We start from the raw sequence: 144179 nt of genomic DNA, 5'->3' as shown, positions 1-144179 counted from the left end.
GGCGAGGGCTGTGCTCAAGCTGAGAACTGCAAAGCATCTATTTTTTTTTCTTTCTGCCAACATAACCCCGCATGTTGCTAGCATCACAGGGCTCGAGTCTGTTGATAGATACTGGTGCAACTGACCTTGTTCTGAGCACCAGAAAGCACAAGTAGAAAAAGGCTAGGATTTCGCTTCCTGACATATCTTTGCAAACAACACTCGTGTGCCACAATCAACCGGTACGGCCTGTACGTCTCAGCTTACTTAGTATTGGAAATTCCATTCACTGATTACACGCTTTTTTGATATATGCGTACCTAATCTGCGTAATTGGCGGCTCGTGACGCTTCCTCAGGTCAATCTTCCTGCGTTCAGAGTACGTTGTCGCAAACACATTCGTACCTCGTTTTTCTATGTGTTTCTATTTCTTCATTTTTTGACTATAAGCCAGGGCTAACAAACCTGTTTTTGCATTCGGGAGCATTTGTTCATGACGTAATTTTCCGCCCTTTTGCACTCATCTCGGTTAAAATCTTGCTCGTCATTAAAGTTCCGTAAACAAAGCCTCTGCTAGAGTCGACCTTGCCACGAGTGCACTTGTCTTCTTCAAGGCTGCGACTTTTTTCCTCAGCATCTGTGTATATATATGTTTCGTGCCCTCTGCACCAATCTGAACAAAGGCGTAAAAGAGAGGGCAGACGCAAAAGCGAGTGTGGAGTGGGCGAGAACGAGAGGACACCATGTCAAATTGAATGAGCCAAAAGAAAAGAGATATTCAGGTGGACACAGGTATCGCTGAATTATGAATGCCAGAAGTAAGCACCACCGGACAATAGTAAATAGTGATTCGCAAAAGGTATTAATTATCCTAGACTAATTTCAGTTGTTCATGCAGTTCACAGGATGAATTTAAGAGCTTCCTTTAAAAGGCTAATAACTGCCTGTAGGGTATTAAACTTGTGAGCAACGTATGACTGTATATTTTCTATCCCTTCGGGAGCGGAAGTGTGACTCATGAATGTAAAGCTCGAAATCATCGAAGCTGTGAGCTGATGCATACTAATGGTGTGCTGCTGCTTTAGGTGATTTCTTCGCCATGTCTCTGCGGTGCCCGTTCATTCTACCATTAAGAGGCTGTCTCATGTCGCCAATGTACAGTTCGTGACAATATCAACAATAGATCACGCCGATAGCGCTTGAACAGGTGTAGGCAAAAATAGGTCTTATTTGATGAACATAGCTACTTTCAGGTGCGTTTAACTAGAACGTCACCCTGAAGGTATGCGTCTATCAACAATCAATCGCGAGGATAGCGTTTAAACTGGTGCAGGTAAAACTAGATCTTATGTGATGAACACAGTTACTTCCAGGTGCGTTTAAATAGAACATCACCCTGAAGGTGTGTGTCTATCAATAATCGATCATGCCGATAGCGTTTGAACTGGTGCAGGTAAAAGTAGATCCTATGCGGTGAACATAAAATACTTCCAGGTGCATTGCACTGGAACGTCACCTTGAAGGTGTGTGCCAATCTAATACCCCTGTCACACGGGCGCCTGAGAACACCGTTTAACTCCCTCGTCCGTATGAAAAGGGAGATGCGGCCCGTGTCACACGGCCACCCTTACGCAAACGAAGGTAAACGGGGCATTTTGCAAAGGACGTTCGACGATCTCCCTTTGCAGCAGCACCAGTACTCTCGTCCAAAGTATATGCAGGTCAGAAAAATATTTTGAGCACTAAGTTGCCGCAGTAGAACATTAATACATTTTGGCAATAATATTCGTTCCTTTGTAACAGTACTCATTCATAACGTGTGTTTCTTTACATATATATACACCCAACAGAGTGCAGCAATGCCCCACACCAATGCCCCCCACACCATGCCTCGCTTGTCGGGCGCTGCCATTTAAAAATATTTCGTCCGCGCGTGTGGTTGTTGTCGTCCCTGTGGTTGCGTTTGCTCGTGGGAGGAATGACTGACAGCGTTGCATCATCGTCACCTGCTTTGACGGCTGCAGGGGTGATGCGACCCGACCTAATTGAAGGGTAACTTACGGACTAGAAAAACAACTAGTCGTCGAGCACGGAATATCGTAAACAAGCATAGCGTTAGGCATAAGGTGGTCAGTGTCGCTGCCAGCATCGCTACATTTAGCCAATGCATTTTCATTTAAAGTAAGTTTTATTGCTATCTTTGCTTCAGACCTACTTAATTTTGTGTTTTTTTAAACCACATAACGAAGATTCCCCCTAAAAAAATTGGCAGCATATCCACGGAGTGAATGATGGAGACTGGGGCGAAGCATTCGCCCGTCCATTCGTTCTTGTCTCCGTCCGTCCATGCGTCCGTCCGCCCGTCTGTGCGTGCGTCTGTTCATGCGTCCGTCCCTGCGGTCGTCCATGCATCCGCCCCTGCGTCCACTCATGCGTCCATCCATGCATCTGTGTGTGTCCATTCGTCCACCAATTCAACACTCCAAGTACCACCATCTCGTATCTTTTCATCATATATTCCCCATAAAGAAGCACCGCCATCCAGCGGACATTCCAAAGACTAAACGAGAGGTGGCACACGCACACTTTCTTACGGCTTGCGCTTCGGGTCTACTTCCCACCTTTAACCACCTCGAGTTCATGGTATATACTAGTTCAGTGTATTCATGGCACTGCGGCCTAACGCTCGCTAAATCTTTCTAAAACCAAGGAGGTTACGCCCAGCGAGTATAACGTAGCAACCTTTTTCCTGTCAGATAGTGCTCAATGTACATGCCAATGCCTGCTAATGGGAAATGAGAGGCGGAGAATTCGGCTTTTACTTTCTTATGCCTTGCGCTTCGTATCTACTTCCCACCTTTAACCACCTCGAGTTCATTCATGGTATATAACAGTTCATTGTATTCATGGCATTGCGGCTCAACGCTCGCTAAACCTTTCTAAAACTAAGGAGGTTACACCCAGCGAGTTGAACGTAGCAACCCTTTCTTGTCAGATAGTGCTCAATGTACATGCCAATGGCTGCTAATGGGGATCGCAGCATGCGCGTTAACTAAAAGCCGAATGCTTCAGTGTCTCTCATTCCCCATTAGCAGCCATCGTCATGTACATTGAGCACTATTGTTAATTGTTCAACAACGCACAGAAGAAGTCTTTCACCGGCACCACCTTGGAGGTCAAAATGTTATACTTGTTACATACTATGGGGGACGAACGGGTGCCTCTATAAGGAGCTTCGCCCCTAAAACTTTATTTGCAAGGGTGTGGGACAGGGGTCATGAGCTTGATGGGTGGGGCCCTAAGTCCAGGGCTCCAATGGCTGCCGCCGCCTGCCTGACGTGACGCAGAAGTGCAAGCTGCACCTCTGGGTCAAAGCTGGCGAGCTGTGCCTCCCATTGAATCAGAAGAGAGCGCATGAAGCGTATCCCCACAAACGCTAAGAAATGAAGTTGCAGCCTTAAATAAGACAATGCCACTGGTCGAAACGTCGGCTGCAGTACTCGCCCCCCGTGCACTTCCATCACAAGCGTCCACACTTCCTTGACTCCTGCCTTCTTTATGATTGATCGTTTATAGACATTCTTCATGTGACTGTTTTTTTTTTCTTTTTTTGCATGTGTGTTTTCTTGCCTCCTTTTTTCTAACTTTCTTCTCTCTCCTTCTTTCTTGCCTGATTTCCTCTATGCCTTTCCTTTCTGAAGGAGCAGGCAGGCGTTGTGCCCCTATAGGTGACAGTTAGCCTGTTCCTTCCCTATTTCCTCTGCGTTCGTTTTTTCTATGTACTTAAACCAAATAAACATATGAATGAATAAATAAATAGTGACCTCAAATGCATCTCTGGCGAAGCCTTCTTCTATGACCACCACTATTTTACGCCTTTCCTACCAAAACAATTACGTCTGCGATGGAACGGATGGTTTTCAGTGGGTGGTCTTTCTTTTTGAAATGTGCCCCGACCGCGTCAGCCTCTCTGGATGTGGCGATGCTGACACTACGTGTAACAAAACGAACAAGGTGTGCAAGCAGAAACGCAACTCAAGGAAAACAGGGAAACGAATGCGTTATGGCGACTTCACTTTACCTTCCCCGCCCAGTTCTGCAAATACGCTGACTCGCTGACCTAGGATAGAAGAGTGCGACATCTGCGGAATATTTAAGCGGTAAAAGCTACGACGTTGCCGCTTGCGCACAGTCCATTTTTCTTTGCTGGAGGCTGCTGTTCCTAAATATGATTGTGGATTGGATGATACTTACTCTAGGCGCAGATTTTTTACCCAAAACAAGAAACTTTGCTACCAGTCTCGCGAAAAAGATTTATCATAGCTTAAATTAAAAGCCTAGAGCTTATGGCCTCAAATCAACAAACTTGAACACTTTTCTTGTAGTGAGTCAATTTTTTAAACTTTGAGTACTCTTAACAAAACAACAAAACAAAGGTGGGAATTTTTTCGCTCAATATTTACCCTCAACAAAGAAGATCAAAGTGGCCTTATGAATGTTTCGTTTCATTTTGCTCTGGAAGATATAATGGAGTAAAATCACTGACATTGTAAGTTTCCCAAAGCATCTGTAAATTAGGAATTTATTACTGTCCTTCCTTTCGCTTTGTTTTATTGCGTCGCTTCAGTTATGAAAGTGCAACATGCAAAACATTTACAGTGGGCTATGCTACATGGACACTTCCTAAAAACACTGACATGTCTAAGTTGTGAATTGCCGAAAACCACCAAGCAGACCTTATAATACATATATCAAACGCCGAGACATTTCACAATACCTTGAACATGCAGTCATTCAAGTATTGTGTTGTAGGCTGCTGCTACATTCTGAATCTTTCTGCAACCATTGCACGTAATCTGAGCGGGAAAAAAATGCCCGTTGCATGAATGCATGGAGAATACGAAATTCCACTGTCTATATCGATCACCTTTCTTTGATTTCGACTCTCTTCATATTTCTTACAGACTGTGTTTGGGGTGTTTCGTAAGGAGTGGTTAGAATGTTTGTACAATAAAAGCAGCTGTTATGATGCGATTCGTCTTTACAAAAAGAAATTTGAAATGACGTTTTGCGGTAGTAGCATTAGTAAGGTGGGGGGGGGGGGGGGGTCGTATTATTCTCTTCGAGAACAAATAGCTTCCTTGAGTGTGAACTGCTACTCGACGAAGGCTATGATTACGGGTAAAAGAAGAACTCGGCTCGTTCTTGAGGGCAATGTACGAGCTAATTTCGTCGCAGATAGCAGAACTGTAATATGTGTATGACCCATTACTAGTTTGTATGTGTTGAGTGGTATATTGTTATATCACTGAATGCGTTTCAATGGACATTGAGTGCATGCTGCATAACGTAACTCAATAATGTACGCAAAGTGATGTCAGGAGGTCGGATTTTAGGCAATAAAAGAAGGCGCTTTAAGCCTTCAAGATAGGCTGGAAAAACGACGCTTTAGCGACCGAAAATAGGCAAGCAAAACACCTTTAGGCCTACAGCGTTGTAAATGTTCGAATGACAAACTTTTACTCAAATGCAAATAATTTCCTAACAAAGACGTGCATGACCTGCATATACAAAGAGAAAACGAAAAATGTTGTTTATGAAGCCATAAATGCGCCAACAGCTGAACATGGTCAAAATTTGCCATTTGTCTGGCATGGTTCACAGAGTAGGGTATCCTTTTATTCTCGGTGAGTTAAGTGTTCAATGTCGAATCTACTCACTGTTTCTTTTTTTTTTTTTGCATGGCTGAGAAGGCCTGCACAGGGGCATATAGCGAGACCGGCAGAAGACCACAGTGGAGGATGCCTCGTGTTAGCCAGGTCCCATCACGTATAAAGTAAACATTTCTCCCCAGTCGGTGAACATGGTCTAGGCATCATCGACCACTCTTCAAGCGCCCACTTATTATTTGTGGATCGCGCAAACTGATGGCTCAGCAGAACTTTGGCGTATGTCAAAGCACCGATGTGAATATATTTACTGCTTTAAAATTGAGATGAAATCACTCCGCAGCTGCCGACCTCTTCAACGCGTAGTCCCGCTTGCCAGAACTCCTGCGAGCTCAAAAAGCGGAAGTGAGCGCAGGCTTTTGATCGGACGAATGTAAATTTAGAATAAATCTACCAAATGCATAAAAAAAGATTGTCGGGTTTTCACGTAGGCGTTGTTTTACTTCATGCAAAATAAACACCGCTACAGGAACACACGAAAAAACTACTGTAACGACATTGTAGACACTTCTGCTATACACAAAACTTTTTATGATTTATGGCGTACAGGGTGTGATGCGTGTGTGCTTGTGGTTGTTGCTTCAAGAGAGTTTAAAGACGGCGATAGGCCACCATTCGAGTTTTCGCTGTGCTGCATGCTCCGCGCTGGCCTGGCGAGTATTTCAATCTCACTCAACCTTTCTCTTGGAGTGGCTGGAGTGGGGTGCCACTCTGGTTGTTATTCAGGTATTTTTGTCAACGTGGCGCGGGAAGCATGAGAGATCAATGTTGTGCCAGCTTCCCCTCCACCTTCACCTCATTTCATGGGCGGTGATTTGCACTTAGAGGGATGGGTGAAGTGTGGTCTCTGATCCCGCGAAAAACAAGTGAAAATTATGCAATTTCTACTTGTACTTTGAATCTTCTTGGCTGAATGACTTTGAGCTGAGTGCTTTTGTTGCTGCCGTCTTCGCGCCAATAAACTTTTCCAACTTCAGTGCACGCAACTAACGAGTGAAAAAAAAAACGAGGGTTCGCATATGGTGGTGAAGGGCCCCTTCAAGAAGTAAACTACAAACAAAAACAAAACGCTTGAACCCGACATCTTTATATGTTTTCATCTTCTCTAACCTCCCTGCCTTTCCTTGCATCTTTATCTCTCTCTCTCTCATTCCCTAAGACGGCTCTCTACGCTTTCGCATTAATCAACCACTTGTGCCAATGTCAGCGTGGTGGCGTAGGTGGGCCGACGCGTCCCTCTATGCTGTTGGCTGATTGAACTAAAGTTGGTTGAACTAAGAGACTAGGTTAAACCCCTTATATTTCAAAACAGTCGCTTCTGGCCGGTAATATTTTTAATGTGTAAATTTCCGGAGCCCTCCACTACGGCGTCTCTCATAATCATATAGTGGTTTTGGGACGTTAAACCCCACATATCAATCAATCAATATTTGTAATGTGATCATTTGCGTTTGAAAGCAATATTTTAGGGTGAACAATGCTTATAAAAGCTCCGATTCTGGAAATTGGCATTTATGCGTGCCCAGAGGTTAGTGCGAACGCCGAAAATAGGTAGTTAAGGGCCCTGCAAAACACTGTAAAGCCTGTTTTAACCCCCCATTTATGCTGATATATCCAAGTGGTGGGCTACATGAAAGCAAAGACCGAAAGAGGCATTTGACTAAAATCTTGTCTCTAGCCATGAGTCATGACAGATTGCCTCTGACCATATTACATTCAGGGTATTTTCGAAGAGAAATAAAACTACCACATTGTAGGAATATTGCAGCTTTACCGAGGACATCAAATCCGCCTACACAAATACACGCCGTCAGTCACTTTCGCAAGAACACCGTTGCACCTGTTGTTCGGGTCAGCTTTACACGCCAGAACGCTTGCAATTAAGCACAGCTGAATATACTGGCGAGACTCGTCTTTGAAAGACTCGTCCTTTCAGTACTAATATAAAACGTACAAGCTTACTCACGTGGAGCTGCTCAAAGGCACAAAAGCCATGAATTCACAATTCTTTTCCTGCATAGGTATGTGCGTTTTATCTACCACGACTTTCTTAGTGCTACACTTAAAAACTGGGCTTCCTGTTTAAACAAAGTCGACATTTTTATGGCGGGTCTTTTGTTTTCAAGTTTACGTTTCTTGGACGCTACTTTTGGTGTTAGCCATAACGGCACTTTCTGAAAGCATAATCGTAGATCCGACAAAATTTTGTTGCCTCCATTCATTCCACAAACTTAGAAATCACTAAAGAAAGAGTAGTGAATCTGCGCTTTCACAATTTCTCGTCGAAAACACGTTCCCATTAAATGACTGAAGCTTTAGTGCAGCTGCTAAAACGGTAAACTAAAGCTGGGTACACCGTGCATGTAAGTGTATGCAGACTAAAAATGTCTGAAAGAGCTAGAGTCACTGAAGCAAACACAACGCGATTTTATAGTGAAAGAAGTGGTCATCTCGTGTGTTTATGCAATATCCCGTAACCCTAAAAGGCGCACGAACATTGGCCTATCTTTGCAGATTAACTAAACGTAAAAGAAATGCTCAAAAACAAAACGATTGTTCAAAGCCACACAGAACTCACTTTTATGATTTCATGCAAAGTGTAGGTTGTGTTATAATTATATGTTGTCGCCGATACTAGCTATATCACATGACTAGTAAATTTGTAAAGGAAGGAAATCCACGACTCATTGATATAATTTCGGAATATCTGGAGAGCTTCCCTGCACATTCGCGAAGTGTCACATCCCATCCAGTTTGGCAAGGTGCAAGGTTTATTCATCAAGGAGGCATTGCTGCTGGGCAGGCCACGGTGCACAGAAAGTGAACATTCAAAAGGCCCTTGGAATGCGAGAAACATTACTGCAGACACTCGGCTCATTGTCAGGTGTATTGCGACGATTGCAGCAACTCAGAGGGGACCAGGCTTTTTACGCAGCCCTGAAACCAAAACAGCTCTTTCCAGCCGAGTGGGCCCAAAGGGTTTGAGGTGAGCTGACGGATCTTAAAAATTCGTTGGGCTGTCACTTTCTGAACACCTCCGGAAGCGCGGCGAATTCAAAAATCCTTCTACGCGCCGAATCGGTGCCTGGACACGGGGCCAATCACAACACTTTCCACCACAGAAAGAGTGGGTGCGATCCGACATATTCGCTGTGTACTGCAATAGGCATGAGCTTAGCGCCAACAACGCGTGCGATCATTGAAGCTGCGAAGATCGCATCAGAGATAAATGTGCGTTAGTGCATCTTCAGAAAATTGCGAGAAAATTTTTATTCAAGGCTAACAGGGTGCATGGCTTAAGGAAAATGGCAATTTGTATTAACCTCTTCATCACAGAAAGATGGATGGATGGATGGATGGATGGATGGATGGATGGATGGATGGATGGATGGATGGATGGATGGATGGATGGATGGATGGATGGATGGATGGATGGATGGATGGATGGATGGATGGATGGATGGATGGATGGATGGATGGATGGATGGATGGGTGGATGGATGGATGGATGGATGGATGGATGGATGAATGGATGGATGGATGGATGGATGGATGGATGGACGAAAAACTTTTATTGGGGTCCTGAAGGATTTCACCCCTGTTTTATAAGGATAGGATCGCGGGCCTCTCCCACGTTGGGACGGGGAGGCCTAGTTTCACCACCGCATCATAGGCGTTCTGGACAGCCTAGAGTTGTTGTATGAGAACCGGACTCGTGAGCATTCAATGAAAAGAGTTTTCAGAAAATTCTTCATTTTTTTGTAAAGAGCATGTGGTTAAAAAGCATGAGGTTAAAAGAGCCTTTAAAGCATGTGGTTAAAATCACTGCGATTCTGGCAGTCCGCACAAAGTTCTGAAATATCGGATTAATGCGTATAGGTTACGAGGCTAGGGTATGTTCCCGTCTGAAGCATGCGAAGAGAGATTGCCCGTGGCCTAGACAACTTTTCGTGTGGCAATGGAAAGGACCTACGGCCTAATTGGTAGTGTTTTGTGATCTCGTTGATGGTAGTCAAAATGTCCCTAAAATGAAGGCTGGGAGATTACTCCTCTGTCTGAAAAGCAGAAGTCCCGCCGCGGTAAGTGAAGCCTCGCGCCTTGGAGTGGGCTAGCTCGTTGACATTAGGAAGGCCTCCGACGCCCAAGCCAAGGTGAGCAGGGAACCAAATAATTGTGTGGTGGGTGAGTTCCTTGTGAGCGAGAATTCTCAAAACTTCCTTGCAAACAGAACCAGAAGCGAAGGCCCTAGCAACGGATTTAGAGTCCGTATAAATATCAGTCCTTTGTGGATCAAGGAGTGCTAGTGCAATGGCCATCTGTCCTGCTTTCTAAGAAGAAGTGGTTCGAACCGACGCCGAGGATAAAATCTGACCCTTAGTATCTACGGATACTACTGCAAAGCGAGCGGAAATGCCGTACTGGGCGGCATCAACAAAGCATGAAACGGATGAGTGGGTGAAAGCTTCAGCTCAAAGAGAAGAGGCTCGAGCAACAGGCCTGTCCACGTTCTGCAGTGGACACATATTACGTGGAAGAAGCACACTTTGAGGCGAGAGCGTATATAATCACCAAGTGGCGTATTTTGCACATCGAGGTCAGGGGGTTGACTCCAGTGTCAACCAGAGTCTTTCTTCCCGCTGGTGGGATCGAAAGCCTGGCAACATGTGCCGCTTGTTGAGCCTCGATAGCTTCTTCAAGCGTTTTGTGGACTGCAGTTTTCATAAGGCTCTCAGTGCTTGAGCGCATAGGAATGCCAAGAACTTTCTTGATGCTTTTCCTTATGAGGATGTTCAATTTATTTCTTTCATGGAGTTGCCACCTGTGCGACATAGTTTATGTGGCTCATCAAGAATGCATAGAACAGTCTGAGGAGGTTGTGCTCTCAAAGACCACCCCGACTATTGGAAATGCGTGAGATTAGCCGGATGACGCCTTCCGCCTTGGAAGTCAGACGGTCGATCGTGTGACCATTCTGTCCATTAGCCTCGATAAGCATGTCCAGAACGCGTATGAAGTCCACCCTTGTAATATGCTGCCCCGATGCCGTGTGCAGCCTAATGTCGATGTCGGCCAGTGGTTGCCAGTTTTTGGGTTTGGGTCCCCGTCTCGTGGGTCGATATAAGAAAAGTCCGGCGAGAGCTTGAGCCCCATTCTCTTTATGTCACTTCAACACAGTCGACAGGCTCTTGAAGAGAGCTCTCCACAGAACCCTCCGAGCCACCGACACTCCATATGATGTCGTCCGCGTAGATGGCGAACTTGATGCCTTCTTGGTTTGAGAGCTTGGCAGCAAGGCCGCATGTTGCAATGTTAAACAGCAGGGGGTAGATGACTGAGCCCTGCGGGGTGCCGAAGGAACCGTGATCGTAGGGCTCAGACTTGAGATGCCCAAGCTGTATAGTGGCTTTTCTATTCCTGAGAAACGAACTGGTGAACTTGTGAAAGTTAGCTCCTAAGTTGAGAGAAGAGATGGAGGCAAGTATGTGGGAGTGCGAGACATTGTCAAAGGCCTTTTCAAAATCCAGACCGAGAATAGCTCTAACGTCTTTCGTCTCCTGATCTATGATGTGATGCTTCAGCATTTTCATGATGTCCTGAGTAGATAGGTGTGGTCTAAAACCTACCATGTTGTACGGGAATAGGTTAGTCTGCTCTATGTGCTTTGATATTCGATCGTTGATGACATTCTAGGCGACCTTGCCTATACAGGACGTCAGTGAAATGGGTCGTAAGGTGCTAAGACTGGGACTCCGGCCAGGTTTAGGTATGAGAATAACCGACGCCCTTTTCCAGTGCTCAGGGAAAGTCCCCGTCTCCCAAATACGATTGATTTTTTGTGAGATAGCTGACAGAGTCATCATCTAAATTGCGTACTGTCTTGTTTGTAATGCCATTCGGGCCCGGGTTTGAGTTTCCATTAAGATTATTTAAGACGGTCTGGACCTCTATTTCCTGCTAGCGCTTGTCCAATTCGAAGTCTGGTGATCCCGTGTATTGTGCGTAGCCAGAAGGAGGCCGCTTTGTCTCCAGAGGGAGTTATATCTGTGCCAGACACTCCGTTATTTCCGTGTGTGGTTTAACCTTCCTTTCTGAGTGCAGTATTCGGTCTACCAAGCGCGTCTGGTTGGATTTAGATTTGGTCTCCTGCAGCAGGTGTTTGAAGAGGTTCTCTTTTCCCCCAACGTTCATCTGATCATCCAACGTGTTGCAAATCTCATCCCAATGCTGTTTTTCCAGCGTCTGACAATGAGTGGTTGTTTCCTGGTTAAGACTTGCGATGCGTTTTTGCAGTCTTTGGTTCATACGGTGTGCTTTCCGCCTGGCAAGGAGAGCGCTTTTAGCCTCAAGAAGATGAGCAAGCCTGCTATCCATTTTATTGACCGGAAGATCAGTCTCTATTGTTGTGGTGGCCGACTTGACGTCTTTGACCAGCTGAGACAGCCACTTGTCGAAACTCGGTGAGTCATTAATCTCCTCTCCACTCTCTGATCTTACGGAAGAGGTCCCAATCTGTGAATTTGAAAGCTTTAGAGGGCTTTGCCTGAATTTGTAATGTCGTACTCAGAATACAATGGTCGCTCCCAGAGTCCTCTCCCAAGTTTAACCATGATACCTCCCCTGTGGTTGCGACAAAGGTGAGGTCTGGGGTAGTATCGCTAGAGCAAGAATTTCCAGTGCGGGCAGCAAACGTAAGGTCAGTGATGACCCAAGTCAGATCCAGATCCGATACCGCTTGCCAGAGCTCAGCTCCCTTGGCAGTGGTGCGAGGGTAGCTCTGAGCTTGATGGGGCGCGTTGCAATCTCCCGCTATAACTATGGGTGCGTCCGCTTTTCTAGCGATCGTAACGGCTTTCGATAACAATGAGTTGAAGTGATGGTGCCTGCCTTTTGGAGAGCTATATATGTGGAGTATGAAAATGCTATTTTTAAGGTTGCTGCCTGGCATAATTTCTACAAGAGAATGTTCAATCTTGCTATTTGCCATGTGCAAATTGTGTCCGATGTAAGTGTACTTCTTGTACACAAGCGTGCAGAAACGCGAGCACTCTATAGTCTGACGCCAGGCGTGACCGGTGTGACCAGTGTCGATCGGCGCGGCCCGACGGCAACCGGCGGAAAATTCGCACCAATGCGTTACCCAGACAACACTGCATTTCCCTTTTTTTCGTAACGGAGGGACGCTGGACGCGCTGAAACGTGCATGCTTCAAAGCAACGCAGTGAGGCGAGTGTCTGCGAGTATACGGCAGGACCGGTGCCTGGTGTGGCAACGCCGGTGAGCACGTGCACCGCGTCACGTCGAAATGTATTGGCGCCTTGAGTGTGGCATGTTGTCATGTTCTCACATGACACGCATCTCATGATTTTCATGTTTGCAGCATACCTTCATCATCCGTCGACGTTACGTAATACCAAATTTGGCATATATGAAGCTAGCGAAACGGTGGTGAACGCATCATGAGTCTGGCATGTAGTCAAGTTGTTACATGACACGCATGTCGTGATTATCATGTTTGGATGTATCATTTACCTATGTCGTCCATTCGCGTCACATAATACTGAGTTTGGTACATGTGAAGCTAGCAAAACGGCCGCGAGCGCATCATGAGTGTAGCATGTAGTCGTGTTGTTACATGACACGCATGTCATGATTTTTATGTCAGGGTCTGTCGCTTGTGTTCGCCATGCAATGATGTCATATTATACCAGTTTTGCAACATGCCATGGGAACGAAACCACTGCAAGAGCTGCAGGACTGTGAAATGTAAATCATGAGAATTATGACATACATGTCATAATTTTTGTATTATGACTACTCAAATATGTTCCTCGTACGCTCATTTTATGCGATACCAAGTTTAGTACCGGTACCATAATCTAAATGGCCAGTAGAGCTAAAAGTCATAGGCGGCTAGATAGATAGATAGATAGATAGATAGATAGATAGATAGATAGATAGATAGATAGATAGATAGATAGATAGATAGATAGATAGATAGGCAGACAGACAGACAGACAGACAGACAGATAGATAGATAGATAGATAGATAGATAGATAGATAGATAGATAGATAGATAGATAGATAGATAGATAGATAGATAGATAGATAGATAGATAGATAGATAGATAGATAGATAGATAGACAGACAGACAGACAGACAGACAGACAGACAGATAGATAGATAGATAGATAGATAGATAGATAGATAGATAGATAGATAGATAGATAGATAGATAGATAGATAGATAGATAGATAGATAGATAGATGGATAGATAGATAGATAGATAGATAGATAGATAGATAGATAGATAGATAGATAGATAGATAGATAGATAGATAGATAGATAGATAGATAGATAGATAGATAGATAGATAGATAGATAGATAGATAGATAGATAGATAGATAGATAGATAGATAGATAGATAGATAGATAGATAGATAGATAGATAGATAGATAGATAGATAGATAGATAGATAGATAGATAGATAGGCTCAAAGTCACCGAAGTTCGCTAAGAAATGCTTCGCATTCAAAATTAGGGGACCCTAAACTTTCGCCTTTAGGAGTTGCACGCAATAGCGACATCGTGTTCGAAGGGCGTACTCCAAGCAGTTAGTGCATGAAAGCTTTTTCAATTCGCTATGCACCCACTACGTGGCCTCAGGGGCATAGGCGCTGTAGCATGTGTGCCTTTCGTAGTGGGGGACCGGCTTTCAACCACTAATGATAATCACTTATTCTGACGTCCGTCAGCAATGAATGCTTGTACCACGGATAATTACTGCAATACTTGATGTTGCGTTGAGAAATATATAAGCTCAACATGCGTTACTGTGGAGAATGAAAGCCACTTTTAGCGCGTTTTCAAGCAGAGGAAGTTCTTTTCACTGTTTTCACAAGCCGAGGCGTGGCCGTTTGGTGGAACATCCGCTTGCCACGCAAACGACCCGGGTTAGGTTCCCACCTGGACCCACAGAATTGTTTGGTACCCACTCGGCTCAAGGGTTTTTTATCATTTATATTATTTGCATCGTTCTCAATTTTACGGTCACGCATGAGATGATGATTTTTCGCTCAAAACCAATGACACCAACGCCGACACCGGAACTTCTGCAAAACAAGCTCTTTAACGCTATCGCGTTAAAGATCGGGTATTACATTGTTTCCAACCTTTTGGCCGGGCAAGCTGGTGAAGATTTATAATCGCTTACAGTGCACTCTGACACTCGAAGAGAATCGCTTGCTCACTCAAGAGGACACTCACGAAGGCAAGCGTTGACTAACGACTTATTTTGTTATGATTGAACACAAATATAAAGGTACAGCGTTGGACATGCACGTGTACATGATGTCAAAAACGTTGAATGGCATAAGTTATTAGATGTTATGATTGGCAAAGCACGTTTTTGACCGCTTGTGCTCCCGCATATGAAATTCTGCTTGTGTTTCATCGAAATAAAATTTCGTTTTTTGCCAGCACTTGTCTTTGTCTCCTCCACTTTTGTTTGCTTGAGTGCGCTGTAAGCCATTATGTATCGGTTCGCCTGGTTGCATATTTCAACTTTCATGCAAGCGCGTGCACTTTTGCTTTTTTTTATTTAACCTCTCTAAGTAATGTGTCTGCATGCGTTGTTTTTCATTGTATATTCTATGTACCACTTTGGAAGATAAACTGTTCGTTGGAGTTGAGCACTGTGCCCGCGTTTCTTTTCGTCCTTGTTCTTTTGCTGGGCTAAAGAGTGCAATGAGAAGTTAAACAATAAGATCATATCTTTCGCCACCGAAGCTGTATAACACTACAACGCAACGGTTCCGTCTCCGTGGACTAAAAAACAAAGCACCAATCCCCTAAACCCCCAACATATTATTAGCTTTCATGCAAGTTATCAAGTAAGCAAACTTAAAATACAGATTCATGAAGCAAAGTTGCCTCTCTGCTCTACTTTACGAAAGGCAAGATACGCTCGCACTCATGTGTTCCTCTGCTAGCAGATGTGCACGCTCGTTTTATTTTCTCCTAAGTTGCTGTGGGAGTGCAATCGTAAAAAAGCACATACGAGCTGACAAAAGCGTTCGTTGTAGACTCGAGTATGATTGCAATGCCTGAACCTAAAGTTTTACGTCTGTGTGGTTCAGGAGCTCCTTAGGAGTTCGCGGCAAGTGGTATATCTTTCTTTGTAATCAGATAGACAGCATAGAGCTCAGCATTCGTTTCAATGAGTAAAACCACCAAACAAGCATCAACGTCGCACGCTGGGCGATAAAGCACCTGTGAACAATGGGAACACCCTCCAGCGTAAACATCACGCTGTAGCTGCTTTGCACTTCTCACAAGGTAGTGAAATGACGCCCGACCGCCTTTCCTTGTCCTTGCATGTGCTTCTTGTTTCCAGATATGACAGGGGGACCTGTCTAGCCACTCGTTGGTTCATTCCAAGTCTGTCATTGGTAGACCATAGAAAGTAAAAACGCCAAAGATAGACAGCTTGAATACAATGCTCGACCAAACGAACAAATACATAATGTTCAACATGGTCGCGGGATCAGTGATGGTCTAGCAAAGCGACCGAAAAGTGATAGTCACTGCCATTACTCTAAAGTAATAAAAAACATACCACCAAACCTCTCATCACCACATGTTGTGTTTCACGCAGACTTGTTGGACACTCACTTTTTCTGAGTGGGATGACGCCAAACTTTCACAATTTTTATTATGTACACTCATCAATATTTACAAATAATTGATTTATACTATCTAATTAGACAAATATTTATTCTGAAAATAAAGAAACTGCAGAACATATAGCTGCTCGTGAGCAGGGGTAAGAATACAATGCCGTTGCGCTAAAATACACATAAACATGCGGAAGAATATGTTGATGACTCTCAGCCGCTGTGACGCGCCCAAATGCCACTAATCATGAGCAGCATCGCATCTGGCTGTCTAGAAGGTTATCAAGCACCCAATGCGCAGGAAATCAAGTTGTTCCCGAAGAGAAAATGAAGCCCTCATTGTGTACGCAGCTGCACCACTCCCACGGAACCGAATCTCGCGCCGAAATAATACAGAAAGCGGTGAAATTCGCTCTTTCCCTCTAAGACGACTGAGAAAGGAGGTTATGTCACAAGCGATGCAGCTGTCTACACAGCATTCCGTGAGTGCAGCGTCAAAGCGCGTAGTTCCAGACTGAAAAGCATCATGCGAGTACGGCGTGGTCTGGAGCTGGCTTTTGTTACCTCTTGCTGAAAAGCGGCGTCAAGGGTGTTGTCCCTGTAGTATAGGGACAAGAAATTATCCTTCATCTAGAGGGCGGCTGCACTACCGCTCATTAATTCCCAAGCAGATCGGACATGTAACTCTGGCTTCAAGACAGACCCATAAGTCACTCCTGGTGCGAAATGCCCAATTACAGCCTTCTTCGCGGGATCCGCGCATTGAAAGAAGGCAAGCCTGATTCAATTCTTGACAAATGACCGAGAAGTACGGCCCATTCGCTGCGCAGTTTATTGAAAGAGGTGTAGCGAACTTGTTTGCCTGTGCTAAGGCCAATTTATTTCTGCACAGTCCCAACAAAATTATTTTATGTTTTTGTAGTCGACTCAACTTTATTTAAATGATGCTTATTATCGAAATAACTAACGTGATACTAACAGTTTTATTTGCGGAACATTAAATCACGTACCGAGCACCAACTGGAAGAAGTTTAGAGAGGTGGGGAGCGGGATTTTATGTATCGTGCACAAAATGTGTTAGGCAGCTCTCATATACTATGGTCTTCTAATCTCTAGTTTCGTTTTGTTACCGCTAATTTTGAACATGGAGCACCAGCACGCGTAAGTTCTGCCACCTAATGTTTAGAGTTGGTGTTTGGGAAGCTTGAATATGAAGGGTTATCACGGCTCGTCTGCGAACAAGGACAAAAGTATTAGTGGCAGTAGTGCTGCAAAAACCTTTGTAAACTTCGACAAGGCACCGCCGGCTAATTTTATGGAACTCTTAGATGTTCTGGCACGTGCGGTCGCTTTTAAAGTGACAAGCTCCGCAAATTCTTGCATTGCCTTTCTACGGGGTTCGACGGTTTAATTTACCGTTTGTACTGTTTTATAGGGGGCAACTATTATGTTGGCGATACTCTGGCATTGACCTATTTGTTCTATGCAGTTTCAGCGAAGTATACTTTGTTCAACCACGAGCTTCGCAGCCACACTTTTATAATAAAAAAAAGCACGAGTACAGTCAAATTTTTACACAGTTTCTTCACCACGAAACGTCAGTGCCTGATGAGTGCCTGCCTGAGGAACTGGTTGTGTGTACAACTGTGTCAGCTACATAATTTTAGACCCCATCTCTAAAGCACTCTTTCTAAGCGTGTTAAAAGAATATCGTGTCACTTCAAGCGCCTAAAAAATCATTGCGACAAAAATGTCACATTACCTTAATTTATACGTCTTATAGTACGTAAACGTAATAAACACTTATATTTAACCATTTAGGCTGTGTTTTCACATAAAGAGAATGATTCACTAGTTTGAAAGATATATAGTGCAAATTTGTTTCTGGGTAAGAGGACTTTGAGCAAAGAAAACGCCGCGTGCATGTTCCCACAGGGGAAGCTCGAGTAAACGCGTCACAGAGTGGTCGAGGGTGAATGTGCGTAATTTATTATGGTTTGGGAAGGCCTAATTGTTATTTTGTCTTTATTATTCCTATTTATTGAATGAAGGAGAAGTGTTACCTTCAGCGTCAAGCGAAAGTAGAATGAAGACGCCCTTAGCTGAATTCAAGAAAAATTTAAAAAAAATTGTTGGAGTGGAAGCTCCTGCAATGCCTTGCCAGCAGAAGTGAAGCCAGCTTTTGCCACTGCCAAAATGTCAGAAACTTGTTTTTTTTTCCTGGTAGGGCCCACTTGGAGATCAAGTGGCTTTGATATGTTCATGTAAATGCTACAATAGTTCTATATTGAACGATCGTTGTTCCTGACGAAATAACACGAAGAAACGAGTATGGGTGACTGAATTCACTAAGAACTTTGCCTTCAATGAAGGTTCACTAAGAAAAGCTAGTAACGCTAAGACGGACTTGGTGTGACCCGAAAAAGTCTCCACAATACGCCTGTTAGGCACGCTTCATTTTTAATCTCTGAACGGTGATACTCCATTATGCACCTACTAAGATGGCCGCCGCAGCCGCTGTTTTGCCTGAGGCACGGCTTTACTCCTAGGCAATGATTTCCACTCCAGTTTTTGTTTTTGCCCCGCCACGGTGATTTAGTGGCTAATGTACTCGGCTGCTGGCCCGCAGGTCACGGGATCGAATTCCAGCTGCGGCGGCTGCATTTTCGATGGTGGCGGAAATGTTGTAGGCCCGTGTGCTCAAATTTGGGTGCACGTTAAAGAGCCCCAGGTGATCGAAATTCCTTGAGCCCTTCACTACGGCGTTTCTCATAAACATATGGTGGTTTTAGGACGTTAAACCCCACAAATAAATAATAATAGTTTTTGCTTTTTAAACCTCCTTGGCTGAATTTTGAACACGTGATCAAGTGCGTACATATTCGTGGTGCCCAGTGAACGTTTGTGCAGCGCAAGCAGTAGTTTTTTTTTTTTTTTTACTAGCAGACGCGGCCTGCGTTGGCCTTGCGAGGCAAAAGAAGAGGAAGGGAGCGATAGTTTTGCGGGTGTCTTCATCGGCCGGCACGAGACGCGAGCATGTTCAGTCGGGGTAAGGACGACACCACCGCCTACGCCGAAGCGTCACATTGCGCGACGATGAAATGCTCCACATTTTAAAACAAAACAGTGGACAACGTTTGGTACATGGCGGCTCAAAAGTTTGATGTTTGAAGCGTTGGTAAGTGCTGTCCAAAATATTTACAAATAAAATATAACACTAAATCAATTAAAAACAGTCATCTAGGCATATGTAATCGATGGTAACGCCTGGACAAAAGTAAGCATCAGTGTCTATTATAGAATGTAAAATGAGTCATGCAGGCACCGCCAACTTCACCTGATCCGTACATCGGACTTCGATGCTAGATGCTTGTGGTTACTGCTACCTTCGTGCTTGGTGTTTGGGTAGTTTTTGCCCGCCACAAACATTTTCAGTGATACTGCTGCTTTCCGGCTTGTTCTTTTGTCATGGTTGGTTTCTTTACGTCATTCAAACGCGATACCTATCACGGCAGTATTGCGCTAATGTAAGGGCAGCTTTTAGGTGCGGATCACTTCAGTGGGCGAGACTGTCATATACTGGGTTCATATGCTGTCATAATCGCTCTGTGTAAGCCAGGCACACGCGCATATAGCACAGCCATCTGGATTGGTTCGTTGACTCTTCTTAACCTGGCGCAACCCACCGTGGGGTATCGGCCATGAAACTAGCTGAGCTCTGTTATACAAAGAATTTGTCTATAAGCTCAAATTTGCTAGCGCGGGCTCGCGCCAAAGAAAAATCTTCTTCCTGGTGTTCGTCCAGCACTTTGATCGTGGTATTAGGTGTGGAACACATTAAAGTCGCGTTACGCAAGGAATACCACGGATAAAAAAACTGAAAAAGTGGAAGTAAGGAAAAAAATAGAATTAGCAAGAAAAAGAAAAACTAGGAGGAAAATTATATTTTAATAGAGCACAAGGTAACAACGAAAGAGAGGAAGAAAGAAAGAGAAAACTGGAGACGAACGAATAAGGCTGCCCATTTCAGCACTTTCTTTAGGATTGGCACAAATACTGCGAAGTGGCGTTAATCTTTTTGCCCAAGAATATTCAAGAACACGGGAGATGTCACACTCAGCTCTTTTGCATTCTGTATTCATTTTATTCCAGACATGGACAATGCCTGGTGCGTGCCATTGCTCGCCTCCATTGCCACTTTCCTCTTGACAATGCCATTCACCTGCTTCGGCCTACTCTTCGTTCTCATTATGGAGAAGTTCGGCTCCACCCGGGAACAGGCATCTTGGGTTGAAAGCGCTTTCATTATGAGCAGCAACTTATCAGGTAAAGAAGGAGTTTCCACGTTTAAGAAGCTGCATATTTCAGCACAGCAGCAGCAGTAGTGTAAGAGGTTGTTGGCGTACATTCTAGAAAGTTTCTAAATGACGACGTCTGCTTGCTATGCCATCGATAAACACGCTATACAGTTACATGAATTAAAATAAATATTGTCAGATAGGTTGAAATCAACAATAAAATTAGCCCTCTTAGCAAGAGTGGTTTAAACTGTAACGAATCAAACAATAAACGGGAAACTTGATTGTTCCATCGATGGTGCTTTCTTTTTTTTTCAAAAGAAAGCATTATCCTTGATTGTTTAACTTAATACTAAACAGACATTTGAAAAGAATGCTTCAGGAATATGCAATTATTCTCAACAAAGTTACTCACAAAATTGACATTTTTTTGCCTTTACAGTTTTAAAGAGGAGGTTCAAAGAGTGCGTTCTGTTGGAAGCTTACCAAGTAATTGCTTTCCTGAAGTTTACAGTGAGCTAAGTGAAAAAAATGCCGCCACATTCACGAAGTGAATGATGATGAGTGGGCGAAGCTCCGGAGCTAAACCTGGTAAACCATGAATCCTCCGTACATTTTGCCCACTCGATTTTATTGCAACGCTCCCCCTAGCGTACGTCGCCGCACTATATCGAACGATGACACGCGCCATATGTGGCATCATTCCTATTTTATAGCACCTCGCATCTTTCATAATCAACTACACGTACCGCCGTCTAGTTTATAACATCTTGCATCTTTTGGAAAGACGGACGGACGGACGGACGGACGGATGGATGGACGGACGGATGGATGGACGGATGGATGGATGGACGGACGGACGGACGGATGGATGGATGGATGGATGGATGGATGGATGGATGGATGGATGGATGGATGGATGGATGGATGGACGGATCGATGGATCGATGGACGGACGGATGGACGGATGGACGGATGGATATGGCTGTACCCTTTAGATCGGGCGGTGGCTAGCGTAATACTTAATGCCGTCAGCTACAGGTACCGCCCGTTAAAGAACCCCAGGTGGTCTAAATTTCCGGAGCCCTCCACTACAGCGTCTCTCATAATCATATAGTGGTTTTGGGACGTTAAACCCCACATATCAATCAATTACAGGTACCGCCATCTAGTGAACACTGCAAGAACTGAACGAGAGGTGGCTACATACAGGGGACGCACAGCCCACGCCTTAAGGAGCTTCGCTCCTAAAAAGCTTCCAAATTAACACTAAATAAATAAATAAATAAATAAATCATTGTGAGTAATAGGAACAAGAAATCGCTCGCTTTGCCACTGTACTCGCAATCAATCTTCATGTTCTGCCGATTTCGCCCCAGTCATAATTGCAAATATGTGCTTCACAAGTGTTAATATATTGTAGGCATGATACTTATTCGCGAAAAAAAATTCTCTTGAGTTTAAATACGTCGCCATCATTTCTTATTTGTCACTGCAGCGCTTGCAATAGCCTTCCTTCAGCGCCGCGTCGGCCTCTCCCGCATCGCCCTCATATCTGCCGCCGCCACCAGCGCAACTGTTGTTGCGTCTGCATTCGCTCCGAACATGGTTTGGATGAGCGTCATCTTCGGTGGAGCCTATGGTAAGAAGTTCATGTTTCTTATATGTAGTAAAAGCGAAAGCATTTATGTTAAAATACGATACATAATGTGTCGCCATCGCAGTGACGTCGTACAAAATGTTTCTCAGATATTACGTAGACACGGACACACATACTCGCAATGAAAGTGCACATTGCGGATAGTTTTATTTTCAGAGAACAAGTTCTGAAAAACTATGTCTTCACTGCCGCATTGCTTCACCACAAAGCACACTGTGAGAAAAAGAAGAAACAGGGAAGTTCATTGCATACTAGTAACGGCACTTTAGGCGAGTACAACCGTCTGGTGTAACAAAATCACTTCAGTGGCACGTTTAAACAAGTCAAAAAAAGGCATGATGCAACTTATAGCACTGAAATACCCTCACAGAACACACATCACTGAAGCAATCAAAGAGAAAACACAACAAGCATTAAGGTCGAACGGGATCACATATTTTTCAGCAGCTTTCAGTTGGCTGTAGTCGGGAAGACGTTCCATGGAGCTGCTGTAGTGCTGAACCAAATGCCGTAGAATCAAATCGCAGTCATGGCGAGCGTATCTACCTAGCAGCCAAAAACCTGCATTGGGGTGTACATAGATTTCGGTGCACAAAAAACATGGTCAAATCTTTTGAACTCATCGAAATCGGTGTCTTTTCTATTAATAGCGTGTTTTTGAAAACATTAAATTTCGACAGTTATTGCTACTCTAGTCAGGAAGTACGGTGCCTTTTTTATGGAGTAAAGCAAGACGATTCGCGTATCGCTACATTTTTTATAAATTTTTATTCGCTATATAGGTTTTGAAATATATATATTGAAACTGACGCCTATATAAGCAGCCCAACATCACGGCTTTCCTTCAGTGGGCACGTCGGCTGGCCGCCTGTAACAGCCATGACTGACCCTTTGGTTTTCTTTATGCAGGTTAGTAGCAAGTATTCCAGTGTCAAAACTAGTGATCCTTGCTTTATCCAGCTGACGTGCCCCACCAGCTTATGCACGTGTTACCTGTACGTGCGGAACATAGTACTGTCTGTGTTGAAACTTTGTGGCGATATTGAATCGAACCCAGGTCCGACTACCGAACAAATGTTGAAAGAAATTCTTGAAGGCCAAAAGACTATGCATAAACGAATTGATACTATAGAGTCGAAACTTAAAAAGGTAGAAACAACAGTGTCAACCCTCACGGAACTGAGTTCAAAGCCACCAATCTCGAAAGAACAGTGCAAGGACCAGAAAAAAGGCTGGCGAATTTAGAAGACAGAAGCAGAAGAAACAATCTTTTGGTTTTTGGCATTCCTGAAAAACCGGGAGAAACACCAGAATCGCTGGAATCAGCAATAGTTGAAGACTTGTTCAAAACTAAGCTTGGTGTAGAGGTAAAACCTGTCGAAAGACTTCACAGAATGGGGCGTAAGTAACCCGACAAACCTAGACCTGGGATCTTAAAGTTCATAGATGACAGGGAAAAGACACGTGCTGAAGAACTGTTCTAAACTGAAAGGAAAGGGCATTTCTGTGTCTGAGGACTTCTCGGCAGCCACGAGGCAAATTCGAAAGAACTTATGGGATAGTGCCTCTGATAGCAGGAAAGCGGGAGTAAAGTTGAAACTGTCATATGATAAAATTCGAATTGATAACGAAACGTATGAATGGGACAGTATTCACAAGAAGAGGGTTCCTATTAGTCGACGCAGTAGCAGGCTGCGAGATAAGAAGTGACTTAAAAGCAAGAAAACTAAGCAGTTTCGTTGTGTTAACACAAATGCCCGTAGATTGATTAACATGCAGGGTCATTGAATTAGAAAGTGTAATAATAGCCCACAAACCGCATATGTTAATAATTACAGAATCGTGGCTACACCGAGACATAGGTGATGATGAAATAACGCCACCAGGCTACAAAATGTACCGTAATGACAGAGATTCCCGTGGTGGCGGTGTTGTCATCATGTTTCGAGAATCGCTATATGTGACACGATTACCCAATATTAAGGGAATTGAATGTATTGTCGTTAAAGTGTTATTTGGTGAGCTACATATTGTCGTTTGGGGATTTTACCGTCCGCCCAATTGTGGTGATGAGTTTGTAGAACAATTAAATGAGTTTTTGTGTCAGTATAAGACGAGTATTTGCAATGTCTTAAGCGGTGGCGACTTTAATTTTGCAATGATAAATTGGTCGGATGAATTTTCACATGCCATCTCTGATGCATCTGTATCTTTTCTTGATGTTTTGCTGTTCCATGACTTGACGCAGATTGTGAAAACGCCCACTCGCATTCAAAACGAATCTAGCACAATTTTAGACCTGTTTCTTGTTAGTAGAGGCATATATAACCGCAGTCCGGTAATAGAAATTCACAACGGCACTTCGGACCATAAAATTGTGTCATTAAGCTTTCAATTGTACTATGCTAAAATGCCTGATAAAAAGTCCGTTTTTGTACCCGTATTCTCGCGTGATAGGGATGTGGACATAATAGACGCTCTTGATCACTCTTATTCCGATTTCCTAACGCTTTCCAAAGAAAGTGAATGTTCTGTTGACCGATTGTGGTGCTTTTCCAAAGACCTAGTAATTAAATGTATTCAAAACATGGTTCCTCACAAACGCAAGGTATTAAACCGGTCTAGCTCCTGGATTACGAAAGAAATCGTACGCCTAGGACGCAAGCTAAAGAAGGCAAGAAAGGGACAAATAGAACGACCATCATTGTCTGGTCTAGATAATATATCAGAGATGCGTCACACACTGAAAGTCAATTTGAAAAGTGCAAAGGAAAAATATCAAAGCGAGGCTTTGACAAACTTTATCTTGACGTCACCAAATAAGTTTTGGCAATATCTTCCACCGAAAAAAGTTCAGTATCAAGCTTATCTATTAACAGTACTGTTATAACCGACAAGAGGGAAATAGCAGGCGCGATGAATGATTACTTCTGTTCGGTGTACACGCGTGATAATGAAGTTACCCCTGATTTCATCGCCTATGATACCATGCCACCTATCGGTGACGTCTGTATCACTGAAGGGGGTGTCTTATCGCTTCTGCTTAATCTCGATCCGAAAAAGTCACCGGGCATTGACTCTGTACTTAACGCCTTTCTGATAAGGTATGCTGAAAGGAATGCCAAATACCTATGCTTGATCTTTAAATCATCTCTTCTGCGCGCTGAACTTCCGAGCGATTGAAAGCACGCTAAGATCACTCCAGTACCAAAAACTGATGACCATTCGCTTGTGTCCTCGTTTAGGCCTATCTCCTTGCTATGCACTAGTCTCAAAATTCTAGAGCATATAATATTCAAACATTTGTCTATGTTTGTCGAAAGAAATAACCTAATCACGCCCCTTCAGCACGGCTTTCGCGAAGGCTATTCTACGGTAACCCAGCTTATTGAGACGTTTCATGACCTAGCAGCAGCGATCGATATGAATGGTCAAGTAGATGTTATAAAATTGGATTTTGAGAAAGCTTTCGATTGTGTGAGTCACCATAAATTACTAATTAAGCTCAAACAAATTCTGAAAATGAGAAATTACTTGCATGAATAACTGCCTATCTATCATTGACAAGCGAATGTGTTGCCATTGATGGTGTCACCTTGAGTTCCGCCCCCGTGAAATCGAGTGTGCCTCAAGGGTCGATTTCAGGGCCGTTGTTTTTTCTGTTATTTATTAATGATATAGTGCTAAACTTGCCCGTAAAAGTAAAGCTTTTCGTGGACGATTGTATAATATACCAGGAAATTTATAGTTGCAGTGATCAAGAATTTTTAAATACTGCACTAGCAACACTACAAACGTGGTGTGAAAATTGGCAGATGATGATTAATTATAAAAAAACAGTAGCAATGCTAGTTACGCGTAAGAAACAGCCGCTTCTATTTACCTATCACGTCAATGGTCATGAGTTATTCGAAGTCACTAAACACAAATATTTAGGACTCATACTCACATCAGACTTAAAATGGAATGAACACATGGAATATATTGAAAGAAAGGAAATGAAAAAGCTTGGCTATATGTGAAGGAGGCTTGTGAATGCCACACCACACATCAAACTTCTCGCGTACAAAACTTTCATTAGACCAGTATTAGAATATGGAGCTGCAGTGTGGGATCCCTTTACTGAGTCCAATATTAAAAAATTAGAAATGGTCAAAAGGAAATCTGTCTGATTTGTTTTTAATTGTTATAGTTGGCGTACTTTCCCTTCACTTCTTCTAATTGAAGCGGATCTCAAAAAACTACAGGACAGAAAAAGAATGGAGAGGCTGAAGCATTTTTACCTCATTTTCCACAACAAAATTGGTATCAACAAAAGAGTGCACATTAGACAAATAAGTAAATATGCTGTGTGCTCACATCATTCAAAGAAAGTTTTAGATTACGTGAACCGCACAGACACATTCAGGTATTAATTTTTTCCAAGAACTACCCATGAATGGAATTACCTATCATTCGGTGGTATAAAGTGTCCAACAATTGATTTATTTCTACATGCTCTCAATAACCACTAACAGTTTTTTGTATAGTCATGCAGCCTAGAGTTACACAATGCTTCCATTTTTAGTACGTTTCAGTCAGCAAAGCTATGCCATTGTTGTAATGTTCTTCTTTAGTTTGTTTTGTAAATTAGTACAAAAGTGTTGAATTGTAACCACTGCCAGTATACTCTGTGATGTCAATTTGTAGTAAACTATTTGTAGTAAATTTGTAGTTTTTTGTAGTCAACATTTCTGTATGCCCATTCTTGCTTAAGACCTGGTAAACAGGTCAGCAGTATGTAATAAATAAATAAATAAATAAATAATGAATACTTCTTGCAATGTTATATCTATGAATGTGAATATATTGCAATTGCTGTGAAATAGAATAAAAATAATGGTAACTTTACTCTAATGCTGCCAAGCGCGAACAATATGCGGAGCTGGGTTACGTTCTTTGTTTTTCTTCGGTTTGGATTGTTTTTTCTTGTTCTCTTTCTAAGTTTTTCTCAGCTTTTGGTGTATTTTGTCTTTCTATTTTTATTTACCTCTATTTATTTTTCACGTTTTTCTTTAATTTATTTGTGGGGTTTAACGTCCCAAAACCACTATTTGATTGTGAGAGACGCCGTAGTGGAAGGCTCCAGAAATTTTGACCACCTGGGGTTCTTTAACGTGCGCCCAAATCTGAGGACACGGGCCTACAACATTTCCGCCTCTATCGGAAATGCAGCCGCCACAGCCGGGATTTGATCCCACGACACGTTTTTCTTTATATTGCTCTATTAATCGTTCACTTCCTTTTCTAAACTTTATACACTACTTGTGTAGTGTTTACCTAGCAACAGTATGACTCTGTAAACACTGCACATAATAGAACTTCACATATTAGACCTTTTTTAGTAGGGCCGATCACCTTATGTCATCATCAAAGCACACGGAGAACAAGAGGAAAACAACATTTTTTTTGGCGCGAGCGTGCGGTCAGTAAGCTACATTTGGGTTCGTTATATGTGGCAGTGTCTGCGTTGCTGCAAGCTACGACGACAGTATACGAAAGCCTAGCCTCCTAAAGCACTCCACGTTAAAAGAAATCGTTTTCCATCAGAAAGCTGTAACGAGAGCAAATAGTGTCGCCACATGGTTGCCCCGTTTTCTTCAGCTCTTTATAGTGTAATCAACTTCAATCGAATGCATTGGCCGGAGCGTTTAGTAAGGAATGACCCACTTGGTAATGGTCTCTATGGGTTGGTCTCTGGCGAGAGGCGGTGCGTGTATTTACGCATAGCTAACAATTGGGTACCTCAAGCATTTAACAATAACATCACACAGCGTGAATGCCGAAGAGATCGGTAACACGTCGGTAACACGGTCGTGGGAGGGCTAAAAATTTCTCAGGCTGGTATAGAGATCACTTATCTTACACAGGAGTTTTCCACATAAGAGAAAATAGTTCGATGCTGCGCATCCAACCGCGATGAATTCTCCCACGAAGAATTCTTTCAAGTGATGAAGCCAATCGCAGGTTCCTGTTTTTTTTTTTTGCTTTTTCGAAACCTGTGAAGCACCAAATTCTTTTCTTATATTATTCATAATTGCCGGGTGCAAGGGCAGAAAATTAGTATTACAGAAAGCAGTTGTATAGGGACAACCTCGATAGTAGAAAGTCATCAACATTGAAATCAAGGAATGCAATCAAGCTGCCACCTATCTGCAGATAAGTCATAGTGCAATTAAAACCATGGCAGTCCATAAGCCATCTTTCATGATCAGGAAAGACAGTACTCTGCGTCGATCAGGTGCACGGCTGCGCTTGTCAATAAAATTACTTCTTAAACTTATCATTTATTTGTTATACAATTTAGCTGGAGTGAGAAGCTAAATCGCACACTGTTTTGAGCCACTATCGATATAGCAAGCTTCAACCAATAGGCACGTTATTTCGTTGTACGTTTTCTTCAAACATAGTGGGGGATGTTCTACGTTAGCAGCTTTACGTTAATGTGAGTCTATGGCACTAGACAATAGAATCGTCTTGCTATTTTCAGCAGTGTGTACCCCTGTCACACCCGTTACTTCCTTTTGTTAGAATAACAACTTGGTTATCCGGTTGCTCTAGGTAAAAAAAATCTACAAATACAGTTGTTTTTTTTTATCAGTTGTGAGATAAACTGTTGCTATGTCTCGGGTTCTACTTCCAAAAGCCATGACTTGGTTATGAGAGACGCCATAACGGAGTACTACAGAAATTTCGACCTTTTAGTGTTCTCTAACGCACGCTGACATCACACAGAACACTGGCCTTCAGCGTTTCACCTCCATCGCATTTCTTGATAAGCTAAGAGACGCAGAACACATTGACATAAAGAAAGCTGACAGAGACATTCGCCGTTCACTGAATTAGATATTAATATCTTGTTCTCAGGTTTTACAGTGAAGGTGTTCTTGGCGTCCGCTTCAATCTACACGATGCTGTTCTTCGACAAGTACCGGGCCACCGCACAGTCCTTCATCAGCTGCGCTCAGGGAGCAGCTGGCATGGCGGGACAAACCCTGCTTTCGCGGCTGCAGAAGGCTTACGGCCTCAACGGAGCATTGGTGATACTAGGCGGGATACTCATGAATGCTGTTCCGCTGTCTATGCTGCTCAAGCAAGCTCACCGGATAAGGTTTACGTCCTTCCTGAGAAAGAAGGCGTCAGAGTTTGTCGCCAATGTTGTTGCTACCTCTGAGATAACTTGCTCGAAGAAAGGTGCGTTACTACGGTCCGTGCATCAGGTCAATTCCTGTAAAATTCAAGGCAGCCCGCAAGGCAAGCCTGAGTTCGCGTTCGTTAGAAGAATGAGTAGAAAAATATGTTCCCTCGAACTGCCTTGTCCAGACGCAAAAGAATCTCTTCCCGCCCCAATAAAACAAGAGCCTGGCATGGAAAAATCGCAGAGCAATTCTTCGAGCGTAGTGACCAAGAATATGCTCGTTTCACAAGGAGAGCATAAAATTTCAATACCGTGTTCAGCGTTAGAACAGAACACTCCCAAAGATGAGACGATAACGCCGTATCAAAGCCGCTCTCTACAGCTCGTACTGTCGTTGCTAAAGGAACACGTCTTTTATGTTTTGGTGCTCGCGATTGTGGTTGGCGATTACACTGAAATTGTGTTCCTTGCCACAGTTGTGGAACATGGTCAGGATCAAAACTTAAGCATGCAGGCATGCGAACAGCTAGTCACACTGTGGTTTTTAGGGCAATTCCTGGGGAGCGGTTTACTACCGGTGATAGCCGATAACCTGAGGTACAGCCGTTCATCGTTCTATGTAGTCACTTTCGCTATTTCCTCCGTCTCTTTGGTGGTGCTGCCTCACGTGACGGATATTGGTGGCCTTGCCCTTCTTCTTGCCGTACACGGCATGGCAATGGGCTTCATCAGGTGCGTGAAGTGCGTTGTCATAGCCGATCAAGTCGGCACTGACCGCACCGCAGCCTGTTGGGGCATCAGTGGGCTGGCGATAATGCCTTTATCACTGGCCAGCCCAGAGATCATTGGTAAGTGACAAGGTGATTACACCTACTTTTTTTTCATAAACATAAAATTGCAATCACGACAGACTAAGGTGTTCTCCTTTTTTGCATTTAGGCACATAAGTACTGTTTTGTGGTTGTTCGGATCAGTGGTAAGGCATCACGTTCTTGTGTTTGATAAAGTTATTCGCTGCTGAGAAGATGTGAGTGTCAGAAACCTCAAGCAACGCTGTATTTTAAGGCCGCGATTCATGGCATTTGCCGCGTCGTGATTACAAACGCAAGAGAAATATGTACAGCGCACAGACTTACCTACTGTATATCAAAAGGGTCCCATAACATAATGCTTTTGTTATTGCATACTGCCCCGCCGCGGTGGTCTAGTGACTAAGGTACTCGGCTGCTGACCCGCAGGTCGCGGGTTCAAATCCCGGCTGCAGTGGCTGCATTTCCGATGGAGGCGGAAATGTTGTAGGCCCGTGTGCTCAGATTTGAGTGCACGTTAAAAAACCCCAGGTGGTCGAAATTTCTGGAGCCCTCGACTACGGCGTCTCTCATAATCGTATGGTGGTTTTGGGACGTTAAACCCCACAAATCAAATCAATGAATTGTTGTTGCATACTGGGTCCACATAAGGCGTTCCTATAGTGCATAATATAGTGGAAGCGTTCAATTACCCAAAACACTTCTGTCACAGATGCATGCATGTTTGATCGATTGTCCTTTGCATCGTGCAAGTTTCTTCACCTTTAAAAGCTTTTACTTCTTCAGTGATGATGATTTCTAAAAAAAAAACTACTATTGTGGTTCCGGGCTTCTACCATCTCATCCAGTATTTTCATTTGTCTAGGCCAGAGTTTCAGAAGAACTTTAAGCGTATAGTGCTGCTAAGTTAAATGAATAACAGTACAAAATCGTTTTAGGCAAAACACTTCAGGAACGTCGATAAATGTTTTCTCCTTTATCACTGACTGTAACTTCTATTGAAACTTGCTCGCAGGCCATTGTTTTTGCAATGCAACCTCATTGTGCTTCCTGTAAAGTATGCACAATCGTCAGTTCAGACAAACTCATTCCTTTGACGTGCTGTTACACACGCCTCTAACCCTGAAAAAAAAAACAGTTGTATGCACGTGGTACAAACAAAATGACAGTAGTCAGAAGGCTCTCGAAAGTCTACGATGTGTACGTGGATTTAAGCTATATTTCACAAGATCCAAAATGGTCCCGGAATGTAGGCCGCCAGAAAGAAGAGGTGGTCACAGCGCCATACTTTATGTTACGCACTGAGATCTACGTCCTGGCAAAAATGGCCTAGTGTTGCAAATTTACGTCGCATCAGCAAGGCGGTGTCTGTCAGTTATTCTGTGAGCATCTGCATAAAGCTATGTTTTGTGTCTTTCGAGCAGTTCTGGACCCAAAATGTTTTCTGCTTCTGTCGCTTCTTTCGCGTCACCGTTGGTTCTGTTGGCCATGTACATAGCCATCTCTGCGTCAGCGCGCATGGTAGTCAAGAAGCTACTCCCCGTGCGTAGTCAGGCAAATGGGTTATCATTGTTCTGAATAAACTATGAAGCTTAAAGTCACAGGGTCGCAATTATGGCCTCGGAAGAGAAGACGAGCCACTTTGCGTTTACTGAAAACAAACCAGCTTAGTGTCTAGTAGCAAAAGCGGCAACTCTAATTTCTGTCTCCTTTTTCGTTCCCTCACTTTTAATTCGCATCTCTCTTCATGAGTTTAATGTCCCAAACGTCACAGAAACTCAATCGAATTGCAAATTGAAACGAATTGAATTTTTTTCTTGAAGTTTGTATCACTTTGGGGTTTTGGTTTGTCGCCAACCATCACGTGTCACATGGTTACGTAGTTGTCAATACGGTCAATGCCCCCAAAATGCCTCTGAATGCTCCTGACCAGTACAAACGAAATTAGCGAGGTGCCTAGAAGTACTCTCAATATCTTACCGACAATTGCAAGAAGAGCTTTTGAAGCATCCAGCGGATACCTGTGTCGCACCAGGAAGGGCGCACCAGCCTCACTTAGCATGCGATTGCTCATTTGAGGGCATTACCACTGAGATCTCCGAACTATGTAGTTTCTTGGGTTTCATTGCAATGAAACTGGCTTTTGCACCGGACTTAGAACTACAGTAAAACATATACACTGAGGACATAGGCGCAGAATTCAGCTGGGGATTTCAAACTACACCAGCACCCACACTAGAATGACTTTAGAGCAGGACTTAGGCTCTTACTGTTTGGCAGATATTCAAGCTGAGAAAAACCACTCACAGCCCTTAAGGCGATGCAGCGGGGAGCATAAAGCTTTGCCCAAAGAGCTCACTCGTGACGTCAGTGCATGATAGCTTGATCGGAGTTTTCACTGCTAACAATGTATACGGAAGGAACAGTGGCTTGACTGCACGCATTGCTTTAGTTGCTATCATTATTGTTGGAGTTTACTGTCAGCTTGACGTGTTAGTGTTCCGAGCACCTCTTAGCAAAGACGGCTCTTCGTCATCTAAAATTTTCAATCAGGGAACTGCTATTGCTTACGCTGGCAAACCTGTTGTTTGTAAACTGATTTCTAAAAGAATTGTGCTTCTTATTTATAGGCCTGGAGGCTTCTACGCGCTTATTTCCAAGAAGCCCGGTGCTCAATCAATCACCATAAGTTTCTGTTCAGCCGAGTACTGAGTGGAAGCGCGCTTGTACCCATTCTACATATGCGTGTATTGGCTGGCACAGATGTAATACCATTTGATGAAAGCTCCCGTAGCAGGAAAAACTCCGAGACACTTGATGAGCTCTGGGATAGATTATGACCTACACGGTACTAAGCGTCTTGTCGGCGTGGATCTCTGCTGGCGAAATATAAAACTGGTTCGTTAGGTTGCCGTGGCATTTAGAATGGAATGGAATAACACAGTAGCGGAAGTGGTTGTTCTAGGAATTCTAGAGCGCTGCGGGCTGTGGCAAATTGTCACCGTGGAACCGCCACTATAAAGACTCATGGCATATTTTTTACCTAATATTTCTATGAAGTACGACACCCTGGCCAACAGAATCACTCACGTCTTTACCTCAATCAATTTACCTTTCTTTCACGTTTGTGTTTATTGCACAGCACATGAACTCCAAATGTGATGTCTTCACGCAAACAATATTTTGAACTCTGGATCTTGCTGTGCTTCTTGCCGCTGTTCGCAGCACAAACTGTACCTGTTTGAAGCAGTATTGTTCCATAATGTGGCCCCTCTTCTTAGAGTTTTCCTAACGAACTGCTATTATTTTTATGCCTGCGTCGTTATATTTAGGGTTGGAAGATATTAAGCTAAACTCTACGTAGGTGTTCGCTTTGCGATGCGAAATAAAATGAAAGATGAAACAAGGAAGAAGGTCATTGTGTCTGTTCCCTCGTTACTGCCGAGAAAAAATCCGGAAAAGTGACTTTTTCATCGATAGGCTTCATCATTGCAAACATGGCCTGTGTAAACCTCTGTCGTGCTTTATTTTAATAGGGGTGGGAAATTATTCCATAATCATGCCATCGTTTTCAACTATCAAAACACTTGCTGGTAAAGCTGGAATATTTAGCGCGAAGCTTTTGTGAAATACCGCTACGTTCTCCTTGCAATTTTGGTAACAAAATGCTTATTAGAATTTTCTCCTTTACGCAAAAGATCCTCCAATTGCATACAAACAAACCACCATTTGCTTCTCACTTGTGCCTATCAGACGTGGTTATGTGCTATAAAGAACAATCTTAAATTGTGATATGAGAAATGTTTATTTGTTAATACGTTCCAATGTTCACAAAAATAGTTCCGTTTTGTCGCATCTCAAATGAAGGAGGCTTCTCGAGTCGTCACTGATTTCACTTAACAGCATTTGCATTAGAAAATTTTAAGAGCACTCACACAAAGCTTACTCAGCCACAAGAAAACACTAGCACTCAATATTCTTGCATGGTTGTAAAAACGGAAGTGTCGAATCCTGTGCTCCGCGTCTGTTTAGGTTAACAGCCCCAATCAGGCAACCTGTTTATAATCAGGGATTTCATAAAACGCAGCTGATTAGTGTGCAATATTGCAATGAAGACCATAAGTATTTAGCGCAGGGTTGGCACACAGCACGTGCAACTCCATAGTCAAAATTTACTCTGCAGCTTGACTAATTAAAATAATTAGTTTTCTTAAATTACCAATACCATGATGTTTGAGACCATTAATCGATGAACTATTACCTTTTCTTCCTTACTAATTGTTTTTTGGCGTTGCAGGTATCTTCCGGGATTCGGGAGGGTCATACGACAACTTCTATAGACTGCTGGGTGGAATCAACTTCCTTGTCACTCTTCAGTTTGCTCTGTTCCTGGCCTGCCGCAAGGCACGCAAGACTGCCATAGCGCTCAACGACAGTTAGAACCACTTCAAAGCTGGCGCCCTTTCACGCAATAGACAGAGCAGTTCATATATGCCTCATGCCATCATCTTGTAGTACATACCACGTGTTTTGTCACATTTTTCGGTGAAATCATTTTAATGGCAATCAAACGCTCTGATCAACTTAGGTAATGTGAATGCTAGTGCTAGTCGTGTAAATGTGTGCACGAACGACAATAGGCTCTCTTATTTCCAAGAAATGATGAAGAAAGATCAAGAACTTGTGCTTTTTTTAGAGGTTATGTGAGCTGGAATGTTAGGTTAGGTTGGTTTCACTCAATTGAGAAAAGCTTAGTAACATACCTGTATGAACGCGACTTAACATTTCGAACCCCGAAAAAACTCGTTTTAACGCATAAAAGAGAAAGAAAGTTCTCTGTTGAAAGGCCCGTGCTCAAATTCGGCTCCATAAGGTATTGCATCAGGCGCTTGTATAAAATGCGTATGCAAGACATACAGGCATCATGTGGAGCGGCTGAATAAAAAGAGGGCACTTACCTGCACGCCCCTTGAAAAAACCTATTACCTAGATTGACTAGAACTGCAGGTAATGTGATTGCACTATTACGGAGTACTGTGACTGAATACTGAAAAAGTTACATTGCCAATACATCCCCTGATGTCACTTCTCAAGAAATAAATCTTAATGCGCTTTAGCGCAGAACATTGAAGTTAAGAAAGAACTAATTCCTTGCATATGTGTGATTATTACGATAAACACAGACGTAACTTAAAGGCAATTTTCTGACATTGTGTTGAATATTTGCACATGCCCGCTACGATAAACCACACTTTGACAAGCTTACAGATGATCGGATGCTCAAGACATGCGAAGCCCAAGACTGGCTCTTTCTAGCCTGGTCAACGGTGTGACCCGTTATATGTTAACGGACACGGTGACTGAATGAAGTCATATAACTCAATCAAACGAGAAACATTTGACGCTAAATTATCATTTTGCAGTCATTAGTCACGACACTAACGGCAGAGCACTAGCATTTGCGCACCAGTAAGTAGGCCCCGAGTAAGAGGCTAGTGAGTCCATGTCTGTTACTAATGAAAATATTAGTATTCAGTGGCTGCCCCGAACAGTGACGCCAAGTCAATCACCAAGATTTGGAACATCCTGTGGGGCTTCGATTGCCAGATGTAAATGCCCTGTGAAGATCAACATTGCTGTGATACCCATTTGTCGACGTGAGCTGAGTGTTGTAGCCCAGCAGATTGTAAATAAAATGTTTGTTTGTTTCTGACTAAAATTGACTTACGGTTTTGCATCACTTACTACCTGTTGCAAGCACTGATTTACAAAACTTGCCTTGTGGGTTGCGACAAGTTCACTTACCTTTTCTCAGGTTAAACTGGTAGAAGCTAAAGTACAAATACAAGTATGGAGTTGTGATGTGCCGGAACCACTTCGACACCTTTTTACAACGTGAGTAAGAAGTTCCCATTGAAGGTGTTTCCACCATATGAAGAGTGGACTCCGCCAACCACCGATACGGTGGAATATGTTGCTGGGATATTGTGTCACATGATGTATGCTGGCGTATTATGAATGCTGGATAATAACGGTGCGCAAAACGAGTCATCAGCGTCAGAACCATCGACGAGCTGCCACACAAAATCATTTTATAGAAGACGGGGCAGAGAGCACCAGAAAAAAATGGGGATAAAGAGCGGCAGTAAAAAGACGACGTTACCGGCAATGCTGCCGGTAATGAGTGGCATTACTATCATAGTGACAGCACTGACTTCTCTTACAATTCACAACTTAAAGCAATCTGATGGACCAACAAGCCGGTATTTTACCGGCTTTTATGTCATATCTCTTTCTCACTCGTTCCAAAGGGCGACACAAGCATAAGCTTTTTGACGCATCTAATCTCATTGGATAAATACGGCCGTACAATCGATTAAGAATTGTGATTTTTTTCGCCGAACATACAGCGCAGTCGTTCCAGTGCACTGATCTGTAGCTCTGTCGTTAGCAAGAACTATGTAATGAGTTGGGTAAAAATGAATGCCGTTTGCGGAAAAAAAGTGTGCATTGGTTCAGTAAGCATACAAATTGACAAGTCTGTGCTCTCGCATAGGATTTAGACAAGTGACGGTGAGCTCTACCAGCCGCTTTCGGTGACTTTATGCGCATGTTTGCTGGAATCACGTTGCATACATGGTCGTCTCTTCTTGCGCGGACACCGTACACAAGAAAAAGAAATACTACAATTAGGTTAACTAATACCACAGCCATGGAGTAAAGTCATTTCTACTCGTCGGAATCGTGTATTTTCAATCCCAGAAGCACTGATGGTACTTAGACGGGCTCGGTCAGTGCGCAAGGCCTCACCTTTGGAGGAAGTCATGGTGGCAGAAATGAATGATGGAAGTCATACTTGATGAGGCTCATCCAAATGCATGTCAAAGGTAAACGTTTGTGCATTTTAGTGTCGCACGCACTTTAACAGTTAACTTAAAATACGGCTGAGGTATGACTGAAAAATAGCCAGAGTTGCATTTCTAGCGTAGCGATACCAAATCGCCGCTGTATTCTAGGAAGGAAGGGGCAATAGCGAACAAGAACTATTTTATTTCTCGACAACTGCGCAGCGATGTAGCCTAAAAGAACTACTGTCGCAGTTCACGCCGACACCTTTAGTCTTCTAAATTTCACAATAACAGCAACACATCACGAATGTCAAAGTGAAGTAAGTATATGCACAAAATGTACACACTGATGGCTGCTGTGCTCCACAAACGTTGAGGAGGTTATTGATGGCATATGAATAGAAGAAGCGTACTAGAAAGCGTAATCATCGGCATTTGCTTCTTTCAACTGTAAGCCTACTTTCCTCTTCATTTGAGAAAGAAACAAATAACATTTGAGAAAGAAAACATTTGAGAAAGAAAACAAATAAAGTGATTCGACATACTTACACGTGCTTTTCCCTCATGCCTACATCATTCGCCGTGCCTCCACCGTCACCCAGCTTGTTCACCAAGCCATCGACCAAACATGTTTTGCATCGCCACCATCAGCCAGTATTTTCCACTGTCATGATCATTGGCTCATCATCGGCCCCACCAGCACCACCGAAAGAAGATCGCCACCACCACCACCACCATCTGCCATCATTTGCCTCCCGCTGCCATCATCAGCTTTCATGACTACTGCTTATCCACTATTACTACAGCATATCCACTATTATTTCCACGCATCCGCTATTCTTTGCAGTATTTTAAACAACGAATACAGCATCCACCAACCTATGAATATTAATGGGGATGTTGAAAAAAATAGATTGTTGTTTCATAGTGATGCTAGCTTTTTTTAGGCATATCGTCACGAATGCCATGGAGAACAAAGTATGCGAATTCCCCCTAGACGGAGGTGAGGTTGCCGTAATTACTTTCACTGTATACACAGTATTACGGTAGCTGCCTTATTGCATTTGTCTCATTAGCAGGCACGGAGAGACCACCAAAAATGTTTGCATGGTGGCGCTGCTTAGAGCGCTCAGCAGGAGCGTCACTTGAACGTCCCCCTTTCGCCGGTCCTCATGAAGTGTTATGATGATTCAGCCACAAAAGCCGTTGCTTCCACCGATGCAAGTGTTTGGACACTCCTAGGACAACACACTGCAAATGATCCTTCCACATTCATTTGTGGTGGATTATACACTTGCTACATCAGCAAACCGACCCTTAATTTATTTTATTCGTACGTTCAAGGTCATTATGGTCATACAGACTAACTACCAAACGAATGCCAACTGAACATAGCTTCCGAGATGGCGGGCACACACGCTGTACGCCCGCCATCTCTGATGCTATGGGCCGAAAGAGTACATGCGCAGTTGGCCGTGACGTCACGTCAGGCGCAACCGCCAGGGCGCATGCAATGCCCAAGAGGTGGGCTCGTCAACTAGTGGTGGAGCACTGTTTGGTCTTGTGAATCAGATGCAGAGCTCTGCAACCAGTTGTTAGGCAACGCGGGATCACGTCACTGCAACACGGAGACTTTTTGTTCACGTTAGATAGATGCATCATCATCATAATCGTCGTCGTCATTATCATCATCAGTAGCAGCCGAAGCAGCAGCAGCAGCAGCCTCATTAAGCCCACTGCACGACAAAGGCCTCTCCCATGTTTTGCCACTGAACGTGGTCCTGTGCTTGGTGCTGCCACTTTATCCCCGCAAACTTCCCAGCTAATCACATCTGGCCACCTAGCTTTCTGCTTGCCCCTCAAAAGCTTGCCATCTCAGGGAATTCAGTTGGTTGCAGAATTTGTGGCACATAGCCGCTTTACGCGTCCGTCTACCTGACCGTCCGTCTGCTAGCCTGTCTGTCTGTCCGTCCATGCGTCCGTCCTAGCGTTCTTCTAGTAAGCACTCTGAGTACCACCATCTCGCATACCCTGTGGCACATGGTTACCCTTAAAGACCAGCGGTTATCCGGCTTACGCGCTACGTGCCCGATTGATGTCCATTTCTTCTTCTTGATTTCAACTATGATATCCTAAACGCCGCTTTGTTCCCTGACCCACTCTGCCCTCTTCTTGCTTCTTAAAATTACACCTATCATTCTCCTTTGGATCGCTCACTGCGTTGTCCTCAATTTACTTTAAACCCTGTTTGTAAGCCCTAAGGTTTCTACTTCATAGGTAAGTACCGGCAGCATGCAGCAGTTATGTACCTTCCTCTTGTGGGATAGTGGCAATTGATCAGTCATGATTTTAGAGTGCTTGCCGAATAAGCTGCACTCCATTTTTTCTAGTTGCTTCAATCGCGTGACTCGGCTCCGCTAGATAAATTACCGTCGGTTTAAAAGGCTCTGCTACCGAAACAACAAATCTGACTCAATTTGGTTTTGTTGTTAGCGCCATCGTAGTCGTCATAATCCCACAAGCTATCGTCTTTGTCACAACGTTACCTTGCCCCTATGTCAGACATATGCTTCATTTACGGATTCACCAATCCACACTAAAGGAACAGTTGACGTCGCCTAGTAGTGAACATTTGAACTTTGTTTGGTATGAAGGAATTCCCAAAGCGGTTTTTACAGACATGACAACCGCAACGTGTGCGTCATCACTTCGCTTTAGCTCATCGTAAGTACTGTGTGCCTTGAAGAAGGTTGAAACGCGTTATCTTTTCCGCCTGCGCTCAACCTAAAATAACCAGATTCTGGTGTCTTACATGCGGAAATTATTACGTCATAATATTCATTCGCTCATAAGCAGACACCAAACACGGAGCATGGCTCTCTAAGCCTGTTTTCGGAGTCATAAGATTGACATCATTGTACAAGCCTAGAACTAGCCAGGTGGTGCGGGGCCTCTCCTGAGTGTTCTGTTGATCAGAATAAAGTTCATTTGACAACAACGAAGCAAAAGCATTATGGCGTATAGTGTAGTTCGGAGCCAGAATGACTGAATTCCTACATGGGAAGTGTATATTCTGTCACATTGAACTGCAAACATATATGGGGGAGAAAAAACACGTCCCTTAATTACGTGAATGAGGAATTTTTATTAAAACCTTATCACGTAAATATTCATTGTTTTTATTGAACACATGTCTTACACGAAGTATGAACAAACTGCAAGGTCTCGTACCAAAGGATACTGCGGGTCTCATTGAGAAGTATAGAAAACAGAAACTGTAATCTCCACAAAAAGTAAATAGAAGTAACGAATACATATTTGATGCCATCATGCAAGAAATAATGTTTAGCTACTAACAACAGTCATTTGAGCGCGATTAAACAGAAAAAAAGGAAAAAGTACATGACTTGTAGCAAACACAACAACTTGCCTAATTGTGGTGTAGAGATCTGTAGAATGAAACTCGAAGTCACAGGTATTAATAATAGTACCCTCGCACACGTTATTTTTATAAAACGAGTACGTTGCAAAACTTTGTAAAAGTAACACAAAATACGTAAAGAATAGTACATATAAACGGTACAAATTGTGTCGGGAAAAAAGATGGCTAGCAAAAATATTATGCAACTTAAGAAGCAGAGTAAACTACTTCAATATAATTTTTTTTCAGCCATCTCGACAAGCTGTGGGCATTCTTTCTGTAAAGTGACATGTCATTCTAAACTGTCATTCCTGTATATTCTAGTAGACGTTTGCTACAGGCCTTTTTATTGAGGTTGCTAGAATGGCCGCAGATAAAAAATGTTCGTGGCACAGATTGTCTTGCCACCGAAAAAATCGTTAGCTTATTGCAATAAAATTAAATGATGCCAATTTCGAACTCAAAAGAAGAAAAACATACATTGTAAAATTGCTTTCGGCAGTATTTCACTGACGCAGAGTGCGTCAGTGAAACAGAAATACCAAGCATACTTCTGTGAAATTCAATAGAATTTCAAGTATACTAGTGTGCTGCTAAATTCAATGGCAAGCTCATCGTTAGAGATACGAGAGAACGTGTCCGCCATAATAAAAGTCATGATTTTCACTGATAGAACAGGTTCCATCAGGGTACTGTGGCCAATCTTACATATCGCACCAACCATTTGTAATCCGTTTAGTCTCAAGTGCACTAAAACATTCTTTCGGTATCAGCATTCTATGAAAAACTGCAATCATACAGAACTTGGCTGATAGAAATACAAGAAATATCTCATCTGCAATCAATAAATGAGGGACATTTTTGATGACGCGTTTTCTGTTTGTTTGTTTGTTTGTTTGAGACAACCCCAAAGAAAACCAACAGGTATTTGAACCCAAGGAAGGTATGGGAAACATTAACTGTACTGTATTTAGTCTACAGTGATAACTTTTCTATGCGTGGAAAGAAAGTCAAGTGGACTAAAAGACAACTTGCTACTCACAGGGACTGAACCTGTGACCTTTGGATGCAAATGACAATTGAACGGCGTAGTGCTATTGTGGCGGTGAATTCTGCAGAATTTGAATGCCGATCAAATGCGATTCATATGTGTTTCTTTCTTCCAAACTTCATAGCCTCGTTCATATATTATTTAGTTATTTATGTGCTTAAGTGCCTACAGCACCCGCATGGGGCATTAGTTCAGAGTGCATTTTTAACATAACATTGCAAAAACATATACATAAGAAAAAGCAATATGGTGACCCATCACTAATACTGATGTGTACATGAAAGAAATACAAATACATTATAAAGTGTGCAAGGGTGACACGTCAATAACGTGTACCAAAATAAAATGAAAGTAAACGAAAAAAATAACATGCAGAGATCGAAAGAGAACAAAAAAAAAACGCCAGGCTTGCGGGGAAGGCGCATGCATGACAGTCACAGTGAAAGGTATAAGAGTGGCTTTTCAGCGCCTTTCAAAGCATTCATTAGGTAACTACTGCAAGCACACTTGCTTGATAACCACTAGGGAATTAATAATATAATGATTTGGGTAGCATACTGTCATTCGCTATGCAATTTTTTGTCATTTTTCGCTATGCTGTTTTTTGTATCCGCTTAACACTTGCAAGAAATTTTGCGCCAATTGTTCATGAAGTGGCCGACGACAATGAGGATTGAAGGCTCAATGGGTATGCGCCACAGTTAATAAAGGAACAAGAACAAGATTTTGTAATGGGTTGGAGCATTGTATGACCCCGCTATTCGCATTGTATGACGACTGGTTGTTCTTTCGCTGTTATAAAACGCTTTATTAGTCGCATTAACGCGGTTGCTTTTCCGACATCAAGCCTGCCTAAGGCAAGTTGCCAACAAGCCTCAAGCACGGGCAACGCTCAGTGGCGCAATATTCGGCTGGCACCCAGCGGACCCGGGTTTGAGCCACACTGTGTCATTGTTGCCAGGTTTTTTTTTTCATTTTTGTTTAATTTTGCGTGATGTGGTTATGGACACCGGTGGCGGCGGTGGCGGCGGACAACTGCGCGTGAACCGAGTTGCGAACTCCTAACAGCTTTCGCTGTAAAAATAACTCAAGTGCAGATTGCTAGAGTAGAATAGTATAACAGACTGCAATGCTAAAATGTTTGAGCTGTGACTGTGCGAGATACACTAATATGCATTTGCGGCTACTTCAACGCGAGGTGAGGTGGTAGTGGAATACCTCAAGCAAGAACACGCCTACGCTTGAAGCGCAGAGGGAAAGGTACATTTTAACGAGTACCGTAGTAGGCGGCGCCTGCGCAGGCATTTCTTGAACGACGGTACATTTGAACGCTTCGAACCGCTCGTGCCGAAGGTGCCAACCTGTCTCGAATATTCTCCGAACTAGCGAGACGAATGACCTTCTCAGGTTGTAGTACTTTCTGATCGGAAATCCAGCGAAGACGTTCAAAATCGAGGATTTACCTTCTGCTGCTGCACCCGCGAGGCGGGAGAGTTTGCAGGGTTCTTGGTCCAACGTGATCAATAGGTGCGTTCCTTTCGTGGTCCGGTCGGCGCACGCATTCAGGTTCCCCGTGAATTGATACTTGTTCCGGGCCCATCGTTTGGCAGCGTATGAGAGGAAGCCGAGAAAGTCATGCTCTTCCTCAGATGTCTCTGTCAGTAAGTAGTGAAAGTAGGAGCCATATTCGACGCAAGGCAGCAGGTGACCATCACGTAGTCTCGGTACCAACTTGTCTACCGTGTCATCAGCATCCCAGGTTGGCCGGGAACTAAGCATTGCGATCAGAAGGCTCTGAGTGAAGGCGGCCAGAGAAAATCCGGCCAGCAGCCAACACGCGATGACCATACGGCCGGGCGTGCACCGGTCGTTGACATTGCGAACGCGCGAAGCGATGAGCAGTACCGCTGCAACTAGAGCTAGTATCAACTGGCTTATTCCCTCGAAGGGTCGGTGACCATGACGCACGTTGAGAAGGACAAAAAAGCCTGCGGTGACCAGCACGGGCAAGATCAAGATTGACGCCCGAGGCAATGAGCCGACGAGTATTTGACCACCACGATTCCAGTTCTTTTGAACGAAAAATGTGGCTCCCATGAATTCATGAATCGCGAAGTCGAAACGCTGGTGGCGCGAGGGGCTTAGACCCACTGGATAAGCCATGATGTCGATTCTTTCTGTGGCCATGTATTCCTCCATATTTGGGACTTGTACTATGTGAAAAGTCACGTTGAGTTTACTGAGAGCAACAAAAATATTTTCTTCTTTATGGGAAAAAGAACATTCTTCGTTTGATTTGAAACTTTCCGCAAAGCATCCAAGGGAGAGCGTTTGGCCAGAAAGTCCAGACCCCGAGGGTGTTTCAACTTCGCCACCAGTCAACTCTTGTGGTTTGGAATAATTCAGATGAACTATGTTTAGAGAGAAGTTTCCGGGACCAGCAAAACATTTCCAGATATGCCACCGCGTTTTTCCTGTGGCTGGGTAATCTGCGATCTCCTCTTCCGTAATAATTGCCCAGGTCATGCGCGGACAGATTTCGTAGTTAGAACTCAACTTCTTGACCAGCGAGGTTTTCCATATTGCGTCAGAGACAATCACAATGGCACGCTGGTTGTGGAGCACCAAGGAACAAATTTCACGAACATAATGGTCCCACGCGGAGCACCAGAACAGCATTTTGGTGGATCTGTTAATGGAACTTAGAAACAAGCGCGAAAAGTTTCCTCTCGCGCATAGAAAGTGTACGTCCACCTCTTTGTGGTTGGCCATATCGATTACCTCGGCCGAACTAAGGACTTCTTTTCCCAATGCGAATGAAAGCAACGCAGCATGCGTAGTAATCACGTGCAGGAGCGTGGACACAAGCATAACGAGTGGAGCGGTTTTCACTTCCAAGTTCACTTGATAACAGTCCACTTCACTATGTGATTGATAAGTCGAGTGCCGCAGCACAGTGCCGTAGTTGGGGTTTTCTTAACAATTCATCGTTGCAAACACGCTTCGTCAGCATGCGGTTGCATCAACTGCTACTGAAGAAACCTTCTGAAAACGACAACGAAACTCGGCATCGAAAGACGGACTAAGAAGGGTAGTACGTGGCGCATGGACACGGGAATTCACGCGACCTAATTCAGGCGTATATAATTACTAATGTTGCCGTGGAGACGTGCAGCTGGTTTCGTGACACACGCATTTGTTGCACTGTCGTTCAACGCGCATCCCTGTAATAATCACCTTCGTTTTATTATTTTTACGATGAAGGAAAGCAAAGGCGTTATGTAGGCTCAGCTCTTTGTTTCGTCTTCCGACGGTCACTTTAAGAAGGCGCCTTTTACACGTGGCTGCAAAAAAACGACTTTTTTCCAGGTCCGTACGCTCTCCATGACAACTAAACGTATACTTAGTTGGACTACTCTTGCTATGTTATTTTACCTATTTTCATCATGCAATACCTGGCCCTCACTTTCTTGGCAGCCGATGTGTACATGTACCATTTATTTTATTCCCTTCTTGCGACATTAGCGCGAAGTGCTTAGATTCCTCATTAAGCCTTAAAATTTACAGTCGACGATGGGGGCGCCTCTGGCGTCTCGTGGCGTCAGTGTCAACAGCGGTGATGCAAGAAATCATCAAGTGACGTCACAACATGGCATCGTTAAGACGTCAAAGATGAACAAACATCGGGGAACAGGATAGAAAGTTGGACTAGTAAGTCATTCATAATTGATCAGCGAATGGGGAGCGCGGAAGAAACACATACACGAAGCAAAGAGGAGGAACACAGCACGAGCGCTTGTGCTGTGTGCCTCCGCTTTGCATCGTGTGTGTGTGTTCCTACCGCGCTCCCAGTTCGCTGATTAAAAATTTTGAAGTCAGTGCGAAGCTGCATAACTTGACGTAACATGATGATGGCGTGACATGGTATTGTCACTTCATGAAACTAGGAGGATCATGGAGATGGCAAAACCAGGTTTCATGCAGACAACTCGCAATGCTTCCAACGCTGGAAGCAGTGCAAAATTACGTTCGGTCCATGAAGCTATCAGATGGGGGTGATATAACATAGATGTGTGAAGTCGTGAGGTGTTTGTTATTCCACTTATTTTCTCTCATCGTAGTTCAGGCATGAATGAATTGAGACGCTGTCACTCTTGTATGAATCTTCTGATTATGACGACGTACATCCTCTTGCTTTCACCAGCAAAAGAGGGTGGGCAAGAACCAGGTGGCAGGATTCTGGAGTTAGGTATACCTACTAAGCTGAAAAAACAAACACTGTAACTTAAGTCCTGAAGAAAAGACACCTAATAAATAAATAAAAATCATAGAGCAAACAGTCAGCCTATCAGATGCGATGTTTGACAAATTTCAAAACCGGTTGCAAATAACAATGGAATAAGCAAATATGCCCTAGCATGGAAAACTTTTCGCTTCAATTATACACTGCTGAAAAGACCTCCATGTGGCTGTAATGTAATGATATTCCACGAAATGATACAATTAGAGCCACATCGATTCGTAATCGTAACTTTGAAGGGGAGCGATGAAGTGTTTTTGTCTTTGATTGCAATGGAGGTTGTAGAATAAAAATAGACGCTCTATTCTCTAAATTTCAATGCAAAACTGACATAACGGGGATGTGATGAGTCCGTCTTTATGTTAGTAATACAACTTTGAAAGTTTGCAGCGTAGTGCGGTGAAATTAACTTCTAATTGCAGGCGGCACACTACTGCTTATTCCAGGAAAATCTAAGATGTACGAAGTCACTGAATTGAGCCAAAGAAAGGTTTCCTGTGTGATTATGCAAACACGCATTTTGAAATTGTACTATCGTCACGTAAGCAGTATTGGGTATATAATTGAAGCAACGGGTCCACTTAGATATATTTTAGTAGAGTGACAGCATTAAGGAAGCATATACAGTAACTCACTGTTGTTGCAAATAAGCCCGCCATCTATTGCCGGATATATTCCCAGGCAACATGGTACCCATAGCAACTGAAGCTTTCAGAAGTTCGCCAGTAATAAATGATAAAACATACTGGTGAGCGGTAAATTTGTTCCTGATGAGAACGCAGAGCATACCGAAAAAGCATCTGTAGTTACGGCTGCTTCTGATTAGCTCGAAGGAAGTTTTATTAGAACCAGAACAATATGAAATGAGTCTGCAATAAGTATAGGTGTGCAATCTGGAAGTAGAATAGGAAAATACCTGTCAATAAAAGGAAAGAAGACGCCTACCCCAGCCTTTTTTTTATGCAGATGCATTAGTCACTATTATAGTGTTAATTGTCAAATGAGCAATGCAATCTGTCATCTGGTCGTTAATGTAAGAATATTTGTTTCGCATTCAGAGGATTTTTTTTCAAATTCTATGTGAACTTTTATAAGAAGTGTACGCGTGCGCCAAGTCATTGTGTGGATGTGGTTGACGCCAAGCACATGAGATAAAGTGCAGAAAAACGTGGAGTTGAAGTGGTGACCTTGATCTGATGTGATGGTCTTGGATACTGCGTAGCGGCTGATTCCCACGGTGGTAGTAAGTTAGTGGGCGACTGGTTCTGCTTTAATGTCACCGAGTTTCAGCGCCTCAGGACAGCATGTGAAATTGTCTATGCCTCTTAACATATAGCAGCTGTTTTTTTTTTTTTTTTGATGGGAGCAAAGGGTCCACCAGCTCCAGGCGCATGTGACTAAATCGTGTCTCCGGAGGCGTGAAGGTACCCATCAGGCTCCCTTCGTTCAGCTGGACTTTGATTTTTTGGCACTTGAGGTATGCACGTCTTTAGTGGCGCGAATCAGTTTTTTTGCGTGACCATAGAAGACCCTGCTGTGAACTTATCCTGCAATGTATGGATGAAGACAACCTGTGGAGCTGCTGCAAACGAGAAGAATAACTTAGTCTGGAGGCTGCAAATTTTCTCTTGTCTGAAACCTGAAGTTTGCTGTCCTTCTACTGTGCTCTAGCCATGGAAGCAAACTCCACTGAGGGACGCTCATCAACCGTTGTGTTGACTTCGAATCGGTATAATACGTGAGCAACGGAGTTGCCTTTGTCGTTTAGATGCCGTATATCACTCGTAAGTTTGAAAATGTAGACGAATGGTGGATCTCACGTGGAGTGTGGACAAAGTTGGTTGCCGTTGAAGCGAAGTGTGCATGAGTGGCTTATGGTGGCTGGAAATGTGAAATTCCTGGCTTTCGTGTCAGTCACAGAAATGATTGACAGTCTAATGGCTGGGACCAGTTCATGACCAAAATAACTATAGCTGTGCTGGGACAGCAACAGCATCCGTGAATAGAAAGTGACCGGCTATAATACTCCATAGACCAGCTGCTGCACTACTCATGTGACAGCAACTTCTCAGGCATCCATGGTAAGTTATGGGAGTTACATGATAATCATGAGATGCGTGTCATATAACAACATACTACATGCCACGCTCGTGACGCGCTGGCGGTCGTTTCGCTAGCTGCACCTATACCGAATTCGGTATTACAGGATGTAAGTGGATGACGAAGGTATGAAACTGCTGCAAGTATGATAATAACGACATGCTTGTCATCTAACAACGTGACTAAATGCCACACTGATGACGCGCTCGCGGCCGTTTCGCTATCTTCACATATGTCCAATTTGGTATTACGTGACGCCCTTAGATGACTAAGCTATGAGACTGGTGCAAACATGATAATCATGAGATGCGTGTCATGTGAGAACCTGACTACATGCCACAGTCAAGGCGCGAATACATTTCGACGTGACGCGGTACGCGTGCTCGCCGGCGTTCATTTCGTCGCGTCACGCCGGTGTTGCCACGCCAGGTGCTGGTTCTGCCGTATACTCGCAGGCGCACGCCCTGCTGCGTTGCTTGGCGCATGCGCGTTTCAGCGCGTCCGGTGTCCCTTCGTCACGAAGAGAGGGAGACGCAGTGTTGTCAGGGTAGCACGTTGGCGCGAATTTCAGCATGTCGCATTTCGCGGTGGTTGCCGTCGGGCCGCGCCGATGGACGCTGGTCGCGCCTGGCGTCAGACTACGGAGTGCTCGCGTATCGCTAACGTAGCGTCACTGTGCCCAGCGTGCGCGCACGTCAACGCTACATTGGAGTATACTGGGCTCTTCATGATGCGCTCGTGGCCATTTTGCTAGCTCCACATATGCCAAATTTGGTGTTACGTGAGGTTGTTGGGTGACAAAATATATGACTGGTGCAAACATGATAATCCTGACACGTGTGACATGTAAGAACATGACAACATACCACATCATAGCGTGCTCGCAGCCGTTTCGCTAGCTCCACATATGCTAAATTTGGTATCACAGGACGTGAATAGATGACGGATGTATACCACACATCTAAACATAATCATCATGATAGGGATGTAATGTACGGCATCATTTACCTACACCTCATAACGTTGTGCTGATTTGAAAGTGACATAATAACCTTTCTCATTCGTACTTCGCATATCATTGATTCCCACTGCACGTGGGATCTGCCTTTTTTTTGGAGGGCTAGAGAGAGAGAGAAATAATTAAAAGGAAGAGACAGGGAGGTTAACCTAGACGAACTGGTTTGCTACCCTGTACGGGGGTGGGGAAAAGGGTCGGAAAGAGGATCGCTATAGAGAGATATAAAATAAATTAGAAAAAAACACATGCGCACACATTCAGGGAGTTCAGATCACAGTCGTTTGGACAGGCCGGTTGAACGCAAGAAGCGCATGAGCGCCTTCACAGCCTTCTTCTGCGACATAAAGTCCTGTCAGCAGCGCAGGAGTCTTTCTTCCGAAAGATGCTGGTTGTCCAGTTCATCGAGTGCATTGCAGAATGACTGACTGTCTCTGCGAGCAGTATTGTGGGCATTCACACAGAATGTGCCAAGTTGTTTCATCACTGCCACAATGGTCGCATGCAGCAGTGTCAGCCATTCCTATGCGGAACGCGTACGCATTTGTAAATGCGACGCCCAACCATAATCTACACAGCATAGTAGCGTCTCGTCGGCGTAATTCCGGAGGAATTCGAAGACTGAGAGTTGGGTCTAAAGTATCTAACCGTGCTTGGAAGAAATGTGACTCGTTCCATTGTGACGTGGTGTGCTTGCGAGCAAGCATGCGGAGTTTCCGTGCAGCGTCAGTTCTGGAAAGCGGAATTGATATTTCATCGCTTTCAGTATGGGCAGAACGGGCAGCTCGGTCGGGCTGTTCATTGCCAATTATTCCACAATGACTTGGCAGCCATTGAAAGGCTATTTCCTGTCCTTCCTCAAGGGATTGGTGAGTCTTTTCTGCAATCTGAAATACCAGCTGTTCGTACGGGCCGTAGCATAAAGGGGATAGAAGGGTTTGCAGTGCCGCCTTTGAGTCACTGAAAATTGTCCATTTTTGTGGCTGTTGATCGCTGATCAATTGCAATGCGGCACGAAGAGCTGTGAGCTCTGCTCCCGTTGATGTCGTAAGGTGGGAGGTCTTAAATTTTTTTTGTCGTGTCATTTATCGGTATAACAAATGATGCCGTTGAACTCTTCTGTAAAACAGAGCCGTCGGTGTATACGTGTATACAGCCTTGATACGTCTCGTATAACAAGAGCAGAGCAAGCTAAGAGCAGGTGACGACATATCTGCTTTTTTCTTGATGCCAGGTATAGTTAGCCTGATATTAGCCTGAGCCAGGCACCAGGGAGGAGTCGAAGGCCTGGCGGCGGGTGTGAAGCATGTTGGCAAAGAATTGCGGTATGTGGTGACCGTTTGGCAAAATGGCGAACGTGGTCTGTCTGCTGGTAAAGAGGCTGGGTGGTGGCAGGGTATCCAAGCAATATGCCTTATATGTGTCCAGAGTGCCTCAACGTTGATATGTGTAGTGATGAGGTGGTCACCGGCGATAGCTATAGTTGCCATTATTGACGCACTACGAGGCAAGCCGAGGCAAATCCGGAGTGCCTGGGACTGAACACTCTGTAGCGTTCGAAGGCTTGTTTTGCTTGCATTGGTCAATGCCGGTAAACTGTACCGCAGGAAACCGAGAAAAAGTACTCTGTACAGCTGTAGCAATGCACTGGGAGACATTCCCCAAGTCTTCCCTGCGAAGAATTTCAGTATATTACAGATGTCCATTAACCGTTTCTTCATGTACGAAACGTGCTCCATGATAGATTCCTGTCAATTATGACGCCCAAAAACTTGTGCGATCGAACGTATGGTACAGTTTGACCAATGATGCTTATAGTGTACTTATCCATAGGCTTTCTGTAAAAGCTACGAGGGCGCATTTCTCGGAAGAAATTTCCAAGCCTCGATTTTGGAGGTAGCGTAATGTTTCAGTGGCAGCTTTTTGAATTCTTCCTCGTTACTGCAGGCATGTTACAGCCGATGCCCAAACGCAGATGTCATCTGCGTACATTGATAGCCTGACCGTGCTTGGCAGATGCTCAGTGAGAGCAATTAACGTAAGATTGAACAGCACAGGGCTGAGTACGACACCCTGGGGGACGCCACGGTGGCTGTAATGTCGAGAGGTTGGACCGTCTTCAGTGCTCACAAAGAAGGATCGCATTGACAAATAACTACGTATCCAGCGATACATCTGACCACCTACTCCTATATCCTCGAGAGCGGTGAGAACAGCTTCATGCGTAACGTTGTCATACGCCCCTTTGACGTCTAGGAACAAAGATGCGCAGAGACGCTTACGGCCTTTCTCGTGTTGGACATAAGTGACCAGGTCGACTACGTTGTCAATCGATGCTCGACCACGCCTAAATCCTGCCATGGCATCTGGGTAGATGTTGTTACACTCCAAGAACCAATCCAGGCATCCCAGGATCATCCTCTCCATAACTTTGCCTACACAACTGTCCAATGCGATCGGACGATAAGATGAGAGGTCCAACGGTGACTTGCCTGGCTTCAGAAGTGGAACTAGGCGACTTGTCTTCCAGCTTGTCGGGAGCGTTCCATCTTGCCAGGATTTGTTGTACAACTCCAAAAGGAGGATTCTCACGCGTTCACCCAGATGACACAAGGCCCTATAAAAAATTCTATCGGGCCCTGGTGCCGGCGTGCGTCCACACAAAGCTAGTGCTGCTCTGAGCTTCACGATGGAAAAAGGCATATCCATGCGGGAATCCAGTGTTTGTGGACAGTTAGTCAAGGTCAATAGGCTATTGGGCACTGCGAGTGGCCCAGGTACTCTGGCACAGAAGTCTTCTGCCACGTCAATGCTGCGTCACTGTTTAAAAAGTGCGAGAGCCCTGAATGGTGACCACTGAGTGGGTTTTATGCGGAGACCTCGTACCATCTTCCACAATTGGGATAAAGCTTTTCGTGGGTCAAGTGACTCGCAAAAAGCAGTTCAACGTTGTGACTCGAGTTTATTTATCTGGCGCTGAATCTTCTTTTGTATACGTCGAGCAATCCGTAAGTCTTCTATTGCCTCCGTGCGTCGGTATCTTCGTTCAGCACGCCGTCGGATTACTCGAAGTCGTTCTAGCTCGATGTCAAATTCCGTTACTTTGGGAGAGCAGGTGAGGGTACACGTAGTATCGTGTATTGTGCTTTTAATTATCTCCTCTATGTCGAGGGTTTGCTTCGCATTGCTCTTCCATGCGTGACTGGAATTTCAACCAGTCCACTCTCTGAACACTGTCGCGTATCTTAGCATGGGACAATCCTTCGATTTTGACGTAAGTGGGAATGTGGTCCCTTCCATGCGTTTCTATGTCTGAAAACCACTCAGCATGCCTGACGAGGCCTCGTGAGACAAAGGCCAGGTCAAGGCAGCTGCTATACCTTGAACCACGTAGGAACGTTGGACTGCCATCATTTAGCAAGAAAAGTTGGTTGTCGGAGGCGAAGGACACCAACTTTCTCCCTTACACATTGGTCTTTGAACTTCCCCAGATTGTATGATGGGCGTTGAAGTCGCCAATTATAATTCATGGGTGAGAAGTTGCTGACAGGATATCTTGTAGTCTTGTATGGTCGAAACGACTTGACGGAGAGAGGTAGGCACCCACAACCGTGATGGTAAGTCTCCTTTTCACTGTTATGCTTATATATTGATTGTCGTCGTGGGGTGACACCGGATGATGAATGTAGGTGAGGTCGCGGCGAATAAACATCAGAACTTTGCTATTGTCCACAGTTGTAGACGACATGAATGACTCATAACCAGAGAGTCTGATTTCTTTCTGCGAATTTGGCTCGCAGATGACGGGGAACTTATTGGTGTACACGAACCGACGGAAATCGGCGATGCGTGACCTCTGTCCCCGGGCATTCTATTGAATAATCGCTGCTTTTCGGACCTCTTCTCTGAAAGACAGTGGCTGGTGAGCCATTATTTACTCAAGCACTGCGAGTACTGGACTCAAAGCGTCCAGTACTTGCGATGCACTTCTTGCTGACGGTGTGTGCAAGTTGCTTAACAACAAGCGAATGGCGTTAATTAATGGTCGCAAAAGTGCTATCACTTGCTGATCTGTGTTCCGCAAGTCCTCCATTACAGCAGCTTGCTCTGAACAAGACGGCTTTTGCTGCGGCTCTTATGAGCGTTGCGTACGCGTAAGTGGAGGCCACTCTTCTGTAGAGACTGATCTGCCCCTTTGCTCTTTTACAACGTCTGTGTTTGCTGTGCTGTAAACTGCAACTGGCGATCTTTCCTGATGCGTCGACTTATCGCCTGAAGTTGGCGCTCTCCCACGTGAAGAGCTTCGACGGCGACGTCGTCTTCGCCGGATTTTCTCGGCAGCTTCTTTGTGGGTTGAGCTGTCTCGTACCATTTGCCTCAGAATAAAAAATTCTTTCTTTATGTGCGGACATTCTTTCGAAGAAGCTTTGTGAGCACCCTGACAGTTAGGACACTTCAGTGTGGTAGCGCTACAGTTGTCTTCCGCGTGTGGTTCGGCACACCGGGGGCACGCTGCGGAGCTCCTTCAAACACCCTTTACATGGTCGATCTTCTTACAATTGAAGCATTGCACGGGTTTAGGAATGAATGGTCGAACTTGTTGACGAAAGTGGCCAACCTTCACGTATGCGGGAAGACAGTCACCTTTGAACATTACTCTGACACAGCATGTGTTTCCAAGCCGTCCAACGCTGACAATGACGTTGTCTTGACTCGCTGGTTTTATAAGTATTGGAAGGTCTGCGTTTGGGATTTCCGTGTTAATGTCGTAAATGACTCCTGATGTGGTCGCACCATCGGTTGGTATGATGGACCTAACTGCATTGTTTCCCAGTTGTGTTACTTGTTGCAGCGTGCTCAGCGCACTCGGGTGCCGCACATCGACAGCCAGGATGTTTCTTCTTGTATTAAGTCGTAGGTCTTTTATCTCGTTCGGCACAGTGTTCTCAAAATAGAGCGAAAGCGCTTGCCTGTTCAGAACACGCAGACTTTCGGTAGCGTTCTTTGGCACAAACAGGATGGAATGGGGCCATCGCTGGGGCGCCGTTTTCACGGTGGCTGTACATGACACCGGCGATGGATTGATGATCCGTCGCTTGGCCTTGCGGTGCAGGACAGGTTGAAAGCTGTCGTCTGAGGACTTGTCGCAAGATGCGGAGTACAGCTCAGTGTCATCGCTCTCACTGGATGTGTTTCCTCGCTTCCTCGAGGTAGTGGCCGTGGTCGAACCAGAGTCAGACGTTGCCTCGTGAGGTTGTACATCCATTACCGCAACCTACGGGGCAATACACCCCACAACTGCAGTGAAAAGTCCAGAAAAGCACTGAGACGAGTGAGAGGTGTTCTACAAAGAATCTCTTCGTCTTCCTTCCTTCTCTTCTTGAGAGCTAAAGCTCGTTAAGGCGTGGGTCTGTACATTCCAGGGGGTTTGTTGCTGGTGATGTACGTAGCCACCGGTGGCACATACCTGTTCTAGACCAGGTGTGTGCCACTGAGGGCGGTACTTGTATGTGGAACTAGATGGTGGTACTTGTAGTTGAGGATGCTTGTATGTGATAAATTAAAAACAGTACGAGAATGCACCGTTCATACTCGTTGGTGATTTCAACGCTGATATCGCAGACATGAACAATAATTGGCCTATCCAACATTTGTCTCCCAGATATGCACTGAGATTCATATCATACGACCACATGAAACCTACCACGATCCTAGGAACAGACATTGACTTAGTATTTGCAAACATTCCACTGCAACCAACAGGAACCACTCAGCATTCATTTCACGAACCATAAAGTCGTCATAATGAAGGGACATCGCAAGCCATCCATCGTGTGTAAGAACAAATAAAGGTTGCTTTCTAAATATACACACATGGTGTTTCTCATGATGTCTTTAGATCATGATCGACTGGGTGAATTACACACGATAGATTCATGGTTTTACAGATGGTTCTCTCCAGAGCTTCGCCCACTCGTGATCATTCACCCCGTGGAGATTCAGTGATTTCTTTTCTTTCACAGATGAACGAACCATTCGCTAAAGTTTTTTTTTTTAACTGGGGAAAGTGTCTATATGAGAAAGCACCGATTTGGAGGTGGCGAACGCTCATAGAAGCCGCCTACTCTCCGTCCTCTAAGCTATAAGATCGATTATGGGCTTCACGGGCACGTTGACTACCCTTATGTCTAGAAGGTATCCGACGGTACGACGTAACATTGGTACCCTCTCTAGAAAACAGATACCACTATTAACGAAGTCAAGTGCATGCTACTCTATGACGAGGTACATATATTAAGAAACAGTTTCCGCCGTATTTCTCAAGGTTGGCAACGATCGACTCACTGAAATTAATATGTGATGCTTCTTACAAATTTATGGAAGGCAATAGCAAACACTGCAACAACAGTTGACTTTGCTTTGATATGACGCTATTATAAAGTATTTTTAAAGACGATAGTCTTTCTTGGGGACCTTTGACGCAAATATTTTTGTCTGTATGTCTGTCTGTCTGTCTGTCTGTCTGTCTGTCTGTCTGTCTGTCTGTCTGTCTGTCTGTCTGTCTGTGTGTGTACACTTGTCTGTTTGACCACTCTTACCGGCATCGGGTACTACAAACGGTTGACCCCATCCGCAGCACTCACTAATGTTGCTCAAAGTTGAGGGTTCATGCTTGTGGGATTGTCATTTAAAAATCAATTATTGCACATGTCTAGGGCACCATAACAGCACGTATATATTTTGCATGTGCGTCTTTTACTAAAAAAGGCATACGTAAGTGATTTTAAGGACTGTAGCCCTTATGACGCTGCGCTGAGCATGTAGTGCTTGCACGGAACTGGGATTGTTTCCAACACTTTGCTACGACGAGACGGTGGTGGCACCTACCCGTCGCCTTGCGTTCTACACCTTATAACATCTGAGACGGGCGCGCACACCCCTATAACATCTGAGAAGGGCGCGCACACCCGTCTCAGAGCCACGCGCTTTGTTTTCTATGCCAGATGGTGCTCATGTCTCACGTGTGACGGGGTTTGACGCGTTTGTTCGCCTCCGCTGCACGCTCGAGTACCTCATACGAAGCGCCTCCAAATACCACTCACCGATTTTCTTGCGCAGAACATCAAATAAATGTCTTGTTCTCTCTCTCCACAGCCAAGACTTTCGTCTTACGACGACATTTGCAAGAACATGCAGATACGGGGCAAATAATGTTTTTCTTTGTAAAACTATATATACGGTTCATTGAATTTCGACATGAATGCTGCGACACCAATCTTGATAAGCGCTAATCTCCGAAATACTTTTTTTGAGAAGTGGAAAGTAGAGTCATTCTCTGCAAACCAAGCTTCGGCTCATCCATGAATCATATACGCATTTGTGTAAGTACGTGTGTGCATTTACTATTCAGTTTCACGATTTAACGCGCTAAAAACACGCGGTTATTAGAGGCATACTGAATCCTCGATATCAGTTTGCTTTCTGGGTGAGTAGATTACGTCATCGTGGCACTATTATTGTTTTCAATGGCTGGTACACATGCCTTGCTGATTTGATTGATTTGTAGGGTTTAACGTCCCAAAACCACCATATGATTATCAGAGACGCCGAAGTGGAGGGCTCCGGAAATTTTGACCACCTGGGGTTCTTTAACTTGCACCCAAATCCGAGCACACGGGCCTACAATATTTCCGCCTCCATCGGCAATGCAGCCGCCGCAGCCGCGATTCGAACCCGTGTCCTGCGGGTCAGCAGCCGAGTACCTTAGCCACTAGAACACCGCGGCGGGGCTACACATGCCTTGCTAGAGCATCGTTTGTGAATTCACTCGTAACCGGACAAATTTACAAATTTACAATTCATTCACGTCATTATTTTCAGCACTAAAAAAATTCACAACAATTTTGTTCTACTTATTTTCCTGTTCATCCTCTCGCATGAACAATTTCTGTTTTCTATAAAGTACCGTGCGTTGAACATATACATAGTTAGAGGTAAGCAGAAATATGCAGGCCAGCTGGTTTGCTTTTCCAAAAAAAAAAAAAAAACTCTTTCTATTCTTTGCTGTCTTTTTCACTCTAAAGCCTAATAGCATATGGAGTTCAATACCCTTATTCCTCTAAACCAGATGTGAGTTTCTCATATCTTTGTCCTATGCACGGCTTTTACCTTTCAAAGAGAACTACAGCTATATTTACTATGGTCAACGTTGCATTTGTTCGAATCCTGTTTCCGACTAGACGAGACTGTCGAATTCGTCCAGATGGTACATCAAAATGAGTTCAAGATCCGTGCTTACTACGAGGGTGAATCACAGCTCCTAACCACATTCACGCATAATATTGCACTTCGTATCTCCGATGGGTTTCTCCCCACGTTCAAGAAGACCTTCTGACGTCGCCAATCGAATGGTTTGCGCTCAAACAATATATACGAGAAGACAGGCTGCTTCTATGTCAGACTTTTCACCTGCTTCTCTCGAAGTACTCGATTGTGTGCGCGGCCAAGAATGCTTCCTTACATTTAACGCTATTGATAGCATTGGCGTCAGTGATGTGCGGGAGGTCACTAGACTCATTAACATTGCCAGATGTCTTTCATAGCTACGACTAATGTGAATTTAAAAACGAACGTGGTTTAGAGACTGTTTGTATAGCGGTAAAAATTGGCCGCCTGGCTACTGAACTCATATTCATCCTTTACACTATTTATTAAAGTCCTTTTGAAGGTCCGTTGAAAGCTAAGATTCTGCGCTTAATATTTTGTGATCAGCACAGAAGATTTTGCTATGACTACATCTTTACGCGATTCTCGTTCAAAAGGGCCGCTCATGTGGGCCCAAAAAAAAAGCTGGGATAGTGTCTTTGTGGAAGCCAATCTTAGCTCGCTCGTTTTCGCCATTTGTCAATATTGCCACATAGGCCTTCCAGAAAACTCACAAAAAAAACATGACTAGCTGTGTCCGGTCTTGATATATACATCGGATACCAACCTGTGAAAGAAATGGCAAGTTCCGCACGAGAATTTCTATGCAGACGATAGATCCCGCTATGAATGAGTTAGTGCGCTATTGTTATCTGCCAAAAAATAATATGACAGTTCGATAACTCAATCTGATCCCACAATGCTCCATATTTAAAAGGTTTTTACTATCTACGCACATAGAAATGTGTTCAATTGTCAAACATCACTCTTTATTAAGAGTCACATTTTAAATAGCAACTTGACTGCTTCCGCTTTCATGACCTTTCGGAACTGTTACATTGTATTCTGCGCTGAATAGGATCACCTTTATGTCACACTACTTCTAACGCATCACGGTGTTCTAGGACAGTTTATGGGACGGCTTGTCTGAACCAGTTTTGTAAGCGTTCCTCTACAACAGGAACGAACGCTCGTTATTACTCACTTTTGGAACGAGTTTCCGTTACAAGTTCCTGCAATGCGAAAGCAACGCATTGCAGTTACACTTCGAAAGAAGAAACATGTCGTTACACATGTCGTCACACCGGTTACATATTACTTTGTTTATATGTAAACGTACTAGTGTTAGTTATTCCTAAAGCAAGATGAAGCAAGCCGCTTAACGTTCATACGAAGCTGCATATAATGTACGAATTCTACATACCTGACAGCAGGTTATACTTAGATTAAGAGAATCTAAATAAACACTTTTTAGAGACCACCAGCCAGGCTACAAGCGTTGTAACTGCAGAATAGGCGCTTGTCAATTTCAATTCCCACACATGTGGCAATTCACAAGTCGATCATAAAATGTGCATTAGATATCCAAATACAAATCCTCAGCCATGCAATGAGTATTGAAATAATTTTTTTACGAAGAAAACCACATCAAAAGTGGCAACGCTAAAGCGTTCAATTCGGGCTGATTAAATTTTTCAGCATGAGTACAAAATACTGCCCAAAGAACACATTTCCAACTTATTGCACAATCGTGTGCACAGTCGGCTAACATAATTCTAGTTATTGCTCTCTGTTTTTTCTTTTCATCTGCCTCCCTCTCTCTTTTCTTTTTTGATGCATGCTTTCTATTTTCACTGTTTCTTTATTCGTTGACTCGCCTTTTTACTTTCTCTCTTTTTCTGCTTCTTTCCATTTCTATCTTTCTATTCTCGTTCTCCCATCCAACACCTCCTTTCTTTTATTGCCAAGGCAAACGAGCGCTTCTGAGCGGGAGCCATCGGTCAGAAGTTTAAGGAGTTGTCGTGATGCGGCACTCCAGGATAAGTATTGCTAGAGTAACTGTACATGCTCCCTATGACAGGACATTGACTGATTGATTGATTGATTGAACGATTGATCAATTGATTGATTGATTGATTGATTGATTGATTGATTGATTGATATGTGGGGTTTAACACCCCAAAACCACTATCTGGTTATGAAAGACGCCGTAGAGAAGGGCTCCGGAAATTTCGACCACCTGAGGTTCTTTAACGTGCACCCAAATCTGAGCACACGGGCCTGCAACATTTCCGCCTCCATCCGAAATGCAGCCGCCACAGCCGGGTTTCAATCCCGCGACCCGCGGATCAGCAGCCGAGTACCTTAGCCACTAGACCACCACGGCAAGGCCCTATGACAGCACAGTAGTAGTGCATACACGCTATCTTGCCTGGTTAGCAACCATAACTACACGGCGAAACCACGCTCTGCTTTTGCAGGTGGCGTGCTTAGACCAGTCGCCGATCCGACGAAGCATGTCGTCGATCACAAGTCGATGTGCCTGGCATGTCAACAACTGGCGAACAAAGAAAGAACACCTGCTTTCGCGACTCTGCCACGGGAGTTCAAAAGCATTTCTCAGTCGCTTCAGTAATGCAAAATGCAAATCCTATAGCGTAGTGCCGAATAAAATGCACTTGGCAGTCAAAGCTTGCTTTGAGCTCCTAAAGCTAAATTAGACATTAAAATTACGCACATAATGAAAAAAACTGTATTAGAGAATTGAGTTGGGCTAATTGGTGTGCAATATCTTCAGACGTAACCTATTAAAATAGCACAAGAACGAAAAAAGAGAAAGCTGAAGGCGAAGCAGGTGATGTCACCACTTTCTGTGGCGTATAGCTCTGCATATCTTGGCAGATAAGATCGTGAACGCCCAGCACATGCATTGCTCAAAATTATCATACCTTGTGAAGGGCAGCCCTTTGAAGTGTTTACAGACAGAAGATAAATTGATCCTGTGCGGCTAGACCAAGTAAATACGAGACAAAACTCCCTTCTATCCTAAGAGCGCTATTACTATATTTCTGTCTGTTTGACACTTTTCCGCCATGGCGAATAGAAAAAGACCCAGGAGCATGTTTGTTCCACAGTGTACACATGAATCACCATGCTATATTAGAAAAGGAGAGACGGTATTCTGTGCACCCTGCGGAAAAACAATTGCATAACTGTGCTAAACAATTGGCGTCTTTGTATCATTATAACCTAAAATGTTCCTGTTTGTTTCCGGTCGTAGTCACAGATATAGCATGCATTTCTTCGAAACTTCAAATTTCGTCACAGCTTTTTAGTCTGTAATTACAAATCTGGGGGCCTGAAATATTTTGTTTTTCCCGCCTATTTCGGTGACTAAAACACATTTTTGGTGTCAATGAATCTTTCTTCGAGCGATGATATAATTGCTCTACCGGTGCTGTGATAAGTAGGTTTCATTAAAAAAGCTATAAACTCCCAACCCCTAAATTGAAGTTTCAACTCAATTATAATTGACTGAGTTGAAACTTCAACTTTTCTGTGAATGTAAAAAAAGTGTTTCGTATGAATGTGAAGCCCTGATTCTTGCACACATATTAGTGTCAATAGTGTCTACTGACTTTAGACACAATCGCTGCGCCACACGTCTGCCCCATCGAGACACCACCAATCCCCGAAATTGTAATTTTCAAAAGCGGAATATTCAGCACTGCTCTGCATACCAAACGTCGGCCAATTCATATATCCAGGGCGCGTGTGTTCTATTCCTAATGATCGTTGGGATTCAATGCCATAAAATGACGATGTGATAATAAGGGACGCTCTGGATCCTTATTATTTGTTCGCTTTAAAATGCGTAGATTAACTCATCTGGGGTGGTTTCAACATCCCAATATGCTCTGTCGTAAGAGCTCTGTGAATTAGTATCTATATGAATGAACTCATAAATTCACAATTCATTCGTTTTATCAATTTCCGTATACGGACGAATTCATAAAAGCTTTGTACTGAATTTGCAGTCCGCTGTATTGTAGTAGCGTTTTTCTTTTGTAAATGCAATACCACGCGTACAACAGACATGTCGCATGCTGCCAGAAGTCCGCAGGCCAACCAATCTGCTTTTCTAAAAAAGAAATACCTCTTTTTATTTATTTATTTATTTCTCATGTCAAAGCTTAACACAATAGGAAGTTCAATAATCAGATTCAGTTAAGCTAGTTTGGTGCCCTTCAAAAGTCTGTCTAATACGTACAAGCACCTTTAGTTGGAAACGACATCAAACTAATATGACTGACTACTGCTATATTCACTTTGTGTTTTCGACTAGGTGAAACTCTATGCTTATTCCAGATGGTACATCAAAACGAGTTCAAGATCCGGGATGACTATACTGATGGTGAAACACATTGACGCCTAAATGACGCACTAGGTGCCTCTGACGGGCTCTTATTCGCATTCTAGAAGGACAGCTGAGGTCGCCAACCAAAAAGACTTGAGCCTAAACAATACGAAAGAACAGTTGGTCTTTTTGCCACGCTAACTGGAGCGACTAACAGTGCAGCATACGAGGTCTGTGGCACCGAAAAAGACAACGATCATCTGCTTTGCCGTTGCCTTCCGTTTGCCTTTGAGAGACGAAGACTTTCTGGCGCGCTGTGGCGATTCGATGATCGGCCACTTTCCGTGTGGATGCTGCTGGAGCCTCGTCCTCGTCTTTCAGTCGGCTCGCAAAGCAGTCAAAGCCCTCTCACGCTTTCTGAGGACTGCGGGCCTATGTGAACACCTTTGACTTTTGCATAGTATCATCACTGCATACGCCTCAGCTCATGTACTGACACTTTTTAACGCGTTAGCGTTAAAGAGCTTGTTTCGCAGAAATGTTGGCGTCGGCGTTGGTTTCGTTTGTTGTGAACGAAAAATCTCCTTGCCTGACCGAAAAATCGAAAAAGATTCTAATAAAATTGGTAGTAAAATATTGTGGGTGTGTGTGGGGACTGAACATGGATCGTTCGCGTGGAAAGCCACGCAGCCATGCTTCTGCTTTTGAATACAGTGGAAATGATTTCCCATGCTTGAAAATGCACCGGAAGTAACGTTTAGCCTTTACAAACACACGCGTCCCGTATACATGGCTCCCATTGCAGCATTGCATATTGCCGTAATAATACGTGGTACAAGCTTGCACTGTCATCGGGCGTCAGAACATGAGATTTTCATAATGACCTAATATATACTCTAAGCCAAAAGGGAGCAACAGGGGTATAGTGGTTGCTCCTTTCAGGGAGCAATTGCATTGCCACTCCCATTACTCCCCTAAAAGGAGTAACTGCAGAGGGACGAACCGTTGCTCTCCTTTCAGTTCCTCCTTCGGGGGATGAACAGTTACTCCCTCCAGTACCTCCCTGCGGACCAACAGTTACTCCCACCAGTTGCTCCCTGCGGACCAACCATTACTCCCACCAGTTGCTCTTCTAAGAGCCACAGTTCCTCTTTACTGTTCCTCCCACGTGTTCGCAGTTACTCTCTGAAAACCAACTGCACATGCTTCAGTTACCCCTTGTAGAAATGACTATTTATCTCGAGTATGCTTGTCACACGCTTAACACATGGCGAGAGCTCCTTGGAAGAGCACTGCTTGGGTGCTTCTAACACAAAAAGTGGACAATATTGAAAGGAAAATAAATGCTTTACTGTTCTTTTTATGAGGCGACATGTGAGCACACGTAAAAGTAGACTTCGCAACACCACAGCCAGCACTAAACAAGCACCATAATACATCAAAGGTTTTCTTCGTCATCCGTGGAAAAACAATCCTGAATTTCTAGCATAGGGCAGTCTGTGTCATCATTGGTGAGAGAAGGGCAACTTCTCCAATGCTGAAGGACTCAAGTTTCGCAGCTGGTGTTTCCATCAGGCTAGCGCAGCGGAATGTCACCACAGGCATATGTGATGCATCTCATTGCTGCAAGAAAAAAAAATAGAAGTGTGAAGTTAAACATGCCAGAATCAATACATAACAATGAGTCACACACACTGCAGCAGCGCTTACATTCTAGGATGTCTACTGCAAAACGAAATGTGAAAAAAAGAAAGGTTCGACCAAACGTTGCTTCGCAAGCCATATAAATGCTGAAGTGGTAGACGCTCTTCACATGATGTCTCAGACAGCAATATTCTGGAAGATAATGTGCAGCACCTCAACAAGGCATATTTGTAGCAGTTAAAGATACCCTTAGGTTAAGTTAACTTGTTTCCAATACACAGCTGAGTGACATTTCTATGAGCCCATTCATCAATGGCCATTCTAAATGAAATCATGTGTGTGGCAAATAACACGTACCGTCTGCTCATGTTAAAATACTTATTTAGCTCGTGCACATAGTTGCTCTCGATTCTACTGTTCTATCATACGCTACTGCGTCTTGAATTGTGCAATACTGTAGGCACAAGCCAAGCATGCAAGCCTGCTTGAAAGCAACCATTTGCAGAGGCTACATGATAATCTTCAGTATATTTCTTTGTACCCGGCGCAAAGGGCTGGACAAAACTATATACAAATAAATGTAGGCCGTGCTACCTACAAAATGCTTTAAATTTAGTAAACTAGGGTGCATTTGTTCACTCGGTTGACGAGTCACAGCCACGAGATATGTGAACGAAGCAATATATCTTAAGGCATGCACAGATATTCTGATTCTTTGTTTGACAGTGTCACAGATAGCTTGCCAATACATATATATCTGAGAGCAACAAGATGTGAAGCTTTTATTAGTTCAACGTCTTGTTGGTTCACAGCCAAACAGGTTACTGCTCTGTTAGACAAATTGGAATAAGCGCACCGTGGTTTCCAAAAAAAATCATTATTAGAAGTTAGCTCCCGGTGTGAATGTCTGCCTATTTATTTTGTACTGCCTTCTACATGTGCCACAAAGACAATTGTTGAGGATGTGCTACCAGTCAAGCCAAGATCGCATACTTGGTCAATGTGATGGAAATACAAACATTAGAAACACTGCCACCTCTAGTAAGAGCATAACACTTCAGGATCTTGGAACAGCAAGGACGTGCACAAGAAAGTCAAGCCCACTCTTGCAGAACTTTGAACGCGAATTTTTCAGAGTGGGGGAGGTCAACATGCTGTGGAACTTTTAAACCCATGAAACATCTGCAGAAAACAGGGTAAAAGCAAGTCAAGAAACGCTGTTATGAAGACCTGCGCATGGACAGCTTTGTGAATCTAGGCCCAAGGGTTATGCTTTGTGCAAGCCAAAATCCATGTAAATAGGGAAAGCGTACTTTTAGGAGCACCAGCGTAAACAAATCTTGGCAGTTGGCTTTCTAGTACAAACAGCAATCCCTGCAATGAAAACTTAAACATTTTATCTTAACGGTAACAGTGTGAGCACACACACGGGCCAGCGGAGCCATGTCAAATTGTCAGTGCGAGAGTAACCATGTGGCATGATAAACTATTCTCTGGCCAACACGTGCACAGTTTGCCCCAAAAAGCGATGCTTTCATATACGTAGTAGAAAAAGTCGGCACTTACCGTAATTCACTTGCTTTCTGTACTTTAGCATCGTTGGGAGCATCTTTATCTGCCGTATAGCCAAATTTGTGTCATATCCCTGAAAAAAAGTAGTAAAAGAAATGCATCAAATATTGTTTCATTTGGTAGCAGTGAAGTCAGGTTAAGAACAGCCAAGTGGGAATCAGCCTAATTATGTGCATGCGGCAAATCCGAAACGGTGTTATTGAGGTTGTCCAAATTTTTGTCGATTAGTATTAACGTCGATATGTGACTTCAACGGCATGCCAAGTTTTCACAGCGCATAAAGATTTCATGATGCAGAGTAATGACAACGCTAACGAGAACATACAGCATTTATGATTGTCTTTTACAATATTCAGTTTTGCGAAGGTTTTGCATCACTAAAGAAATCTGAAAAATTTGGGTCATTCCTCCTTCAATTGTTCTGTCCATATGTAAATTGCTCGCTTGATGGTGCGCTTATAAAATAGTACGTTCAGCGCAGAGGTGAAGCAAGTGACGCAGTGATGTGGGCAGTTTTTTTTTTTTTTTTTTTGAGGCGTGCGGGGGGAAGGGGGAGTCCGCTTATCTGAATTGGAGGCCGGGCAAGCGAATATGGTCGTCATTATGGGCTCCCTATGCCCGGGCTAAAAAAATTCTGTGTGCAACCGCGTGGCTATGCCAGTGAAGTGATGCGACAATGATTTGTTCACTTACTGATTTACATACACTTTACAGCTCTAAAAAATGCGGCCCAAGGCCCCAACACTCAGCCGTTAACGTTACATAGAGGCAATGGTAGAAAAGTGCCAGTATGAAGGCAGCTACAACCCCGCCCCAATGTTTTTTCAAGCGAGGTAGTGTTGCGAAAATGAACTTTTAACTGCAAAAGTACACTGACACTGCAGTGGTGACAGGGGAAGCAAGAGGGTATGCAGGCGGTAATAACAGAGGTAATTTAGTCCGATACGGCTAGCAATGGATACGGTAAATAAGAAAGAGCAAATCATTTCTCTTTTAATAGCGCAACCACTCAACAATGTATTGTAAGAGCATTAAATGTTGCTGGAAATGCCACTCACCTGCACGCTGATGTATGCACAGTCCTTTGTCCGAAGAGCGAACAGGCTTGCAGATAGCTGAAGACGTGTTTACGATGTGTTTGTTCCACCCAGCAGCAAAATCCACAACAACTTCGCGCTCCATAAAGATAAATATACACCAACCTTCATCACGAATAAGTAGAAACGCAAATCTGCGACACACACACACGATCAAAACATAGCTCACAAGCTCGCATGTCCATGTGCTCGCCGACCACAGACCATATGAATATGAGTAGTGCTAACGCGAACCTTGTTGCGCCGAAAAAAAAAAACGTCGAGCGGTGGCAGCACAGGCGTCAGCGCAGTGCTTTCAGTATGTTCTCCTAATACACTTATAAAAAAAACTGAGGTGCACTAAAACTCATAATTAAATATCAAAAATTGAGTGTAATTTTTATTTAGTGCTAGTAAACATAAACACTGAATAAAAATTACTATGTAAATTACATCACTTGCTACACTGGCGCCACATTTCTCGTGCGGGCGCAGATGGCGCAGATTTGTCATTCTGCCCTCAAACTACACGGTGAAGCGTGCTACTAAGTGTACGGCTGATGAAAACCGCGTCTGGGTCCGCTTTTTTTTTTTTATTCTCCGATATATCTGGGGGGGGGGGGGGGCTCCTTATGCACGTGTTTCGGAGCTTGATCGACTTTGACGCCCTTCCTTCGCGGACGAACGACGTGTCTAGGCTTTTTTTTTTTATCGTATATTTGCACGTGTTTCGGCGTTCGGTCCGCTTTGACGTGCCAACTCTCAATTTTGCTGCTGCGTGTGTTAGGTACTTGCCGTAGCTGTATTCTCAGACGATAGTTATAGCGCAAGAACAAAACGACGACACAGAGACAAGAAGGACACGAAAGACACGAGCGCTGTGTTCAGCCAGCGCTGCTATCTTATTATCTGCGGATGCTAAAATAAATCACTGTTTTGGTTTGGTGAAGTTTGGCACACAGAACAAACAATAATCTGGCCCATGAATATCAATGTGGGCGGCATGCATTTTTGTGTGCGGTGTCCTGCCGGGGAGTAACCGTTCCATGACGAGAGCATTTACAGCGGTTCCTCCTTCCGTTGGTCCCTTACAAACTTAAGGTGAATACAGTTGCTCCCCCATTCTCGAACAAGTCGATCATCTTGTTCCACTTGGTCTTTTCGGAGAGTAACAGTCGGTCTGAAGGAGTAAAAACAGCCGTTGCTCTCATTTAGGCCGTTTTTGGCTTAGAGTGAAGGGTGGGAGCGCTAATTAGGGCATTGTCGCGAGAACGAATGTGAACATCTGGGCGTTGAGCCAATGTCTATAAAATTGCGCAGTCTCAATCATACGACCCGCTTTACAGGACTTAATTACTTAAGCGAGTTACTCCCCAAACAAGTTACGAGAAGTACCGATTTACAGTCGTTTCTAATAAATATTGGTTACGGTATTGCAGAAGCTGTAACTTTTCGTACACATACGTTTTATTTTCCCCTTCTAGTAGCCACGTTCCAGGGGCAGATACAGGGCCCACTTGTGGTCATGACTGTCGTCTTTTTGCAATCAGACAGGGTTGCCTGTGTTGAGGCTTTCCGTGACCTCCGAGAGATGGGGCACCGCTGCATTAACGTACCACGCGGATAACGTTTGGCCGAGTGGGACCTTCAGGTCTGCGTTGAGGCCCTTTCACTGTTTACCAACACAGGCCCTTGATGACATCTGGCTTTGTCCACCACTATATATATATATAGCTTAAGGCCAGTAACCACTACAAAAAGCACACAAGTTACTGCACCCTAAAGCCTTTTAGTGGTTGCATAGCAAGTTCGAAAAGTAATCAAGTGTTTTAAGTACGCACTAGGAACATAATATCGCTATCGCGTTGAACTTTTAAAGGCGAAAGTAAAGGTCCCCCAATTTTTTCGTCAATTTTCCTTCTCTTTCCTCTCTCTCATCTTTATACTACCCTTTTCCTTCCCCCGGCATAAGGTATACCTAGCCTCCATGGCATGTGCCTGGCTAACCTCCCTGTCTTCTCTCTTTTTATTCTTCTGCCTTATAATCAAGTATACTCAATTTTAACGTGTGCGCGGCGAAACATGCGTCTTTATTTTTACTGTTATAACGATTCCCACACGAACGGTGGGTCGTAAGTCATTGCCAAGCTTGATATCCTTAATCACCACGAGCAATGTCGACAGAGTAACCGACGTGGTTTAGCGTCTATTTGATTAGCGGAAATATTTGGCTGACTGGCAGCTGAACAAATATTCGTATTATAAGTGCAGTTCCTTGGGTAAGTTGGTAGCTATTTATTATTACCTTACTGCGCACTGCTTGAAAGACGAATACTTGAGATGAAAGACTAGACGGACACAAGTGCAAGAACACATTAGTCCTTTACACTCTTAATTTTTTCATTGTTTAGAAGATACGTGCAAAGCTAGGACGTAGCGCGTGACACGTTGGGATTACCACAAAAGATGAATCTGTGACTACTCCTTTTCGCGATGCTCGTTCGGGTGTGCGCACTAACGAACTTGCGTCTATGTCGAGGTCCGTATTGGATCGCTTGTTTCATAATTTATTTGATTGATTGATTGATTCATGGGGTTTAATGTCCCAAAATCACGATATGATTATGAGAGACGCCGTAGTGGAGGGCTCCGGAAATTTCGACTGCCTGGGGTTTTTTTACCGTGCATCCAAATCTCAGCACACGGGCCTACAACATTTCCGCCCCTATCAAAAATTAGTAATTACTCTAGACTGCCCCACAAATAAACAAAACTCCAGAAAAACAGTTTGCTAATCTCGTTCAGGGTTAATATTTACAATGGATGGCGACTTGTCAAAGCTTCTTTCGATGTTCCTTACGAGAATTTGTATGCAGACCTTGAATTGCCGCTATGAATGAGGGAGCGTGCTGTTGTGATACGGAAAAAACGATAAAAATTTGCGAAAACTGAGTTTGAACAGGCAATTCTGGATACATAATAGGTTTTTCCCAACTACGCATATCAATATATGTGTACCTTTGAAAAGTCACTCACCATTCAATCACACTTTCAGAAGAAATTTGAGTGCTTCTGCTTTTATTACCTTTCGTGACTGTTAAATCGCATTCTTGGCTGAATTGGATAACATTTATGCTCACTTTTTTTAACGCGTCACGGTTTTATATTGGATATTTCAATATGGCGCGTCTAGACCTTCCTGCCTTATCTGATATTAGAGATAAAATGTTATAACCAGCGACTAATGAGCACCACATGAATACGCCTTGCAAAAGTGCAGCAAATAAAAGTAACTACATATTCACCAGCCTGCAGCGTTTTCTGATGCAAAGCAGCTGAATTGAAAGCAAATCCTGTTATTGGTTGTTCGTTTAAACAACAAATGGAATGATGGGGCAAGAATAAAAGCTGAAGCGGAGCTGCTTTTGGACTTCTTGCATTGTTTCGCGGCGACGAAGTGTACATCCCATAGACATCGCCTAATATGGTTCCAAATCAGTAAGCTAACTAACTACATGTCATAATTACCATCAAATGCACAATTTTCCGGCATAAACAGACAACGCTGCCTTCACTTTAAATTCAGCGTACACCCGCATAGGAAATGTGGACATGGATATATAGGAAGGTGAAATTGATCAGAAGTAGTAAATATGCAAAAAACGGAGAATTGTTTCATTAGTGAACTTATGTACATGTCAAGTCAAGTTTATTTGAAACACATCAAGTCGGACGTCCTTGTGCGAAAGGCTGTGATATTCCTTCACCTCTCTCGAAGGGGAAACCTGCGCACGACTATGCCGGCCAGCGAGTAGGCTGTGGGGTATTGAAAGCCAGTACTAGGTCACCATGTGCAGTGATGTGACATCTAAGTCACCGAGTTCTGTGTGAACATTTCATTGGCTTCTAAAACGACTGTGATTATTGCTTGTTACCATGCTCCTGATTGTAATGCCTCTTTTATTCATGAACGCAGTTGAGTTCTTGTGCATCTTTACTCTCGTTTTCTTTTTGCTAACTTTATGCTATGTGGCGATTTCAATTTTCGATATATTAACTGGACAAATCATGAGTCACGTAACCGCAAATCCAAAGACTTGCTTGATATGACTATGACGTTAAATTTTACACAGATGGTGTTAGAAGAAGATGTTATACTCAGAAGAAGGTGTTATAAATAAAGAAGATGGCTGACACCCCAGCCTAGTACTGTGTACTATTACAAAGTATAAGGTATAAGATGACTGCGTTTCGTTTGCGTTGCATTCAAGTACATTTTCATGCGGTGTAACCATTCAGTTTTCTATGCCTCAATCCTTGAAAACAGCGCATTTCCTTTCCTTTAAAATAGGTTTAGTGCTATGGCGAGCAGAAAAAGTCGTGTAGTGCTGCGCCTCAAAGGTAGACATATCTGATGACAACTAAAGAACATAATGGCGTAAAAGTAGCGTGAAAAGACGAGGACAAAAAAGTTAATACACAAGCACTTACTCACAATTATGTGCAATGATAAGCAACAGGCATGATAACGTCGGGACCCACGGTTGCTCGAATAACCACAAAATTAGGTTCGTGTCGTGCCGGGCCAACGTCGTCTATTGCATCCCTCTGTCATGTGGCCGTGACTACGCCAGCCACAGAGGCTGATCTTTAAAAATACGTCTTAGCATCTGTCTTCTTTTCAGGGGAGACCATCAACGCATTTGCCCATGTACTGCGCTGAGTGCCAGTGCGACGCGCCACTCCCCGCAACGGAGATCTTCTTCAAACACCACAATCGCCCGACACAAGAGCTTGCTGAGTCTTCCCATATTTACACGAGGGCTTCTATGTGGGTTAGTAATCCTTTGTCCTTATCGAAAAAAGTAGTGATACTACTCAATGTAAGGGTTTAGCCTGTTGGGGAGGGGGGGGGGGTTGCTGCAGGAAGTGTGTTCTTGTTCTCGTTTTTGCTGTTTCCCTTGCCCACGATGCGCATGAGCGGGAATGACTTCAATTTCAAGTTTAGATAGATATTTTCTGTTCAAGCCATAAAACTTTCGGTTATGGGTATGCGCTTGTGGTGTTCACTTGTCCCCGTCTTTTTGCACTACTTCTACGTCATTACGAATCAGTACCAACCAGCTCATCTGTTCATTTTGCTTAGCTATAGGCTGCATGAAAGCTCACTTGTATCATTTTCTTAGGTATTGACATACCAGAGCCATGCATAATGTTTCTGTGATCAACTACATATCCGCTTCTTTGAGGCGTGTAGTCGTCAGATGATTTTATAGTTTTTCGAACATTGAGCTTTCTGCGTGCGTTTTCTTAACAAAAATAATACCAATTTTAGTCATTGCTGAAAATATTATCAGTTTTAGTCCTCGCTGCTGTTAACAATAAAGGTGTTTGTGGTAAAGAAGGCGTCACTGGTAAATAATTTCTAGATATTGTTCAAGCCTCTATAACAATGTCAAAAGGTGTCATACAGACAAGCTTGCCGGAAACACTGACGAGTTCCTAATGCTATTAACGTCTAGGGAGCTGCGCTGAAACCAGAGCAAGCTTGCTGATTTTGCTACTTACACCGAACGCAGTCTCGTAAAGACTGCCCCGTGAGCGTCATTAGAAATATATATACAGCCTCTCGTAAACACGTAAACAAGCAACCAGAAATAATGACACAATATAGCACAGCAATACTTCGCGTTTATTTTTCTTCGCTCTATGCTGCACCCAAGTTGCGATGTCACTGCACGTCTCACAAAAATATTTGAAACCGTTCCTACACCAATGCGAAGCAGCTTCTCTCGCAACACAATTTCACTTCCCACTCTCTTCTCTGAGCGGTGAAACGTCTCCCTTTGGGTGTTCACCTCGACGTTCTTCTGCCGGCATCAATTTTTTCTTGGAAGGTGTGACGGAGGCCGACGATGAATCGCTGAGGCTCTTGCTTTCTTGTCCCAGGCTACCACTGTTAGACTTGGAGGGTCCGACGTGAAGCAACGAATGTTTTTGGGTGTGCTGTTTCTCTTTCAACCCAAGCGTGGTTCTGTTGGTACCTGATTTGCATGGTGAAGTGTGTTCCCCACGGCAGGAGGCCACGCCTGAAGAAAGCGTGGCTTGTCTTTCAGAAAGGACCCTCCTTGGTCCCCCAGTGTGTCCTGTACTGTTGATCGCATACTTGTGTCGCCTGCTCGCATCGTAAGAGACTACACGTGTTGTTTTGTTACTGGGGCTAGCATCCTGATCATTTGCTCTGGCGACACGCTGGTTGTGTGGCAAGGTAACATTTGAAGGTCGCGCGAATTCTCGAGAAGATGAGGTTGCCCCGTTGCTGTGCCTGGATGCAGTAGATCCGAACAAATCAAGAGGCTTTCCAGTAACTGGCACCGCATTTTTGACGTCAGAATGTGGTACATGTGCTCTGCTGTCTTCACTTGCATGAATGGTTCTTGCTCCAGGGGTTACCGAGGCACACGACGTTATTTCGAACAGACCAGCCAGGGCACACATTATGATCACGCGCATCTTGATGCTGGACGACACCATCGTGCGCACGCTTCAAGTGAATTTCTCCAAGAAACGACCTGAAGGGATGGCATTCTGCGTTATATAACCGGAATAGCGCCACGTCGGCTCCATGGGTACGTTAGTCGATGATGTTTCGGCAGTTTTCAAGTGATTTGTTATGCAAATACCAGCCAAGCACGCAGCCGGAAGGAAACCTTTCAAAACGCGGACGCTGCAACTACGACCCGAAGCAGACAGGTACACCGCTGGTTTAGCTTTCTGTTGCTGTATAAACGAAAGTCATCAAAAGATAACATTGCTTTCTTTGCACGTTGGACGGGGCTGCGGAGTTAGCAGTCTTTAGGCTGCTGGAAAACTGCAACGAATCAACCTTGAGTTTCAACCAAGTCTAACCCATTCTCAAGCGTGTGATCGTTCTGCTCTCGGAAGAACAAAGTAAGAAAAAATTTGGCTGTTTTAGGCATTCAGGAAGCGCTGAATGAGGAATACGACGGCACGTCTCCGCACTTTTATATCAATTCACCTACGTTTTGGCACGCCGAATGTTTACTTCTATCTTTAAGCACGGCTTTCTCTGAGCAGCATTATTTGCAATAAGCTTAAAACGTTGATCTGAAATGCCAATACAATTACAGAAAGAAGTAAAGTTAACGATTCGTTATGCTGAGGATATTCATCCGCATCTCCTGAGCGCCAGGTGTGCTCATGATTAATGTCATATTAACGTAACATCATATATATTGGCGATAAGGACACGGACGGGGAGGGCGGTACCAACAATTCCGGTCGCTATCTCACTTCTCACCCGTGTCTTGATCGCCAGTGTCATGTTACGTAACTCTAACCAAAATCAAATGGCCCATGTTCACGCTTGTTAAGGCTACGAGATTCGGTCGCCATCAATGGGTTAAAAAATACGCATTCAATGAATGCTATGAAAACGATTTTTTGCGGAAACAGGTTCCTCGTTTGCATGTCGCTAGCGCATAAGAGAAGTGCAATAGTGAAGGGAAAACATAGTACACTATCATGACTGCTTTTTGTACCCGTCAGAGTGCAATCACCGCTGACGAAATGAAAATCTGCTTCTTTAAGAGTGGTATCACTACACTATCATGCAGAGAGCCACGCATCCGGGTAGCAGCCCCAAGCTGTGGCTGAACGGGTACTGTGTTACAGCTGCTGCGCTTTTGAATCACTAAAGCTAGTTCTCAGCAGCAACAAATAAAAATGTGGGGCTATAGAGCTGCACCCCCCAATAACAAAAGAAAATGGAGATGACGAGAATTTGATCGCCCTCAAGTTCAATTTACGATAGGTCCAGTTCCTTTGGTCACACTTTTGAATCAGTTCTCGATAACGCCATGTGAATGGAAGGGAAGGTCGCTTCACTACGGAAAGCTCAAGTGTATAAAGTGTCCTTTCGGGCTCATTTCACGGACATGAAAGTGCAAGTCTTATTGCCTGCCGACCATGCGTCTCAGGTTGCAATGTTGAAAGATCCGCAGAGAACACGGCGTGCGAAGTAAGGAAGAACGTATGTAGAGATGTTGGAGAGTAAATGACCGGTAAAAAAGCTACAGATTGTACAAGCATGTAATAGCAAGAAATTTTCACAATTAGTTGCAATGTTTGTGCACTACATCACAGTTTTCTTCCATTCCTTAACAACGCACCAAAAAATTTCCTATTTCCGCAGGATAATTTCCTATTTTTGTGGTTTTCCTGTGAGGTCGCGTTAGTTTCCAGTCAACACATTTTTTTTGCAAATTTGCATAACTAATTGACCGGTAATAGTACCAGAACAATCTCCTGTGAAATTATTCCGCACATCCCTCTGTGAAATAGTGCATATTTGTGCATTAAAATATCTTTCTTTATAACACATATATATTTTTAAAGCTAGGCACCAATTCAGCGACAGCACCTCTGCTAGTCAGTTTCAAAAGCAAGAGTAAGAAAAGTCAAATAGGCAAAAAATTGGCCCCATATCTGCATGTTAATCTAGAAATGTCGTCGAAAGACGATAATCTTGCGCATGGAGAGAGTGAACAAAACTATTGTTGGATGTTCTGCGCAAGAAAATTGGTGAATTTCTGGGGGCACTGCGTTAGAGTGCCCTGGGCATGCAGTGAAGGCGAACGAGCACATCAAGTCACGTCACACCTGAGACATGAGCGCCATCTGGCAGTTATCTTGAAAAACAAACCGCGTGGCTCTGAGACTGGCGTGCGCACCTGTCTCAGAGGTGATAAGGTAGAGAACGCAAGGCGACGGGTAGGTGCCACCACCGTGTCGTCTTAGCAAAGCCTCAGAAACACTCGTCTTTCCGTGCAAGCGTTGCATGGTCAGCGCAGCGTGATAAACACTGCGGTCATTAGAATTGCTTATGTATGCATTTTCTAGTAAAAGACGCACATGCAGAATATGTACGTGTTGTTATGGTGCCTCAGATATGCGCAATATTTGCTTTTTAATTGGCAATAGGACAAGTACGAACGCTGAATCTTGAGCAACATTGATGGGCGCTGTGGATGGGGTCGGCCGTTTGGGGCATCGGCTGGTGCTGTTTTAAAGTACCCGGTTCGCAGTAATTGTGGACAGACCGACAAATGTACAGACAGAACAAATATTTTGCGTCGAAGGTTCCCTAGAAAAAATAGTTGGTGCTTCCAGTGAAGTAAGCTTTACGGGAACAGAATACCGCGTCATGAAGACTCGCAAGAGGCGCAACTGCGGGTGATGTTCTCCCACTAAAATGAGGTCCACACAACTTTCCTCACCACCTCTTGAAACTTGATTTCCTGCGTCACTTGCTTTGGCTACTTTATTCCAAATACCCGTTGATGCAATTGGGACTTGGTGCCTTCATGAGGCAGTGGACAGTGTTTTCCACTTTCTATAAACACTCTCACGAGTCAATCCCACATTTTTTCAGGAAAACAGTGGCTTGATTTTGATGAAATGTGTCTCCTACTACTTTTTTGCTGTTTATATCAACATACCACAGCCGTTTTTCATATCCATGTGCAAAAATATACGTGAACGTACAAAGGGCTAGCATAGTCAAATACAATTTTTGTTGCCTAGAATGGGAACAGTTAGGGATAAGAGTTAATGGAGAGTACCTTAGTAACCTGCGCTTTGCCGATGACATTGCATTGCTGAGTAACTCAGGGGACGAATTGCAACTCACGATTACGGAGTTAGACAAGGAGAGCAGAAAGGTGGGTCTTAAAATTTATCTGCAGAAAACGAAAGTAATGTATAACAACCTCGGAAAAAAGCAGCGCTTTGAGATAGGTAATAGTGCACTTCAAGTTGTAAATGACTATGTCTACTTAGGGCAGGTAATAACCGCGAAGCCAAACCACGAGATTGAAGTAACTAGAAGAAAAAGAATGGGGTGGAGCCTATTTGGCAAGCACTCTCAAATTATGACAGGTAGATTGCCACTGTCCCTCTAGAGGAAGGTATATACCAGCTGTATCTTGCCGGTACCTAGAGCTGCGGAGCATAAACCTGGAGACTTACAAAGAGGGTTCAGCTTAAGTTGAGGACGACGCAGTGAGCAATGAAAAGAAAAATGGTAGTGTAACCTTAAGAGACAAGAAGAGGGCAGAGTGGATTAGGGAACAAACGGGGGTTAAGGATATCATTGCTGAAATCAAGAAGAAGAAATGGACATGGGCAGGGCATGTGGCGCGTAGACAGGATAACCGCTGGTCATTAAGGGTAACTGACTGGATTCCCGGAGTAGTCAAGCGGGTTAGGGGGAGACAGAAGATTAGGTGGGCAGATGAGATTAAGAAGTTTGCGGGTATAAATTAGCAGCAGCAAGCACAGGACCGGGTTAACTGGTGAAACATGGGAGAGGCCTTTGTCCTGCAGTGGACGTAGTCAGGCTGGTGATGATGATGATGATGATGATTTTTGTGGCAATATACTTCCAAGTGCCTTAAAGTAACGTTATATCCTTTTGATTTATTTGCAGACTGCTCTTCAGAGATGGTGCCTGACAGTGTTAAAGAGCTCCGCTAATAAAGGGTACGTCAGCCATATTACTCATGCCAGCATCGCCTTACGACATAATGCAACGTTTTGGGTGCTGAGCAGGGCCCACACGGGATAGCCTTAACTTTCAACAGACTGTTCAACGCGATGAATAACTTTCGGTGACTTCACTTTTCCACTATCCAGTATTCAAGGACGTAACATAGAAATTACTTTCTACTTACACAGGTTCCAACGAGTTTTGAATCCAGTATGAGTTTTAGTGCATACATCAATTTTTTCGTACTATTTTAGGCGAAAACCTAACCTAAACACAAAAACCTAAACAAAAACACAAAAACCTAAAGTTCAAGCCTTCACTAAAAGCACAAAAGATGGTCACGTGCTTTTATATGGCTTATGGTACATTCTGTACACTTGTCGCTGTACAGCGTCTCGCTTTTGAGTTGATATTCGCTCTGGGTGCTGACGAATAATGGAGTACAATCGCTCATATCTAGTCAAGCAATATCTAGCATTTATTATCTTTCATTGATGCACCGCGCAGTCACGACTAGCCCACAGCTAAGCACGGAACGTGAGAACAACACCGACGTCACACCAAACGACTGAGCCAGCCCCAGTCTACGAGAATTGTCCCGGAGCACTGACTCCGACCTGACAGGACCGGAAAAACTACGGCCACCACTGGTGCTGCAGAAGTAAAACAAAGCACGCAAGCTGTGGCCGATGCAACGCAAGAGTGAGTACCAAGGCGCTACATCTTAGAAGTGGTTGTTTGTTTTTACGCGGAAATGATCTAAAAGAAAGTGACATTGTTTCCGCATAAAAATAAACACTACTTTGATGGAACGCCCTGGCATTTACTTTTGCGCAGCTCGACCACATCTCGCGTGCTCCGTTTTACTTATGGAACACGTGTACAATGAAAGCTCCGTTATTGCCTATAGCTACCTCACATGGTTGGGCTTCATCGGTTGCGCCATCGCAGCGATGAAGACTTCACCAGCCACTGCATAGATTACTATTGAGCTCTTTGTGGAAGGTACTTGCACCTAGCACGGCAAATAAGACTCACAATGCAATCGTCAGCCTTCGAGTCTTCTAAACTCTATGAATCTAACGCGTAGTTGTTGATACTTGAGCCACGAAATAGTAGTATAATTATCGCTGCTGACGTACTTTGAATGTCCTGTGCCACTACGCACCGTGCAAGCTGTCGTGCTAGTCAATTGGCGTATTGCCACACGTGCGATGCTTGAAAATTGTTCTCCTAAAAGTATTACACAATTAGGACGACGAAACTGCGCTGTGTCACCACGAGGCCAAATCTTTTAGCAAAACGAAGGACATTTTGTATACCATCGGCTATTTATTAAGTTAAATGCTTACAGTTGGTGTTTCTGCACAACTCTTTTTATTTGAAGCTGTTCAGCCGTAGATAGTTCACAATAAAGAGGGAAGTACGTATGACAGGACATCTTTGATGCGTTAGCGGGCATGTTCTTACACGACTTAATACAACTAAGCGGCGTAAATTACGTTACTACTCAAAGATATATTCGCCGCAAACGGTTCGTACCTTTATCGCAGAGCACAAAACGTTTTCAAAATAAATTTAGTTGCTTCCAGTATGCACCAGTATTTTTCGTAATGAAATACAAAGCGCTCATAACGTTTCGAGCACGCAACTATGAAAGCGCTCTGAACTCTTTAACGTTGATGATTCCATTCAAGAATGCCTTTTCACACTCGATTTCAATAAAAAGTAACCACCAATGACGCCAAGAAAAAAATAGAGGATGTTATTAGAAGTAAATGTGTTGCAAATCTGTACAATAAAACGGGGAAGAAAAGACCACTTACCACCGGCAAAGAGAGAACCTGCTACCTTCTAATGACGCGTCCAATGCTTTACCACGGAGCTGCGGTGGCGCTCATGCTTCTGTCCACTTTATAGGGTTTATATGTGCATTTAAACGTGGCAGTATTAATTAGCGCCTCCAGTTGTCATTACGGTGAGCGTGGAGCACTTTTTTTTTGCCTTTTTGCGTCGCGTAGCACGCGAACCTATTACGAGCTGACAGCAGACCAATAATCCCTCTTTTACTACCTGAACGCATCAAGCCTGTCAGAACCAGACCCTCGCTATGAATGACTGAATGAATGAATGAATGAAGGAAGGAAGGAAGGAAGGAAGGAAGGAAGGAAGGAAGGAAGGAAGGAAGGAAGGAAGGAAGGAAGGAAGGAAGGAAGGAAGGGAGGAAGGAAGGAAGGAAGGAAGGAAGGAAGGAAGGAAGGAAGGAGGGAAGGAAGGAAGGAAGGAAGGAAGGAAGGAAGGAAGGAAGGAAGGAAGGAAGGAAGGAAGGAAGGAAAAAGGAAGGGTAAATTTAAGAGCTCGCTTAGCGACAATATTATCGAGAACTAACAGGCAATGACCCCAAAAACGTATAGGGCGTGTTATTAAAAGTAGTAGTAATGGAATTGTGAATAAAAGTGGACTAAAAGACACCTAGCCTCCAGAAGGGACAGAAGAGTTCTCTTTTCGTACACTTCTGCTTTTAACATTTACGTAACAACTACTTCTATTAACATCGCGTTTAATAGCACCCTTTACACTTTCTCTGGAGTCATTGTCTAAAAGCTCTCATTAATGTTGTGTACAGCAGAGAAAACGAGACCTTCAACTTTTACACCTTTCCTTTTACACTCCTTGTCGTTTAGAGAAGCGATTGTGGAAAAAAGAAAGAAGGGCAAGTACAGAAACCATCGACACAGGGCATGTGTGTCAACTGAAAAGGACAAGCACAGAGTTTCCTACTAAGCAGATGGCTATGAACGACAGTAATTTGTATAAAAGCAGAATTGGCCGCAACTACTTTCACCTATCTTACATCGAGAGACTAAAGAACTTGTTGGACAGCATGAAAAGTTTTTATTTCATGAGCGCTGTTTTCATCATGGCAGTGAGCTTAGCAATACGGTAAGCACGAATTCGAATATCAAGACATTATTATGTATAGAGAATACGTATCATCTGCGAGGTCTAGAAAGTCAAAATGCCTTTGCCCTATCGCATGTGCAGATAGATAGATAGATAGATAGATAGATAGATAGATAGATAGATAGATAGATAGATAGATAGATAGATAGATAGATAGATAGATAGATAGATAGATAGATAGATAGATAGATAGATAGATAGATAGATAGATAGATAGATAGATAGATAGATAGATAGATAGATAGATAGATAGATAGATAGATAGATAGATAGATAGATAGATAGATAGATAGATAGATAGATAGATAGATAGATAGATAGATAGATAGATAGATAGATAGATAGATAGATAGATAGATAGATAGATAGATAGATAGATAGATAGATAGATAGATAGATAGATAGATAGATAGATAGATAGATAGATAGATAGATAGATAGATAGATAGATAGATAGATAGATAGATAGATAGATAGATAGATAGATAGATAGATAGATAGATAGATAGATAGATACGCTCAAAGCCGCTGAAGTTCGCTAAGAAAGGCTTCTCATTTAAAAAGAGAATGTGCTCAGAGCTGAGCAGATACTATACTGTAAGAGCACCAACAAAGATGTACAAACAACAAAAATTTACAATGCATGCCTAAAGCTTATTTTTTTTAAAACTGAGCCTTTTTTAACTTTAATCGCGCACTTCATAACTCTGTTTTTTTAGCATACATGTTCACTGCATACTCAGCACATCAGTAATTACCTGCGACGAGAAATTCTAGCTGTAGTAACTGTGTAACTTAACTCTAACACTATATGTAGCAAGTCTGAAAAATTTTCAATTGATTTATATGGGAGGTTTAACTCCCAAAAGTACCATATGGCTATGAGAGACGCTGTAGCGGAGGGGTCCGAAAATTTAGACTACCTGGGTTTCTTTGACGTGCCCCCAAATATGAGCACCCTGGCCTACAACATTTCCGCCTCCATCAGAAATGCAGCCGTCGCAGCCAAGATTCGATCCTGTGACCTGCGGGTCAGTAGCCGAGTACCTTAGCCACTAGACCACCGCAGCGGGTCTGAAATACTTTTTTAGGCCCATCAAAAAAATACATATTACCTATGATAAGGGCTCATGGCTCAGAATTAAAACTATTGCCTACCCTGCCGACACGACGCGATGTTGCACAATTGAGAAGTACTCAATGTACCATTGCACAGCAAGAAAGGATCAAAACTGCACGCATCTGCGATTGTTTATTTAACAAATTTAGCAAAACTACATTGCCCTCACTGCGCGAACTATCTATCGGCAATGAGCAAGTTTCCTTCGATCCCATATCATGCATTCAATTCACTTTAAGATCAACACTTCAGGGCAAGCGCCGTATCTGACGGCAGAATCAGGCCCTTGTCCTGAAGCCACGGTATTAAGCTTGAACGCCGCAACACAATGAGAGCGACTTTCATTCAGCGATCTCGATGTTCAGTTCTATGCATATGCTTGTTAGCTTTCAAGAGTCTTTACACTTGGGCTCAAAGCTTTCGATATGTATGAGTGGCTTGTTTTGTTCAGACCCGACCATATATATTAGTTGTACTGGCTAGGACATGCGCAATAAACGATGCAAACCTTACTTGACATTATTTTTGTTAGTCTAGGCAAGTTAGGTCACCTGGCGATAAATACAGACGCAAACTCCGATTTAGCAACGAAAAAAAAATGCCAGAGGAAGCGAGCAGCGCGAACCAGCAGCGAACCCCCCACCTGCAGCATAAAAAAAAATGTGTCTGTTTATTGGTGATGATAGTACTACCAGTGCTATGTAGTCTCGCGGTATTGCAGATCAGTACGCCGCCACTACGTATTAGGGGCAAAGCTCCTTAAGGCGTTGGTCTGTTTATCCCTTGTATGTATGTAGTAGTACGTTGCCACCGGGGGCATATACCCGCTCTAGAGCGGATATATGCCACAGGGCATGCGATATGGCGGTACTTGCAGTGTTCACTAGATGGACGCATGTACGGACGGACAGACAGACTATCATATGGACGGACGGACGGACGGACGGACGGACGGACGGACGAATAGACGCACAGACGTACGGACGGATGGACGCACGAACCGACAGACATACTGATGGATGGACGGACCCACGGACGCACGCGTGGATGGAGGCATGGATTGGTCACGCGGACGGACGGAAGCAAAAACGAACGAATGGACGGAAGAACGGACGGGATGACGGACCCTTCGTCCCACTCATCATCTTTCACTCCGTGAATGTGCTGTGATTTTTTTGCACGTTATTTTGATACAACAGCCCAAAGGTACAGTTTGCGTTCTCTAAACTGGTAGGTGTTCTGTGGCTCCATCAGGTGAGCTTGTTTACTTCGTGGTTGTGCCTTGTTTCTGCTGTGATCTGTGCCCAGCAAAGCATCAGTTCTGCCTGTTCGTGGGGATTTCTTGCCATGGCACTGTTCTCTTTTCCTGATTAGAGATTTTCGCCATGCGACGTTCACTGTTTTGTGTTCTTGCAAGGTGGGGGGACTCGATGGCGATGCCGAGTACCTACGCGGCATATGGCTGCCGCAGCACTAACGGTCGCGATTAGGCCACTTTCCACAAGTTTCCTCGTGATAAGAAGGTGGCTGCAAAAGGGGCCACTGCAGTTAAAAGAAAATACTTTAAACCTATATGCATGGGATGAAGTGCACTGCGGTGGTCGCGAATCTGAGAAATTTCGAAGCAGCAGCAGCAATCCTCCTCTTCCCATTTGTATGTATTGTGTGCATAGAGTAATATAAAAGGTCAAGAGTGGATACTTCCATAGACCCCTGCGGCTGATTTGGGTTCGCAGTGCACCAATGATATTTGCCCCGACTAATAAATCACGAAACTGCAACGTCACTATTCTTTTTCATGACAGATAAATTGGGAAGATTAAATGTCGAAAATTTCTAGGAGTGTGCTTTCAGGAAGATCTGGGCTAGAACGCACATGTAGACAAAATTGTCACAGAATTAAGTAAAACATGACAGCCGTCTTTGAAGCGCTTTTGCGGAAAAGAAAAAGTGAAGGTACTAGAGCTACCACGGGGGAACAAGGAACTGAAACCGTAAGACCTGCAGTGATTCCTTGTGTTCATAAGGTCTCCCACTACCTAAAAAAGATAGCATGCCAGTATGGGGTAAGTAAAACTGTTGGCTGCTTATATAGATTGAGTACTCTGGTTCCTTCTTGGCTGAAAATTTTGTTGTAACGCACTATTTTACTCCCGACAAACTTACTGCATATTATTATGGGGCAAGACAACACAAAACAAATATAAGAAGCTAATCGTGCTGCAAAAAGAGTCTTACGGGCATTTGAGGGTTATCTTGGACGTTTACAGAATTTCAGAACACAGCCTTTTTTTATCAAGTACTCTATGTTAAAGGCAAATCAGGTGTACCAATAAAGTTAATGCAACATATCAAACAAAACAGGACACACTATATCATGTATGCACCCACCAACCCACGTCACAGCTTTAGGTAACACTATCTGAAAACACCAAAAGTAAGAACAAATTATGGGAAACAGTTACAATGTTACCAAGCACCTTCACTACTCAATAGAATACACGAATTTCACGACGAAATTGTGGAAGCGTCAAGTGAATCATTTAAAACATTGCTTATTTCACAAAGTATTGAGTTTGTTTGCTAAAGCTGCTGCATGTATTTTCAATTTCCGTGTCTTAATTGCCAATTTTAGTTGTTGACTTGGGCAAAATGACCTATCAGTGTACTACGTAACATTTTTTGCTGTTGTTTATTTGCAGACATAACGTGTTTATTCTCGCTTTTCCACTTTTTGTACACATGTTCTTTTAATTTGTTGATTATTCAGTGCAATATGTCTGTACAGCATGCTTTGTATTGACTTTCTCTATGTGTGGCCTGCGTGCCGAACTGTCGTAGGAGCAGAAGCCTTTGTCAGGCCACATGGCCTTTAGCTTCTGCTTCCTTTCTGTTATAAACAGAAGAAATAAAGTCAATTCAATTCAATTTGATTTAAATGGGTGTGACTTTGCAGCCTCAGAGATGGCAGACCGCAAAAAATACTGTCTCGAAGGCCATTTTGTAGTGATTAAGATTATTATACAGCCTCCGAGACCACTTCTACGTGCGTGCTCATCTCTGAAACCACACATTATTTTTTAACGCGTCGTTTAGATGCATCGATGAGCTTCGTGTAAGCTGCACCGCTAGAGTAGCATGCACACGATGCCAATGTGGGTCTATGCACATATTTTAATTAAAACATGAGAACGATATGAGGAGCGAAAGCTTTTATTTTTAGTTCATATTCTTGGTAAGCACACGCCAACTTTATTAATGTTTGATAAACACAGGCACAAAGAGAGGTTCATTGCACGTCCAGACCCATAAATATAGCGGTCATATCATGATTCTAAATTACACACAAGAAATAAACATATAGACAACAATAAAACAAGAACCGCAGCAAAATAAATCGGCGATAAACACACACAACTACACATACAGTGCACAACACGACACGGCAGTAGTTGCCTCAGCACTTGACTCCGGCATGAACCGAAAAAGGAAAAGAAAAATGTTGGCTTTACGTTTTCTTTCCCACCTTCGTACTAATTTTCTCCTGCACACTGTACACCACTCTTTCGCGAAAAACAGCCACAAGCAGTTACTGCAGATAAAACAAAGCAATTTGAGGTGTCATGCAAGCCATTAACGAGGCGGAATTGTTTACTAAAAGATTACGTACTATCTTTGGCTAGCAAACATTTTTCTAGGTTCGTTCGAGCTTCAAGCAATTTGAGAACAGCACAGATAACGATACTGGGCATAGCTGCACTTTTCACAAAATGTCACTCATGCAGTGAACTCGAATAGATGTAGCGGCACAAAGGCAATCTATAGCAACGCGAGCAGGGACTCAATTTCTTGAGCCAAGAAAGAATTTTCTCGCAAACGTGCTGCGAAGCATCTCAGACAGTTTTCTTTTGTATGAAGTCATCCGCGAAAACAGTACGCGAAGTGAACAGCACAAAAAAGATCTCTGCACCGAACAGCACAATGCCAGAAACGTTTGGTTAAGGCTTCAATGACAAATGCAACACGCACATGATATAGTATTGATGGCATTCGTGTACACCTATACCAGCAGCCAAGCTGAGAGGCCACCGAAACAAGCGAAGACCACGACGCCTGTCAGGCACGTTATCGCACATCTTTTATGGCATCTCCCGGCTGTTGTCCGTACTTCTTCACTGCCTTAAGTGCTCATGATTACGGAGCGTGACAACGCTGCCGTCGCGTCGATGCCACGTGCACTTCCCTCGCGTCCGATTCATGCCAGATCCCAGCCCGATATTATCGCACCGTACAATCTCAGACAATGAAGAAAGATTCAGGCCGCTATCACATACACAAAAACACGTAGACGTATATTGCACTAGAAAATGTTCTGTAGTAAAAAACGAGTACGCGTGTTTCCTTGAAGCAGTGAGTGATGTGTAGCCTCCTTACGGCTGGGGTGAAGCTGCGTGGCTCAGGCGCTTTTTGGCCCGCGTGACCACTGTTGTCACTTTTATGTTACTCTAGGGTGCGTGCATGAGCACCTATAGCGAAAACACATGTAGAAAGATATCAGTACGCATATTCGAAATCAACTATTCTACACTGCAGTCGCTTGCTTATATATATATATATATATATATATATATATATATATATATATATATATATATATATATATATATATATATATATATATATATATATATATATATATATATATATTGCGCAGCTAATACACCGTTTCATTTTAACACATCATCCATGTAGTACTCGACAGAATTTATAGAAAGCGATGGTATTATAAAAAGACATAATTAGAACATATGAGCCAAACTATTCTTGCGCAATTTTTAGCGCAGTTCAGAGCACATATCACCACTGCGGCAAGAGCAGCACTCGCCTAGCTCTTTTTTTTTTCTCGGGGTAGCATAAGAACTCATTGCATGCGCCTTGTCCGCTGCGAAGAACGATACCGACTGCATTAACAGCGCTGCACTCTGAGCTGTGAAATCCACGAACAGCTGATGTTTCTGCACGCTGCCCGCGCGTAGCGCGGACCGTGCCAATATATAGGCTAAAAGCGAGTGCTGATGCTGCTGCTTCTTATCAAATTTGATATCCACTGATAAGCTTATCATGTGTAACAGTTTACTACAGTGCAACTAAACGCTGGCGTGCATCTAATACGTGCCAGTCTATGTTTCCGACGCGGGTGAAAGTGGCTGGTTGGGACTCGCTTTCCTGTGCCGCTTCAGTCGTCCCTTAAAGTGACAACCAGCTCTAACATGTACGGATGTACGTACAGCGAACTCCGTCCGACTTTCCCAGTTCGCCATACTTAAGGCAAACTGCCCGATTTCAACGGATAGTGGTGATGGTGGTATAATAGGAAAAGGCGCCTAATTATTAGGGAGCACGGCGCAACGCCTCACGAGATAAACACGGCATTGGCTGTTGGCGAGCGCAGTCAGCTGTCCTCACCTTCCTGCCCGTGACGTCATGCAGCTTCGACCAATCACAGTGGTGACTAGACTGGCTATGGCGGCCACGGCACCTGCTGCTTGTTTCAACAAAATAGGGTTGTTTGCGTTGGATTATTCAAATTTTCGACTTCATTTTCGAGTTCACCGCTTAAATTAGGTATCATGACACCATAATTTAGTTTATGTGTTTTAGTGCCCATTTAAAGCTTGCAAAGTATACCTCCTTTTCCATCCCCTCATACTTACACAGTCCTTCTCAGCCTCCCTTCCATGAGTCTTGAAACATTTCTCCTCATCTACCATCTTCTTGCCACTCCTCTTGCAAAACTATATTTTACAAGGGTACCACACGGTGCAACCTCCCTCTCCTTCTTTTCTTTCTCCTCACACTCACTTCACTTTCCCGTGCATGTCTTTGCTATAAGCGTTCTTGTTGTTTAGTTGTTTTTGCGGACATAGGTATATTATCCGAAACATTGGCATATCGCCTAAACAACATCACTGTTAAAAGTAAACGACCTTGACCGCCAACGAGGTTCGCGTTGTGCACCGAGAACTCCGCCATTAGTTTTACAGTGGGTGCCTTCAATACATCAGATGCGTGTCTCTTCGTCTACTAAAGGCGAAGATGATCAGATCCATTTTACAAGCAGCACATCACACAGTAAGCCTGGACCTCGATAGCCATCTGTACCTAACCCGATATGGTCAGCAGTTTGGCATGCAACTTATTCGCCTGTGAGAAGATGCTTATGTACATTTTATGCCTCCGCCCATCCTATCAGATTCTTGCATGAACTCAAGCTTTCATGCAAGATCACCATTCGAAGAGAAGTTTCTGAAAACTTGGCACACGTCTTCGCGCATGCACAAGGTCACTAAAAGCTACTTGAAGAAGACTGGACTCAATGAGCACTCGTTAACTACCAGCGCCAGTTCATGTTGTATGTGTTCAAACTAACCGCACCTCTTGCTCTTTCTTCTCTATCATTTTTATCATTCCCAGTTTCCTCACACCACTTCTACGATGGTTAAACAATTCATTCTGTTTATTCCTGTCTCTCTCTGAAATGAAATTCGATTCTATTTGGGTAAAGTCATTGGGCAGCTGCACCTCTCACGTCAAAGTACCAATTTTACGCCGACTTTTTTGAAAGAACAGCGTCAAGTTAGACGTGTTAAAAAACTTTCAATGGTACGAAGTTTTGTCGTTGTATGTCTGCAGATATTCTACAACAGATGGCTTGATCTTCGATTTAAGGATTAGAACGCAATAGCGTGATCGGACCCTGTTCGCATCATCTCAATCACTAGCCTGCCTTCGGTTCTCAGGAAGTACGTGAACTGTATCGCAAGAAAGAAGCGCCTGGGCACGTAATAAACGTAGCTGTTTCAAACTATTCAAGAATGTCCAGCGTAAATGCACTTACAAAGTGCCCACTACAGCATAAGTCTTCCTTTTGCGAATGAAAGTACCTACTGCGAGTCAGTAAGGCAACGAGAACTTGCACCGCAGTAGGCTTTCTTGGTACTGTTGCTGATAACAATGATAAATTATGTCAATTCACTTGTATATAACGACCAAATTATTGCTTAATTTAGGTTTTGTTTCCTGGCACAATTCTACACTGTTGCCATGCAATATTACATGCGTTGATCACACTTTTCACACTATATAACATTCACATGTTTTTTTTTGCTTTTTTGCATTTTCAAGCACGGCCTCGCCTCTGTGGTAGAACATATGCTTGCTAACTAAAATTCCCTAGCTCGATTACCACTAGAACCGGTATTTTCATAACTTCATTCTTTGCATCAGTCTCATAATTTGGCTCAATCACAACGCGGGTCACGTGTTCTCATCTCGGCTGCGGCGGCTGCATTTCCGATGGAGGCGGAAATGTTGTAGGCCCATGTGCTCAGATTTGGGTGCACGTTAAAGAACCCCAGGTGGTCAAAATTTCCGGAGCCCCCCACTACGGCGTCTCTCATATTCATATGGTGGTTTTGGGACGTTTAACCCCACATGTCAGTATAAGGGCACAGTTTACTTTCATGTTAAAGTGAGTTGAATGACGGGGTGGAGGTCAATCACACGTTGTTTCCTAGTTGTGATCTCTTGAGATGCCACAGATGTGTCCGGGAACCCTACCCCTATCATCATGATAGTAGACAAACACCTAGATTCCTGTTTCCTGGGTGCGTTATTATGCTGACAGGTCATTACTAATGATTTTCGTAATTCGCATGTGTTGGCCTAGCCGAGCTCATCGTACCATGCTGGCTGTGACACTCCGCAATGACTCAGTCGTGATGGGTGCGATATCCTCAAAAAGTCACAGCTTTGCCGCAAATACGGAGCAATAAACGCGATAGCAAAAAATTGGGATGTCACGCGCACAATGACAAGCAGATCAAAACGTGTCCAACGTTTCTCCCGCACAAATGACGCACGGAAAGTAGTCACAGGTACAGATGAACGCGAATAAGCGTCTCATCTGTTACTTCGCTGTGTCTGAAAAGCACGCCCTTTTCACAAATAAAGACTGTGCAATGATTGCAGTGACGTTTGTGTACCCAGTAACTAAGCAGCATCGTTCCGGTGAAAGCCCAAGGCCAGGCAAGACGTACGTTTGTCCCCATCGCGAGATACGCGCACGCCTGAGCGTTCACCCTGCCCCCTCTTTGAGGGCAAAGTACGCGTCGTGACAATGTGGCAACGCGTGCTCATTGCGCCATCTTGCTGGTGATGCTGAAAACACGATAGTTCCTCCTGAGATGGCCATCACTGGCAGCTTGGCCTTCAAACGTTGAAGGAGGTGCTCCTTCGTGGCTCAGGGAATAACATCTCGAACTCGCATTTTGGAGGTACCACGTTCGATTCTGCGCGCATGAGTTTTTTTCTGGATTATTTTTTTCTTCTTGCGTTTTCATATATACACGGTAAGTGACGGTGACGCCAACGCCGGCAAAAAATCCAGAGGAGAGTGTCCATATAATTGCTATCGCACTAAAAATTGTTTCCTTTAATTCATCCAGGGTGTGTGGTTTACTACGATACATGCGGCCCCTCAGAAGACTACATAACATGAAATCTTTAAACAAGTTTTTACGTTTCTGTATGTACATGCCATACCTTTTTTCAATGCACTACGCAGTTTCATCATTCCTTATTTGTTTTGGTTTTTATTTTCAGCTCTTAGAAAATTGGCCAGCTATTACATTATCGAAAGTTTAGTTAGCAGGCCCAGTTCTGTGAATCTGTGGTAGTCGGCAGGGCCGAAAACAAGACAATGATTACAGGAAGAAGTGGCAAGAATGAGCGCTGACTGTACAATACGCCTTTAAACCAGAAGTAAAAATTACATAAACTTCCCAGCCATAGGGTGCATGCGCAAAGAAAACTTTCAAGCCTTTTTTTTGTCTGAAAACCAAAGCACACCCACGGCACATCTAGTTATACCAAGATACAAAATTTCCTTATTATTAGGACTGGTGACGCCTGATTGATATCTCAAAAGTGTTGCGAACATATATGTTCTCCATCAGCTTACTTACATCTGCAAACTGTCGCAAGCATGTCAATTAGATGTCGGTGACACTAGGTTACTAGGGGATTTCGTATCTTGGTATGACTCGAAGTGCCGTGGTTGTGCTGTGCTTTCTGAGCGAAATGGGTGTGCAATGTTTTATTGCGCATGCCCCGTACGGCTAATGGCTGTGTATCTTTAGCCAAATGCAAATGCCACGGTGGTCTCCACATGGAACGACAACACGGCACGCATGCGCGTTCTGTGAGCACAGTGATTGGCACGATATCTGAATGCGGGCAAGATGTTGCGGCAATATAGTGGTTTTCCTACATAAACCCACGACAACTGGAATTATACTTATCGCACACGGTAAGATTGCGCAGCGGCATTTGCGCCATTGTGCAAAGGTTTCTCATTGAGGTGCTTGTCATTCCTTGACGACCCACTAGCCTGTGGTGAAGTATAGCAGCGACGACCGTCCAACACGAAGAGATAATGAAGAGCCACTCACGCAGCAGCGTATAAATGAGCTAAGCAGTCAAATCAATCCCATTAAGTTGTTCAAGGGGGAAAATGATATGAGCAAGAAAGACAAAACTTTCTGTAATACTAGCTGGTATTTCACTACATTTTAATAAAATGGGAACTCTCTGCTTCAGTATGTTGTCTATATTGTTACCAATAAAGATAGCACCTGGTACTATACAAACTATTTATTTAGGGCTAACCTACGCCCGCAAACTCAAAACTAAATGGTCTGCCAAAACGTCCCTCGCTTGCTGTCTCCAACTTCGTCATTATCTGTTCTTTTTCACCTCGAGTCTCGTGCCGGTCCAGTGGCGTAGCATCGTGACGCGCGCAGGACGGCGTTCCATGGCGCGGCTTTTTTGCTACTTGTGTGGCGGCTTTTACGTTGCACTCCTCTACTGCGATGCTCAAACTGTGGCATTGGTCCCCCTCCTAGCACGCATCGCGCCGGTGCGTACAGCCGGCTGACAGTTTCTTAACAATAGGACTTGTCCTTGTGTTAGACAACGTGAGTCGGTTCGCTTGTTCAGTTCCTGTCGTAGTACGGTTTCATTTCCACTACATGTACAACTTCCGGAAGATTCCTGCGTCGTGTTGTGCATACTTGACCTTCAGGGATCACTTCGTAGTTTAATGGGCCTAGCTGACGAAGAATCCTGTAAGGGTCAAAAGAGCACCGCATAAGCTTTTCTGATAAGCCACGTGCACGTACAGGCGTCCAGACCCACACTTGGTCTCCAGGGGAGTACTGAACGTCCCTTCGTCTTAGATTGTAAGGGTACGCGTCGACGTCCTGCAGTTGAATGATGCGGTTCCGTGCTAGTTGTCGTGCCTCTTCTGCCCTTTCTACATATTCGCTGATGTGAGGGTCCTCTTCATTCGTGCTGTTGACAGGCACCACCGCATCTAAAGTCGTTATTACTGTCCGACCTTAAACAAGTTGAAATGGCGTGAAGTGGGTTGTCTCTTGTACTGCGGTATTGTATGCAAATGTAGCATATGGTAATATGGTGTCCAAAGTCTGACGCCCGATGTCCACATACATCGCGATCACGTCAGCAAGCGTCCTGTTCAGCCTTTCAGTTAAACCGTTACTTTGCGGATGGTACGCTGTAGTTCTTTTGTGGTCGATGTGCGTTAGTTTCATGACAGACTGTACTAGCCTGGCAGTAAACGCAGTTCCTTTGTCAGTTATAAGTACTTTAGGTGTGCCATGTCAGAGCACTATCTGGGTCACAAAAAACTGAGCCACTTCATTTGCCGTTCCTTTTGTGAGAGATGACGTCTCGGAATACTGGGTCATGTAGTCGGTTGCTACAACTATCCAGCGATTCCCGAACGATGACATAGGAAATTGTCGTAGCAAATCTATTCCTGCCTGCTCAAATGGCACTTTCGGTGGCTCTAAAAGACCTGCTGGCTTTAGGGGTAGTACTTTGCGTCTTTGGCATTTTCGGCATGATCTGACATAGTACTGTACTGCATCCATCAATTTTGGCCAGTAATATTTCAGGCGGATTCTTGACAAAGTCCTACTAATGTCCAAGGGAACTGACGATAGGTCATCATGACACGCTTCTAAAATATCCGCTCGCAGTGACGATGGTATCACAAGCAGGAACGTTTCACCGGTGTGTTCGATGTTTCTCTTGTAGAGAACGTTGTTGCGGAGGACGTAGGAATGTAGTCTACACACGAAAACTCGCGGTACTTCGACTTGCTGTCCCTCTAAGTATTGAATGAGCAGAAGTAATTCTGGGTCCATTCGCTGATCATAAGCCATCTCCGACACATTCACAGCTTCAAGAAATGCAGAATCTTCTTAATTCTCAGAAGATGAGGTCTGGACTGGTGCTCGTGACAAACAATCCGCGTCATTGTGCTTGTAGCCATACTTGTAGACTACGGTGATGTCATAATCGTGTAGACGCAGGCTCCATCTAGCAAGTCTTCTGGGAAGGATCCTTGAGGTTCGCAAGCCAACACAATGAATGATGGTCAGTGATGGCTCGGAATGGTCTACCGTATAAATATGGACGGAACTTACTGATGGCCCATATAACTGCGAGACATTCCTTTTCTGTAGCTTAATGATTATACTCAGCTTTCTACAGAGTGCGGCTTGCATAAGAATTAACGCTTTCTTCCCCGTTCTGACACTGAACAAGAATAGCACCGAGGCCAATGTTGCTGAAATCCGTATGAATTTATGTTTTGGAATCTTCATCGAAATGAGCGAGAATGGGTGGTGACTGCAAACGCCGTCGTTACTCATAGAAGGCGTCTTCTTGCTCTTGCTGCCAGATGAATGGTACACCTTCCTTCGTAAGCCGTGTCAGTGGTTCCGCAATCTCGGAGAAGTTTTCAACGAAGCGCCTTAAGTATGGACGAAGTCCCAGAAAACGTCGCATTGCCTTTTTGTCTCTTGGCCTTGGCAAATTTTTAACCGCAGTGATCTTATCTGGGTCTGGGCGGACACCATGAGAACTGACATTGTGACCGAGGAACCGAAGCTCACGGAATCCAAAGTGGCACTTTCCGGATTTGATCGCAAGTGCAGCCGTGCGAATAGCGTTCAGTACTGTTCTCATTCTCTGTACGTGCTGCTTAAACGTAGTGGAAAAAATTACTATGTCATCAAGATAGACAAGGCATGACTGCCATTTGAGGCCGGAGAGCACAGTTTTCATCATCCTTTGGAAGGTAGCTGGAGCAGAACACAAACTAAACGTGAGTACTTTGAACTTGTAGAGTCCGTTGGGCGTCACAAACGCCGTTTTCTCGTGATCCCGTTCGTCCACTTCTATTTGACAGTACCCGCTCTTTAGGTCCAACAATGAAAAAAAGTGAGCATTGCGCAGTTTATTTTACGTATCGTCGACTCGTGGGGGTGGGTACACGTCCCGCTTTGTGAAGAGGTTGAGTTTTCTGTAGTCAACACAGAACCGCAGGGTGTTGTCCTTTTTCTTCACAAGTACTAGCGGCGATGCCCATGGGCTTTTCGAGGGCTGTATGACATCGCCGTCGAGCATCTCCTGTAATTGCTTCTTTATCGCCTCCCTTTCTTTCGGATCTACTCAGTATGGATCACGGTATGGATGCTGACATACTGGCCTAACATGTCCTTCCATTACAATGTTTGTTATGGGAGTACGTCTAACGATGAAGAAGGAAAACACTCTCCGAATTCTTCGATCAACTCCACAATCTGGTCTTTCTGCAGAGGTGAAAGCTCTGGGTCAATATCTATTTTCTGGAGGACACTGCCCACTGCTGAGTAAGTTGTTGTTGGTTTTTCTATGGTGCAAACATCTGAGACTTGTACGTAGTCGTGAAGTAATGCTATGGCTGCTCCTTTCGCCACATGCTGTACCTCGTTGATAAAGTTATTCAATAGCACATCAGTATGTTCATTCCGCAAGTTCACTAGACCTCACGCCACGCGTATCCCCTATGCGAGCAGCTGTTCTATATTCCCATCAGCTAATCCGGAATATTAAAGAAAAACTTCGCTTTTCACAGCAACTGTCACGCTGCTACGTGGCGGCACTGTCACCCTTCATCCACAATAGGAAGAGACGAAACAATTGGTTGCTCCGCATGACACACGGCAACTGCATTTTCTGTAAAGAAACTTGGGATTTCTGCAAGTCGATGATGGCACTGTTTGCTTGCAGGAAGTCCATGCCCAGAATTGCCTCACGGGAACATTCCTGGAGAACAATAAAACTGCTGACTTACACATGACCTTTTATTCCCACTCTCGCTGTGCACAGTCCTACGGGGCTAAGTGCCCTCCGGCGGTGCGTATCCGGTTCAATGAGTGAGCACTTGCTTCAGCTTCTTTGCGAGCATGATACTCATTACTGGGTAGTCTGCAGCAGTGTCTATTAACGCTATGGTCTTGACGTCGTCGATTCTGACTTTTAGGTCGGATGTCACGTCGCCATTGCTGCACTTGTTCGTCTTATCCATTATTGTGTCAATGTCGTCGTCTGATCCAATTACCGATGGAGGGTTTTCAGTTTTCCGAAAATCAGCAGCCCTTCCTCCACAGATCACTGGTTCTAGTTTTTCCTTCACGGGTTTGGTGAACGACGCTTCGGTAAATTAGATGATGGGCGTGGACTCGGTGACCTATAGCGCATTGGTGCAATCGACCGCGATTCATGTCGCAAAGTGTTTGGAGAGGCATAACGCGAAGATAAAAATTCTTCGATTTCGGAAGGGTGCTCACCGTTACGAGGGCAGGGTGCATTCACTGGGAAGCCACGCATCCCGACCCAACGGTAGTGGCATGTTCGATAAAGATGACCTGCCTCACCACAGTGGTAGCAGAGGGGCCGCTGGTCTGCTGTGCGCCATACATAACTTTTACGGGGTCTCGCTTCTGACATCGGCGGTGACGTACTGCAAGGAAGCGTTGGTGACATAACGGGAGCTCGTGCAAAGTTCGGGCATCTGATGTCTTGCCGTACGACTTGCGCGTACGACAGCTCTGGCTGAGGTTCTGGTTGCATGCGGTGGCGAACCTGAGGCTGTGGTTGAAGAATTGTTTGCCGCACTTCTTCACTTACAACGTCGGCGATGAAGGGCATCGCTGTAGGACTTTGAGGTAGTGGCAGTTTCTAGAGCTCCTCCTTTATGATAGCCCTCACCATTTCCCGGAGGACATCAACGTTGGTGGGGGGGGGGGGGGGGTTGTTGACTCCGCCGTAACCGAAAAGACACCGAAGTCTCTGTTGTACAGTCGCGCACGTTGCTGTAGTGTCCTTTCCATGGTCGTTGCCTCAGACCGGAACTCCGCCGCAGTTCGCGATGAATTACGCACCAGGCATGCAAACAATCTCTTCTTTTACTGCGCCCTTTAGGTGCCGCAACTTCTCCTCGGTCACGTTTCGGTCGGCTCGGCGAAAAAGCCGCGACATGTCTTTTATGTACATGGCCACACCCTCGTTATTCCGTTGGTTACTCGCCTGAAGAGCAGCCTCTGCTTTCTCTTTGCGGTCTGTGTTCGGATAGGTTGCGATTAGCTCTCGTCGGAAGTCGTCCCACGACAGCAAGGACGCTTCGTAGTTCTCAAACTACGTACGTGCTAAATCTTGCTGGGCGACGTAAACGTAACGAAGTTTCCGGGCTTCTTCTCAACCATTCAAACGTGCAACGCGCACGAAGCCTTCGAGCCAGTCCTCGGCATCTTCAAAGGTGTCACCGTGGAAGACCTCTGGTATACGTGGTGAAACCACGATGAGGTGAGATAGAAATGACATCGACTGGGTGGCCATCGCAGTGACGCTTGTGCTTGAGGTCTCGACAAGTCTTGATGGATCAATTAGGGGGCCAAACTCGGGCTGCTTACCACGTAGTCGGTGACTCGTGCGTTGGTGCACAGGTGGTCATTCTCCTGGCTCCAATCTTCTGGGGTGCGGGCTTCTCTGCCTTGCCTATGGTGGGCTTGAAATCATACCCAGCACATCCACCAGAATGTTACCAATAAATATAGCATCTGGTATCATACAGACTATTTATTTAGGGCGAACCTGTGCCCGTAAACTCAAAACTAAATGGTCGGGCCAAACGTTCCTTGCTCGCTGTCTCCAACTTCGTCGTTATCTTTTCTTCTTCACGTCGAGTCTCGTGGCGGTCCCGTGGCATAGCATCGTGGGGCGTACAGGACGGCGTTCCATGGCGCGGCTTTTTTGCTACTTGTGTGGAGGCTTTTACGAATGCGAATTGTTGCGCTTGTCTACTAGGATGCTCGAAGTGTGGCAACATTAACAAATTAGCGAATTTATCAAAGTATCCTAAGATTGAATTGGGAACTCTCATATGGAACGTCACTTATTTGGTGGTATTTTGTATCTGTATCTCAAATACTTCTTGCCCGAGTATCCTAAATTTTATTGCGATGCGGTTTAAAAGTATATTTGCCCAGACCTAGCACAAAGGTTGTTTTTTTTTCATGAAACTTAATGGCCCGAACTGTATTCGGTGTTTCACACCACAAAACCAGGCTATGATTATAAAACATGCCATAGTCTGCCGGCATATTCTCGTCATTATCACATGAGTGGCGCCGCGTTTGTTTGATCCAGAGTTATCTGCCCAAATGTTTCTACGAGACGTCATGTTAAATACCTATACTTTCATTTACAGAGCGGAAGAAGTGAAAGCAAACGCTACAGCTGTGGAAGATCGGTACAGAGTGACCAACAGCAGCACGAGAGATTGCCGAGGTCATGTGTTCGTAAGTATACTACAGGCAACTGTGCGGCGGCCACAAATCTTTATGGGCTGTGGGTTGACCACAATGTCACTTTTTTAAAATGTCACAGAAGTGTTTGCACGTTGACTACGGACAGCCACTTTCATCCACTTTTGGGGCACGGGAACAGAAAAAGGCAATGTGTATTCCCAAACTATTTTTCTTTACTGCCATATCCGTGTACTCTTCACTCTGTAATAGCGCGGAGAAAAATAATCACCAGAGACCATGCGTTACAAAAACTCCATAAAACTAAACACGCTTATGTACTCGAATATTTTAGTAAGGTTTAAAACATGTGGTATTATAAAGTAAGCCTAACCTAAACAAATTCTTATTGGATGAAAATGAAATTTAGTTTTCCTGAGCATTTGCTCGTTTTTATCAGCTGCAGAAGGCTGAATATGCATTTCTGCCAAGCGCGCGGCGCTTCTTCGTTGAGTGTTTTGAATGTGAGGCATTTTTCTTTGTCATTGCAGACACTTCTTGCGTTTCTACCTTCCTATCTGTTTATGTTGCTGCCTAGGTCTGGGTGCACCCGTGATTACCTTCTTAACTAGGAATAGACCAAAATAAGTATGGGAGGGTAAGAGGGTTTCATGATTATGTCTGTCTGGCGATGACATGAATATTATGAAAATCTCGTCGCGTATGACGTCCTTTTCTTGTCTACAGACACATGTAACAAGCGTATACTAGGGGCCAGGGTAAGTGGGTATTTCTCACAACTATTTGAAAATTTGTATCTGCTCAAGAATGGCGAGAACAGACATTGGTGTTCAATGTCTTTTTTGGAAACGAGTTCACTCTGCCACACAATTCTCTTATATATAAAGACTACTCTGAGCAAGTATGATGCTCAGCCAATCCTGATAAGATATTTTATTTTGATATTGAAGTCCCGTTTCTCGCGGCGCACCTACCGAGATCGACACTAACTTGACGTCAGGCTACAGTACTAATCCTGGTGACTTCACAAAGCAGTATGGCAGGTTGTAATGATGTGGAACACAAAAATACAAAAAATAGCAACTTGCCCGTCACCCTCTCGATCGTCCGCTCGCACCGCTCGGTCGTGCGGTCACTGTCATCCAGCGTACTTGTGAAGCGAGCTGCCGGAGTCTGGAATAGTGTACGTGCACGCGAATACAAGATTACGTTTTTCAGAGGTCCAATCAATCGTTGGATTGTGAATCTGTCGCCATGGCACCAATGTACAGTACGTTTGGTTCCCTGTGGATGGTCTTGCGTTAGTGAATCGGGGGACAATAGAGGCTTTTAGCTTTTACGTGTACTGATTTACGTTACAGTGTTACCAGGGCAACGTTCTGTTTGGCGTTATAATACCCCAGTTGCCAGACTGTAGTGTGGTTGTTGCCAGACTACCACCAGATTTGGCGGAAAAATATGCCTCTGTAGTTGTGGCTTTTTCGTGGGGATTTGGTGTTGTCCATGGTGCATTTCGCGAGTGCGTGAGTAACGTTGGCCGTTTTAATTACGGAATGAACAAAAAACGCACGTTTCAGAAGTCGGGTGCTTTTTCTTGCTGTGTGTGAAGCTGGGTAATTAACATATCGCGTCTCATTAGTAGGGACGATGGGGAAACTGAATATAGTCACAGCAATGCCGCGTCGACCACGCACTACGACGGGGACGATGTGCTTCCCCTAGCTGTGTTAGCACGGGACATATCGTTCGGACTCGTAGACGTATAAACAATAAACGTGCCAAGGCCGGATAACTGGGTACGTCGGATATGCTACAACTCGCAATGTTCATAGACTGTCACGCCGACTAGCGGAATACAGGAGCGTCCTCTCAAAGATGATCAGTAGGTAGACGCTCCCAATGATCCCTTGTTGGGCAGTGCTGGCCGCAGCGTTGACGCGTTACCAAGAAACGAACACAAGCCCCTTTGTTTGTTTCGTGAATCAGTGAATATATCGGACTGTCTGTGACCCGATAAATCTGATTCGTTTTTGTGAGACGCGACGTTTTCGTGAAAATACGTAGCAACTCACGTTTTTGATTATAGCCTACAGAGTGCACATAATAACTTCACGAGATTTCCTGCAGCCACTTCGAATAGTTAAATGTTATCGTCTGACCATTCCAGTTAAAGCTCGCTTTGTTTTACGTGCGTAGAGCATTCGCAGTGCTTTTTTAGTGCATGAATGAATCCCATAGCAATCATTTTACACGGAAAGTAGCGCAGGCTCGCGATTTGCGTGTCTAAACCTTGGCCTACACTGTACCGCTTGTTTTTTACATTCGTTGATACATGGCAGCAAACTGCAAGCGATTCCTTTCTTGCCTGGTATCGGAGCGAAATAATCTCCGCACCCTAAGTTAAACGTGGAGAGTGACGCCATGTGGGTGTTGTGCGTGATGAATGACGCGTTGTTGGTGCTACCGAAGTCGTTTGGCGGAGAGAATTCCTCAGATTAGTTTCAGCAGTGATGTTCGAAGAAACCACCTTGACGTCGATGATTTTTCACTGGACGTAGATGGTTGTCAACCCGCTGAGAAAGACAGCGGCGATGAACGATCAGCTGCTAGCTCACAAGCAGAGAGTTGCACTTCACGTCCCGTCATACAAAGCGCTGCATGATGCCAACGCGCTCGACCAGTGAAGCGAAATGGTTAGAGTAATTAAATATGGAGTTACAACTACAGTCCACGCAAACTTCTCCTGCACTTCACTGGCTCCGTCCGAACGACGTTGTTTTTCGACAAGTTTTCACAATTTTGACGTTGCGAAAAGCGTACGCGTCTATTCGTTTCGATATCCTTGTTTCGATCGCGCTGATGGAACCTGCATCATCGGAGTGCAGCGAATTGCGCAGTGTTGGAGACTGATCACGGCTGTGGCACAAGCACTACTTAATGGAAAGTTAAATGCTTGTGTTCCGTGGAAGAATCAGCAGCATGATGCTTACAGCGCATGTAATGACGACGGCTTAATATGTTTGCAAACCAACGCTATGTTGAACATTCGGCCCTGTGCAGCCGCGACAGCGCGCTACTCGCTAGTGGCCTACTACTGCGGCCAATCCGCCAGCTAGGCTCAGCACAAATTATCTCACAGTGCCGTTCAGTTTATACGTGAGTTCTAGTTCGTGCAGTTTTCTGTAGCACGCAAAGGATTATGCAAAGCCTCGTTGAAACACGGCCGATCAGCTGACACCCTTTGCACTGCGGTGAATATTCAGCCATTCTTATTGGTTGGGAAAGCACTTCGGTTTGATATACATTCATCTGACGATCAAGATTTAATCTGGTGAAAGCAGCATGGGGAGTGCGTCTGTGCGCCCTACCTTTTCTTATGCGAGATCATGGGTTGGTCGCCCTTCCGCAGCCATTTTGCATTGCACGGCATGCCACCTATAGGCCGTGGGCATTGCGAATAAGGCCACGTAACGTATTAGATGTTTTTTTCAAGCAGCGCAGTGCCACCCGTGGGCGCGCAAGGGATTCTGGAAAAGCAGAGACTGCTGTGCCCCGCGGCGCACGAGCCACCCCCAGACAGAAACGGCTGCTGCGCTGCACGGAAGTGACGTCATGCGCTTTTCCTGTCAAGCGCTTTATTTTAATAGTCGGAGTGTTTAGCGGTGCGTCTAGACGTAATGATAGAAGCCATGAAGGATACGTTGAAATGTAAAATTTCAAAAATGTTAGTTAGGTCCAGCGTGACAATACAAAACCAGCTTGTTAATCTTCTAACACCTGTGGCAGCTGTGGCGTGGTTGGTTAGAGCGGCACAAAAAGAACTGGTGCGGTCGGTGGTTTGAGCCTTGTTGCACTCTTTGTTACGTTTTGTTTTGTTTGCACATGTAATGCTTTAACATTTGCGCCTCCTCATCAGTCTCCCGTCAGCCTGACTTGCCACAGGCCCTTTATTATTGGATGTTTGATGACTCTCGTAAAGTTGGCTAAATTTATTATGATAAAGTGTTTTGCGAATTAGTGCTCTTAATACAGCGAAATGCAAAAGGACACGAAAAACTCAAATGCAGCTGGCTGCATTGGTTTCTCTGGCAAACGTGTCCGGAATGTTGATTTCCACGGTTGATCAAAGTTTTGATGAAAGAAAGGCGCACTGCAACGTAGTCTCAGGAAACTTTTTTATGTCGCTCAGTGTATCACCTGACGAGGTAAGCGGCAGGTCGCTTCAAAATACTGACGTGCCACCCCAATGGTCTAGGCGATCAGCACTTCATAAACGATGCCAAACGGGAAGTGCCAACGGTGTTAGCCCATACAAGTACAAAACAGCTTGCCTGCCTTGCTGAATAACACGCGCGGCCTGTGACAGCACGGTATCATTTACGTAGCAGCGAATGAGAACGGCCATACGTGTTCGCTGATTGATATGTCGGGTTTAACGTCCCAAAACCACAATATGATTAGGAGAGATGCCGTAGTGGAGGGCTCCGGAAATTATGACCACCTGGGGTTCTTTAACGTGCGCCCAAATCTAAGCACACGGGCCTGCAACATTTCCGATGGAGGCGGAAATGCAGCCGCCGCAGCCGGGATTTGATCCCGTGACTTGCGGGTCAGTAGTCCAGTACCTTAGCCACTATACCACCGCGGCGGGGCCATACGTGTTCGCGCTTAACGAAAAGCCGGCAATGCTGTAGCTTTGTCCTTCGAAGATCACAGGCTTCGTAAGAGCACTGCAATAAAGTTGTGTCCATTTTTCGTAAGAACACTTCGCAGACACACTGGGGTTTCATGCGTGTGCGCCCTGTGAGTCACACGTGAACTGTGCGAAAGCATTTATGTCATCGTTGACGTTGCCCATCGTGACCTGCAAAGCTCGGCAACAAAGACAATTTCACCTTTGACAACACCAAGATTGGCGTTGAAATCTAGAAAAATCCGGCAGATTCCACGTACCTGAAAATCGAGGTTATGCGAAGCATGCGGAGGGAAGGGGGCCGTGTTTCAATTCTTTTTTATTGAGTCATGCGTCATTAAGTGACGCTAAATATATGAACAAACGTTGCACGAACAGACGTATGTTGAAGAGTTGCAGATATTTATATAACCAGTTGCTTGTCCTAGTGCAACGATGCCAACTGGAACACGCGTATTAACAACACCAAAAGCTGATGTGAAGCGCTGATGCTCGGCGAGGATGCTGGCCCTGACCAGTGATATAAAAATGAACTTCAGCGCATGGCACCTAACCACAATTGACGTAAACACGACGTGACGGCTGTAATAAAGGAGTAAATATGTACTCTTTTGGGTTGGCCCACTGCCACCACTATTAACGTTTCACGAAGATTAGCGTCTATTTGAAAAGTAGTTCCAAGAACTGGCGTAGCTCTGTGGTAGAATCTTGAATAACACGCAGAATGCTTGGGTTTGATTCCTGCTGAAACCCTGAAATTTATAAATTTCAATCGTCGGGGGTCAACGCTACCTTTGCCAGGTTTTCTTAACACCGACATTTATTCTATGCCTTCGTTGAGTCGACGCTACTGATGTCGCGTATTGCTTAACGCTCACACGTTAAACTTGCCCATGCGTGTTCTCGTCCTACCTTGGTAGATACTAAGTGTCAATCACCTGTGGCCCATACCGGCATACCAGCGGCACATACCCACCCGCGGGTATGTGCCACTATCTGTCGAGAAGTGTTTGACGACGTATGCGACAGGATTGTGACATTATTCATGTCTTGACCAGCGCGTCATATTCGTCGAACCGTCTTACCCTCCCACGCTAATTTGTTTCACGCCAAGTTAAGGGGGTGACCACGAGAGCACCCAAACGCAAGCTGATAGATAGATAGATAGATAGATAGATAGATAGATAGATAGATAGATAGATAGATAGATAGATAGATAGATAGATAGATAGATAGATAGATAGATAGATAGATAGATAGACAGACAGATAGATAGATAGATAGATAGATAGATAGATAGATAGATAGATAGATAGATAGATAGATAGATAGATAGATAGATAGATAGATAGATAGATAGATAGATAGATAGATAGATAGATAGATAGATAGATAGATAGATAGATAGATAGATAGATAGATAGATAGATAGATAGATAGATAGATAGATAGATAGATAGATAGATAGATAGATAGATAGATACGCTGAAAGTCACCAAAGTTCGCTAATTTAAAATGCAGTACGTCCAACAATAATACTCCGCACTGCATACTGAGAAACTTCAAGGCGCATACACTCAGATTAAGATGCGGCGCGGTGTACGGCCACGCTAGCTCCAACCTCCAGGTTCAACTAGGCATCCAGCAATCACATCAAGCAGCGACGACACAGTGTCTCCGCTCCTCCTTGGGGCCGGCCTAGGCCATGGCCACGATTTTGTTGGAGTTTTCAACACCAACACATATTACAGGCAGCTACTGTCTCGCACTGTTTACCTTCGCAGCCGCAGCGCCCATGGCGTCCCCTGTATTTAAAATACTTGTAATATGTGTTTAATTAACAAATATAGGTTGATTGACTTACGAAACACCCGCTTAGTAAAATTTTTGTAGGTTTAACGAATAATACATTATTAAATGATACAGTTAAATAGCTTTAGATAATAATTTTTAAAGTGACGTCACTTCTGAGAAGCACAGGAGCCACTTCTGTGTGGGACTGGCTCTCCGCCACCTCTCTTAGCGAATCTCCCGCTGAACGGCAGCCACCGAATTGCAGAGATTTTCATCATCGCCATTTTTCGAGAAGCCACGGGATAGGCTTTACGTTTGAGGCCCGATCACGCAAATCCACCTTTGTTCGTGGGAATCCACGGTATCAGCATTGCAAAGACTCCAGCCGTCGACTCAAAATAGGCCGCAGTGCGAGCGCCAGGAGCGATGACATTGTTTCAGCTTCATTACCAATAATAACCAAGCTACGGATGGCCATGGACGTCAGACTCTGCGCAGGCGGCGCTGCGAAAAACTCCGCCACCAGCGCCCCCGTCGCCACGCCGGCCATAAATGGGTAGTGCACAGGGAGCCGTCCGCAAGCTACCATGCATGGGCCATCCTCTTTCGTTGGTCTTGAGGCACGGTTTCCTGAAAATCAAGGAGCTGGTGAGCTTCTTCTTTCAATCCAACCTCGCTTCATAAAAGTAGGAAGCTCCTCAAAACGAAATGCGGGCGCAATGGAAAAGATATTTCATTTATTTGGGCGCGCTGCAACGGGCAATTTAAATGCAAGCGAGCATCGCATGACATCAAGTTCGAAGCAAGCACCTGACGTGCGTTCTTAAAGCCTAAATGCATTAAACTTGGGCATACACATAATGCGAAAGCAAGAAAGTGCATACACGAACCATCTATGCGATCAGTGGTGCGAAGCTCGCTTCATTTGGCACGAATGGCCCTAGTGATTTTTGCTTTTCAGTTGCAATCTCTATTGATTTCTCGCTTCCTATGCATCGATCTGTTTTATTACGCATGCTCCAATGCTCTGTAGATGATTGTATTCCGTTTGTATATACTGCAAACGGGGATACATGTGTGTCCACTTTCTCAGTGTTCAAAGAAAGGCAAAACCAATGCCTCCGAGATAGCTCCGGTAATCGTGGAGACCAACGGCAAAACAAAAAAACTGATTGTGGCTGCGATCGTTTTGAGATTTACCTATATGACGCACGTGTTCGCATTTTCTAGTAAAAGCCGGTGTTTAGAGCCTTCAAAGCCATACGTGCGTAATGCTGTGTGGTGGCGACAACTTCAGACTATTGGTGGTCGCGACGTGTGCCATGCCCGAACCGCCGGGCGTCACCTGTCTACTGTTGTACATCACACACCGCGATCAGAGGGTACCTTACGCTTCATAATTAAAGTTACCACGGTTCTCCGTCAAAGCTACTCGAAACAACAGCCGTAGACCTACATTATCACATTTGCTTATGCAAACGGCTCTAAAGAACGCAAGTACACAATAAAAATTTTTACACCCAGAAGGGTGTAAATGAGCTTGTCCCGTGGACGACACCCTAAGGGTGTTAATTCAGCACCTTCCAAAAAGGGTGCTTTTTCATGCACCCTTAGAATAGGGTGTACATGTAAAAAAACTGTAGGGTGTTACAAAAACACCCTTAAGGAAGGGTGCCTTCGATGTCCATCACTTTTTTAGCACCCTCTGAGGAGGGTGCGAGAAGGGTGCACAAGGGTGTTGAGTGCCCGCCATGGCAGGGGTGCCAGTATTCTTTTAGACTGCACTAATAGATATCAGCATGCACTGATTACACACTACTTGAAGAAAGTGGTCCTGATTATCAATGGTGCACCACCTGTCGAGCTCCATTCATTGCGTCTGGGCAAAAATATAAACGCGTACTATCGTGTATGAACTTCTGCTGGATCTATATATACTTCAAAGTATATGCATAATGCGCGTTACAAAAAATGAAGCCTTGCTGCCCTTGCATATTGCGTTTATTTAATAGGCAAATAAAACATAAACTTTTCTTCTGCCACACAACTATAACAATTGGTTATGAGAAATGATGTACATGCAAACATATACGGGTTTTCGCACATATATCTTTAGCGAATACTTAAGACCAGATATACGTTCACGTATACGTACACTACACATGCAACACCTCAAATGTTTATTATATTTATTCAGTTTCACTTCATTGACAATTCTTTGCAACATACAATTACACTGGTTTCAGTTTAGTATACTGCTTCAAGTACATAGAGACCACAAATGAAATATACGCTAATATATCCCTATAATTCTTTCAAGTATCTACAATCCCAGTGGTTTCCAGTTTAATACTCCTTCATGTACACAATCGGTTAATAGGAATGAAATACAGGCAAATATATACTTATGATTCTTTCAAATACATACAATCACCATGATTTCACTATATACGCCTTCATGTACACAATCGTTCCCAAGAAGTGATGCACACAAAAATATATATGGATAGTGTTTTCAAATGTATACAATCACAGTGGATTAAGCTTTGTATTCCTGGATGTATAACAATTGGTTATGAGAAATGATGTACATGCAAACATATACGGGTTTTCGCACATATATCTTTAGTGAATACTTAAGAAACCAATACAATGATCAGAAACACAATAAGCTAAAAACGAACACAAAACTGAGTCAAAACACACAAAAAACAAAAGAGGTAATGCATAATTATGGCTAATGACACAGCTGGGTCACTTTACGCCAAAATGTCCCAGCCATTTTGACAACCATCTCAAATGTATTCGAAAAACTCGTGCTGCATTGAAAATAGTGAACTTCTGGAACATTTAGGAGAGGAAAAATATTTGGTCACGTGGCTGCCCTCTGAACTTCCTGGAATGCCGTCTAGGTGTTGTATGTGAAAAATTTTATTTTAAAAGCACCGCTCCTTCTTTCCATACGAAACTCGGTCTACGTGTTACGTAACAAGAGCTTAATTTGGGAGAGTTGGTTCATCGTGGTTGTGTGCTATTCACAGCGCGACAAATTTAGGAAGAGACAGAAAGGACAGGAAAGAGCACCGACTGTCAACTGAATTTAATGAATGTGCTACGAGCGCTTTTATACGGAGTGCAAGAACCGTATTCATGCGCGACGACACGTGTGAGCACTACAAAATAATCTTAACTGTGAAAAGAATACTCCCTCTCGGAAAGGATAAGTGAACGTGTAGTGATGCACTGATCATTGGTTTACCTGATAAAAAATCCTTCTACAAACGTTAAATTGTCATTAAGTAAACCTATTCTCGTGACGAATGGGGCAAGACTGACTATTCCTGTTGCTGTTTAGTACACACACTTTTGAAAGCTTGCAAGGGGTGGAAAACAACACGCTAATATCATATCTGCTGGCTATTTTTTTAATTGTGAGACACATGAGGTGGTATAACATGCAAAGGTTTTGGTCATTGTTTTTTGTTGGTCCTGTCTTCTTTAACTTTACTTTCTGCAGGAGGGTTTCGCAAACGGGTGTGATGATTCTGTTGGGATACCCAGCATCTTTTAGTCTTTTAATCTGGTTTTTAAACCTGACCTCACCCTTGTGCTAACATGACTTCTGAAGGGTTGCCTGAGTACATGTGGTATCAATTACTCTTTCTACTAATTTTGAATGCCCACTATAAAAAGGCAGAACATTCTTAGCACTCCTGGGCTGATAGCACCAGCCAATACCCCAACAGCATCATCACACTTGTTTGCGAAACCCTCCTGCAGAAACTAAAGTTAAAGGAAACAGGACCAAAAGAAAAAGAGAATGACCAATCACCTTTGCATGTCACACGGTACTATGTACATAAGGTGTCTCACAATTTCAGGAAAAGAGCCAGCAGATATGACATTGTTGTTTTCTACCCCTTGCAAGCTTTCAAAAGTGCATGTACTTACAGCAACAGGAATAGTCAATCTTGCACCATTCGTCGCTAGAATAGGTTTACTGAATGCCAATCTAATGTGTATGAGATACCGCTAACACGTGGAAAAGTAAACATAGGACAAACTGGGCAATGCTTCAATGATCAAGCAAGACAGCATGCTTTAAATGTTAAGAAGGGCTATAGTAGTCTCATGGCCGGGCACCGTAAAGAATGTAAGTGTAGTCCTAGGTTTCATAAAACACGGTTTTTGAAAAAAAGCAAGCAGAAAAATGAGAGATTTTAGAACTCTTTATTAGGAAGGCCAAGGATCAATGCATCAGTACACCTTCACTTATCTTTTCCGAAAAAGATTATTCTTTTCTCGGTTAAAATTATTTTGTCATGGTCACACATGTGTTATTGCAGATGAGCCCTGCTCTTGTGCTCAGTATAAAAACGCTCGTAGCACCTTCAATAAAATTCAGTTGACAGCGCTCTTTCCTGTCCTTTTTGCGATACGATTTTTATTACAGGAAAAATTTCATTTTCTTACAATTTAGGTATAATGAGTATTCATTGTATCACAACATGGAGCAAATTGCATCTCGATACGGACCAAAATCACAATTTTGTGAAATTCGTGATATTTTCTCGTATATTTCAGCAGCTTGAGAAGTCTTAAGATATTTTTTCCTCATAATATACCTTCTGTCGAGTAAGTATTCACTGCTCAGATATTCATACAAAGTGCAATATTGCAATAAAAAATGCAAACATAACACATTTTGGCTTTATTCTTGGAAGCGAATGTGGCAAAAAAATTGCACTATTATTATTCAGCTTCAAATACCTTACAGAAGCACATTTGCTTAACAGATAGACCGAATTTGCTTTAGAAAAAATAAGCGGTAGTTTTAAAACGAAATTTTCCACAAACAGCACACATACGGCATTATGCCAGGAAGTTATAAGCCAGCCACATGAACAAAATTTTTTTTTCGCTGAAATATTCTAGCAGTTCACTGTTTTCAATGCAGTAAGTCAGCACTTTTTTTTTCAAATACAATTCAGATGGTCGCCAAAGTGGCTGGGACGTTTGGCATGGAATGGTCCAGCTATATTTAAGCAAAATAACTTACACAAATAACAATGTTTGTTCATCTACCATGACCACACTAGAAAAAGTTGTTCAGGCATTGTGACACTAAAATTTTCAGCGTCGTACTGCCTGAACAACTTCTTTGATAAACTCCAAACTCACGCCGAGAAAAAGCCGCTCAATCACAGTGGATGTTAAAGGCCTTGCGGCCGTAGACAATGTAGAAAATAAAAAAAATCAACTCATCAGTGCTGTCCCTCCTTCTTCGTCATTACTGACACGGAAGATTTTTCGGTTATCCATGTGGAGGTTCAGGAAGTAGGCTTGCTCTAGGCTGGGGCTGGGGGGTAGACTACGCAGGACGTCAGCGGCACCCTCCCATCCTGTAATAAGAGCAAATATGACTTCTCATAAAAGGATGTTCGTGCTGTTCTGGCAGCACCATATATAAAGAATGTGTAGTGTGTATCCTTCGAAATGGCGTGTAATTGACATTACACTGAACTCGAAGCATACAACCCATACATTCCAATAATTTCGTATGATAAAGATAAGAGTTTTCGAGCATACAGCAAATTCCCGAAATGAGATGAAGTTTAAGACTACAGCTCAAAAATGGCACTTACGAAAGCCTGAACTCACCTAAGAGTCAAATTCCTTCTAGAGTAGTGAGCCAGTGTGAAAAACAATTCCTAAAGTACAACGTTCAGAACATGTAACATTAATCAAAATGCACAAGAAACTTACCTTTTCATGTACAAACAGTGAAGACATCTCTGCTTTCTCTTTTACATGAGAACAAATGATCTTGGGCGTGGCACTAGCGAAGAGGTCTGCAAAAAAAAGTAAAAGATTTACTGACTTTAATCACGCCTCTAACAATCTGAGGAATTGTTACAAGTCACCAATCAGTGCAATTCCGACTGCCTCTATAAGGGCATCAAAAATGAACAATTTTCTCGTTCTTTCTACTCCCACAAGACGCTCCGTCAATGGAATCCAATCCAAATTTGACGCTGTGCTTCCTATTTGCCTGCTTTCTAGACGTAGGGCTGCGAACATGTGTTTTGTGCACCTAATCTAGCACAGAAATTCGTCATCTATAATTCAATCATCTTAATTCATTGTAATTTGATAAAAGATGTGATAGCTCGTCCAGTTTTTAAAGAGTTGCGGGCCTGCAATACGCACTGCCTTGCACGTATGAAAGTACTTCTTTTTTAAAAAAAAATTCAAAGCTTGCTTTCAGAAAAAGCGTCTGGCATATTTCGACAACCAAGCCCATCCTCTGATGGCAGTCAGGGGCACGCTATTAGCGATTATTAACTACGGGATTTACAAACGTAACCCGTGCCTAAATACTCAGTTAAACACGATCACGCAAGTAAGAGCGCTCGAACAACACCAACGCGCGCAGACGCCGACTAAGTTGCAGCAGCCATGGCTTATGCTAGAGCTACCGCACATAGCTCCAACAGTCACGTATACTCTCTCGATTCTGTTATAACGCCGAACATTATCGCAGATGAAAGCGAAGCACAAAAACAGCAAACAGAAACGAGGGAAAACAACGCACGGCGATGGCCACAACAACGCGCCTTTGGAAGTCTGCTAGATCTTTCCCTGTTGCTGATGGCACTTGTCCTAAATAGCTTGAAAGACCGAGGCGCACGTGCTGGGAGCATCGCGGCATATCAGCACCTCCAACTATACCGTCTTTAAGCAAAAAAAAAAGCCATTTCGTACAGTGCGCCTCTGTACATAATTTTTGCTTTTCTTTCTTTTTTACGCTTACACCTACAGAAGCATGTTGCACATTTGAGTATTAATAGAAATGTTATTACGATGTAGCCCAAAGCACATCTTAAAACAATATCAATCACTTTGTGCAGTGTAGAGACAATGTGCGATCAGCAACTAATCCCGCCCTTGTTAAGTGATCACATCACTCACTGTATGAGTGATGCAGGCACTTACACAACATCGCGCATAGCAGTGTAAACTCGTTAAGTCACACGTTTAATCGGGCATCTGCAACAGGCCCGCGAACGCATGCTGTTGTAAATGGTTGGCAGCCTACTTCGGCAGAGCTGCTGCAAGCGCCCAGCTAGCGCTGTATGATTACTACCTACGAAAACAGTACACTCACCGTTAACAGGCCCACGTTGTCCGTGTCCGCCACTCCATGAATATTCCTTAATCCGAGCGTCACTTCGAACACGGTGTCATGCGTGACCACCATTGAATATACGCCTGTTCGCTAGCACAAACACAGCGGCCAAGACCCCAGACCAACGCAACGCATTTGAAAGACGATGAGACAGAGAGAGCGACGTTGAGATAGAGAAGGAGGAGGCACTGGCGGCGCCGCAGCTGTCGACGCTGGTGTTCGGTGACGCAACTATTCGCTTATCTACGCCGCCGTTGTGGGAGCAACGCTGGCCGTGGTGAGCGGGGTGGAAGGGGGGGAGGAGCTTGAAACCCGCCAGGACGGCGCCGAAAGGCAAACGCTATAGCGCATACGGCGGACGGCCGTTCGTCCCCGGAATGACTCCTTGTAAATGGCAACTCTCCTTCCAGCCAGTCGCACAGCGACGCAGGCTATTTACCAGCCTCGGGTTCTTTGAGTATTTTGACGGAATGCGATTGCAGTGGGCGAAAAATAGTGAAGCAAAACTTGCGGAAAACAAAGTGCACCATGGAATGACCAGAAACAATAATTATTTCGTCCTCGGTGGCATTAGCGGGAGAGCATCGCTACACCTTTTTCCAGAGGAATTTCTTTTTGCATTGTCTGTGTCTGGCACTTCCGCGTATGGTGCCGCAAACTCTGAATGCGTAGTCGAAGCTGGAACAAATTAATCCACAGTCGGGGATGTTTAGAAGGCTTGCACGCACCACGAAACGTGCCGAGGTTGTTATAACAAACTTTTTGCTGACCACATGATCAGCACATAATTTCATATGGTTGCCCAATGAGCTAGCTAAGCACCTGTAGCAAAGGCAGGGTGCGTTCTTGTTAAACGTTGTTAATATAAACGATGGTTGTGCATAAGTGCACTGACAGCTTTCCGTGGGAATTGTTCATAACCCACGTTTTCGAGCGTAGAAGCACCTCAGCGTAGCTAATCAGCTACCACAGCAAGTTCGTAAGCAACGATCAGGTACGAAATTGTGCAGCTGTTTTCCATGTACTGAATAGTCCGTGTACAGTGCGTTGACCACCGCCATTCCTTAAGCCACCTCCCATATAGGCTCCCAGTCTGAACAGGTGTGGGACCTTAAACAATAAGAAGCAGTGCCTCCCCCCCCCCGCACACACACACACACACACGAAATTCGAGAGTGCACGGGCTGATACACACGCATACTTATTCACAGGCGCACAGACATACCGTATACACACATACGGCCACACACACGCGCGACCGTAAACGCACGCATGCATGGGCGTACACATGTGCACAGGCACGCTTAACACAAGCGCGGACTCACACATACGCGCGCACGCACACATGCACGGGTGTACACACAATCGCGCTTACACGCACACACACCCACCCATACTCGGGCGAACATTATTTGTATGGATATAATCCATAGCAAACATGCAGCTTATAACCAACGCTAAGGAAAGCTTTCGTAACATGGATTGCAATAATTGCCATTATAGATGAAACGCGATTTGCTTCTGCTGACATTCTGCTGTATTCGGAGAGCACCTTCACACATTCTAAGTCAATTAGGCCGTCATTTAACGCAACGTCCACATATTCGTGCAGTAGCTGCGCTGCTCGGCCGCCAATCCGAAGATCGCGGGTTCGATGCCGGCCGTGGCAGTCGAATTAAGGCGGAGGCGAAAAATTAGAAGCCTTTGCACTGTGAAAATCTCTGCAGCCTTCCACTACGACGACCCTCATAATCATATCGAGGTTTTGGAGACGTAAAATCCCAAATAATATAATTATGTGTTCTTCTTATGCTGCATATTCCATCTGATGAATCGGCACCAACACCCTTCTCAGGCACAAAAGCACCCTTAGAGCCTATTTTAGGGTGCTATTGAGGCAAGCACCCAAACAAAGGGGTGCTTTTTTTTTCAATCGACCATTTATGGAAGTTAAAGAGTGTTGCAAAGGGTGCTTTCTCGTAAAAGCACCCTTTTTACACCCTTTTGGGTGCAAAAATTTTTACTGTGTAATTTGCTTACCCAACACGTTCGCAACGGCCTGTATTTAGCTCTCTCGCCATTTTGCTTTGCGAAAGCGGCAAAAATCAGCAAAACTCAAGTCATTTACGTCCGTGGCAATTCACAACTCAACAACAGCGCAGAATTGGGTCTCTTTTTTTCGTAGAGTGTGGAGCTGTTTCGTCTGCTATTATTTTCGCCGTCGTTCAGGCGAGTGAACCAGCAAGCACTTCACGGCGCTTAGGTGACGCATCCGACTAGCGGAGAGAATTTCCTAGCTCTTTTTCTGAGTGTTGAATGCGCAAATATATTTAATACTTCGCTCGATCGTTGTTTCTTCTGCTGTAGTTGCAACTGGTTGCACAGTAAACTGTGCAAGAGAGTCGGGCTTTGCACTACTCAAAACTGCGTTGACAGGTGGCGCTGCATGTTTGCAAAACGTGTTTGCGTGTTCAGGCAGCCTCTAGGGAACACAGATATGCTAAGCAGCGGGGTGAACCAACAGATGATGTTGAAAGAAAGTGGGAAAACTTTCTAAGCTGTAGAAGGGATGCATCCCTTCTGATCAATGAAAAGATTAGAAGAAAGAGAGCTCAGTGGCTGGCAGAAGTACATAAAAAAGATAGAACGGCAGCGGCGAAATTTTGGAACCATCTAAACTCCCTAAGAAATGAGACGAGCCTAGAGCAGAGGTTTATAACTACAGCCCAAGGTGCTAGGCTAGAAGGGGACGAAGCTATTGAATATATAAGAACAAGGGTGACAGAAAAGTTTCAACAAAGAAGTGCTTTATGCACCACAATACACAAGAATGAATAAAGCGGTGCATTGCTCCATTTTCACAATGAGAGTGGAAAAGGGTTGAGAAAAGGGTTCCTAGTAGTACATCAACAGGCCCAGATGGCATTCCAGTTAGGCTGATAAAGACATTAGGTTCGAAGTCTAAGCAGGCTTTGGGAGAGGCAGTGAGCAAACTAATAATCGATGGTGAAATTCCCGATGGATGGAAACTCAGCAGGATGAGCATGATCTATAAAGGAAAGGGGGGCAAAGCTGACATAAACAACTATCGTCCTATAACAGTGACATCAGTGGTCTACAGTCTGGCAATGCAGATTATAAAGGAAAGACTGCAGGCATGGATAGAGGATGAGGGGGTGCTGGGGGAACTGCAGAATGGGTTTCGGAAACATAGGAGGTTGGAAGACAATCTGTTCTCACTGACGCAGTGCATCGAAATAGCAAATAGCAAATAGAATTTTTGGATATCAAGGAAGCGTACGATAGCGTGGTTCAAGAGGAATTGTGGGGAATACTGGACACACTAGGCGTGGAACATGTAGTCACTTAGTTAGATGTAGTTAAAGTATATCTATAAAGGTTACAAGGTAGTTATAAAGTGAGAAAAACAGGTATCCAAGCCTGCAGAGGTAAAACGGGGGCTTAGGCAGGTTGTGCCCTGTCACCCTTATTATTCATGATGTACCTACAAGGATTAGAGGCCAAATTAGGGGGCAGTGGACTGGGCTTCAACCTCTCTTTAGTAAAACAAGGAAAACTCATTGATCAGGCACTACCAGCATTAATGTACGCAGATGATATAGTGCTAATGGCTGACAACAAGGAAGATTTGCAGAGATTGATGGACATATGCGGTAATTAGGGAGATAGGTTAGACTTTAGATTCAGTAAGGAAAAATCAGCAGTCATGATTTTCAATAATAACGAATTAGTGAGCTTAGAATACAGGAGGTCACGCTAGAGATAACAAATAAATGCAAATATCTGGGCGTGTGGATAAGCAATTGAACCGAGTACCTAAGGGAACACGAAATATACGTGACGACTAAAGCTAACAAGGATGCAGCAGTAATGAAAATAGGGCACTGTGGAATTACAATAGGTATGATGTTGTGAGAGGAATATGGAAAGGGGTCATGGTTCCTGGTGTGACGTTTGGCAATGCGGTCTTGTGCATGAGATCAGAAGTTCAAGCGAGATTGGAAATTAAGCAACGTGAAATACGTCGGCTTGCTTTAGGAGCTCACGGGAATACACCAAATCTGGGAGTACAAGGTGATATGGGAAGGACATCATTTGAGGGCAGGGAAACTAGCAGCAAGATAAAATCTGAGAAGCAATTGAGAGAAATGGGGGAGGAGCGTTGGGCTAGGAAGGCTTTCAGCTACTTGTACATGAAGAATGTCGATACAAAATGGAGGAATCGAACCAGGAAATTGACTGGTAAATACTTAGAAAATAGCAGGTGGCCAAACTAAAAAAAACTTTCGGTTAAGAAGAAAGTGAAGGAAACAGAGACTGACATGTGGAGAATCGGCATGATTAAAAAGTCCGCACTAGGCACCTATCGAACTTTTAAGCAGGAAATTGCCAAGGAAAGGATCTATGATAAAACTCGAGGTAGTTCTCTACTGTTTGAGGCCAGGACGGGAGTATTGCGAACCAAGACATATCGGGCCAAATACGAAGGGGTAGACACGGTATGCAGTGCGTGTGGAGAGGAACAAGAAACTGCCGAACACTTGATAATGTTCTGTAAAAGGCTTCACTCTATAGTTCAGAATGATGGCGCAGAGTTTTTCAAAGCACTGGGGTTGATGAGGGCGAAATAGACTTTAAGCGGGTAGAATTAACTAGAAGGAGGTTATCTGATTGGTGGCTAAAGTCAAGGCGCGAGTGAAAATTAAACCTTTCACCGCAAAGTACGAATCCTCAACCTCACTATTTAAGGAAAAAAATAAATCTAGGTTTTCGTTCATTAAGTAATACGGCTTGATGGCGCGAGCCACCGCCCGATCTAAAGGGTACAGCCATATTCATCTATCCATCCACTCCAGCGTAAACATGTGAGCGCCCAGCAATCTGAATAGGTGGCGCCATCTAGCGGGATTGAAATGAACCAGGCAATAAAAATATATTATTGTAGAAGCATTGTTCAATGTACTTGTAAAAAACACGTAGCGGGTTTTTTAAAGACGATAGTCTTTGTCGGGGACCTTCGACGCAAAAATTTTGTTCTGTCTGTACATTTGTCTGTTTTTTCACTCTTGATGGCACTGGGTACTTGAAACGGCTGACCCCATCTACAACGCCCACCAATGTTGCTCCAGATTTAGTGTTCATACTTGTGCAATCGTCAATTAAAAAGCAATTATTGCGCATGTCTGGGGCACCATAACAACACGTATATATTCTGCATGTGCGTCTTTTACTAGAAAACGCATACATAATTATTTTAAAGACCATAGCGCTTTTATGAATGAGTTTCTTTTTTAATCTTTTTCATCCAAAAAAGAATACGTGTAAGCCATCGTGTTCATGACTGGTTGCGCGAAGTGTCACAATATGTCGACTCCATCATTGCAGTAACGTTGTATTTTTTTCCCTTTTTGCGCATACGAGGATACTGTACGCAATCAAAAAAACGTCTCGTGCTTTTGCCACAACGGTGATTCAATCCTATGGAAGGTAATTGCAGTTTATATGCAGTTTGCATCGCCATTTATGGTTTCCGAAAACGTAAAGGTATACGCGTTTACGTACGTACGTAAACGTGTACACATTAGACAGTTATAGTTTACGGTTAGCGTGACTGCGGAGGTTAAGGGAATGAAGTTAAGGGAATGGGTAAGGGAATATCTAAAACACGTAAAGTCCGGGGCCGAAATCGACGTAGCCACGAGGGCCGAGCCAATTCATATGTGGGGTATATTAACATGCAGGGTGGCAGGAATATGCTGAAGTGGGAAGAGTTAGAAGAACAGCTAAGAGAGAAGAAGGACTGATAGTTGGACTAGTTGGTGATACATTATGGGCAGTACCAGCGCACAAACTCACGAGACGAAGAGAAGAGACACAAACATTTGTTTGTGTCTCTTCTCTTCGTCCTGTGAGTTTGTGCGCTGGTACTGCCCATAAGAGAAAAAAGGCTGATGGGATATGGTTTTGTAGAAAAACGTCTTAGGGACATGGAAAAACCTCCTAACAATCCGGACTACGCGTGGGAATATTGTAATAGAACAGAAGGCAGCTGAAAACGGCGTGGTATGGGGGCATTCATTCATAAAAGTACAAACTGGCAAAGGGTCAAGCAGGAGTACAAGGAACATCTATGGCTAAAAGGGAAAGTGGCAGGGCAACTGACACTCCTGGGTTTGGTATACTTGTGTACAGGACAAAAGCCAGAGAGGAAAATCAAGAAATGGTGCAGTGCACAGGAAGTGACATCGATGAACTAGGAGTAGAGTGCAAGGTAATTATATTAGAAGATATGAATGCGCACGTGGAAGAAATGCATGGATATACTGACGCAACAGGCAGAATGCTAATGTGTTTGTGTGAAAGGCATGATTTAATCATTTGCAACAGCACCGAGAAATGTGAAGGGCAGATAACATGGAAGCTGGGAAGGCTGCAGTCGACGATGGATTGCGCAATATTGTCACATTGGATGTATGATCGGCTAAGGGTGATGAACATAGGTGAATATGGGTTCAGAAGCTTAGGTAGCGATCACAAACGTATCAAGCTGAGTTTTGTAAGAATATTCAAATCGGAGAGGTGGCATTACGCGCAACCACACGGTAATATTTATTCAGAAAGGCAAATAGTTCAGTTCAATTTATTACCTTGAAGGCCCCCCCTTTCTAGGAGGGCATTACATGAGGGATGGGGTTTTATTTAGGTCAACAATAAGCAGTAAAAGTTGTTTTAGCATTGAAGATGATCAATAATACGGTCTTGAAAGTCGCGATGTTGGCGATGTGCCGGGGGAGGCCGTTCCAGTCCGTGGCTGCTCGAAAAAATAACGAGGCAGAAAAAGCAGTGGTGCGTTATGATGGGCGGGAATAGAAATAGCAACTAAAGATATTGTGAAAATAATCACCGAGGATACTAAAACAAAGTGGACGTACACAAATCTAACTTGATTGTTTGAGTTAGACTTTGCTAAGGTAGAAGTCAAATTATCCGGGAAAAGCAGACACAAACCTAAGAGCTGGTGGAATGAGGAAGTTAATGGAGCCACAGTAAGACGTCAGGAAGCCTCCAGGGAACACAGGTATGCTAAACAGAGGGGTGAACTGGAAGATAATGTCAAAACATGGGATAACTTTTTGCGCTGCGAAAGGGAAGCGTCCGAATCGATCAGCGAAAAGATTAGAAGAAAGGGGGCCCAATGGATGGCGTAAGTAAACAAAGAGGATAGAAAGGCAGCTGCAAAGTTTTGGAACCATCTCAATTCTCTGAGTTATAAGGCAAGCAAGAAACACAGGTTTATAACTACAGTTCAAGGGGCCAGACTAGAAGGGGATGAGTCAATGGAACATCTAAAAACAATGATGACAGAAAAATTTAAACACCAAGAAAGCACTGCATGCACTGTTGTAGATCAGGATGGACCAATTAGCTCAGTGGCTCCACTGGGACAACAAGAGTGGGAAAGCGCGGAGAAAAGGGTTCCCAATAGCACATCAACAGGCACTGACGGCATTCCAATCATGCTAATAAAGAAACTAGGACCAAACTCTAAGCAAACATTAAGAGAGGCAGCGAGCAAAGCAATAATGTATGGTGAAGCCACCAATGGGTTGAAACTAAGCAGGATGAGCATGATCTATAAGTGAAAGGGAGGCAAAGTCGATATAAACAACTACCATCCTATAACAGTGGCATCAGTAGTTTGCAGGCTGGTGATGCAGATAATAAAGGAAAGACTACGGACATGGGTGGAGAATGAGGGGGTGCTGAGAGTACTACAAAATGGGTTTCGGAAACGAAGTAGGTTGGAGGACAATCTGTTTTCATTGATGCAGTGTATTGAAATAGTGGGAAAAACAAAGGCCCCTGTGGCTGGCATTTCTAGGTATCAGGGAGCTTACGAAAGTGTGATTCAAGAAGACGTGTGGGGCATACTCGACACAATATAGATGTGGAAGATGAAATGACTGATCTTCTAAAGGATATTTATAAAAGTAACAAGGTAGTTATCAAATAGGAAGAGCAGGTATCGGAACCTATATAGATAAAACGCGGGCTTCGACAGGGATGTTCCTTGTCGCGTTTGTTATTTATGCTGTATCTCCAAGGACTAGAAGCCAAATTAGAGGCGAGTCGACTCGGACTCAGCCTCTCTTTTGCCAAGCAAAGAAAACACATTGAATAGTCATTAACAGCGTTGGTGTATGCAGATGATATAGTATTATAGGCCGACAACAAGGAAGATCTGCCGGGATTGCTTACATCTGTGGTAATGAGGGAATCAGGCTAAATTTAAAGTTCAGCAGGAAAAAATTGGCAATCTTAATTTTCAATGATAACAAAGGCAGTGAGCAAAAGATACAGGAAGTCACACTAGAAACAGTGGATAAATACAAATACTTGGGCATATGGATAAATAACGGGGCTCAGTATCTAAGGGAGCACAAAAGATATGAATGACTAAGGGCACCAGAAATGCAGCTCTAATAAAAAATATGGCACTGTGGAACTACAATAGGTATGGCGTGGTGAGAGGGATTTGGAAAGGTGTCATGGTCCCGGGTATGGCGTTCGGCAATGTGGTTTTGTGCATGAAATCACAATTTCAAGCAAGATTAGAAATTGAACAACGTCGCATAGGTAGGCTTCCTTTGGGAGCACACGGGGATACCCCGATTGATGGGGTACAGGGAGACATGGAATGGACATCGCTTGAGTGCAGGGAAGCTAGCAGCAAGATAGAATTTGAGAAGCGATTGAGAAAATGGGAAAGGAGCGTTGAGCTAGGAAAGCTTTCAGTTACTTCTACATGAAGAATGGCGATACTAAATGGAAGAAACGGCTCGAAAATTGTGAAGCAAGTATTTAGACAGCAGCAGAATACCAAGCCAACAGGAAACATCGGTCAAGAAGAAGGTGAGGGAAACGGAGAGGGGCATGTGGAAGATGGGAATGCTTACGAAATCATCACTGGAGACCTACCAAACTTTTAAGAAGGAAGGTGCAAGTAAAAAGATCTACAATAACTCTCGAAGTAGTTCTCTGCTCTTCGAGGCTAGAACGAGAGTTTTGCGGACCAAGACGCACCGAGCCAAATACGAAGACACAGGCACGGTATGTAGTGCGTGTGGAGAGGAGGAGGAAATGGCTGAATATTTGAAAATGTTCTGTAAAGAACTTCACCCTATAGTCGGAGACAATTGTGCCGAATTTTTGAAAGCATTGCAGCTTAGGGACAGTAAAGACGACATAGACTTAAAAGGGTAGAAATAACCAGGAGGAGGCTAACTGAATAGTGGCTACAATCGAGGTGCGAGTGAACTTCCACCCTTAAACACACAGTGGTAGTACTTAACTTTATGGAAAGGTGGCGTGAGCCACCAATCTAAAGGGCACAGCCGGATACATTTATTTATCCACTCATGTGACGTGAGAATGCAGTAAGAACCGAAACTAGCTTTTAAAAGCATGCTGTAATTAATTGTTCAGGGCGCACTTACGCTTACCGGTACGTTTCCTACGCTCCCGAGGGCTTTACCTATCATTTGATGAAAAAAAACGATAAGTGAGAAATTATGTGTCAGTGCCCTTTGATTAAAAACCGACATCGGCAGTGTAGACCAGACGAACACAAAGAATAAATCGTGTAATCCCAGCCGGAATTTAACCCAAGCGTTCTGCGCGGCAATTAAGTGTTCTTCCACATAGCCACACCAGGTCTCGAAACTGCTTTGGAAGACGCTACGCAGCCGTGATGTTGATGAAACTTCTATTAGGGTTGCAGTGCTTCCCCATCTAATTTTATTTACGTTACGTATGTACTCTAATGACACAAGCATTACGTCGGGTGAGCGTCAAATGTAGTTAAGCGCCATCCACTGAAGTTGGTCTACGTGGCACAACTCGGGGCTACCATCCTTGGAAGCTCAAGTGCTACAATTCAGTTTACCGCTTATTTTGTTGGCATCACTCCTGTTGCTCTTGACATCGGTATGGAACTGTAAACAACGGGTTATACAATATATATGCGACTGTTCAGTATAAGTGTCTGTGCGCTTAAAATTGGTACATTATGTTAAGCGTGGTTTCATAGCGTTTCGCTCAACAAAAAACTTGCTCTACCCCGTATACCTACCCTCCTCATGATTGGCATGGCATCGAATCCCATACTATGTGATATCTGCCAAGCTTTTTTTGTTTATTAACTATGACTTTCTTCTCAACATCATAAAGACCCTTCTCATGAATAGGTAATCTTTCTTGTGAATGTCTTGAGCGTGAATATTTTCTACGTACCTATCTTATTTTGATGGTAATTCAATGCCATTTATTTTTCCATGTTCCACTGGATGGCCGACTACTTTGTCCTTTGTTTTTTTTTTGATATTTTGTCCACAAATTATTACATCTTTGCTATGTAATATATTATTATGACCTATCGCTTTATTGCTTTTTTTTCAACATCTTATTTCTGTGCAAGTAGTTTCCCTTGACCTAATTGTGTCTTATTTTATCATCACTGTGGCATTATTTATGTTACACACTTTTTTTTCTATCGAAAGCTCTGTGTATTCTGGTAAATAAATTAACCAAATGAGATCTTCACCGTCTTCACTAAATTTCTACTAGTTATGCGTTTATAAACGTGCTACTTTAAGGGACTGAGGAACCCTCTTGAAGTGCCCACGTTTCTATTTGCTTTTATATTTCCTTCAAAGTACCTTTTTTACCGTACTAATGTGTTGCAGGAATCTGCAGTGAGATTGAGCAGCAGTCAAGCAGCAGTGTTCAAGTATTTGTTCTGCCCCCCCTCCCCCTATTTTTATTGGAGAAGTAAAAGTTCCCTTCATTGATTGATTATGTCATTGAAGGATCAAATCCTTCATTTACTATTGATATATTGAAAATTCCCCTTTTCAATGAAGCATTATGAACACTTCAAGTGCGCGAATACGTTAATGCGATAGCGACCGTGTTAGTTTTTACTCGTTTATATAACAGTTGCTATATGTGCATTGTGGTTTTTTTTTTCACGAAAATGTCTGCGTCGTTGTTTCAGCTCTTCATAGTTTTAGGTCATGATATTACACCGAAGTTAGTCACCTTAGTAAGGTAGAAACATGGGTGAGTTGAAATCGATACATTCTTGAAAAACACAGTGCGATGGGGACAGATAAAGCATATAATGACGCAGTACAACTTCTGTCTACGAACTACGTCTCTTACGCACACATTAATTGATCCGCCTCTCTGCCTCATGTAATACGCGCTTAGGAGAGCACGAACATTCACTCGCCATTCCTCAAGCACGCTCGCTTACCGCGTTACATTTCCGAACGCGTACCACATATATCTGCCCACGCAGATAATCTCAAGACTTAGCTGTGAGACAACTAGACGGATGATGGGGCCCTCTAATATAAACCGTGGGCGCAGGGAAGACGCAAGCACACGTGAGTCACGCATTGCTGTTACTTGGGGGACAAGTACCTTACCCATCTGCTCAGCTAATGTACAATTAGGTTATACAAGAGTCCTTAAATGCTTTGAAGGACTCTGGTTATACGCATTGCTTCTTTTGGCGATAACTTTATCGGTGAAACACTGACATTCCTATAATGCATGTGAAGTATTGTGATATTATGTTTAGCCATAATCACAATCTGTCCTGTTTTAATATATTATATCACCTGGTTCTCAATTTCCCTCAGTGTTTTTTGTGCTCTGATGGGAGCTGATGCGCAAAAAAAGACAATTGGACTCAAGAAAAAACACAGATAGAAACACGAAGTGCAAACAGTAGTTTATTGGCTAATAGTGTCACCTTATTTAACACTCATTGCGTATTACCAAGTAGAGCAAAAACTAAGCTAACACAAACGCGTCGTACCAGTGAGATATTTCATTCCTTTCGCTGGTAAAAAGAAAGATGGCATGCTGATGCATATGTCTTTAAGACATGATAAATTGGGAGCTTCATTAATTAGTCGCGTTGTTTCACTTTTTTTATGCTCTTGCAGTGCGAAAGTGAAATTTATGTTTGAAACGACATTTCTCGCAGGCCGCACCGCGTTGGTCTAGGTAGCGAAATCGAATCCCGGCTGGGGCGGCTGCATTTTTGATGGAGGTGAAAATGCTGTAGGCCCGTGTGTTCAGATTTTGGTGCATGTTAAAGTACTCCAAGTGGTTGAAATTTCTGGAGTCCTTCACTACGGCGTCTTTCATAATCATATGGTGGTTTCGGGATGTTAAACTCTACATATAAATTAATAATTTTTCATTGTGAAGGAACAGCAATCCTCTGTTTTGTTGCTAACGTTGAACGCATGCTCGCGGAAGTAATCGTTTGTGCCGCCACCTCTTTAACCGTTATACGCCTGGTTACTTGTCAGTAAAATGCATCACACAACCCCTTTATTTTACATTTTAGGTTTGATGTTTCATTTTACAGGGTTCCTTTTCTTTGCCCTTAGGGTCCATCATTCTGCAAACGCTAGTTTTTCGAGCGCTGAAAACAAAACCTTCATATTAGCTTTTATAGCAATCATTTCGATCATGTGCGACAATGTCTGAATATAAAGGATTAGAACAAATTTTCTTTTAACATACATTTGATGGTTCTGTTCGGGGGGGGGGGGGGGTCATGTTTGAAGCAGGCGCTTTTTACAATTGTAAGCAGCTTCTCCAGGGTTACCCGCCTGTGATCATTTTGTATCCTTTGTATCATTTTGTATCAAACCTTTGTATCATTTTATGGCGCCAAAAGTCTTTCATGCAGGGCATTTTATTAGGCACAGTTTCGCAATTCCTTATTTTTACTTACTTCTAGTCCACCGGGTCAAAAAAGAAAGAATTGGTTTATTAGTTCTAGATTCATAGGCCCACAAATGTGGTTCTCGGAAAAAGCTGAGCGTGAGATCAAAAAAACAAGTGTTCCCTTCGCTGCGGAGTTCATGAGTAACGTGCCAAGGATACAAGCATTTTTGAAAAAGTGCAGGAACATTTTTGTATACTTGAACGAAACCTGCCACGTCACACTCTAAAAGAAGCAAGTAGCCTTCAACAGCAATAATAGTAGTAATAATAATAATAATAATAATAATAATAATAATAATAATAATGCCACCTGGTGTTCTGTGCCAGTGAACAGTGGGTCAGTTCTGTGCCGGTGAACGAGGGAGACGAAGACGAGCAACCCGTGCCAGCGGAGACGTCCTTCTTTGTCTCTCAGCTTTTTGACAGCCGCGTCCCTTTATACGTTCCTTCGAGCTCTTAGCGCGTGACAACTGGTGAAGGTGCGGGGTGCCCTATGCACCGAACCCCTCCTAGTACAAGAAGCTCCCGCCCCATACCGGTGGTTACGCCTGTTCACCGTGCTAGCCGCAGAATCCGTGGACTGGACCCTGAGTTCGGACTTCTCTCAGAGGAGATGACGGCCCCAACTATTCCAGGCAGCGCCGTCCCAAGCGGCTCCAACCCAGCCGGTATGAAAGGCGCAACGCCATTGCATATACACTGTTCAAACGAAAAACGCTGAATTCCGTTGCAATATACACTGTTCGTGACAGAAACCAGCCGGTATGAAAGGTGCAACGCCATTGCAATATACACTGTTCAAACGAAAAACACCGAAGGATGTTGAAGATTGGCTAGTGCACTATGACTTCGTTGCCACTCATAACATGTGGGATGACACAGACAAGCTCCGACATGTCTACTTCAGTTTGAATGACGGGGCACGTGTTTGGTACGAAAACCGGGCAGGTGTGTTCACGTCATGGGTGGACTTCAAACGCTGGCTTCTTGAAACGTATGCAAGTCCCGAATGTCGAGAGCGAGCTGAACGTGAACTCCAGTGCCGTATGCAAATGCCAAATGAAGGCGTAGCAATGTATGTTGAGGACATGGCGCGTCTTTTTCGATGAGCCGACCCTCACATGCCGGAAGAGAAGAAGGTGCGATACCTGATGCGTGGAGGGAAGGAGCAGTTGTTCGGTGGTCTTGTACGCAGCCCCCCCCCCCAAGACTACGTCAGAGTTTCTTGCTGAAGCCGTCCTGATTCGGCAACGGACCCAGACGTAGGAGCGACAAGTGCACTTTGCTTCTACTACGGACTACATGGGTGGTCTTGGCGCCCACGTCGGCTTCTTCCGAGAGCTCATACGCTCTGTAATTCGCGAAGAACTGCAGAAGTTATCTGTACCCTCAGCGCCCACTGTCAGTTCTTTTTCCGGCATCGTCCGAGATGAAAACTTTAAATATAAATCCAGCAGGCACTACGAAAACCGTCCTGTCAGACAGAGCCACGGCCCCTAAATGACTTCCCTCGCATGTCGTATGCGCAAACTCTGCTCCAGCCAGCACCACCTTTGGCTCCGCTTCCCACCGCGGCCCCTGCCGTGCTTCCGGCAGACCAAACTCTGCGCCAACCACCACCACATTTCACTCCGCCTTATACCACAGCCCCAGCCATGCTTCAGGCAGTCCAAGCGGGCCTGTACCTCCGTGGCCGCCGACCGATTCCACGAAAATCAGACATGTGGCGGGCCCCCGATCGACGTCCCCTTTGATATCACTGTGGTGAACCTGGGCACATCTACCGACAGTGTACTTATCGACAGCTAGGACTTCGTGGTTTCTCGGCCAACTTCCCACCTCCTAGGTTCGGCCAGTGGCCTCCGGAAATCGCTGACTACGTCGCTCAGCAGCGCGGATCGACATCTCGGCACCACTGACGCTCTCCATCACCGCGGCGGTTCTCGCCGAATCATCGCACCTATGCGGGCGTGGCGCAGGGCCGGTCACCTAGACCGCGTCGGGAAAACTAGTCTCAGTGACCTTCAAGGGCAAGGCCACTCAGACTGGTCATGCTCAAGGCTCCCTATCGACGCGGACTGTAGATACCGAGGATACATCGACAACGACACCACCGGCTGATTGCGGAAGAGTGTCCTTAGATATTCCTGTTCTGCTAGATGGTCGCGAAGTCAGCCCTTTTGTGGACACTGGTGTGGACTATTCCATAATTAGCGAAAAGGTGGCCGCCCTTCTCAAGAAAGCAATGACGCCTTGGAACCAAACGCCAATTCGTACAGCTGGCGGGCATATCGTCACGCCACTCGGTATGTGAATGGCAAGACTGCAAGTCCGCGGTTGTACATTTGTTGCGAATTTGAGCGTTCTCCGGCAGTGTACTCGAGACCTGATCATTGGCATGGATTTTCTCGGGGAGCATGGTGCTATAATTGACATTCGACGACGTCTAGTCACTTTCATGACCACGAACGCCACAACAGCTTACGCCGACCCCAGCCACTCCCGAGTGTCTCTTCGCGTCGTCGACGACGCTGTCACGTTACCACCCCGTGCAACTGTTGTGGTTCAGGTGGTGTGGGACGGAGTGATGCACGGTGAAGCAGTCGTAGAAAGCAATCACTTGCTTTTGCTGTCTCAGGGTGTCTGCGTAGCGAGAAGCCTTGTTGACCTTCGTGATGATCACTGCAGCGTTTTTGTCACGAGCTTCAGCTACGAGCACCGGCACCTTTTTCCTGGAACTGTCATCGCCTACGCCGACCCAGTCGCCAATGTCACCGAGTGTTTTGCTTCCGAGGCCATCGGCACTACTGAAACGCCTTTCCGCAGCGTTGACATCAATCCAACGCTTTCTGAAGCGAAAAAGCAGCGTTTGAGCGAGCTGTTGCTGGAGTTCCACACATGCTTTGCACGTTCTTCGAAGATACGTCAAACACCGATAACGAAACACCGTATTATCACCTACGACGACGCGCATCCCATACGGCAGCAGCCTTATTGTGTTTCGCCAACCGAATGGCACGCGATTCAAACGCAGGTTAAGGAAATGCTTCAGAATGGCATGATACAGCCTTCAAGCAGCCCTTGGTCATCACCAGTCGTTCTTGTGAAAAAGAAAGATGGCACGCTTCGCTTTTGTGTCGACTAAAGAAAGTTAAACAATGTCACAAAGAAAGACGTGTACCCGTTGCCCAGAGTCGATGATTCTCTGGACAAGCTGCGACGCGCGAAGTATTTTTCGTCCGTCGACTTGAAGAGCGGTTATTGGCAAATCGAGGTCGACGAACGTGACCGGGAAAAGACCACTTTTGTAACGCCGGATGGACTTTATGAATTCAAAGTGCTCCTTTTCAGCCTCTGTTTCGCTCCAGCCACATTCCAGCGAATGATGGACACCGTCCTGGCAGACCTCAAGTGGAAAAGCTGTCTCGTCTACCTCGATGATGTCGTTGTGTTTTCAGAGACGTTTGATGAGCATCTTCGTCGCCTTCGTTATGTGCTCGAAGCCATTAGATCGGCCGATCTCACACTCAAGCCTGAGAAATGTCATTTTGGCTACGAAGAATTAAAGTTTCTTGGTCACGTCGTGAGCGCCGTTGGTGTTCGGCCTGATCCTGACAAAACTACTGCCGTCACCGCTTTTCCCCCTCCAACTGACGCGAAAAATCTTCGACGGTTTCTAGGTCTGTGCGCGTATTACCGGCGCTCTATTGAAAATTTCTCTAACGTTGCGGAGCCACTATTACGCCTCACGCGTGTTGACACAGCATTTGTCTGGGCTGACGAGCAGCAGACTGCCTTTGCGGAACTACAGCACCGGCTCTCTTCCCCTCCCGTGCTCGGCCACTTCGATGAAGATGCTGACACTGAAGTACGCACTGATGCCAGCAATATTGGTCTTGGAGCTATTTCGGTACAAAGACAAGATGACATTAAACGGGTAATAGCCTACGCAAGCCGCACACTGTCTCGCGTGGAATCTAACTATTCCACATCAGAAAAAGAATGTCTCGCGGTCATTTGGGCAATTACAAAGTTTAGGCCATATCTCTATGGAAGACCATTTAAGGTGGTGACTGACCATCATGCTTTGTGCTGGTTGACCAATCTACGAGACCCTTCAGGACGATTAGCACGATGGAGTCTGCGCCTACAGGAATTTGTTGTCACCATCGTGTACAAGTCAGGCAAAAAGCACGAAGACGCCGACACGCTATCACGAGCACCTCTTCAATCTACCAGTACTAGCGCAGAAGAGGACGGCGCCTTCGTGGCAACTGTCCGTGGACCGGATCTGATGTCTCATCAACAAAATGACGCCGATCTAAGAATGATTATAGATCATTTAGAAGGTATACCACCACGCCCATTCCTCGTCCAATGTCGCGAACGTTGCCATCATTTTGCCTACGAAATGGCGTCTTATACAAAAGGAGCGCTGGTGCTGGTGACAGATCTCATCTTCTCGTCGTGCCTAAAGCCCTCCGCGATGTCGTCTTATTAGCTTGCCACGACGAGCCCACATCTGGAAATCTGGGCTACACGAGAACTATAGATTGGGTGCGACAACTCTACTACTGGCCTAAAATGTCTGCCTGTGTCAAACTCTACGTGAAGGGATGCCGTGAATGCCAGCGTCGCAAGACACCACATTTAAAGCCTGCAGGTCATCTGCAACTGATCGATCTATCACGTACACCATTTTAACAAGTGGGGATGGACCTCTTAGGTCCGTTTCCTTTGTCTTCTTCTGGCAACAAATGGATTATTGTCGCAACCGATTATTTGACGCGTTACGCTGAGACGAAGGCGTTGCCACGAGGGACCGCATCTGGAGTTGCCAGTTTTTTTATGCGTCAAATTGTGCTACGGCATGGCGCCCCGTCATATGTCATCACTGATCGAGGGACATCATTCACAGCGAAACTCTTGGATGATATCTTCTGGTTAAGTGACACAACTCATCGAAAGACCACTGCGTATCACCCTCAGAGTAATGGTTTAACAGAAAGGCTAAACAAAACGCTAGCCGACATGATCTCTATGTACGTGGATGTGCAGCACAAAACGTGGGACGACATTCTGCCGTACGTAACATTTGCGTATAACACTGCAACGCAGGAAACTACACGCTTCACGCCATTCCGACTCGTTTATGGTCGAGATGTTAGAACTATGCTGGACGCCATGATTCCATATGAGGACATCGACAAGCTCGACCAATTAGCCCCCGACATCAATGAGTACATTCAGCGCGCTGAGGAAGCACGTCAACTGGCCCGTGTGCACATCCGAACTCAACAGTGCGCTGATGCGCGGCGGTACAACTTCCCCCATCGAGAAGTTAATTATGAACCTGGTGACCAAGTTTGGGTTTGGACACCCATTAGGCGGCAAGGCCTCAGTGAGAAACTCTTGAGGAAGTACTTTGGACCTTACAAAGTACACAGACGTGTGAGCGACGTGAACTACGAAGTGGTTCCAGACGGAGGCTCACCATCATCCCAGCGCAGGTGACAACACCTAGAGACTGTACACGTAGTCCGCCTAAAACCATACTTTACGCGGTGATGCGAATTTTCTTCTTGTGCCAGTGAACTCTTCGTGTGAACAGTGAATGCTGTTTATTTCCAATTCCCAGCCCCGGAAGCATTTTCTCTCGTGCACTAATTTGTTTATTGTTTTTTTATGTTACCTACTTCGACCCACTGCTGTGCACACTTTTGTTTGAGCATCAGGTCGATGCTCTCTTGGGAGGAAGAGTAATGCCACCTGGTGTTCTGTGCCAGTGAACAGTGAATCAGTTCTGTGCCGGTGAACGAGGAAGACGAAGACGAGCAACCCGTGCCAGCGGAGACGTCCTTCTTTGTCTCTAAGATTTTTGACAGTCGCGTCCCTTTATACGTTGCTTCGAACTCTTAGCGCGTGACAATATAATAAAGAAATGATGACAACAAAAGGGAACAACAAGCATCATCGCAAAGTAAGGCACCACGAGATCGGCACTCGAGCTCCTCCATCTTCCTCGTCCTGTCGCTATCTCGAATCTTCCACCTGCCCGTTTGATTCGCCCAATAAACTTCTTTACATTTGGTGGAGGTGCTGGGTAACCACATCACCTACAACCTGGAACTCCGATTCCGCACCCTGTCGTCGACCATGCAAGTTGACGCTGCCCAACAAACAATACCTCTCGCGGCCGCTACTTGCCCCGGCCCGGTTCATCAGCGAGACCCCCCGATCTTTGCGGGCACCGAAGACCAGGACGCCGAGGACTGGCTGTCGTCATACGAGAAAGTCAGTGGACCCAACAGGTGGGATGACGCTGCTAAGTTGGGCACTGCCAATTTTTACCTCACTGACGTGGCCAAGCTGTGGTATACGAACCACGAAACCGATTTCACAAATTGGTCCACCTTCAAGGAGGTGATATGTGCCGTTTTTGGCCGTCCTGCCTTACGGAAGCTACGCGCCGAACAACGTCTGCGCAATCGGGCACAGGAGCCAGGTGAAACTTTCACATCATATATAGAAAATGTGATCGATCTCTGCCGGCGCGTCGATGCTTCCATGAGCGAGAGTGCGAAGATACAGCACATTATGAAGGGCGTCGACGCTGATGTTTTTCTGATGCTTCTCGCGAAGTCTTCTAGCACTGCGGCAGAAGTAGGGACTTTGTGCCAAAGCTATGATGAATTGCGGAGGCAACGAGCTCAGACGCGATGCTCATTCCAGACAATCCGACCAGTGACTGCACTGGACGTTATGACTGACCAGACAAACCTTCTCGCACAAATGAAAGACTTCGTGCGAGAGGAGGTGGCTCGGCAGCTTTCACTGCTTCCTTTTGCTCAACGCCAGGAGCTCTCGCAGTAACAGCCACTGCGACACCCACCACCATTGGCTCCCATGCTCCGACATGTGGTCCAGGAGCAGATTTCCGAGGCTATGCTGGTGCCCTTGCCGCACCCCCCGTCACCGCGCCTCTTACTTACGCTGAGGAACTAAAGCGGCGCCAGCCACACCACACCCCGTCGTTCCAGGTACTGCCGTATACCTCAGCCCCAACTCAGCCGCCCACCGCCTGGGTTCCTCCCATCACCACCACAGCCTCAACTCACCCGTCTGTCGCATGGGCTGCTCCCCTCGTCACCAATACATGGCGAACGCGTGATAACCGGCCCATCTGTTTTGCATGTGGCGGTCCTGGCCATATCGCCCGTTACTGCCGTTGTCACGTGCCGGGATACACCGACGCCCAGACACAGAACAGCTTCATGGACCTTCCTAAATCTCGTCTGGAAAATTCTGGCCCTCTGTCAAGCTCGTCTTCACGGGAATGTCCGCGTACTATTTCTAGTCGCTAACCTTCACCCCGTTGTCGCTCCCTGTCGCCCATGCGTCGTCGGCCAGCTCCTGAACACGAGAGAAACTAACCGCCGCAGTTCAGGAGGCAAGAACAGCGCTGTCGAAATGCTCAAGTCCTCGCACATTGCCGCCGAATATTGTCGAAGTTTTTGTAGAAGGTACTCGAGCATATGCTCGAGTACCTTCGATGGGATTTTTTGTCGCGTAACCATGCTGTTATTGATTGTGCAAGATCGGAGCTTGAACTTTTCCTGTTTTACGACCAACCAACCAGCCGCATTCAGCCCGCCGTACACAAACTCGTCGTCAAAGAAGGCACTGAAATTCCTCCGACAGCAGCTGTGTTGCTCCCCGTGTTCTGTGACGGCATTAGGAACGAAGCTGCATTCTTTGAGCCATCAAGCCTCTTCCTTAGTCGAAGATCACTTCTGCCTTATTCAACCCTCTCTATTTCTGAAAGAAACAGTGCTCTTTGCCTCATCAATTCCCTTCCGTATCTCGTCGAACTGTTTTAAGGTGAATCTCTTGGACACGTGCATGCCATTCATAAAGAACAAATTTTTACCATGCCGCCAGATTGTTCCGGTGACTACGACGCCATCAGTGCCCTCAACCCTTCCAATATACCACCTTGCGAGCTTTTTGATTCATCGATTGCCGACGGACTATCGTCATCTGAACGCTCTGAGCTCCTTCAGCTGCTCTACCAGTTTCGTGAATCCTTTGACGTTGCTCAACCTACCCTTGGCCGAACTCCCAGTTTATTTCACTGCATCTACACAGGTTTCAACGCGCCAGTACGACAGTGACCATACCGTGTTTCCGCCAAGGAACGTCAGGTAATCACCGAACAGGTTGACGATATGCTTAAGCACGACATTATCCGACCTTCCCAAAGTCCAAGGGCATCACCTGTCGTTCTCGTTAAGAAGAAGGATGGTACAATTCACTTCTGCGTTGATTACAGGCGCTTAAATAAGATCACTCGCAAAGACGTGTACACTTTGTCCAGGATTGATGACGCCCTTGATTGCTTACAAGGTACCGAGTTTTTTTCATCGTTAGATTTGCGTTCGGGGTATTGGCAGGAGCCCTTAGCAGATGGTGATCGTCCAAAAACAGCCTTCGTGACACCGGACGGGCTATATGAGTTCATTGTCATGCCCTTCGGCCTCTGCAATGCGCCGGCCACATTCGAGCGCATGATGGACTCGGTTCTGCAGGGTTTGAAATGGAACGTATGGCTCTGCTACCTCGACGATATTGTCGTCTTTGCACCCGATTTCGCAACACATCTTGTACGCCTGAAACATGTCTTCACGTGTCTGAAGAATGCGCAGCTCCAACTGAATCTCAAGAAATGCCACTTCGCTACTCGGACGCTCACCATTCTCGGTCACGTCGTATCAAAGGGTGGCGATCTTTCCGACCCGGCTAAACTACGCGCTGTCGCTGAATTCCCCAAACCGACGACTGTAAAACAGTTACGCAGCTTCATAGAATTGTGCTCCTACTTTCGTCGGTTTGTGCGCAACTTTGCCTCCATAATTGCCCCTTTGACTAAACTTTTAAGCACTGCCAACGACATCTCATCATGGTCTTCCGAATGTGATCACGCATTTACCCCTCTTCGCCGTCTCCTGATATCACCGCCTATATTGCGCCACTACGATCCCACGGCTGCAACTGAAATCCATACAGACGCCAGCGGTGTCGGTCTCGGTGCAGTTCTCGCTCAACGCAAGCCTGGATCCCCTGAGTATGTCGTCGCCTACGCCAGCAGAACGCTCAACAAGGCTGAGGTAAACTACAGTGTTACCGAAAAAGAGTGCTTAGCCATACTTTGGGCGATTGTGAAATTTCGCCCATATTTATATGGCCGCACCTTTGCTGTAGTTACAGACCATCATTTCTTATGTTGGTTGTCATCGCTGAAGGATCAATTAGGTCGTCTTGCTCGTTGGGCTCTGCGGCTTCAAGAGTATGACATCCGCGTCGTGTACCTTTCCGGCCGCCAACATACCGATGCTGATGCGCTCTCACGATCACCACTGTCCGCTGAGGATGCCTTTATATCCTCTATTGAACACGCGCTGTCCGCTCTTGACATCGACACAATGACCTCTGCACAGCGCGACGATCCATGGATCACTTCGCTTTTGGACGTCTTATCTGGGATACCAACACTTCCCCCCACTCGAGCAATACGACGCCAGGCTTCGCACTTCACCATTCGAGGTGGCCTCTTGTACCGGCGCAATTACTCACCAGACGGCAGGAAGTGGCTGCTCGTTATTCCCCGAAAGCTGCGCTCTACAATCTGTGCATCATTTCACTCCGACCCGCAATGCGCTCACGCCGGTGTCTTCAAGGCCTAAGAACGTTTAAGGAAGCGGTACTACTGGCGTCGGATGTTTACTTTTGTTCGACAGTTGATTTGCGGCTGCTACGAGTGTCAGCGACGAAAACAGTCACCGAATGCAGAAGTAGCTCCACTACAGCCGCTTGCGTGCCCTGACCGCCCATTCGATCGCGTCGGAATTGACCTTTACGGACCACTGCCATTGACCACAGCAGGTAACCGGTGGGCTATCGTTGCTGTAGATTACCTCACACGGTACTCCGAAACCGCTGCTCTTCCTACGGCGACCACTCAGGACGTCGCATTTTTCATCCTTCATCGGTTTGTGTAGCGTCACGGCCCTCCTCGCGAGCTCCTCAGTGACTGGAGCCGTGTATTTCTGTCCGACTTAATCCAAGCACTTCTCCGTCAGTGCCATATTGTACACCGGATGAGTACTGCTTACCACCCTCGCACGAATGGCCTGACTGAGCGGTTTAATCGGACCCTGGGTGACATGCTCGCGACGCATGTGGCATCTGACCAAACGAACTGGGACCTGGCTCTTCCGTTTGCGACCTACGCGTACAACACCGCTACCCAAGTCACCACTGGCTTTTCCCCATTCTACCTTCTATACGGACGTCAACCATCGCACACAATTGACACTTTGCAGCCATACGCACCAGATGTATCTTAGTGCATGACCGTGTCTGAAGCCGCCCGTCACGCCGAAGAATGCCGCCAACTAGCGAAGCAGTTTACTACGGCTGACCAGCAACGCCAGAAAAAGGTCCGTGATGACGACCACCCTCCTGCCGCAGAGTTCTCCCCTGGAACCCTTGTATGGCTGTATGTACCACCCTGTGCACCTGGTTTGTCTACCAAGCTACTTTCAAATTACCATGGTCCATACCGCGTGGTAGAGCACACATCGCCCGTCAATTACGCCATTGAACCGCTTACGCCACGCAGTGACCATCGTCGGCGTGGACACGATATTGTTCATGTGGACCGCTTGAAGCCGTACTTCGACCCGCTCGTTCCCACCTGTTAGATCGCCAGGATGGCTTCATCTTTCTCGACGGGGGCAATTATAATGAAGGAATTATGACAACAAAAGAGAACAACAAGCAACATCGCAAAGTAAAGCACCACGAGATCGACGCTCGAGCTCCTCCATCTTCCTCGTCCTGTTGCTATCTCGGATCTTCCACCTGCCCGTTTGGTTCGCCCAATAAACCTGTTTACAATAATAATAAAATAATATATATGGGGGTTTTAGTCTAAATCACACAGTTCAGGCATGCTTAACAGAGTTAAATGTTGTGAGTCTTCCGCTACGTTGACGGTTCTCTTGTATTGTTTGAACCGGGTAGTTCAGCTGTAGATGGATCAATGAAAAGTATACTAGACGTTTTTCAGATACGAGAGATGCCGTAGTGGATGGCTGCGCAAATTACGACCATCTGGTGTCTTTTAACGTGCACCGACATAACACAGCGCAGGGGCCTCTACCATTTCGCCTCCATCGAAATGCGACCGCCGCGGCCGGGATCAAACACGCTAACTTCGGGTCAGAAGCCGAGCACCTTAGCCACTGATCCACGGAGGCGGACCTCTTCAACAAATATAAAAAAACTGTCACATTCGTGGTGCTGAGATCAGCGGTAAGCACGTTGTCATGTTCACATACAAACAAATCGCGAAGATAAGGGGTATGCGTGATCATACTATGCAGTATGCAGATGACTGTCTTTTGAAAAATGCATGTGTCATTCGGTTTCAACATCATTGATTTCAGCTTGGAATGGCCATTAGAGATGCGTGATTCAGCCTAGAAAGCTATTTTACCGGACTGTCCCCATCAGTTCCTATCGGAGCACAAGATAACATGAGGCTAATAGAGAAACAGGGGTTGTACTACTATAAAACAGGGCAGATGTGGTGATGGTAAAACATGATAATACCTCATTCCTTCACATGCATTATAGGAATGTAGGTGCACCACTGATGAATTATACCGTGCGCCATACATAGGTCGGCAAAACATTTAGTGCTTACTCAGACCCACTCACACAACATACCTCAGCTTCAGGCCTCTCTCAGAGTCACACCCAGGGATGTTTTTTTAGCCGGACTCCCTCAGACTCATACTCAATAAACATTTACTAAATCTAACTCAAACAGGCTCAAAACCACCAGAACAATACTCACGTAAGTTCTCTCAGACTCACACTCACGGCTTCATACGAGTGTGTGTGAATCGACTCATAAGTCTGTTAGCTTACTATATTAACTGTTTCGTCCATGGTGTCAGCGCTTTTAGCACTGATATCTCTCACAATTGCTCTATTTGGCGCTTTTTACATCATTTCTTTAAATACGAGTTATCAGTGGTTCCAATCAACTATGGACATTTTTACTCAAAGCGATGAGTCTCGCTAGACTTTTTCAACCAGAGCCCCACATATAAAAGAAAGGGAATGATCAAGTCACCTCCCAACTTCGCTAACTCACGCACTTCTTCAATCAATATTGAGCTGGCGTATGATCACTACTGTGTTGATGTGTGAGTAGGTATAATTAACATACACTTGAACTCGATATAAAGCAGGTAGTAATAGTGAAGCTGAGTTGATAGGATGAGAGGTCCGCAAAACAACGTCGAGCCCACTCACACTCACCTATGTTTTTTTTTTTTCACAACAGGATTCACTCGGACTGAGACTCACTTAGACTAACCCTAATTTTTCTCAGTTGGGCTCTCTCGAACTCAAAATGACCAAAACATTATTCACCCAGGCTCAATCATACTCAGACTCGCGGCTTGATCTGAGTCCGAATAAGCCGACTTATCAGCAAGTTTGCCGACCTATGACGCCATGCAATGACCAAATATTATTGCAAGTGATTAGTACTATATCAGATACAGCCATATATGGTTAGTAACTTGTTCTTAAGTACCATGGTCCGAGTAATATCGACATCTCAAGACCACTCATAACAGCGAATAGCAGCATGTGACGGCACAAATGATTTTAATGCTTGGGTGCCGTCGAATTAGAAAGTATGAGCCGGTTACATGTTTTATGTCGTTATAATATTTGGTTGGAATGAGTTGCAAAGCTTGCGCATGAATTCCTCCAAGCGAAACGTAATGCCACCAACACTGGGGCATTGTCTTGTGCCTTAAAATTTGCATCGCCATCAATATAAATGGATGACTGATTATACTGCTCTTAAATAGGCAGTATTATTAGGTAATTATATTGATACGTACAGAGAAATCACTTGTATTTTTTTATTGTCACGCACTGTTTGAGATATTGGTGTTTTGTTTTGCAGTGTGGTGAATATGGCGAAGAAGATTGTAAAAGTGGGTGCCTATGTTACACAGGCAATGCCACGGAGCCTTTCCTGTGCATTTCATCCATGGAAGCAGATTTCTACAAAACGGCATCAAGATATTCCTGACATCATGAGGCAGGACGCGTAAAGTTTGGGCTTTAGCCACGTAGAAACTATGTGTCCATAATAAACACTTTGTTCATTTGGCGCCCGCAGGGGCGCCTGCGCAAGTAGGCGTTTGGTGTGTAGCGACACCACGGACCCGAGCTAACGGGGGAGTTTCTACTCCCTCCCACGCCTAGCCGTGCGTGGCTTTGCCGTGTCCGGGGAAAAGGGGATCCTGGGGGTTGAGCCGACGCTGGGTGATTGGACCGTTAAGGCCCCCCGGCAGAGGCAACACACCCCTTTGGCCCCGGCTTCACGTAGACGGCACCCCTGGGCTGACCCACCCAGGGGAAATCGGCAGTCGCCTTTTCCTATCTCTCTCTCCCTACATCTTCGTCTTTATCTCTTACTGTTTATCTGTCCTGTCTTCTACTCTCTTCCGTTTACTTCCAAACTTCCTGGCGGCTAGGGTTAACCCTGTGCAAATAGCCTACCTTGGTCTAGGCGCATTGGGTTATAGTGGCGTTGTACGGCTGGCGTCTGCAGGTTTCAGCATCTGTAAACCTGCAGCGTCCCCTCGTTGGGCTCCGTGGTGGGTGGCCGCCAACGCCACCGAACAACATACAATTAGCATGCACAAAGCATTCCCTTTACTAAGTGATCGTGCCTCCTCAAAGCGGGTACGCACCGAAGATATCAACTTTTTCATGCGGCCAAGACAAACCTTTCCTCGATTCCATGTTATACACTGTGAAAAAACTAACAAGCAAGCCAGAACAGTATCCCCCTTCGTAGTGGCTAGGTCCTTAACCGAAACTCTCGGTGCCGGGTACAAGGTTACCAAAATGGCCAGTGGAGATCTACTCCTTGAAATACATGAACAAAACCAATTCGATAAACTGAACACCCTCACAACGTTTGGAGACACACCCATCAGTATTACGCCACACAGGTCCATGAACTCATCTCGCGGGGTCGTATCAGACGTAGATTTGCTTGAGCTGACGGAAGCTGAACTTCTGGAAGGATGGAAGAGCCAGAACGTGACAAACGTACAGCGTATTAAGATCAGAAGAGATCAAAAGGAAATCCCAACCAAACACTTAGTACTGACCTTTGCTTCGAGCGATTTGCCGGAAACTATTCAGACTGGGTACACAAAGACATCCGTGAGACCATATATTCCCAACCCCCGCCGTTGCTTCCAATGCCAGAAATATGGCCATGGCTCCAAAACGTGTCGTGGTCGCCAGACTTGTGCACAATGTGGAGTTCTAGGCCACGTGTCTGAGAACTGCAAACAACCACCACACTGTGTAAACTGCGAAGGAAACCATGCCGCATATTCACGCTCCTGCACATACTGGAAAAAAGAAAAAGAAATAATTACGTTGAAGGTGAAGGAAAACATTACATTTAAGGAAGCACGGCGAAGAGTCGCTCCATTCTATGGAGCTACATACGCTGATGCGGCGCGTCAGGGGGCACCGCCGCACCAGCCCTCGCCACTCCCTCGGCCCGCGCATTCCGAGCCGGTGGTTGTGGCACCTGCCCCCAAGGCGGCTGTAGCCCAGGCTACACCGCCTACTCCCAAACAGAGACTGGAGACTCCAGAGTCCTCCAATCTCAAGGCCTCACCTCCGCAGGTGAGGCCCGAAATTCGAACTAGCAGCCCGCACGTGCGGGCATCCAGTGCCTCCGAGGAGGCAATGGATACGTCGGCACCCTTGGTGCCGAAAGAGCGGCGTGGCTCCTTGGAGCGCGCCAAGAAAACAAAAAAGCCGATAACAGGGCCTGGTGACGGCCCTGTTAAGTGAAGTCAAACTCTGTCTAAACAGCCACTCGCTTTTCGTACACACAGCACTATTTTACATTCACCATGAACACTCAAATTATACAATGGAACGTCAGGGGCCTTTTCAGAAACCTTGACGACATCCAAGAACTCTTACACGAATACTCACCAAAAGTGCTGTGTGTACAAGAAACACACCTTAATTCAAAGCACACAAATTTTCTCCGTAAATACGTTATATTCCGAAAGGACCGTGTTGATGCTATGACATCATCCGGAGGTGTTGCCATCATTGTGAATCAAGGAATTGCATGCACACACTTACAACTCCAAACATCCCTTGAGGCAGTGGCTGTTCGAGCAGTTCTTTTTGATAAACTGATCACAATCTGCACTATCTACATTCCTCCTAGCTATCAGCTGCAAAAACGTGATTTACACTCTTTAATTGATGAACTTCCGGAGCCCTATGTTCTCCTTGGAGACTTTAATGTGCATAGCAGGCTATGGGGTGACTCTCGGTATGACGCGCGAGGTCGATTGATAGAAGAGTTCCTTCTCTCCTCAAGCGCGTGTCTTCTAAATCGAAAAGACTCAACGTATTATAATCTCGCCAATAACACCTACTCCTCCATAGACCTAAGCATAGTATCCCCATCTCTTGTGCCCCTACTCCAGTGGAAAGTCATCAGTAATCTGTACGGAAGTGACCACTTCCCCATAGTTTTGAGCACAAATACAGTAACTGAGTGTCCATCACGTGTTCCCAAGTGGCTCATAAACAGAGCCGACTGGGAACACTTTTATACCATCGCTCGTCTAGGTTGGAATGACATAAGTACTTTGAACATTGATGTTGCTGTCAACTACTTCACAGCATTTTTGATTGATGCTGCAACAAAATGCATCCCACAAACAAATGGACACCCTGGAAAACGGCGTGTGCCATGGTGGAACTCTGAATGCCGAAACGCGCGCAAACAGCAAAACAGAGCTTGGAGGCTGCTTCGGAACTCACCGACAGCCGAAAATCTTGACACCTTCAAGAAAATAAAGTCTCAAGGCAGGCGAACGCGTCGGCAGGCAAGAAGAGAAAGTTGGCAGAAGTTTTTGTCAGGGATCAATTCATACACACAGGAAGCTAAAGTCTGGAACATGGTCGGTAGGATAGCAGGAAAACAAGTACACACACTTCCACTCGTAAACACTCAGGGTGACACCTTGGAAGATCAGGCAAACTTCCTCGGTGCACACTTCGAACAGGTGTCCAGCTCATCCCACTATACTGACACTTTCCAAAAATACAGAACAAGAATAGAAAAGCAGAAACTCGAACACAAATGCACTGGATACGAGGCATATAATCAAGCGTTCAGTCTAGCTGAGCTCCGAACATCCCTAAACTCCTGCAGTACTTCTGCCCCAGGTTCTGACCGTGTCGTTTATGAAATGTTAAAAAACCTGCCGATCGAAACGCGAAAAACCTTACTTTGTTTGTACAATGCTATCTGGTTTTCTGGCACTATCCCTAACTCCTGGAAAGAGGCTATTATAATTCCCGTTTTGAAAGAGGGCAAGGACCCTTCCTTACCTTCCAGTTATAGGCCTATTGCACTCACAAGCTGCTTGTGCAAAATCTTTGAAAAAATGATAAACTGCAGACTTGTACACTTTCTTGAAATAAACAATTTGCTCGATCCATTTCAGTGCGGGTTTCGAGAAAGTAGATCCACCACAGACCACCTTGTTCGTATCGAGGCACAGATCAGGGACGCCTTCATCCATAAACAATATTTTCTCTCTGTATTTCTCGATATCGAAAAGGCTTATGATACAACATGGCGTTTCGGAATTCTAAGAGACCTGTCCCACCTTGGCGTGCGCGGAAGAATGTTTCACATAATCGAAAGTTACCTGTCAAACCGGACATTCCGTGTCCGAGTGGGCACGGTTCTTTCCCAAACATTCGTCCAGGAAACAGGCATGCCACAAGGTGGTGTACTTAGCTGCACACTTTTTCTCATCAAGATGAATTCCTTGCACTTGTCCATCCCTCGCAATATGTTCTATTGTACATATGTCGACGACGTTCAGCTTGGCTTCAAGTCATGCAACTTGGCCATGTGTGAGCGGCAGGTTCAGCTTGGTTTAAATAAGGTCTCCAAATGGGCAGATGAAAACGGATTTCGACTTAACCCACAAAAAAGCACATGTGTCTTGTTCTCTCGAAAGAGAGGCATGCACTCGGAACCCGACATTCAACTGAACGGGCAACAACTGTCCGTCAAAGCCGAGCATAAATTCTTAGGCTTAATCTTGGACAACAAGTTGACCTTCGTACCCCACATAAAGTATTTAAAAACAAAATGTTTAAAAGCCATGAATGTTATAAAAGTGTTGTCACGTACTACGTGGGGTAGTGACAGGAAATGCCTCATGAACCTGTATAGAAGCCTTATTCGGACCCGCTTAGATTATGGGGCCATTGTTTATCAGTCAGCGACTCAAAGTGCTTTGAAGATGCTGGATCCCGTGCACCATTCGGGCATCCGCCTTTCTACGGGTGCTTTTCGCACCAGCCCCGTAGAAAGCCTTTACGTTGAGTCAAATGAGTGGTCCCTTCATCTGCAAAGAACCTACATGTCCTTTATATATTTCCTTAAGGTGAAAGCAGACAAGAGGCACCCCTCATACTCTACTATTAATGACTTATCGAGCTCCATTCTTTTTCAAAACAGGCCTTCAATGAGGCAGCCCTTCTCAGTTCGCCTGAAGGGTCTAGCTGAAGAAACTGCAGTATCACTTGAACACAGTTTAATGGCTCCTGTTGCATACCCGCCACCGTGGCAGTGGCAGACTATAGATTGCGATGTGTCTTTTTTAGAAGTTACAAAACATGCGCCTATTGCCCATATTCGAACATACTTCTTGGAACTTCAATACAAATACACACGTCCTGAGTTTTTCACAGATGCCTCTAAGTCTAACTCTTCTGTGTCCTACGCTGCTGTTGGCCCTTCCTTTTCGGATGCTGGCCCTCTACATCCAGACACAAGTATCTTCACGGCGGAAGCTTACGCGATACTTGTGGCAGCTAAACACATCAAACAATTACAAATACAAAAAGCAGTAATTTATACAGACTCCCTTAGTGTGGTAACGGCTCTGCACAGTCTTAAAAAACAAAAAAACCCTGTCCTCATCTCACTTTACTCTATTTTGTGCACACTTTACACACTCAACCAACATGTTGTAGTGTGCTGGGTGCCAGGGCATCGTGAAATTCAAGGCAACGTGATGGCGGATCAGCTTGCTGCATCCGTCCACGAGGGCACCGCCACTACACCCACATTAATCCCGGCCCTTGATCTTAAGCCGTCTCTCAAACGAAACATCAGAGACTTCTGGCAGAGCAAGTGGAATACACACACACAAAACAAACTACACATTATTAAGCCACACCTTGGTCATTGGCTGCCAGTATCAAAATCGCGTTATACAGAGGTAATACTAACGAGACTCAGGATAGGACACACATACGCAACACACACACATCTTTTGTCTAGTGACGATCCACCATTATGCGACAAATGTGGTGAAACATTAACAGTCCTTCACATACTAATCCAGTGTAAACATTTAGAAACTCTAAGAAAACAACATTTTCCATTACTCTACCGACAACATATACCTTCACACCCTGCAATGTTTGTCGGTAGGGTGTGATGTGTGGTGCGCGTTCAAAGTGCGCGCCTTCGAAAAGTGCGCGTCACGAAAAAAAAAAAAAAAACAAAAGGAGAAATACCAGAGTGCACGTGCGGTGCTGCTTAAACAAGAATGACGACGTTAAAGAGCGTCAAGCACGAGGATGCGTGGCAGGACGTGAAGTAAACAAAAGGTAAAACATCCAATGGGCAGCGAACACGGAGATTTCAAGGCCCAATGGCTTGACACCACGAAACAGCAGTATCTCCAATGAGAACGAGACAAGTGGGCCAGAGCTGAAGCAGGAGCCTGGGGGGACCAGAGCAAGGGGAATTCGAGGCAGGCAGTGCAAGCGGAAGGTCGTCACCGGACCGGGCGCTGAAGATGGGCCGTTGGGTTCCGGACCCGAGCCTACAGGACTTCCACCGGCCGGGGCCTCCTGCTGTCGGGTTCCCGCTCCAAAGGACCGTGGCCATCCGGTCCTGAACTCCTTTCCAGGGCCTGCGGACTTTGGTTCCGGCAGGCGAGCTACAGCCGTCGGGCTCCGGGCCCGAGCTGTGCGCCCAGCTGCTTGACTAGGTCGACCCTAGTTCCCGGACGCGTCGCCACCAGCCTGCGTTCTCCCGTCTCCGACGTGTCCACGCTCCTCAAGCCGAAACCATCACGATTTTGGTAGGGCTTTTCGACGTGTCGCCAGCAGCCAGCGTTCCCTCGTCCTCGTCCAGCCCACGCATTGACGCAGGAGTCACGGCGTTCCGGTTTCTCATCACCGCCGAAAACCAACTTGTGGGTGAGACTGCACCGATACTCTTGCGCTACTCCCATCACTCAGCCCCTTTCGAACGTTAGGTTTAGTTACTGACTTTGAACGTTCTTGTTGGGTGTTTACAGATGTGTTTCGTCATGTCCAGTCAACTGTTTATTAAGTGTTTTGTTTTGTGAGGAATCTTTGCCTTTTTACTTTTCAATTAAACTTTTTGTGTGTTTCTTGGAAACCGAACGGCTTTGTCCTTATTAACAAAACTCTCTGAGGCTCAGCCCGGGAGAAAAACAAATCAGCAACAAGAACCCTGCATCACAAATTGGCGTCCGCGACAGGACAAAGTCGTTTGTTTTTCCAGTAGATTTTTTGACGCGGTTAACACGATGACGAACACGTGGGAGTTAATTGAGTTGGCGGATAAAATGGGACTGACGGGAGCGGAGTTTAGAGTATGGTACGAGGAGCGGATGGAGAGGGAGCGTGAGCAACGGGCTGCAGAACGAAAGGCGGCGAAGGAAAAGCTTGAATTGGTGCTTAGAGCTAAGAAGGAGGAGCTAGAGCGCGTAACGCGTGAAAATAAAGTGTTGCTAGAGCGTCAGACACGCATACTGAAGCAGCAGCTCCAATTAGAGAGGGTGGACTTCGAGCGGCGACTCGAGCTTGCGATGGCGAAAAGGGGGCAGCTGGCGATGCAGAAGGTCGAGCAGGCGGTGAATGTTTGCTCCGATAGCAGCGTTTGCTGGAGGGAAGTCGATTCCTGCAAGGTTGGCCTCGAGCCTCGCGACAGCCTTACTTCGGAGCGAGAAGCTCAGATAGAGGAAGGCAGAGAGGTGGACAGCCAAGAAGGCAGGAGTCATGAGGAGTTTGTTGAAGCGACGGAAAGCTTCTCTGGCTGGGAACATATTACTTCCGTTAGCTGCTTGGGGACCTCTGAGAGGCCAAGCACCTATGAAGAAGAGCGCCTGGATATGGGCGACCTAGAAGCTGTGGAAAATGTTGTGGAGCAAAGCTTCGATAGCAGGGAACGAAGAAGCTCCATTCAGAATGAGGTGTGTATCAGAACGTCTCAGAGGCCGAGCACATTTCGGGAAGGGGTAGGGCTACCTCTCAATAGCTCCATGGAAGGAGCGCTAGAACGTCATTGGGAAGATGGCAGCGAATGCCATGAAGGCTCTGATATAGTGGCCACTGATTGTTTTGTACCGACAGAGGTAGCAGCAGGCACCACGTCAATGGTCCTAGACCATACGTATATCTCACTCAGAGAGAGAGGGGATTCTAGTTCACAGGATAGCGTAACTGCTATTTGTCCGAGAAAACACGATGGGAGTGCTGAAGCACTCTTCAAAATAAACAGTATCGAATCGGAGGTGGGCTCGATAGTAGGTATGGAGAATGCCAGACAGGGTCTTGAACCTGAGAACGTGATTGGTTTTGAACCTATAATTAAGTCCACTCAAGATGAGCTGTATAATGACCGAGCACAACGGCATCCCTTCTCAAGAATCCAGGAACCTCACACGCTTGTCGGAGCGTTTGGGCTTGCTGAGGGCACCCCGAGCTTGTGTTCATTAGATGGTGAATTAAAAGAAAGCATTTGTGTGAGAGATTGTGGCATTTGGACATTCGTGTCTCAGTGCGTTTCGTGTCGACGCCGACGGCTCGAGACCGCGCCCTGTTCCTCTGTGACCGGTAAGCGTTCATGTGGCCGGCGGGGGCGCAGACACGCGTTTCAGCGAAAGTGCATAAAAGCATGTTTGCCACAGTTACTTTCGAAACGTGCGAGAAGGGCAGTGCGTCTGGTTTGGGACGCGATAACCTGAGTGTAGGGTTAGAAAACCGGTAGCTCTTTCTGGACTTCGACTTTTAGATGCGGACACAAGTAGCTTTGTCCATAGTCGATTTTGTAGTAAAAAGGTTTATTCCGG

The 144179-nt window shown here is 44.7% G+C and overlaps 1 protein-coding gene across 3 annotated transcripts; it reads left to right on the top strand.

Annotated features, from left to right (window-relative positions):
• The first annotated feature begins 79318 nt into the window (after window positions 1-79318).
• Window positions 79319-138240, top strand: LOC119171694 (uncharacterized). Of its 3 annotated transcripts, none has more exons than XM_075890232.1 (3): window positions 79319-79432; window positions 96259-96349; window positions 135881-138240. In XM_075890232.1, exon 3 carries the CDS (start codon window positions 136621-136623, stop codon window positions 137803-137805), a length of 1185 nt encoding a protein of 394 aa, XP_075746347.1. In that variant the 5' UTR covers window positions 79319-79432; window positions 96259-96349; window positions 135881-136620; the 3' UTR covers window positions 137806-138240. The 3 variants fall into 3 exon arrangements, with proteins under 3 accessions (XP_075746347.1, XP_075746348.1, XP_075746349.1); XM_075890233.1 differs by having other exon boundaries at window positions 79325-79432; window positions 135881-136113; XM_075890234.1 differs by lacking the exon at window positions 135881-138240 and adding an exon at window positions 116206-116284 and having other exon boundaries at window positions 79325-79432.
• Window positions 138241-144179: the final 5939 nt, after the last annotated feature.

This window comes from Rhipicephalus microplus, chromosome 3, assembly GCF_043290135.1.
Source record: "Rhipicephalus microplus isolate Deutch F79 chromosome 3, USDA_Rmic, whole genome shotgun sequence".
NCBI classification, from domain to species: domain Eukaryota; kingdom Metazoa; phylum Arthropoda; class Arachnida; order Ixodida; family Ixodidae; genus Rhipicephalus; species Rhipicephalus microplus.
The sequence above is the reverse complement of the archived record's forward strand: the minus strand, read 5'-3'. Positions and strand labels throughout refer to the sequence as shown.

Excerpts from the sequence above, each read along its gene's own strand:
- LOC119171694 (XM_075890232.1), top strand. The coding sequence starts at position 136,621 with ATGCACAAAGCATTCCCTTTACTAAGTGATCGTGCCTCCTCAAAGCGG.